Consider the following 144,179-nt stretch of genomic DNA (forward strand, 5'->3'; position numbering starts at 1 on the left):
GGCCCTGGGAAAGCGTGCTAGGTCAGCAAGTTTAGTGGGGGCATGTATGCATTGGGGTGGGGCATATATACATCGGGGGTAGACATATTGTAGGAGGGGTACACTACTCCCTCGGGTAGCTGAGATGGTGTCTCCTGACACCAGGAGTTATATGGTGTTTGATTATATTACTAAAGCAGGGTCGGGGAGGTGTGTACAAGGGATAAGTATGATACAGGGGCAGTAGGGGAGACATGGCTATGTTTAGGGGAGGGAATTAGAAGGATATATACATATAAGATATACAAGGATTAATTGATAGGTATGTGTCCAGTAAGGGTCGAAGTTATACATAGACATAATGGGGATTATACAATAATATCTTGATACAGGACAAACTAGGAGTAGATATGAGGATTTTTTTTGTCCTTCTTTTTTTTTTTTTTTTGTTAGTTTCTGTAGGATACACTGTCACTCAATAATGTATTAAAGAAATACCATCATTTTCTAGTAGTAAGAGTTCTGTTCACAGTTTGGTTAATTGTCAGATGGCATTGGTAGTCACTGAATGTGAGGGCACTAAGTACAGGGAGCTTCTACGTTGTGTGTAGGGCGTACTATGCCTGTAGCGACTCTGATTTCTTGGAGTCGGCGTTCCATTTTCCTGACACAACAATGCACTGCACATATGATGAGTAGAAAATCTATGAAAGCGATAACCTAAGGGGGAAACACAACTGTTTGATAAACCCATGAACGGCTGAAGGCCAGAGAAAACTGATCCATAATGAAGTCACTGTCATTGAGGAATGTTAGCATGCGCAAGTTAGGGGAGGTGACGGTAATGTTGGCAGATGGTAGGGTTGAAGGCAAGTCGAGTGGTTGAAAGATGTCATAGGAGTGTTTACAGACAGCTTGGTGACAGCGAGAGGCGTAAGTGATGACGGACTCTGATTTGACGGTACAATAGTCTGGTGCTTTGTAGAGACCACTAGCGGGGATGGATCGAACCGAAGAACCAGGACACATGATTGTGACAGAGATGGGAACAGCAAAGAAGTACTGGACATGGTTGAGGTGAGCATGGTGGACCGGGAGTTCAGGAGCTGGTACAAAGGAACAGGCCAAGTAGATGGAATGGTTGCGAAGTAAAGCGGACTCACAGGGTGTAGCGCTGCTAGGGAAGATAGCGAAAAGGTGGGCAGCACAGAGACGAGAGGTCGGAGTAAGGGAGGAACATTTCTGGAGGTCTGTGGAAGAAAGGAAGGCAACTGAAAGATGATCATGGGAGAGGAGGAAATATTCTGAGGGAACAGATACTTGTAACAAGGAGTTGTTGAGGCGGAAAGGGAAGGGAATGATGTGGAAAAGGTTAAAGGTTATGGCAGAACGGAGAGGAATATGGACGACGACGTATTTGGTGAGAAGAGTGACTTCGAGAACAGGATAATAATATTCGAGGGAGCAGTAGGGGAGGACTGGGGATAGATCGAAGGTGGAGTGAGCCCATTCCAGGACAAAACGGAGAGCTGAGACAGGTACTAAGTCGGCAGTGACACGGCCATTTATAGCATCGACCAGGATACGAACGAAGGTAGAGACTTGAGACAGGAGAGAGTCAATGGCCAGTTGGAGATTATCCATGTTGAGTTTGAGGTAGAAGAACTGAGAGATAACGTTGAGATCTGAAAGGTGTTGTCGTAAGATATTGGTGAAATTGTTTAGAGTGGACGTTACTTCATTTAGGTGGTCCGTAATCTTCTGTAACATAGTGTGTTGGATTTTGATGACTCGGCGTTGGGATTCTAGAGCTGAAGCTAAATGAGTGAGATCAAATTTGAAGCCAGAAATGTCACGGGCTGTAGCAACGCCAAACAAGCCACTCAGAATCTCACCTCTGAAGTCGGAGAGACCTCGTTTCACAGGAGAACGACCAACGGGTGTCTGAATGGAAAATGTGCCATTGAGCTCAGTGAATTTGTTACTTATGTATTGCAATTGCCAGGAGAGTGGTAGGAAAAGGTTATAGAGATACTGATTTGGGTTGTGTGTCCCCATGATGGCCGTGAGATGGGTCTTGGTTTCATGGAGCTGGTGCGCGTAGGCAGGTAGGGCAATGGCTACGTCGGCCGGGGACGCAAGATCGTAGCGCAGGGAGACTACATCTTCGATAAGCATTACCTCGCCTCCTGAGCCGACCAAGGCCCCGGGACGTACTCCACCATCGTCCTGACCCGACCCAGACCCCAGGAGGGTCAGCACTGCCAGCAAGTAGACCGCTAACATCGTACCTAGAAAATCAGGGTAGAGTTAATGGGAGAGGTCCTGAAGAGGTTGATGGGCAGAGCGCAGTTTCGACCGATATTGATTGGTTGATGAATGAGTAGGTGTAGGTGGAGATGAAGGAGACTGAAGGATAGGTGGAGATGGAGTAGATTGAGGGATGTGTGGAGGGGAAGGGGGGTCAGGAGGTTGTGTAAGTAACTCTTCCAACACGAGGCCATGGGGTGCTCGCTTTAAGTCATCGACGTGGACCCATCTGGTGTCCTTAGTGGACAGGTCCAGGAGGTGAAATTTGTTGCCTTGTTGAGTGAGGACGCGGTGGGGCCCTGTAAATCTGGCATCCAACTTAGAGGAACCCGTATGGGAATGAGCAAAGACAAGATCGCCTACACTGATAGTGATAGGAGAGGCAGCTTTACGTTGGCGCTGCAGCATGTCCTCCTGAGAGGAAGCCAAAGTGGATTGGACATACTGGTGTAATGTTTGGAAGTTGGCCAATTTTAGTTTAACATAATCATCCATGTTGTAGATGGGTTCTGGCTTTAAGGATAAGAGAGAGTATGGGAGGTCCTTGTCAAAACCAAAGAGGACGAAGAAGGGAGATTCGGCAATGGATGCATTGATGGAGCTATTGATTGAGGATGCCACTTGGGGAATCCAGTCATCCCAGGACGAACTATGGGAGCTTAGATGTCTTAGGCAGTCTAAGATTTTTCGGTTGTGGCGTTCTAGAAGGCCATTGGAAGCCGGATGGTTAGGCACGACATTGCACTTATTGATATGAAAGAGGCGACAGATCTCATCTAGAAGGCTATTGTTGAACTCTGTACCGTTATCAGTAAGAATGGTATGAGGGGTACTAAACGGGCAAATTACATGATCTACAAAGGCGCGTGCAACGCTCTTCGCGGTCTTGTCGGAGAGGGGTACGAGGACACAGTAGCGGGAGAAGTGGTCGGCCGCTACGAACAAGTACTCAGCGCCAGATTCCATGAAAGGTAGTTTTAAGAGATCGATTGAGACAGTTTCCTATGGTCGTGACGGGATTGGGTATTGTAAGAGCGGTGCAGGAAAGCCGTTTGAGCCTTTGTGGTAGTGGCAGGAGAGGCAAGAGTCACAGAGGGCATTGATATCGCGGCGCATGGTTGGCCAATAGTATTTGAGAGGTGCTTGGTGCAAGCATCGGTCTTTACCTGGATGGGAAGCTTGAAGGGTATTATGAACTATGTGAAGAACCATTGGTATCAGGGCAGTGGGGACAACAAGTTGGCGTACTTTGCGATTGGGCATGTCTTTTCCTGTTAGTAGTGTTTTCCTGTACAAGATATCATCATCTAGCATGAACTCATCTAGTGATACTGGCAGAGTAGGTAAGGTCGAGGCATCGCCAGATTCTAGGAAATAAATGACTGGACCATATGGGGTCTTGGCGCTGAAAGTTTCGAACAACTTCTGACGTTAGTGTAGTGTTTTCAGTTACTTCAGGCTGCAGTGATGTTATAGCTGCTGCTACGTGACATGAGAGTGCGTCTGCGACTACATTCAACTTTCCTGGTACATATTGAAAAGTGGGATTGAAGTCCTGGATGATGACGGACCATCTACCTAGCCTACCTGTTAGGTTGCAGTTCTTGAACAAATCACATAGTGGAAGGTGGTATGTTTGGATATGCATTGGATAACCATAGACTATATCTCTGAAATGTTTCAAAGACCAGACTACCACTAGCACTCTGAGATCTGTGACACTGTAGTTACGTTCAGCGGTTGTAAGGGTGCGACTAGCATATGCTATTACGCACTTCCTTGATGCTTCATCGAGTTGCATGAAAACGGCACCAAGTCCAGTGCCTGAGGCGTCTGTGCAGAGAAGAAAGGGTTTGGTATAATCAGGGAATGCTAGAACAGGGGCATTTACAAGAGCTGTCTTTAGCTTTTGGAAAGCCTGTGACTGGTCGTTAGTCCAAACAAAGGGCACATTCTGCTTGAGTAAGTGGGTCAGAGGAGCGGCGATCTTTGCATAATCTTTAATGAATCTACGATAATAGCCACTGAGGCCCAGGAAACTTCGTACAGCTTCGGTAGTGGTAGGTTCTGGGAAGTTAATAATCGCTTTAGTTTTATCTTCATTAGTATGAATGCCTTGTGGATCTACGACATGGCCTAGGAACTTGATTTTCTTTTGCAGGAAGTCACATTTACTGAGATTGATTTTCAGGCCTGCGAGCTGGAGGCATTCAAAGACTTGCTGGAGCTTGGTAAAATGGTCAGGGATGGATTTACTCACAACAATGATATCATGTATGTAAGCAAAAAGAGAGTGTCCCATCATACCGCTGAAGACTGAATGGATAAGTCGCATGAATACGGAAGGAACATTTCTCAGACCAAAAGGGAGTCTCTTAAACTGAAAAAGTCCGGAAGGGGTGCTGAAGGCTGTAACTGGGCGAGAGGACTCTTCCATTTCGACCTGCCAGTAACCGCTGAGGAGGTCTAAAGATGAAAAGACTACGTTATTTTCACCAAGGGATTCTAGCAAATCAGTGAGGACGGGTAACGGGAAATGGTCTGGAACGGTGACAGAATTGACCTTACGATAGTTGACTACTGGTCTAAAGTTGCCGTCCTTCTTTGGTACTAAGAAAAGTGGGCTATTCCATGGACTGACGGACGGTTCAATAATGTCCTGGTCTAACATGTTCTGTACCATTTGATCTGTTTGCTTTCTTAGGCTGTGAGGAAATCGATATGAGGGTATGTAAATCGGCTGAGTTCCTGGTAGTAGTTCAATCTTATGTTTGACAAGGTCTGTTCTGCCCATCGGTTCATCGGGTAAGGCAACCAAGTTTCTGTATGAGGTCAGAAGGTCGAGGAGTTGTGGCGTATTTTCTGGGAATTCCGTGGAAGTGAGATGTGAGAGCATATCGGGTGAATATGTCGGTGCAGATCCCGTAGAGTTAATAGTACATACACCGATTGGTGTACTATCATTAGTCTAAATAGTAGGAATTGAGGAATCCTGGCACACCTTTACAGCCGCTGGGTATACTAGGAAGTCTCCAATCTTTACACCACTTTTAAGTTTTAGTGGAGCACTTGTGACATTGAGCAAGTACAGGTAGCATAAACTGTCCTCTAAGACTGTGCACCACGCTGACTCATAAGTCAAGCCATTCACACAACACGTCTCAGGCAGTGTTAGTACATCCACTCCTTCTTTCGCACCGGCAACAGAAACAGAGACTTTGGTGAACTCATGCAGTAACAAAATTGTGCACATATTCGTTACTGCACGTTTCGTCTCTGCATGTTGGAGAAGATCATTCACACTGTGTGAGGTAGGTAACTGAGACATGTCTGAGTCAGCGATAGTGTTGTCGGGAGAGGAGGTAAGAGCCATTTCCGAAGGCTGAGAGGATGTATCAGTAGACATTGAGGAATTTATGTCCTTGCTCGCAGTCAGTAAAGGAATGATCTCTGTATTCTCAGATGATGATGGTGGTGGTTTGGGCTGGTCTGGACTTTTTGGTAGTGGTACGGACAGAGGTAACTGAAGGACTGATTTGATCGTAAGAACAGGACGGGGACATTCCATACTGTATACTGGGAATCCAGAAATGTCTATACTACCACAGGCAGGTAATAATGCAATGGAGTGTTGTGCCATGGTGGAAAAACCAATAAGGGCATCTGCGGGATACTGCAAGTCATTAGTGACATGAAATTCAATTGGGATAGGGGACAAATCTCTGTGTAGTTTGACTTCTAGGGTGACTCTTCCCTTAACCTTAAACTCTGAGCCTTCGACACCACATAGGCGAATGTCTGTGGTTCTAGGAAACTGACGTGGTTGTGATGTCATTGAATAATATGTAATGAATTGTCGGATATCAGATTTACTATAGATCCTGTGTCCAAGAAGAATGACGTTGGTATGTCATGACTGCATCCGAAAATGACTAAACCCGAGGATGTTATGGGAGCAACATGGCGGATGGGGAGTTGGGTTTCTGGTTCTACGTGATATTGGGCCAATACGGGCGCGGCGCTTCCCCCGACTGGTGGCAGTTGAGGTAACGACATTCCTCAGTGGTGTGAGTCGTGCTGGATTTGAGGTATTTGCATGTAGGACGACGGGAGTGGGAAGGCGTACGCTGTCTGGTTTCTGAGTGAGGACGTCTGTATTTACGGTCGCAACTGGATTCTCGATGTCCAGGATGACCACAGTGCCAGCAAAGAATCGAAGATTGTCTGTTCCGTCGGACGCTAGATTGATCACGACCTGCGGTAGGAGAACAATGCGTGGCAGGTCTGCCTTGTGTGGTGGGACGGGAGCGAGATTGGTCTGGGGTAGTGGAGGTGTGACAGACTGAGGAGGCCAAGGGTTGGGTGGTGCCCTGACGGGTGTAGTTCGAACCTGTTCTTTCATGAATTGCTTTAGTGACCTGAATAAATTTATCTCCTGGATTGAAACCTATTTCCAAGGCTAGCTCTCGCTGTTTAGGAGTAAGCCAGTGGAGGAATCTCAGGTAACCAATTAAGTCAGCAAAGTTGGTGAGTGAAACCACTGGAACGCCATTTTTGTCTTCTAACCATTTCATGCCTACCAGTAATTGGAGCATCTCGCTACTAGTTGCTTTCATGGCGCCGGTAGCTTTGCGGAGCTTCGCATGTTGCACTGGGACCCTCAAGTCCTCATCCATTTGGTTTAGGAGATTAATGAAGCCCATGAGAGATGCAGTATTTGAATGCTGGCAACAAAGGCTGATGAGTTCCTTACAAAAATCAGCAAAGGTATTAATGCCATCGAAATGTCCTGCACGCACTGCGGATCCGATGTCCGATTTGCCATGGTGCAAGCAACCCATGAGGTAAGCTACTTTGAGCGATTCATCAGTAATCTGCCGATTGTGGATGTCGGTTTCTACTTCTCTGAGGAAATCATAGACAGACCAAGTTGGGTCCTTGCCAGTAAATTTGGGACGATTGGCATCGTCGAGATACATAGACTGTGGAGGGGTGGCCATGGTTGGAAGTGTGGGAGTGGCGGAAGGAAAGGAGTGGGAAAGAGAGAAGGTAGTGGTAGTTAAGGGCGAGCAAGACGGGGTATGAAGTGAGGCTGGAGAGTGAATGATAGGGGAAGGAGTAGAGGAAGAAGAAGGGAGTGTAGAGGTAGGGGTAGAGGAGGAGGTATCTGGATTTACGAGTGTAGGATGGGTAGTAAGTGGTTCTGCGGGAAGTGAAACGTGAGTCTCAGGTACAGGTCAGTGGTACTGTTTGCCACTTCTTAAGTGTGTGATCGTGTTAGAGTCGGCAGACGGTGTGTGATCAGGTGATGTTTCCGGGTTGAGAGGGCTGGTGTTAAGCGGTTGATATTGAAAGTATGACATTTAATGTGGCAATGGAAGATGGTATGAAGGATGAAGATGGATATGTAGGTGGAAATGTATAATATAAAGATGCGAGAATGTAATACATGAGTAGGTATGAAAACGAATGAAGGTGAGGGGATAGAGGGTTTAAATTAAAGGCGAAGGATGAAATGGATAATAAATAACGTAGGTGAAGATGAAAACGGGGTAATGGAAGTGAGATGGAATATTTACAAAATATCCAATCTGTAGAGAAAATCGAGGATAATCTCTATAGAAAGGTAAGGTATACTATACTTACACAGTAGGGATGGGATTGACGAGGTGTATGACGTGCAGGTGTGGCTGGGCGTAGCAGGGCAAGAGTGACGAAGCGGCGTATGGGGCAGGGCGGGGCAGGGCAGGGCAGGGCGGCACTGGAGGGACAGCTGGTCGGAGATGAGAGTGGCTGGGGACGAGACTGGAGCGATATGTTGGATGAGTCTTAGAAGATGCGGAACTTCTCGCAGGGCTTAAGTCGAGACGGGAAGAGACGCTCCGATGAGTCACTGGCAGGGAGTTGCGGTCCTAGGAGGCTCACTTAATTCAGACCACATGTGAGGGTAGGGTGTGGCGGCGTCGGGGCCGGTGGTGGGGGTGATGACAGATGTTGGTACAATCCAGGTGTAGTGCTTTTGAGTAGCAAATGCAGAGAATGGCGGTGGGCAGACAGTGATAAGTTGCACCGTGGGCGTAGGATTTATGATGAGTTCGGAACAGGTGCTGGGAACAGGTGAAACAGGTGCGTAGGTCGGCGATGGTGACACTTGCAGGCAGGAACAAGGTGTATCTGTTGGTGTCATTAAATAGTGTAGGAGGTGGTCAGAATCTGATGGTCCAAAACACCGCTGCTACCAAATGTAACTTGCAATACTTTGGTGATAGAAACTCCGTGTACAAACAGCTAGTTAAGGAGTTTATTACGAGCTCTGACAAAAAATGTCTGCCCTACTTCTCTGCCCTTCTTGAGTGTCTGCTCAGAACTGACCTCTTGTTTCCCAGGAAATTTTCACATACCCACTTAAATGAGGTCCACGCAGCCAGTTCCACGTCGCCCAGATAGGTGCTGAAGTTGTGGTCTCTCAGAAGTTCTTTTATCTTTGGGCTGATGAATATTCCTTCTTTCAGCTTAGCTTCAGTGGTGCCTGGGAATTTGCTTGCGACATATCTGAATGCTTCAGTGTTTCTTCTTCCCAGTGTCTTCACGAACTGCTTCATTAAGCCGAGCTTTATATGAAGTTGAGGAAGAAGAACATCTCCGGGAGCAATCAGGGACTCATTCGCGATGTTCGAAGTTCCTGGCTCATATGTTTGGTTAGGTGGCCATGTCGACTGCACGTATTGCTTGCAAGTTGCACGGCTATCCCAGATGCATAAGAAACAACAGTGTTTTGTGAAGCCTGATTACAGTCCTATCAGGAAACCGATCACTTTCAAGTCGTCACACAACTTCCATTTCTATAATTCCTACTTTATGGCATCTAAAAGGGCCGCAGTGATTTTACAGCACTCTTGCATGTGCACTGAATGTTCTAAAGGCACTGAAGGTTTCATATTCCCATTGTTTACCAATACTGCATACAAGCTTTTCTTCGATGAATCAATGAATAAACGCCACTAAGATGGATGATGCTCCTGTGAAGGGCAGCAGAACAATCCATCACTGTCGTTGCAAAAACATAGTAGTCCATCAACAGAAGAAATATCTTCATTTCGTTTTCTGAAGTATGTTACTCGAACATCTTTCTTGAGCAGACATTTTTCTTTCAAACGATATGCCAAAAGCTCAGCCTTGTCCTTTGGTAGTCCCAAATATTAAACTAAGTCATTTAATTCTCCCTGAGAGAACTGTTTGGGTGTGTATTCGTTGTTGGCTAAAATCTCTGCATCCTCAGCTGCTTCATCTGACTCGGTTTGGGCTACATCTTCGTCCTCATCGTCGTTGCTGGCGATACCATCTTTTGGTGGAAATGGAATGGGAAGATCTTCATCGTTGTGTGGCACTGGTCTTACTGTGGATTTCAAACTGGGGTAAGGCAATCTTGTGGTTATTCTGAAAAGAAAACCCGGATATGTTGACCTTGTAGAATTAACACTCTGTACCATGATCTTTTAGCTCCTTCCATATCATAGGAATGGCGAATGGCATTGCATTTTTTCTCCTATTCACCCAGTCTCTTAGTCCATTCGAACAAGCCATACAATTATATGCGGTGCCCATTTTCTGTCTTGATCTGCAAGAGCATAGCCAAAGTACAGATGATACACCTTCTTGTTATCGTTCATGATGTTGTGTCGCCGTCCCATGGGGGTGAACAAACCACAGACATGGCAGAAACAATCGGGGCTATTTGTGCATTACCTTGACATTTCAACTAATTCAGTTAACAACAACAGCTGCAGAAAAGCACAAGCAGTGTTAAGAACAGGAATATATGTGAATATTTTTATCTAAGGAAAAAACGGATGGGATTTTCGGAATCAGCACCTAAAACAGTGTCAAGAGCACCACAAAACTTTCATTATGATTTTGTACTGTTGACCGGTGATAATCACATAATAAGGCATGGTATTATGTATGGCTACAATGAGTTAATGGGGCGTCTGTAGACACAGAGTGGAAATTGCAAAGTGCACAGTGTGGATGTTCAAGGGTGGTGCGACAGTCTTTTCTGGCGCTTTTAAGGAAGGCAGCAGTCAATCAGGCCTCAGATCCGTTGACTCCACTGAGACAAGGAACCTTCCCATGCGGGACAAGTATACAAGTTTCTTCCTGAAGCAGTGACCCCTAGTACATTAAAAATATCCCAATGGTGGTCACTAACTAACAGGGACCCTCAGTGATCCACAACCCATCACAGGTCGAAAGTAGGAGTAGATACCATTAACTCAGGGCTATCTTTGCATATCCTAGTCTTTGCTTATATTGTATTTGCATTTAATAAATTGATTCGGGCTCAGAAAAAAATTTGTATACACAAGCGTTTTATTCAGAAGTAAACATATTACATGGGGCTAGACGACAGATACTTATCCAAATGATCTTTAAAGGTTAGTACTGTATCGCAATTCACTACACTGGAGGGCAATTTGTTCCATATATTTATGACTCTATTAAAGAAGAAATTTTTAGCTTCATGCAAGTGGAATCGTTTGCCAATTACTTTGTTTCCATTGCCTCAAGTATAATTTGAGTGATCAACTGTGAAGTATTTATCGACAGCCATGTTATCATGCCCTTTGAATATTTTAAATACTTGAATTAAATCCCCTTGTAATCTGCTTTTTCGTAGGGTGAAGAGATTCAGAGCTTGTAAACACTCTTCATATGGTTTCTTCCTTAAACTTAGTTTCATTTTGGTCACCTGTCATTGTACTCTTTCAAGTTCTTTGGCAGTCTTTCCTCATACATTGACGTTTCGCACTTCAACAATTCACGCTTCGACGCGACAAAAAGTTACCATTTTCCTCAAAGTTGGATGAAAATTTCACACTTCGACGTTACTCGGCCAAGAAAACGCCCCCCCCACGCGTGCCGATGCTCACTTGTTGGCAAATTTCAATGAGGAGGCAGCTGCGATGGAAATGACGGAGGAAGAGATGAATAGTGAGGAAGAGACTGAAAGCCCAGAGCAGCCAAAGGAGGGTAACATGAACATGCAGAAATTATCCCACTGCCTATCCACCATAACAGAGCAATGATTTCATGAGAAAAAAGCCAAATATTCTGGTTGACTGACCAACTCGGCTGGGTTGATTTTCCGCGAGTGATTGCCTGTACAACAAACTATCAGCTGATCTCGCTCCCGCTCGTTCACCATCAACAAATATGGAGATAAACAATGTCTACCTGTACAGTATATGGAAAGCATAGAAGCAACTGCATGACTCAGTATTTACTGCTCAGTATATGCAGTGACATTACAAACATTTTTGTCATCGTAACACCAGCTACACTACGTTCACAAGCTGACAGTATCATATAAATATAGCTTGTAAATCTTTGAACATGTCTGCTTTCACCACATTTATTTTGAGTACTTAAATTTTGTGAAGATATTTGCACACTTAACTAAATAATAGCCACCCTATAATTCTTATTTACTTAGCCATGGCTAAATATGAGGAAAAGTGGGAAGAACGTAGAAAAGTACTGGGAATCAGCTGAACGGTGTTTACATTTGCGATCCAACGGCAGCTGGTTGGACCAGTGTAACTTGCAATACTTTGGCGATAGAAACTCCGTGTACAAACAGCTAGTTAAGGTGTTTATTACGAGCTCTGACAAAAATAGTCTGCCCTTCTTGAGTGTCTTCTCAGAACTGACGCAGTAACGCCTTCTGCCCGGGCTTGGGCCCTGGGAAAGCGTGCTAGGTCAGCAAGTTTAGTGGGGGCATGTATGCATTGGGGTGGGGCATATATACATCGGGGGTAGACATATTGTAGGAGGGGTACACTACTCCCCCGGGTAGCTGAGATGGTGTCTCCTGACACCAGGAGTTATATGGTATTTGATTATATTACTAAAGCAGGGTCGGGGAGGTGTGTACAAGGGATAAGTATGATACAGGGGCAGTAGGGGAGACATGGCTATGTTTAGGGGAGGGAATTAGAAGGATATATACATATAAGGTATACAAGGATTAATTGATAGGTATGTGTCCAGTAAGGGTCGAAGTTATACATAGACATAATGGGGATTATACAATAATATCTTGATACAGGACAAACTAGGAGTAGATATGAGGATTTTTTTTTTCCTTCCTTTTTTTTTTTTTTAGTTTCTGTAGGATACACTGTCACTCAATAATGCATTAAAGAAATACCATCATTTTCTAGTAGTAAGAGTTCTGTTCACAGTTTGGTTAATTGTCAGATGGCATTGGTAGTCACTGAATGTGAGGGCACTAAGTACAGGGAGCTTCTACGTTGTGTGTAGGGCGTACTATGCCTGTAGCGACTCTGATTTCTTGGAGTCGGCGTTCCATTTTCCTGACACAACAATGCACTGCACATATGATGAGTAGAAAATCTATGAAAGCGATAACCTAAGGGGGAAACACAACTGTTTGATAAACCCATGAACGGCTGAAGGCCAGAGAAAACTGATCCATAATGAAGTCACTGTCATTGAGGAATGTTAGCATGCGCAAGTTAGGGGAGGTGACGGTAATGTTGGCAGATGGTAGGGTTGAAGGCAAGTCGAGTGGTTGAAAGATGTCATAGGAGTGTTTACAGACAGCCTGGTGACAGCGAGTGGCGTAAGTGATGATGGACTCTGATTTGACGGTACAATAGTCTGGTGCTTTGTAGAGACCACTAGCGGGGATGGATCGAACCGAAGAACCAGGACACATGATTGTGACAGAGATGGGAACAGCAAAGAAGTACTGGACATGGTTGAGGTGAGCATGGTGGACCGGGAGTTCAGGAGCTGGTACAAAGGAACAGGCCGAGTAGATGGAATGGTTGCGAAGTAAAGCGGACTCACAGTGTGTAGCGCTGCTAGGGAAGATAGCGAAAAGGTGGGCAGCACAGAGACGAGAGGTCGGAGTAAGGGAGGAACATTTCTGGAGGTCTGTGGAAGAAAGGAAGGCAACTGAAAGATGATCATGGGAGAGGAGGAAATATTCTGAGGGAACAGATACTTGTAACAAGGAGTTGTTGAGGCGGAAAGGGAAGGGAATGATGTGGAAAAGGTTAAAGGTTATGGCAGAACGGAGAGGAATATGGACGACGACGTATTTGGTGAGAAGAGTGGCTTCGAGAACAGGATAATAATATTCGAGGGAGCAGTAGGGGAGGACTGGGGATAGATCGAAGGTGGAGTGAGCCCATTCCAGGACAAAACGGAGAGCTGAGACAGGTACTAAGTCGGCAGTGACACGGCCATTTATAGCATCGACCAGGATACGAACCAAGGTAGAGACTTCAGACAGGAGAGAGTCAATGGCCAGTTGGAGATTATCCATGTTGAGTTTGAGGTAGAAGAACTGAGAGATAACGTTGAGATCTGAAAGGTGTTGTCGTAAGATATTGGTGAAATTGTTTAGAGTGGACGTTACTTCATTTAGGTGGGCCGTAATCTTCTGTAACATAGTATGTTGGATTTTGATGACTCGGCGTTGGGATTCTAGAGCTGAAGCTAAATGAGTGAGATCAAATTTGAAGCCAGAAATGTCACGGGCTGTAGCAACGCCAAACAAGCCACTCAGAATCTCACCTCTGAAGTCGGAGAGACCTCGTTTCACAGGAGAACGACCAACGGGTGTCTGAATGGAAAATGTGCCATTGAGCTCAGTGAATTTGTTACTTATGTATTGCAATTGCCAGGAGAGTGGTAGGAAAAGGTTATAGAGATACTGATTTGGGTTGTGTGTCCCCATGATGGCCGTGAGATGGGTCTTGGTTTCATGGAGCTGGTGCGCGTAGGCAGGTAGGGCAATGGCTACGTCGGCCAGGGACGCAAGATCGTAGCGCAGGGAGACTACATCTTCGATAAGCATTACCTCGCCTCCTGAGCCGACCAAGGCCCCGGGACGTACTCCACCATCGTCCTGACCCGACCCAGACCCCAGGAGGGTCAGCACTGCCAGCAAGTAGACCGCTAACATCGTACCTAGAAAATCAGGGTAGAGTTAATGGGAGAGGTCCTGAAGAGGTTGATGGGCAGAGCGCAGTTTCGACCGATATTGATTGGTTGATGAATGAGTAGGTGTAGGTGGAGATGAAGGAGACTGAAGGATAGGTGGAGATGGAGTAGATTGAGGGATGTGTGGAGGGGAAGGGGGGTCAGGAGGTTGTGTAAGTGACTCGTCCAACACGAGGCCATGGGGTGCTCGCTTTAAGTCATCGACGTGGACCCATCTGGTGTCCTTAGTGGACAGGTCCTGGAGGTGAAATTTGTTGCCTTGTTGAGTGAGGACGCGGTGGGGCCCTGTAAATCTGGCATCCAACTTAGAGGAACCCGTATGGGAATGAGCAAAGACAAGATCGCCTACATTGATAGTGATAGGAGAGGCAGCTTTACGTTGGCGCTGCAGCATGTCCTCTTGAGAGGAAGCCAAAGTGGATTGGACATACTGGTGGAATGTTTGGAAGTTGGCCAATTTTAGTTTAACATAATCATCCATGTTGTAGATGGGTTCTGGCTTTAAGGATAAGAGAGCGTATGGGAGGTCCTTGTCAAAACCAAAGAGGACGAAGAAGGGAGATTCGGCAATGGATGCATTGATGGAGCTATTGATTGAGGATGCCACTTGGGGAATCCAGTCATCCCAGGACGAACTATGGGAGCTTAGATGTCTTAGGCAGTCTAAGATTTTTCGGTTGTGGCGTTCTAGAAGGCCATTGGAAGCCGGATGGTTAGGCACGACATTGCACTTATTGATATGAAAGAGGCGACAGATCTCATCTAGAAGGCTATTGTTGAACTCTGTATCGTTGTCAGTAAGAATGGTATGAGGGGTACTAAACGGGCAAATTACATGATCTACAAAGGCGCGTGCAACGCTCTTCGCGGTCTTGTCGGAGAGGGGTACGAGGACACAGTAGCGGGAGAAGTGGTCTACCGCTACGAACAAGTACTCAGCGCCAGATTCCATGAAAGGTAGTTTTAAGAGATCGATTGAGACAGTTTCCTATGGTCGTGACGGGATTGGGTATTGTAAGAGCGGTGCAGGAAAGCCGTTTGATCCTTTGTGGTAGTGGCAGGAGAGGCAAGAGTCACAGTGGGCATTGATATCGCAGCGCATGGTTGGCCAATAGTATTTGAGACGTGCTTGGCACAAGCATCGGTCTTTACCTGGATGGGAAGCTTGAAGGGTATTATGAACTATGTGAAGAACCATCGGTATCAGGGCAGTGGGGACAACAAGTTGGCGTACTTCGCGATTGGGCATGTCTTTTCCTGTTAGTAGTGTTTTCCTGTACAAGATATCATCATCTAGCATGAACTCATCTAGTGATACTGGCAGAGTAGGTAAGGTCGAGGCATTGCCAGATTCTAGGAAATAAATGACTGGACCATATGGGGTCTTGGCGAAGAAAGTTTCGAACAACTTCTGACGTTAGTGTAGTGTTTTCAGTTACTTCGGGCTGCAGTGATGTTATAGCTGCTGCTACGTGACATGAGAGTGCGTCTGCGACACATTCAACTTTCCTGGTACATATTGAAAAGTGGGATTGAAGTCCTGGATGATGACGGACCATCTACCTAGCCTACCTGTTAGGTTGCAGTTCTTGAACAAATCACATAGTGGAAGGTGGTATGTTTGGATATGCACTGGATAACCATAGACTATATTCTGAAATGTTTCAAAGACCAGACTACCACTAGCGCTTTGAGATCTGTGACACTGTAGTTACGTTCAGCGGTTGTAAGGGTGCGACTAGCATATGCTATTACACACTTCCTTGATGCTTCATCGAGTTGCATGAAAACGGCACCAAGTCCAGTGCCTGAGGCGTCTGTGCAGAGAAGAAAGGGTTTGGTATAATCAGGGAATGCTAGAACAGGGGCATTTACAAGAGCTGTCTTTAGCTTTTGGAAAGCCTGTGACTGGTCGTTAGTCCAAACAAAGGGCACATTCTGCTTGAGTAAGTGGGTCAGAGGAGCGGCGATCTTTGCATAATCTTTAATGAATCTACGATAATAGCCACTGAGGCCCAGGAAACTTCGTACAGCTTCGGTAGTGGTAGGTTCTGGGAAGTTAATAATCGCTTTAGTTTTATCTTCATTAGTATGAATGCCTTGTGGATCTACGACATGGCCTAGGAACTTGATTTTCTTTTGCAGGAAGTCACATTTACTGAGATTGATTTTCAGGCCTGCGAGCTGGAGGCATTCAAAGACTTGCTGGAGCTTGGTAAAATGGTCAGGGATGGATTTACTCACAACAATGATATCATGTATGTAAGCAAAAAGAGAGTGTCCCATCATACCGCTGAAGACTGAATGGATAAGTCGCATGAATACGGAAGGAACATTTCTCAGACCAAAAGGGAGTCTCTTAAACTGAAAAAGTCCGGAAGGGGTGCTGAAGGCTGTAACTGGGCGAGAGGACTCTTCCATTTCGACCTGCCAGTAACCGCTGAGGAGGTCTAAAGATGAAAAGACTACGTTATTTTCACCAAGGGATTCTAGCAAATCAGTGAGGACGGGTAACGGGAAATGGTCTGGAACGGTGACAGAATTGACCTTACGATAGTTGACTACTGGTCTAAAGTTGCCGTCCTTCTTTGGTACTAAGAAAAGTGGGCTATTCCATGGACTGACGGACGGTTCAATAATGTCCTGGTCTAACATGTTCTGTACCATTTGATCTGTTTGCTTTCTCAGGCTGTGAGAAAATCGATATGCTGGTATGTAAATCGGCTGAGTTCCTGGTAGTAGTTCAATCTTATGTTTGACAAGGTCTGTTCTGCCCATCGGTTCATCGGGTAAGGCAACCAAGTTTCTGTATGAGGTCAGAAGGTCGAGGAGTTGTGGCGTATTTTCTGGGAATTCCGTGGAAGTGAGATGTGAGAGCATATCGGGTGAATATGTCGGTGCAGATCCCGTAGAGTTAATAGTACATACACCGATTGGCGTACTATCATCAGTCTAAATAGTAGGAATTGAGGAATCCTGGCACACCTTTACAGCTGCTGGGTATACTAGGAAGTCTCCAATCTTTACACCACTTTTAAGTTTTAGTGGAGCATTTGTGACATTGAGCAAGTACAGGTAGCATAAACTGTCCTCTAAGACTGTGCACCACGCTGACTCATAAGTCAAGCCATTCACACAACACGTCTCAGGTAGTGTTAGTACATCCACTCCTTCTTTCGCACCGGCAACAGAAACAGAGACTTTGGTGAACTCATGCGGTAACAAAATTGTGCACATATTCGTTACTGCACGTTTCGTCTCTGCGTGTTGGAGATCATTCACACTGTGTGAGGTAGGTAACTGAGACATGTCTGAGTCAGCGATAGTGTTGTCGGGAGAGGAGGTAAGAGCCATTTCTGAAGGCTGAGAGGATGTATCAGTAGACATTGAGGAATTTATGTCCTTGCTCGCAGTCAGTAAAGGAATGATCTCTGTATTCTCAGATGATGATGGTGGTGGTTTGGGCTGGTCTGGACTTTTTGGTAGTGGTACGGACAGAGGTAACTGATGGACTGATTTGATCGTAAGAACAGGACGGGGACATTCCATACTGTATACTGGGAATCCAGAAATGTCTATACTACCACAGGCAGGTAATAATGCAATGGAGTGTTGTGCCATGGTGGAGAAACCAATAAGGGCACCTGCGGGATACTGCAAGTCATTAGCGACATGAAATTCAATTGGGATAGGGGACAAATCTCTGTGTAGTTTGACTTCTAGGGTGACTCTTCCCTTAACCTTAAACTCTGAGCCTTCGACACCACATAGGCGAATGTCTGTGGTTCTAGGAAACTGACGTGGTTGTGATGTCATTGAATAATATGTAATGAATTGTCGGATATCAGATTTACTATAGATCCTGTGTCCAAGAAGAATGACGTTGGTATGTCATGACTGCATCCGAAAATGACTAAACCCAAGGATGTTATGGGAGCAACATGGCGGATGGGGAGTTGGGTTTCTGGTTCTACGTGATATTGGGCCAATACGGACGCGGCGCTTCCCCCGACTGGTGGCAGTTGAGGTAACGACATTCCTCAGTGGTGTGAGTCGTGCTGGATTTGAGGTATTTGCATGTAGGACGAAGGGAGTGGGAAAGCGTACGCTGTCTGGTTTGTGAGTGAGGACGTCTGTATTTATGGTTGCAACTGGATTCTCGATGTCCAGGATGACCACAGTGCCAGCAAAGAATCGAAGATTGTCTGTTCCGTCGGACGCTAGACTGATCACGACCTGCGGTAGGAGAACAATGCGTGGCAGGTCTGCCTTGTGTGGTGGGACGGGAGCGAGATTGGTCTGGGGTAGTGGAGGTGTGACAGACTGAGGAGGCCAAGGGTTGGGTGGTGCCCTGACGGGTGTAGTTCTAACCTGTTCTTTCATGAATGGCTTTAGTGACCTGAATAATTTTATCTCCTGGATTGAAACCTATTTCCAAGGCTAGCTCTCGCTGTTTAGGAGTAAGCCAGTGGAGGAATCTCAGGTAACCAATTAAGTCAGCAAAGTTGGTGAGTGAAACCACTGGAACGCCATTTTTGTCTTCTAACCATTTCATGCCTACCAGTAATTGGAGCATCTCGCTACTAGTTGCTTTCATGGCGCCGGTAGCTTCGCGGAGCTTGGCATGTTGCACTGGGACCCTCAAGTCCTCATCCATTTGGTTTAGGAGATTAATGAAGCCCATGAGAGATGCGGTATTTGAATGCTGGCAACAAAGGCTGATGAGTTCCTTACAAAAATCAGCAAAGGTATTAATGCCATCGAAATGTCCTGCACGCTCTGCGGATCCGATGTCCGATTTGCCGTGGTGCAAGCAACCCATGAGGTAAGCTACTTTGAGCGATTCATCAGTAATCTGCCGATTGTGGATGTCGGTTTCTACTTCTCTGAGGAAATCATAGACAGACCAAGTTGGGTCCTTGCCAGTAAATTTGGGACGATTGGCATCGTCGAGATACATAGACTGTGGAGGGGTGGCCATGGTTGGAAGTGTGGGAGTGGCAGAAGGAAAGGAGTGGGAAAGAGAGAAGGTAGTGGTAGTTAAAGGCGAGCAAGACGGGGTATGAAGTGAGGCAGGAGAGTGAATGATAGGGGAAGGAGTAGAGGAAGAAGAAGGGAGTGTAGAGGTAGGGGTAGAGGAGGAGGTATCTGGATTTACGAGTGTAGGATGGGTAGTAAGTGGTTCTGCGGGAAGTGAAACGTGAGTCTCAGGTACAGGTCAGTGGTACTGTTTGCCACTTCTTAAGTGTGTGATCGTGTTAGAGTCGGCAGACGGTGTGTGATCAGGTGATGTTTCCGGGTTGAGAGGGCTGGTGTTAAGCAGTTGATATTGAAAGTATGACATTTAATGTGGCAATGGAAGATGAGATGAAGGATGAAGATGGATATGTGGGTGGAAATGTATAACATAAAGATGCGAGAATGTAATACATAAGTAGGTGTGAAAACGAATGAAGGTGAGGGGATAGAGGGTTTAAATTAAAGGCGAAGGATGAAATGGATAATAAATAACGTAGGTGAAGATGAAAACGGGGTAATGGAAGTGAGATGGAATATTTACAAAACATCCAATCTGTAGAGAAAATCGAGGATAATCTCTATAGAAAGGTAAGGTATACTATAGTTACACAGTAAGGATGGGATTGACGAGATGTATGACGTGCAGGTGTGGCTGGGCGTAGCAGGGCAAGAGTGACGAAGCGGCGTATGGGGCAGGGCGGGGCAGGGCAGGGCGGGGCAGGGCAGGGCGGGGCGGCACTGGAGGGACAGCTGGTCGGAGATGAGAGTGGCTGGGGACGAGACTAGAGCGATATGTTGGATGAGTCTTAGAAGATGCGGAACTTCTCGCAGGGCTTAAGTCGAGACGGGAAGAGACGCTCCGATGAGTCACTGGCAGGGAGTTGCGGTCCTAGGAGGCTCACTTAATTCAGACCACATGTGAGGGCAGGGTGTGGCGGCGTCGGGGCCGGTGGTGGGGGTGATGACAGATGTTGGTACAATGCAGGTGTAGAGCTTTTGAGTTGCAAATGCAGAGAATGGCGGTGGGCAGACAGTGATAAGATGCACCGTGGGCGTAGGATTTATGATGAGTTCGGAACAGGTGTTGGGAACAGGTGAAACAGGTGCGTAGGTCGGCGATGGTGACACTTGCAGGCAGGAACAAGGTGTATCTGTTGGTGTCATTAAATAGTGTAGGAGGTGGTCAGAATCTGATGGTCCGAAACACTGCTGCTACCAAATGTAACTTGCAATACTTTGGTGATAGGAACTCCGTGTACAAACAGCTAGTTAAGAAGTTTATTACGAGCTCTGACAATAAAAGTCTGCCCTTCTTGTCTGCCCTTCTTGAGTGTCTGCTCAGAACTGACGCAGTAATGCCTTCTGCCCAGACTTGGGCCCTGGGAAAGCGTGCTAGGTCAGCAAGTTTAGTGGGGCATGTATGCATTGGGGGGGGGGGGCATATATACATCGGGGGTAGACATATTGTAGGGAGGGTACACTAGGGTTCAACTTTGAAGGATTCAGCCTAGGTGATTGTAATGGGTCTTCCTCAGAAAGGCCAGTATCACCACTATCCCCATCCACCCTGTACAGAATTTCACATGCCCTTCACACACACACAAACACACACACACATGCACGCACATGCACACACAAACACACTCACGCACACAGCTAGCCACTATCCCTCATCCACCCTGTACAGAACTTCACATGCATTACAAGAACATCCTTACCTAACCCGTGCATTTGATTTATTCTTTTTGTCAATTTTTCATTAAATTGTGTACTCGTACATCCATTTTTTATTTTTACATGTTATTATCACCCAGGTTGACCCTAATTACAGTATAATGAAACCTAAAAATATTCTTCAGTTCATTTTGTTAGGTATTTCTTGTGTTTGGGAATTTTTTTATAGAAAGGTTAGATAGGTAACCTAGCTCTCCCTCTGGAAAACTTCTAATTTTTCACATAAACAATTAACTTCATACTTCGACGTTTCACACTTCGCGTGGTTTTGGCGGAACATACCTCTGTCGAAGTATAAGGAAAGACTGTATATCTTTTTTTGTAATAAGGTGACCAGAACTGGAGACAAGACTCCAAATGTGGTCGAACTAGAGAATCATATAAGGTGAGGAGGATGTTTTTGGATGTATATTCGAACGCCCTTCCAATGAATCTGATTAATTTGTTTGCTTTCTTAACTGCCTCCATACACTGTTTGCTTGGTTTAAGATCATTTCTTTCAATAATTCTTAAGTCTTTTTCTTGACTGATATTACCTAGTTGGATGTTATTCAAGGTGTCACTGGCATTTGCATTTCTATTTCCAATGTGAGCACTTTACATTTACTAGTATTAAAGTCCATCTGCCGGTTTGGGCCAAATTAATCAGTTGATCGAGGCCACTCTGTTTTGTCTACCTTTGTAAAGATGTGTCTGCTCTGTTACCAACTTTAGTATCATCAGCAAATGTGATTATTTTACAAACTAAACCATCATCTATATTATTATTGTGTATTAAAAACAGAAGGGGACCCAATACTATGCCCTGTAGCACACCACTAGTAACATCTTTCCAGTCCGATGCATTACCATTCATTATGAACCTCTGTTTACATTCTGTAAGCCAATTATCGATCCACCCAAGCACATTTCCTCTTAACCCATGTGCATTTAAGTTTCTGAAATTATCTTTTATGGGGAACTATATCAAATGCTTAATGAATATTGAGAAATACAATGTCAACAGAGCTGGTCTCATCATATGTATTGAACATATCATAGAAGAAATCCAAGAGATTCAAAGGGCATAAGCAATTATATCGAAAATCATGTCGTGAATCTTTGGTGAGGTTATTTATTTCTATGAGCTTAACAAACTTATCTCTGAGAATAGTTTCCAGCAACTTGCATACCACAGTAGTTAAACTTATTGGTCGACAATTTGCTGGCTGTGATTCATTGACTTTTTTGAATATCAAGGTTACATTTGCTAGTTTCCATTCATGAGGCACCTTACTGTTTCTTAGTAATATACTGAATAGCAAAACTAATGGATTTGATATATTTCATCCACTGCTTCTTTTAGATCCGCAGATATATGTTACCTGCTCCTGGTGTTTTACTCATTTTAATTTTATCATTGGCAAGTCAGGACATCGCTAACGTAATGTCACTGATTATGATGCCCTTTTCTATGGTAACAGGAAAAGCTGCAGGAATGGAATCTGTATGTTCAAATGTAAATACAGATGCAAAGAATGTGTTCAGAATTTTAGCCATCTCTGTTTCATCTTCGGTATATTCTCGATTATATGTGAGTAGTGGGCCAATTGATGGCAATATTACTTTCTTGTTTCTGATACAACTGAAAAATTCTTTTTTATTGGATTTACTGATACATGCAATGTGAGTTTCAAAGTATTTTTTTTACTCTGCTTTATTAATTTTTTGCTTTTCAGCAAAGAGATATCGTATTTATTTTTATCACTTCGATTCTTTGTTATATTATAAATTTAATGTGCAAGTATTTTAGCTGACAGGCAATGCTTAATTTCTGCATTCCACTATTTGTATTTATTATTTTTAGCAGGACGTCAGTTTATCATTGGAGTACATAATGTTACTGCTTTACTGAGAATATCTGTGAATAATTTCCATGCATCATTAATATCCACTTTTTGAACAATGGGGTTACTAGAACCAATTATTTCTTTTATTTTTTGAAAGTCCGCTCTCTTGTAGTCAGGCACTTTCTCATAACTAACCCTGGCATTGTCGTTACTGAAACTGATGTTGAATGTGACCATGCAATGTTCACTAGTACCAAATTGTTCCCCTACAATAACATCATTTACCAAGTTTTCCAATGTGGCCAACATCAGGTCTAATATGCTAAATCCTGGTGTTGGGCAGTCTATGAACTGATGCAATGAACTTTCTTGCAAGTTAGTGTACAGGTAAAACCCTGCGTGTAATAAGAGTCTCTTCCTATTTGGCAACTGGTAAATTAAAATCACCAAAGATTATAAAATTATGGGTGCTACATATTTCAGCAACTTGGTTGTAAATTTCACTATCTGTGTTACTCGGCTGTGTTGGTGGACGATAAATCAATCCAAGTACTGTTTTCCCAGGGGATGTATTTCTAAAGTGAAGATATATACTGTCAACAATACCAGTAGAGGGTTTAGGAATTACAACTGGATGAAGTCTTGCTTTAATATATAACAGTAAACCGCCGCCACTCTATAATTTCTCTCATTCGAAAAAATAATGTAACCTGGTATGTTGTACTCCACTAAAAAATCTTGTTGTTCCATGTTGAGGAATGATTCTTTTATGCCTAGTCAGGTCAGGTGCGGGTAAGGGGATGGGTCTGTTATGATGTGGCAGGGGTAAACCAGTTCTGCTGTCGGGCCCTGCTGCGGATGTCACTGATTGCATTGCGCAGTTGACCCTTGTGTGGTGTGGTGAGGTGAGGATCTGTCTGTTCTCCCCTTTGGGGCTAAGATGCGAATGAATGTGTTTGAATGGATGGGTAAATGGGGAGTATGTCGTCCTGTCTCGGCTACCTCCCTTTCCTTGGGGGAAGCAGCCTAGGTATATAGATAGATAGATAGACATTGTAATTCCCCCCTGGGGGTAGGGTTTTTTTCAAGAATACTCCCCCAGTATCCCTGCTTGTCCTACAAGGCAACTAAAAGGGTTGGCGGAGGGTTAGTGCCCCTCCCCGGAAAACAACTAACTAAAAAGACAAGCAAGAAGCCTTGGACAATGACTAACCAAAAGATGACGACAGAGGACATGGTAATCGGAACATGGAATGTAAGAGGTGCGAATGATGAGGTGAAAGAGAGAGAGATTGTCCAGGTGCTTGAGGGTGCGAAAGTTGATGTATGTGGAGTAACTGAAACTAAATGGAGAGGTGAGAGTGTGAGGGAATGGGAGTATGGATGGGGTATATGTGCAGGAGTAGGTGAGAATGAGAGGGCAAAAGAAGGAGTGTGTATAGTTGTGAGTAAAAGATGGAAGAAGAACATAAGAGAGTATGGATCAGTTGGGTCAAGGATTGTGTGGGTAAGATTGAAAGTTGGAATACAAATGTGGGCGATTGTGAGTGTGTATGCGCCAACGCAAGGTCGTGCAAGCAAAGTGAGAGAAGAGTTCTGGACAAATGTGGAGGTGTGCATGGAAATGTTTGAAAGGAATGAGAGAGCGTTTTTGATCAGTGATATGAATGGTAAAGTAGGGAATGTGAAGGTGGTTGGAATAGTTGGTGAGTGGGGTGTGCCTGCTGAGATAGATGAGAATGGGAGTGCGTTAGTGGACATATGTGCTGGGAGGGGGTTGGTGATAGCCAATACCCTCTTCAGGCATAAAATGAGCCACAGGTATACATGGTGAGTGATGGGAAGGGTGGGTGGTGAACTGAATGAAAGGAAGGCAATGATTGATTATGTGTGTGTGGATGAAAGGATGCGAAGATGTGTAATGGATGCGAGAGCTTATAGAGGCTAGGGGAGTGGACTTTCTGACCACTACTTGGTGGTGGCCAGAATCAAGATCCAAATAAGATGGAGTAATAGACGAAGGGAAGGACGGGAAGAAATGGTATTTGCAAGGAGAGAGGAAAGGTTACAAGAGGATGAGAAAAAGACAGAATATAAGAGAGAAGTGAAGGAACGATTGGGCAAAATAATTGGAGCAGATGGGGGACGTGGAAGGTGTGTGCAGGATATTCACAGAAGAAATATTTGCAGCATGTGATGTGGTGTGTGGGATGAAGAAAAGACGGAGGGGTGTGCAAGAAACAGTGTGGTGGAATGAAGAGGTGAGACAGGTTGTTGCACAAAAGAAGAAAACATACAATGAATGGATGAGAAATAGGGGCATGTAAGACGTTGAGAGGAGGAATAGAGAGTTATATGTAGAAAGAAAGAGAGAGGTAAAAAGATTAGTAAGAGAGAGTAAGAGAGTGGACGAGAAATTTGGAAGGAATTTGAGTGTAAAGTGGAGGGACTCTAAGAAAATGTTTTGGAAAGAGGTGAAGAGAGTAAGACAGGGTGGAAGTGAAGTTAGCAGGGAAGTGAAAGATAAAAATGGTAGATTACTAGTGGAGAAGGGAGAAAAAGTGAGCAGATGGAGAGAACACTTTAAGGAATTGTTGAACATAGAGGATGGAAGTAATGCGAGTATAAGTGGCTGGGGAAAGGCTGGGAGAAGGAGGGAGGTGAGAAGACAGGAAGAAATCAGTAGGATAGAAGTTGTGGAAGCAATGAAGAAAGTTAAATCGGGGAAAGCCCCAGGAATTGATGGAGTGTGTGGTGAAATGCTGAAGCATGGGGGAGAGATAGTAGTAGAATGGATGTGGAAGATGTGCGGATTGGCCTGGGAGGAAGGTAGAGTCCCGGAGGATTAGAAGTCAGGTATAATTATTCCCTTGTACAAAGGAAAAGGGGAAAAAGAAGTGTGAGGTAATCATAGGGGCATTTATCTTCTTAGTATAATATACAGCTTGCACTGTATATTAATTTTTTTCTCCTCGGCAGGCATCTTTTTTTGTGACTATTTCATGGATGTAATTGCATTACAGTAGAATTCCATAATATGTTATCCAATAGGCAACAGGATTAATGAAGCAATTGATCGGTAAATATTAATTATCATAATTATCCTAGTTTCATTTTTGCCTCCTGTTCATACCGTTGAATTATTATACAGTGAACCATCAAACAGTAATTCGTAAGACTTGGGACCACCAATCATCCACGGAGAAAAACAACAGAGAATGAGCGGTGGATGGAAATATTTGGGTACAATGGGATCTACTCTCTCTCTCTTTGTATTTGTTTGTGTGTGTGTGTGTGTGTGTGTGTGTGTGTGTGTGTGTGTGTGTGTGTGTGTGTGTGTGTGTGTGTGTGTGTGTGTGTGTGTGTAACTGCCTGGTTCTTCTTGATGCTGCTGATGCTGGGACATATTGCACTTGATATGTGGGTTGGTGATGAGTGGTTGAGTACAGGGAAAACAGGTTTTCTTGTGAATAGGTCCGCGGTGACTATTCAGTAGGACCTCGATGGAAATAAGTAAGTCATCCCTTGCAGACGAAACAGGTCCATCACAGCAACATTTAAATCCTACCACAGGGGGAACATAGCACCATGCAGAATATGCAAGGCCCCTTGAAAGGGTTGGACATCTGTGGGGGAATAAGTATGTTCGCCCATGAAGGATAATTATAGGTGATGGAGGAAAACCTATATCCGCCACCTCCATAACAACAAAATAGGTCCATCAAGAAACAAATCTCTCACATAAGGGAAAGTAGATCCTGGAGGGAAAAGCTTGTTCCTATCACAAGGGTAAACTGCAAAGAAGGATACAAAAGAGGTCCTCTCATAATTGAATATAGGTTCAGTGGAAATGGGTAACTCCCACTTTGTGGGTAAAGTATTATGGAAGTCTGATCTGCATTCGGTAAATATTTCTGACCTGTCAACTATAAACGAAGCCAATTGTTGAGGTTACTCTCGGCTAGCAGAACATTTCACATGAACCGAGTTTTTCGTTATCCTGGCTGTAAACCTTTTTACTTACTTAACAGTTTTTGACAGAACAAAAGAAGGAAAACCAAATTTAAAAAAAAAAAAAATCCATACAACAGATTACAGGTGTCTTCCATCCATTAAAAAAAAAAAAATCTGCAACATTTGGACTTGAACATTCATATGTTGAAGCTTGAGGGGAGACCACTCTGAGGAAGCGAGTTCCAAAGTGATGCAGTTCGCAGAACAAGACAGTGATAGGCAGAAGTTCTGCAGTACGGCAATGTGACAGTCCAGTCACGAGCACTACCAGATGCCCGTGTAGCACGAGGGAAGACATGGAGAGGTGGTACAATGGATGCATCTTCGCCTGAGCATTTGCCTTAAAAGTATCTATAAAATAATGCAAGGTAGGCAACATTCCTTCTTTCTTGATGAAAAGGTAGCTATATTGTAACAGAACAGTTATAAATAATTCTAGCAGCCTTGTTCTGTATTTTGTCCAGTTGTTTTAGTGCTACCTCTCCACATCCATTCCACAAGGGTGAGCAATATTCCAGCTCAGAGTGCACATGATTTATAAATTACAGCTGGCTGCTCGTCAGTGAAGAAGTTACGGACTTTGTACAATAATCCAAGTCTCTTTGAAGCAGTTTTAGCGAGTGTCCTAACATGAGAGGTCCAGCAGGGGGTATTGTAAAGTGAACACCGAGAATCTCAATACTTTTACAGATAGGTATATTAGAAGCAATGAAGGTAATACAGGAATCAGGCAATATCTGTCTGCTAGAAAATTATATATATATATATATATATATATATATATATATATATATATATATATTGTTACATAGCCTATGATTTCATCATCCTTTGTATAATTCTAATGTACAATATGCTGCATGTTTCATCATGATTCGCCACGTGGCTTCCATAGTGACCAGGCTTGCGTGTTCTACCTCACTCCCCCCTTCTCCCCCTTATAGTAGAGTAAGTCGTTCTTTCTGTTGTTCAGAGCAGAAGTGTCAACTCTTCGTCCTCTGTGCCTTCATTTGCGCGTCCTTCTTGCAAGTTGAATGAAGCTCTGCCGGCCCCTATATAATGAGCTCAGTCTCTGCATTAATTGCCACTTAGATCTACCCCTCATTTTCACATCTCTGTCCTTCCCTGTATAGTGTATTATTATATTTGTGAGTGCTCAGGAAGTCTCCAGCCATCTAGCTGCTGTATAATTTGAGTATAAGTGTTATTACCATTTTTCTTGTACTGTGTAGCCTAAGGCGTTGATTCGTAAGCCTGGTAAGGTTTTTGTGATTCATGTAAAGTTTTTGCTGTCAGCCAGTATTAATAATATTTTGTATCTGTAATAATATATCTTGCTTTAACTGAGCATTATCCGGTTTTCTCATTTATCAGGGCTGACTTAGATAAATTTGCTTTTGCTAAATTTATGTTAATAGAGGCTATTGTAGTTAACCATATATGAAACCTGTTTTGCCATTACATTATCCTTATGAGTCCTGAATGTTTAATTGTTAGTTTGAGCATTAAACTTTAACTAGTAATTTTACCTAAGTCTTTTGTTTTGAACCTGGAACTTTGCGGGACAGTAGTGATTTTAGTATTCTCACTTGAAGTGTTCATTAGCTCTCTCTGTTCCGTAACATTAAATTTGGCGACCTCTTATCAGGATATTCAGAATATTATCATAAGGATATTGCTTGATATTTTGTGATCTATTCATGATGTCTTCTATTACTACTCCTGATGAAGCCAAAGATTTTTTGTCAAATGTGCAAACAGTGTGTGAGAAAACAGAACAAAGATTGAGCTTAAGCTTGTTGCTCAACAATTGGGAATTGCTGTTCGCTCTCATAATTCTAAAGATCAAATTGTTGACATGATTAATAAAAGCTTGTTTAATGTAACTCGTCCAGATGAGCAAATGCAGATTGAAATAGCTAAGTTACAGCTGGCCCTGCAGGAGGCTCGTGCTAAGGAGGCTGAGTTTCAGGCTCGTGCTATGGAGGCTGAGTTTCAGGCACGTGCTAAGGAGGCTGAGTCTCAGGCTCGTATTCAGGAGGCACAGGCACAGGCATATGCTCAGGCACAAATTGAACAGGCACGTGCTAAGGAGGCTGAGTCTCAGGCTCGTATTCAGGAGGCACAGGCACAGGCTCAGGCACAAATTGAACTTGCTAGGATTCAGGCAGAGCATGAGTATCGCATGAAACAAGGTGGAACTGGATCATCTAGCTCTGACGATTTTGATGTGGCTAAAAATTTTAAACTTTTCCCTCCTTTTAATGAATCTGATTTAACAAAGTATTTTCAGTTGTTTGAGAGGGTAGCTACAGGTTTTAATTGGCCCAAAAAGTATTGGCCAGTACTCCTTCAAACTGTTCTCACCGGTAAAGCTGAAGTAACTAATGCATCTTTGCCTCAGGATCAATCTGATAATTATGATGTAGTTAAGAGCTTGATTCTTAAGGCCTATGAGCTTGTTCCTGAAGCCTATAGAGTAAAATTTAGGACAACTTATAAGCAAGCTAAGCAATCCCATGTTGAGTATGCAAAAATCAAAGAAGATCTGTTAGAGCAGTGGTTAAATTCTAAGAATGTAAATTCTGATTTTGATAAATTTAAGCAGATGATTTTGCTGGAGGACTTCAAAAGGTGTATTAATAAAGATGTAAGCCTATATCTTGATGAGAAAAGAATAGATAATTTGTCTGATGCTGCAGTTTTAGCTGATGAATACATTCTCACTCACATATATTCTCACTCACAAGAGATATTCTAAAGGAAAAAGGAAAGCTGAGAGTAAGTACGTTGCCTCTACTCAGAGTACAGGTAACAGGAAAGAGAATAAAGATGTTTCTCAGGACGTAAATACCAGCTTCACCTCTAGATTTCAGAAAAGTAAATATACTTATTGTAGTAAGCTTGGTCATACTACAGAGAAATGTTTCAGGAGACAGCGTGATGTGAACAAAAAGGAGTCCTTAAATATTCAGTTAATTGGTCTAGTGTCCACCCTTGAGAGTTCCCAGAATTCTTTAACCGAGTTAACTGAACCTGCTTTGAGGGGTAAATTAAATTCTCATGATGAAGCTCCTCCTTTGAGCAGTAACGTGGGTGATACTCTCAAGAGTTCATGTGCTAATTTCCTGTCTGATGGTTTTGTCAGTCCTCTGGACAGTAATATCAGGAAATCAGTTAAAATATATCGTGATACAGGTGCTTGCCAATCCCTTATGCTGACCAGTGTTCTAGGCTGTAATGTTAATTCCTCTGATGAAACTGTAATCTTACAAGGTGTAGGGAATAATTACTTCTCTGTCCCTCTGTGCAGAGTGAATTTAGAGTCTGGTTTTGTTAATGATTCCGTTATGGTTGGGTTGGTTGAGACACTCCCAATGTCAGGTGTAATTATCTTGCTTGGAAATGATATTGGTGGAAGTCAAGTGTGTCCGGCTCCTCAGTTGTCTAGTGAACCAGTGACTGCGACCCAGGATTGTGATATCCCTGATGTGTTCTCTGCATGTGCTGTCACTAGGGCTAAGTCTAAAGTTACTGGTAACTTAGAGGATAATGATGATGATGATGTTATCCTAGCTGACACTTTTCTTGCTATTTTGGACCACTCACCAGATGAGGCAGTACCCCGTAGTGTTGATAATTTGTCTCATCAAGAGTTGGTTGAGTTGCAGGTTGCTGACCCTGAGTTGAAAGGTCTAGCTAACTCTGCTTGCAGTGAGGAAGAGTCAGCTGGTGCTTCTACTTGTTATTATATAAAGTCAGGAGTACTTATGAGGAAGTGGAGACCCCCAACAGCATCAGCCGACTGTGAATGGGAGGTTGTACATCAAGTTGTCATCCCTCGTGTTTGTAGGCAGGATATCATTAGAGTGGCTCATGATTCCAGTTTGGCAAGACACCTTGAAGTGAGGAAGACTGTGGCATGCATTTTGAAACACTTCTACTGGCCAGATATCTTCAGAGATGTTTCCTGGTATTGTAAGTCTTGTCACACCTGTCAAGTTGTGGGGAAGTGTAATCAGACCGAAAAGGTTGCACCTCTAGTTCCCATTCCTCCTTTTGAGGCGCCATTCACCCAAGTGTTGGTGGATATTGTGGGCCCTCTTCCTAAGACTTCTTCAGGATTTTCTTATGTGTTGACCCTGATTGATATGGCTACTCGTTATCCTGAAGCCATTCCACTTAGAAATATCTCAGCAAAGAACGTGGTTAAGGAAATGCTAGGGTTCTTCACCAAGTTTGGTCTGCCCAAGGAGGTACAGTCAGACCAGGGAAGTAATTTCATGTCAAAGGTTTTCAAGCACTCTCTGAAAGAGTTGGGCATCATCCAGATCACGTCTTCAGCTTACCATCCCCAGGCCCAAGGAGCGCTGGAGAGATATCATCAAACACTTAAATCGATGCTCAGGAAATACTGTTTGGAACATCAGAAAGACTGGTATAAAGGTCTTCCATTCGTTGTATTTGCCGCAAGAGAATCTCCAAATGAATCACTGGGCTTCTCACCGTTTGAACTACTGTTTGGCCATGAAGTAAGAGGACCCCTTAAGCTACTCAAGGAATGCTGGCTGTCGGAGGAAGATGACGTCAACCTGCTGGAGTATGTGATGAAGTTCAAAGAACGGCTGTCCACTGCTTTACAGCTGGCGAGAGAGAATTTAGGAGCTGCTCAGGAGAAGATGAAGACTTGGTATGATAAGAAGTCCAGGTTACACCACTTTCAGCCAGGAGATCAGGTTTTGGTTCAGCTACCGCTGCATGGGCAACCTCTTCAAGCCAAGTTTAGTGGTCCTTATTTCGTGGAGAAGAAACTCAGTGATGTCAACTATGTCATCGCCACACCAGATCATAGAAAGAACAAGCAACTTTGTCACATCAACATGCTAAAGTTATATCACAGGCGAGACGAAAATAACCCAGTCTGCACTGTAGCTGTTCCACCCCAGTCTGCAAGTGAAGCTCTCCCATGCAGTATGAGCCTAAGTGATAGTTTGGGGAAGAACCCTGATATCATGAATGATCTCCAGACTAAGCTTTCTCATCTAGCTCCCGAGGAAAGGCAGGAGTTTTCGGCATTACTGCAGGAGTACCCGCAAGTGTTCCGTGCCACTCCAGGAAGAACCACTGTGTTGATGCATGATGTCGATGTTGGAGATGCAAAGCCAATTGAACTGCCTCCTTACCGTGTGAACCCAGTGAAAGTTCCTCTCATCCAGAAGGAGCTTGGCTACCTGTTGGACCACAAGATGATTGAGCCCTGTCAGAGCGAGTGGATTTCTCCTGTCACTCTAGTCCCTAAGCCAGGTGTGTCACAGCGGCTTTGCATCGACTACAGACGTGTTAATCAGATAACCAAAACAGACACTTACCCTCTCCCTCGCGTGGAAGATTGCATAGACAATATCGGAAAGGCTAGGTACATAAGTAAGTTTGATTTATTAAAGTGATACTGGCAAGTACCCAAGATCGGAAAGGCTAGGTACATAAATAAGTCTGATTTGTTAAAGGGATACTGGCAAGTACCTATGACTGAACGTGCTAGGGAGATCTCATGTTTTGTAACACTAGGAAAGACTTTTGCATGTTCTGAAATGCCATATGGTATGAAGAATGCATCAGCCACTTTTCAGAAGCTCATGAATGTTGTAATAGAGGGTTTGGCAGGGTGTGTTGTTTATATTGATGATGTATTAATCTTCAGTGACAACTGGAAAGATCACCTATGCCATGTCAGTAAATTTCTTGAGCGTTAGGTTCAGGCTAATCTTGTAGCTAATTTATCAAAGTGTGAGTTTGGTCAAGCTAAAGTTCAGTACCTAGGGTATGTAATTGGTGATGGACACGTTGCACCACCAGGAGCTAAGGTTCAGGTTATAAGTGATCTTCCCAGACCTAAAAGTAGGAAAGAGCTACAAAGATTTTTGGGAATGGTAGGTTATTACAGAAGATTTGTTCTTAACTTTTCAATTCTTGTATCACCACTTACAGACCTACTGAAAAAGGGAGTTAAATTTGTCTCGACCGATATCTGTGAATCCTCTTTCAGTAAACTTAAAGCTATCCTATTAAGTTAGCCAGTGCTCGCAACTCCAAATTTTGCTAAGCCTTTTAAGATGGCTGTTGATGCAAGTGATACAGGAGCTGGGGCTGTTTTGCTGCAAGAGGATGATCAGGGTACTGAACACCCTGTATCTTATTACAGTAAGAAGTTCACTCCACCTCAAAAGAACTACTTAACTATTGAGAAAGAGCTTTTGGCCTTGATTTTGGGTTTACAGCATTTTTCATTTTATTTGTGTTCTGTTTTTGACCCCATAGTCATTTATACCGATCATAACCCACTGAAATTCCTTAGTAAGTTTAAAGATAAAAATCAGAGATTGACAAGATGGAGTCTACTACTTCAGGAGTATTCATTAGACATACAACATGTCAAGGGGAAAGAAAATGTTATTGCAGATTGCTTATCTAGACTTTAGACAGATTGTTTTAGAGTAATAAGAAATTTCCTTTGTAAATTTCTTTTTCTTTGTGGGGAGGGGTTACATAGCCTATGATTTCATCATCCTTTGTATAATTCTAATGTACAGTATGATGCATGTTTGATCACGATTCGCCACGTGGCTTCCATAGTGACCAGGCTTGCGTGTTCTACCTCACTTCCCCCTTCTCCCCTTATAGTAGAGTAAGTGTGTGAGCTGGGGGTAGAGCAGTGAGATGGCGGGGGACAGGGTGACATGGAGGAGACTTGTTTGTGGCCACCTCTTATGGGATTGAGGCATCTGGCAATAGATGGATAGATAGACTTCACCTGCCGTTAGTTTGGTGGTGGAAGGAATTAGATATCAAGTTTGTCAATGTACAGTCAGTATCAAGAGCCCTGTTGTCAGCCCTAGCCTGTTTCTCGATGGATCTTGAAAAACTGTCTATCAATCTATTGCCAGACGCCTTAATCCCATAAGGGGTGGCCACAAACAAATCAACTCCATGTCGCCCTGTCCCTCTTGAGAATAAACTTGGGTAATGAAAATAAGCTTTGGTGATGAAAATAAGCTTGAGTGGTGAAAATAAGCTTGAGTGGTGAAAATAAGCTTGGGTAATGAATAAAGGCTTGGGTGATGAAAATAAGCTAGGATGATAATAAAAAAAAACTTGGGTAATGAATATAAGCTTGGGTGATGAAAATAAGCTTGGGTAATGAAACTAAGCTTGGGTGATGAGACGCAGGCAACACTGATAACTATTTTGGCCACAGATTATTGTCACTGGTGTCATTTGCCGTGGATTTACAAGATTTAAAAAAAAAAAAAAAAAAGGCAACTTGGTTAAAATATCTATTGGCAACTTGATTACAGTTCATCATGTAACAACGATGGAGGAATAGAAGAAGGGAAAGACGAGAGGAAGGAATAGTTGCAAGGAGAGTGGAAAGGTTACAAGAGGATGAGAAAAAGGCAGCGTATAAGAGAGAAGTGGAGGAACGATTGGGCAAATATTACAGAGCAGGAGTGTCAACTCTTCGTCCTCTGTGCCTTCATTTGCGCGTCCATCTTGCAAGTTGAATCAAGCTCTGCCGGCCCCTATATAATGAGCTCAGTCTTTGCATTAGTTGCCACTTAGATCTACCCCTCATTTTGTTCACATCTCTGTCCTCCCCTGTATAGTGTATTATTATTTTTGTGAGTGCTCAGGAAGTCTCCAGCCATCTAGCTGCTGTATAATTTGAGTATAAGTGTTATTACCATTTTTCTTGTACTGTGTACCCTAAGGAGTTGATTCGTAAGCCTGGTAAGGTTTTTGTGATTCATGTAAAGTTTTTGCTGTCAGCCAGTATTAATAATATTTTGTATATGTAATAATATATCTTTCTTTAACCGAGCATTGTCCAGTTTTCTCATTTATCAAGGCTGACTTAGATAAATTTGCTTTTGCTAAATTCATGTTAATAGAGGCTATTGCAGTTAACCATATATGTAACCTGTATTGCCATTACATTATCCTTATGAGTCCTGAATGTTTAGTTTTTAGTTTGAGCATTAAACTCTAACTTGTAATTCTACCTAAGTCTTTTGTTTTGAACCTGGAACTTTGCAGGACAGTAGTGATTTTAGTATTCTCACTTGAAGTGTTCATTATCTCTCTCTGATCCGTAACAATACATATATATATATATATATATATATATATATATATATATATATATATATATATATATATATATAATGATAGTATAAGTGGCTGGGGAATGGCTGGGAGAAGGAGGGAGGTGAGAAGACAGGAAGAAATCAGTAGGATAGAAGTTGTGGAAGCAATGAAGAAAGTTAAACCTGGGAAAGCCCCAAGAATTGATGGAGTGCTTGGTGAAATGCTGAAGCATGGGGGAGAGATAGTAGTAGAATGGATGTGGAAGATGTGCAGATTGGCCTGGGAGGAAGGTAGAGTCCCGGAGGATTGGAAATCAGGTATAATTATTCCCTTTTACAAAGGAAAAGGGAAAAAAGAAGTGTGTGGTAATCATAGGGGCATTTGTCTTCTTAGTATAATAGGAAAAGTGTATGGTAGGATACTTATTGACAGAGTTAGACAAAGAACAGAGAAATTAGTTGGAGATTAACAGGGAGGATTTAGGAAGGGAAAAGGTTGTGTAGATCAGATATTCATTCTTAGATCTTTACTGGAAAAGTTTCTAGAGAAGGGAAAGAAGTTGTATGCGGCTTTCATGGATTTGGAGAAAGCATATGACAGGGTGGATAGACAAGGATTGTGGAAAGTGTTAAGAATATATGGAGTAGATGGGAAGTTGTTGAATGCTGTGAAGAGTATGTACGATGGTGCGAAGGCTGCAGTGAGTGTGGATGGTGAACTAAGTGAATTTTTCTCTTTGAAAGTTGGTTTGAAACAGGGATGTGTCATGTCTCCATGGTTGTTCAATCTGTACATGGATGGGGTAATAAAAGAGGTACAAGGTAGGGTAGTGGATGTTGGAGTGGCCCTGGTGAGAGAGGATAGTGTTTGGAAACTCCCTGTACTGTTGTTTGCAGATGATACTGTGTTGTTGAGTGAAGACGAAGGGGAGCTGCAAGACTTGGTGGATGAGTTTGAGAGAGTGTGTAAGAAACGGAATCTAAAGGTGAATGTAGGGAAGAGTAAAGTGATGGTCTTTGAGAGAGGTGAAGTCAGTGAATGTACAGCGAGGTTGGATGGTGAGGAATTGGAAAATGTGAGTACGTTTAAGTACTTGGGTAGTGTGATGAGTAAGGATGGAGGTTTGGAGGGTGAAGTGCTTGAAAGAGTACAGCAGGGAAGAAAGGGTGCTGGTTCTTTGAAAGTAGTGATAAGAAACAGGGAAGTGAGCATGGAAGTGAAGAAGTTACCACATGACAGTATTGTGATACCAACTCTAACGTACGGAAGTGAAGCTTGGACGATGTTGGAAGGACACAAGTCAAGAGTGAGAGCAGTGGAAATCAGTTATTTAAGAGGAGCCTGTGGAGTCACATGGAGAGACAGGCTGACGAATGAGGATATAAAGGAGCGTTGTGGTGTTGATGTGAATGTGATAGGAAGCGTTATGAGGAACACACTGAGGTGGTTTGGCCATGTGGAGAGGATGGAGGGTGAAAGACTGACAAGAGAGTGTATGTGAGTGAGGTGGAGGGGGGAAGAGTGAGGGGGAGGCCGAGGATGAGATGGAGGGATGGGGTGGAGAGGTATATGAGAGAGGGGGGTGTGAGTTGGGAGCAGGGCAGTGAAATGGCGGGGGACAGGGCGACGTGGGGGCGATTTGTTTGTGGCCACCCCAAACGGGATTGAGGCGTCTGGCAATATATATATATATATATATATATATATATATATATATATATATATATATATATATATATATATATATATATATCAGCTAGTCAGGTCAGGTGCGGGGAGGGGGATGGGTCTGTTATGATGTGGCAGGGGTAAACCAGTTCTGCTGTCGGGCCCTGCTGCGGATGTCACTGATTGCATTGCGCAGTTGACCCTTGTGCGGTGTGATGCGGTGAGGATCTGTCCGTTCTCGCCTTTGGAGCTAAGATGCGAATGAATGTGTTTGAATGGATGAGTAAATGGAGAGTGAGTCGTCCTGTCTCGGCTACCTCCCTTTCCTTGGGGGAAGCACCCTAGGTATATATATATATATATATATATATATATATATATATATATATATATATATATGGTTTTACTAGCATTAAATGAATTAATCTTATTTTCTCCCCATTCACTGATCTTAGGTTAGTATTGATTCATTTAGATTTCTGAACTGAGTTGTGAGTTAGAGATACTGAACTCTGTGAATGGGTGTTTAAGTGTGAATGAACTGTGAAGTGTTGAGTCATCTGCATATGAATGGATGGGATTATGGGTGACAGATCAGAGATCATTAATATGAATTAGGCATAGAGCTGGAACCAGAACTGACCCTTGTGTCACACTGGCATTAATAGAGTGGAAAATGGATTACATAATATCCACTTTAACTCATATCTTTCTGTCGCTGAGATATGAGGAAATTAGAGGAACAAAAGATGTTAGATCATAACAAGGGAGTTTGGACAGGAGGGAACGGTGCCACTCTCGGTCAAAAGCTTTAGGAATATCAAGGGCCACGACATGAGTTTCTCGATTTTGTTCAATTGAATGAAGAATGGTATGAGTCAGGAGATTATATCAATTGTGGATCTTTGACGAAAACCATACTATCAAGCACCAATTAAATTTTTGGATTTAAGATGTTTAACTATGTACTTAGTAATTACTGTTTCAAATACTTTACCAAGAGAAGACATGATAGCTATTAGTCTGTAATCAGAGGGGTCAGATGAACTTCCTTTCTTTGGGATTGGGTGGATATTGGCGTCTTTCCAAGAATCAGGGAATGAAGAAGTAACATGCATGGTCTCAATAATTTAGCTAGATGAGAAGCAAGTTCAGGGGAAAGCTTTTTTCAAAACAATTGGAAGAATTTCATCTGAACCTGGAGCTTTGTTAATTGGTAAATTGTCTATGATGGATTTTACACATCTACAGCAGTGAGTCTTAACCCCCTGACACCGGGATCCCTGCACCCTATCCCCTCCCACAACCTGGCTTATTTTTGTAAAATGGATTTTCCAAAAAAAATATATATTCTTTTTCCTACAGACCAATCACAAATGACACAAGCACAGAAGTAATGCATGTACTAACCCTCTGCTGCCATTGTAGAGGTCGTGGTGTCAACTGGCTGGTCTACTGTATATCTACTACGATATATATATATATATATATATATATATATATATATATATATATATATATATATATATATATATATATATATACCCACCCTGCTCTGTCCCTGCCTGCCTGTCCCCAGTCCTCCTCAGTCCCTCCAGGTGAGCCTACCAACCCACCCATCCCCACCTCCGTCCCAGCTAGCCTCTCCCCACACTCTCATGTACACGAGAGCCTGCCACACCACTCTCAGTGAATTTGGTGCACTTTTAATTTTAAACATGCCCTGGAAATATCAAAATGTCCTCAGACGTGAACTGGTGCCTGTTGACCACACATCCCCAGACGTGAACAGGCGTCAGGGGGTTAAAAGGAACAACTTCTGGAGAGTCAAGTTCTAGTACAGGGACGTTCTGGTTGACTTCCTGTAAAGTAGAATTACAGGCAAATGTGTTGGCAAGGATGTTCACTTAACCAGGCAGATCATCAGTAATGTTATCATTTGAATGTTTTAGTGGGGGAATGGGTGATGACTTTTTAAAGTTATTACTGAAAGAACTGAGAGGTGACCAGAATATTCTATTCTCATAAGGATTGTTTAATAAGTTGGATGCTTGGTTGTGAAGATTGACTTAGCGACATTTATTACTGCTTTTCCATGGTTTCTAGCAATGTTAAATTTACTGAGGAACTTATTTTTTTTTAAAGTAAGAGTTATATGCTAATGACTTTTTGGTTGTTGCTCTAGCACATTTGCTACCACACCATTTTGGAGAGTCCAACCTTTTGATGAAATGTTGAGTTGGTGTGAACATTTCCATATAGGCCTGTAGTAAGTCATTAATGCGGGACTATAGGACATAATCGAAAATGCATTCAAAGGTCACTACTACAGCACTCACCATTCATCCTTTATTTTGTTTAATTTTCTTTCTTGAGGTTGGTTGGCCTCGGCTCTTGAGTATTATTATGAGGGTTTAACATAGTCTGGATAGTGAGTGAAAGTTAAATCTACTGATTAGCGTAATCATTAAGCACCTTTATTCGGCCATTTTTATGAACAAAGTTTAATTAAGATACCATTCAGCCTGAAGCGACAACACAGCAAAAATAACAGTTGATTATATCATAATCATGTACTCTGCTATAAAAATTATAATCTACTCTTCCTTCTTGCATCCTTTCCCTTTTACCATACTCACATCCGCCCCTTCCTCCTTCTCCCCATTGCCCTCCACCAAACCTAACTTCCCCCCCTTGCCTGCCCCTTTCCCTCCCGCTCCAGCTCAGTTGCCCCGCTCCCTTATAGGCATTAATATGTCATAACACAATCTGTAATTGTTATGGACATGTAGAATACTCATAGATTTTCATCCCTAGTACACACCTGTAAAATTTTGTAATGATACAGTATCTTGAGTGGTTGCAATGTTATCACGAGACAGACAGACCTTCACTTACTTTCGCCGGTTTCGAACTCGTTATTGCCTATTATTTTTATTTTTATTTTTTTACTACAAACCTGTAAAATTTTCTGATATCTTGAGTTACTGCAAGGCTAATGCACACACACACACACACACACACACACACACACACACACACACACACACACACACACACACACACACACACACACACATTGAAAACAATACCAGCCTCGCTATCGCAGCTGGTAAATACGTAACACTTGCACAATATGCAATGTCTGCTGTTCAGGTGAGGAAGTGCAAATCCTCTACCCAGAATGCAAACACATAACACATACCAGACAGTAAAGGAACTCCTGATGTACCAAACACATCGGGTAACTGCCGAAAACTTGTTAGCTCAAATGATTGAAATGTACTAAACAATACACACATACGCACACACACACGTCACCCTGCCGGTAAACAGGCAGTATGTATTCCTTGAAATCAGGTGCAGCAATCTGAGAGAGCAAGAGAGAACCAGAGAAGGCAGAAAGGGATTGGGGATGCAGGAGGAGGAAGCTTAGGAGATATGGTAGAGTAGGAGGTTTCGTCATTACACTGACAATACGTGGGCCACGTCACTCTATTCATCACACGAACGATATAACTGTATCACAATAAAACCCCGTAACCCCAAAGAGTGTCTCCACCTCACCCTCACTTACAGTACAAGAGAGACAGACGGACAAATGAGACAAAGCAAATACCTGCCTCGAGGTAAAACTCACAATGAGCTCTCTGACGCCTCATCATTTTACACTGGTAGCAGCCTACATTAGTCCACACTGGCGACAGAGGTGCCTCGCCTAAGCTATTACTATTATCTATATTTGGCAGCAGCAGACGTCTACGATACTCTGTGATACCGACTTAACCTCACATTCTATCCAATTAAAGTCCTCTCTCCTTGTCTCCTTCATCTCTCTTCTCTCCTCCCTCAACACACACACACACACACACACACACACACACACACACACATGAACATAAGGAGAGAGAGAGAGAGAGATGCACGCCAGTGTTGCCAACTCCCAAAGAGCTCTCAGCCCTACACAGACACTGAAATTAACCCACATTTCCCTTGATTTCCCCACGCACAGGACGGAAATATTACAATATTTTTTGGTACTGTTTTTATTTATAGGCCTTTATATAGCAACACCAAAAAAATGTGGTTCCTCTTGTTTAGCACAAGATTAGAGCTACATCTAATCTTCCTGCAAAAATAATCATTTGAATAGAACTGCAAATTATACCCTCCTGCAAAGGTAATATTTGAATATATAATACAGATACTGGGCCTCTCTAAATCAAAGTCAAGCTTCTTTTGAAAATGAAATAAGCATTTTTAAAGAGTTATTGGAAGTAATATTATATCATTTTTCAGCCCAAACCAGAAATATTGGAGCCACCCAGTTTTAATTGCCACACAATCTTAATTTACGAATCATTCTATTAATTTCTTACATTTATGAATGCATACATAGATACACTGATTGAGGGGTTCAGGTTTAATTATCTTATTTCTGCAATCTTCTGCCCTTGCTGTCACGCAAGACTTTGTTACAAGAATAGCGTTCAGTATTTCTGGCCCCATTTTATTTCTTTTCTTCGTTTTACCGTCAGTTAGCATAGAAAATATTCTTTCAGTGTCAGCACTGGACTTCGGTAGGGTAACATACATAATTTTTGAATGCTGGTTCCTCATCAACATTCTTCACATCTGTTTAGAAATCCCCAAACTCAGGGCTTGTGTTCTTTAGCTCTCTAATTTCATTTTCATTATAGTAAAGAGGAAATTTTCTTCATTACTCATCAACATCACCATCTTGATCTGACATATGATTATATTTGTCTCTAAGGAGACTAAGAGAGGGAAATCTGCTTCAACTTTGCAAGTCAAATGCAACTGATGGTTGAATAAACTATACCTACTACAGTAAAAGCTCGATTAACCGGCATCCGATGCATCGGCACACCCATATAACCGGAACGCAAATTCGATCCGGCATGGGGTCGAATATATTGTGGATACTGGTCGTCCCCCTATAATTCTTGATTAGTTCTGTACAGTACAGGATAAAGTAGTGTATGCAGCTAAGTTTTCAAAATTATTTTGGCCTGTAACATATGCTAAATTTTCCTTTAAATAATTTTTGGTAATGTTCGCTGGTTTGTATTCAGTCCTGTAAAATTTCTCTTCCTGTCTTTTTGTGAGTATTGTAGTGTACTCACGATAACTAATTTCTGCTCAGGGGTGCCCGCTTTGTACCCCAATATACCCAGGGAAGACAGAAGGGGGGAACAAAACGAGCTCCACCCAACTCTACCCCAGCTCCCAACCCTCCCCCATACCCCTACCCCTCCTAGCCCCCCACTCATCATTCTTAACTGGCAGCTACATCTGAAGCTAACCTCATACTTTTCATTACTGATACACAAACATAAAAACACTAGGATATGTAAGAAGTATATAATATGACTATGACGATGCTGCAGCAAAATATTAATGCATTATAACGTTGACAATAAAAACAAAAACGTTAACAATGCCCATCCCAGGTAAGGCCTCATGTGTTGGGTGTTTGCATGCGTCCTTATCTGTGCCTGCGTGTTTGGGGTGTTTATGTGTGTGTGTGTGTGTGTGTGTGTGTGTGTGTGTGTGTGTGTGTGTGTGTTTGCAAAGCTGTGCACCCAACACAGGAGGCCTGAGGTGGCCGTTGTTAACATTTTTGTTTTACTGTCAACGTCATAATGCATTAATTTCTTACTGCAACACGTTGACAGTTATATTCTTTTAACACATCCTAATGTTCTTTGTTTGTATTAGTAGTGGGATCAAGAATGTTAAGGAAGCAATCATCTTGAGATGTAACTGCTAGTCAAGAATGACGGGTGGGGTGGGGGGCTGAGTAGGGGTATGGGGGATGGTCGGGAGCTGGGGTAGTGGTGGGTGGAGCTTGTTTTGTTCCCCCCCTCCCCTCTTCCCTGAGTATTCTGAGGTAGGAAGGGGCACCCCTGGGCAGATATTAATGAGCATGAGTGTACCTGTACTGTATCTTACCTGTACTGTATCTAATACTGAATAATGTACTTTATGAAATAAGGTCCCAATTTTGGTACTATTTCATTTGTTTGACCTCCCAGAAAATTTCTAAGCGTAACATTCGATAATCCAGATAATTCCATATCCAGAATGGAAGAATCCCCATGCATTCGGGTAAATCGAGCTTTTACTGTACTTATTGCTGAAGCAGCTTTTCTTTTGACTTTACAGGGTGAAGGGGAATTTTTTTGAATGAGTACCTTTTTTGAGCACATACACAGTGCATCAATCCATAATGGAATGTCCACTAACTGCTACGTATAGAAACCAACAACTTTTGACACTGACTGAACAGATTACATGGTTATTCAATGAAAAGCTAGTACTCCCCATTCTCAGTGAATATCCTAAATTTTTACCGCATTACTAACAAGCACTACTGTAATCGCCACACGACTATGCCCTAGTCTTCAGGATAATAACAGGACCCGCCAGTTGGACTTGGTTCCTATGTTTGTCAACCCTGCAATAAGAGATTGAGACTCTAAGTACATCCGTGTGACCTAGCACTTAACAAACAGCATTAACATCGTATCTTTATCATTATAAGCACACTGGTCAATCTTATCCATCATAATCACTGGTATATATACACACATACACTCACATGCATGTTACAGCTACATCAGTTCTTAACCCGCGGCGTCCCGTCGACGTGAATTAATGTCCACACGTTTTGTCACTGCCAATCCCATCGACATACATAAACACAAATCAATTGCAAGGTCCCTAGTTTGCACAATTTTAAAATTTCGCGAGTGATTTTTGGCACATATACACCGGACACCTTCCTCTACAAGATGCCAGGCAGGGACAGTGCCTTACTCGGCATGACCTCCTCCACCCCCTGCATGCCCTTTTCAAAGCAATTCACCTGTTATCTGTGACCTGGCCAGTAAAGCCATGTCATGCCACGGTACGAAATTCAGGGCCAGTGATTCCCCAATCGAAGACAATGTGGAGGACAAACATTAGAGGAAGCAACAGTAAGAAATGATGATCAGGTAATGTGGCAAAAAAAGGTCAGGAATGGTGATGAGTTAGTGAGTGAAACAATGCTTATAATGCCTATATTACCGTTTGAAAACCAATATACTCTCGTACTACATATAAATTCATACCCAATAAATAAATAAATACCGTTTATGAGTGGTGTGGAATAGTTATCCTCCCATAGAACTCGTTTTCTTTGCAGCCAGCCTGATAGAAAACCCTGTAAGGTAAGGAGGTACTCCTACCTGGATCGAGTATTTTAAACCTCAGGTGAGCGATTTCTCTATGAATTTGCGATGTTTCTCACCAAAAGCGGAGGTTTGAGCCAAAAAAAAAATTTTCCAAAAAAGGTCAGGATTGGGGGGAGTCAGTGGTGGAAAAGTGGTCGGGATGGGGCGGGTTAAACACTTCAATGTTACCACACATGTGATGATGCAACTTATGTGGTGAGGGCCTGTGATTCCGTGGGTATAGTATGTGGCTACTGGCAATATTGTCAATACATTCCCAGCTGCATCAGCTCACGGACTGTGTTAGCTCTCCAGCTTCAACCTCCAGACTGATGCTCTCTCCCTACGCTTTCTGTGCTGTAAGCAACTCCTTGTCGTGAGTGATGACAGACACGTTCAGAGTTTGACCCCGTTATCTCGCCTCTAGTGACTCCTCTTGCCATGTGTTACCACTGGGCCGAACACGTTAACGAGCAGTAAATTCGACTCAGTTAATGATCAGTGATCTGTGTAAACATCTTTGTCCATGTAAATCATTTACTTTAACTAGTGCAAGACGTTTACTGTCTATTAATAAAGCATGCAGCGACAACATCCCCCCCCCTTGAGTGGCCGCGCTCAAACACCAGCTACAGTGACACTGGCCAGCACCCGTTGGGTGGTGTAGCTAATGACCATCTCCCATTAGGGCAATGCCACACTATTGACCATCACCTGTTGGGACAATGTCACACTATTGGCCATCGCCTGTTGGGGCGATGCCACACTATTGACCATCACCTGTTGGGGTGATGCCGCACTATTGGTCATCGCCTGTTGAGACAGCACACACTATTGGCCGTCATTTGTTGGGGGAGGGGAGAAGACGCCACATTGTCAACTATCGCATGTTGGGATGACACCACATGATTGGCCATTGCCTGTCGAATACCTAGGGATTTTCTTATGAGCTGGACATTGTACAACCCTTCGACCATGTTTATTCTTGTGTTAATATGAATAATATGTAGCTACGTATAACTATGTGCAGTAGTGAGAAGTGTATGTGACTTAATTCGCTGAGCTAGTTGTAGACACGATCCCGGATTCTGCTGTGTTTGCATCTGAGGAGCTGGAGCAAGAAGTGCACTGGCTTTCTATTCAGTTCAAGGTTCAAACCAGTGCACCACCCAGGGCACAACTCTGTTACATCTAGTCAGATTAAAGAAGACAGCCCGTGTCGGACTTCGTGGTTATCCTTCACCACCTAGTCCTGTTTCTGTTGGGGCGATGCTGCACTATTGGCCATTGCCTGTTGAAGTGACACCACATTGTCAGTCATCGCCTGTTGGGGCCACGCCACATAGTTGGCCATTGCCTGTTGGAGCAATGCCACCTTGTTGGCCATTACCTGTTGGCCCATGCCACATAGTTGGCCATTGAATGTTGGGGCAATGCCACCTTGTTGGTCATTGCCTGTTGAGGCAATGCCACCTTATTGGCCATTGCTTGTTGGGGCAATGCCACGTTGTTGGTCATTGCCTGTTGGGGCAATGCCACCTTATTGGCCATTGCTTGTTGGGGCAATGCCACCTTGTTGGTCATTGCCTGTTGAGGCAATGCCACCTTATTGGCCATTGCTTGTTGGGGCAATGCCACCTTGTTGGTCATTGCCTGTTGGGGCAATGCCACTTTGTTGGTCATTGCCTGTTGGGGCAATGCCACTTTGTTGGCCATTGCTTGTTGGGGCAATGCCACGTTGTTGGTCATTGCCTGTTGAGGCAATGCCACCTTATTGGCCATTGCTTGTTGGGGCAATGCCACGTTGTTGGTCATTGCCTGTTGGGACAATGCCACTTTGTTGGCCATTGCCTGTTGGGGCAATGCCACCTTGTCGGCCGCCACTAGTAGAGCGATGCCGCACTACCGTTCCGTTCAGTTGCTTGGTGGGGCCTTGCTTTGCAAAGCATCCTCCTCAGTTTTGTTTTGATTATTGTTTCACAAGTTGTCATACTGGTCTCCTTGTTGTTTCACCCTAATTCTCTTAACTTTTGTCTCTTTTCCTCCACATTGTGTACTTTCCCTTCTTCCTTTCCTCTATCTTCTCCATACTGAAGAGGAAGTCCCCTATAATTTTATTTAATTTCTGTATATGGCTGTTGAAAGTCTTGTATTCCATCCCTCCTTTCTGCCAGTGGCTCACATTCGAACAAAATGATAAATGTTTCTTCATCCTCCTCACATAACTCACAGTTTTTTTCTCCCATCCATTTCACACCTCTCTCCCTCGATGGTAGACTTCCACTTCTGGCTCTGAACATTATTATTGATGATTGGTTGTTATCATACCAGGTTTTCTCCATATTCTCCCCTTTCCTCTACCAGTATATCTATAGAGGTTTTATTTCTCATCCTCCTTCCCATTTCTTTGTGTCCCAGTCCATCACCAGTTCTTTAAGATTCTTCTTTATTTTCAACACATACTTCATTAAAGTTTCTATTAATGCCTTCATATCTGCACCTGTCTTCATCCACCATTTACTCTTTCTGTTTTCCTTCATATCTCTTAGTATTTCCTTCGGCAACCCATTTTCTCCCTTCTTGATGCTGTTTTATGTACTGCAGTTCCCAAATATTAATCTTGTCTTCATTTCAGAGCTTCTCATTTCACCTCGCAAAAGCACAGGCCGCCGTATATTTTGGCGCACATGATATTCCTCTATACACTCCGTTTTCTACCTTTTGAAATGTCCTTATCTCATCCTTACTGAATTATATTTCATTTGTTCCCTACAAACTGATGGAAACTTACACTTGTTCATAATGTTATGCCTACTAGTACTTCATTACAACCCTTCTCCATACCCGAGTATAACATGTTTGCTGCCCTTCTTGCTCTCTGTGGCATATCTCTTTTGTGCCCTTTAAATATGGTTGTTATTTTCCACCTTTATTCCTATAAATACTTGATATAGTTGTCCACATCTATTCCATTTATTTCCACCGGTTGATCCTTCATATTAAAGATCATAATGCTGCTTTTCTCCTTATTAAACTCCAGGCCACAACTTCTACTTATATCCTCCAGTAACTTAGTACAGTATTTTCTTCACCTCTCTGGATTGTTTCTGCCATAATCAGCCCATCATCTGCAAGAAACAGGGTTGCACCCTTTTAGATGTTCACCTTTAAACCTTCTCCCTTTTCCTCCGGTTCCTTCATTATGAGGTATGTTATAAACCTATGAACCTGAACAATGTTGTGAATCCTGTACATCCTTGCTTTAATCCACTTGTTATTTCCATATATAATTGTTTTCCTTCTCCCAAGTCTATTATTGTTCCATCTCCATCATACAGCTCTACTGCTGCTCCAATTATTCTCAGGTCAATTTTATATTTTATCATTATTTTGATCAACTTCTCTCCTTTTACTGAGTCATATGCTTTACTGAAGTCCACCGATATCTCCACCTAAGGCCTTTCATCCTGCAGCTCTGCTTCACACTGCACTGCAAAGTAAGCAGGTTGTCCTCAGTTTTTCCTCCCTCAGTGAAACCTGCTTGTGTTTCCATTACTTCATCATTATTTATTAAATGTTTTCTACTGTATATTGCCGCTTGCCGTCATCATGAATAATTTACATGAAATATTTGTCAGTGCTATACGTCTGAAATCCTTTGCAGTGGGTTCCTACCCTTTTGGTAGTAATTTTGTTCTGGACTTCTTCCACCCTTCAGTCTTCTGTTTATTCTTCATCTCTTTTTTGCATCTACCTTGTTAGAGCTACCATTCCTTCCTTACCTTTTTTTAAAGCCTTGTACCATTCTGGTGTTATCTGGGCCTGCTGCCTTTCTGTTTAACCTGTTCAAAGAAATCTCCATTTCTTTCTCCGTTATTTCTGCGCTCTCCATGGGTATGATATTATTTCCCTATAATCTGTTTAACCCTTTTTCTGATCTGGTATTATCCACGGTCGTTCCTTGGCAATTCTTTCCCCTTCTCGGGCTCTTCTTCTGTGTAATAACATGCAGTATCATTCCACCTCCTTCCTTTACCATTATAATTTATGTTCTCTGTTTCCACTGAGAATTTTGCTTCTATTAACTTGTGGTCCTGTAAATCTATCTTCTCTTTGCCCTCATCTGTTTTCATTCCTCGTAAGCCAACAGCACATTTTTGTCACCTTTTAACTAACAAAATGTCCATAGCACTTTCACATCTTCCCTGCAACAAGTGTAAATTCCATTTCATTTCTTATCGCCATCTATTTGTTAACTGTTTCCTCTCTTTTACTGCCACTACTCTGCACAACTTGCCGTTTTTAGGTAGCCTACTAACCCTCCTCTCCATAGCGCACATAGCTAATTCGTCAGACCGAACACTTGGACCATCTGACACTAACTTACGCTACATACCTTTGTAACAGTACTCTCTTACGGGATAACCATGTTATTAACTGATTACTGCCAGATTTGTAGGCATCTCACTCTGGTGATGGTACCGGAGCCAACCCACCCCTGAATCACATCATCTTTACGTTTCTGCCCGGAATCGTGCTAAGTCTGTTCTTCGCTCTACTAAAAATAATTTCATCCATACTAAATGCTCTCAACTCCCCAACTCGAATTCTTCCCACTCCTTCTGGCATCTTGCCAAAAATCTTTCTAACAACTTTACCTCATCATCCTTCCCTCCTCTTTTCTACTCTGATGGTTCTGTAGCTATTTCTTCTAATGATAAAGCAGATCTCTTCGCACAGACTTTCTCCTCCAATTCTACCTTAGACGATTCCGGTGCTGTTCCTCCATCACTTCCCCCCTCTGACTTCTTCATGGCTGACATTAAAATTTCTTCAGTTGATGTATTTTCTGCCATCACTGGCCTCAGTACTAACAAGGCATATGGGCCTGATGGGGTCCCTCCTGTTGTTCTCAAGAACTGTGTTTCTGTGCTTACACCCTGCCTAGGCAAACTCTTTCGTCTTTGTCTGTCAACTTGTACCTTTCCTTCTTGCTGGAAGTTTGCTCTCATTCAGCCAGTCCCAAAGAAGGGTGACCACTCCCAACCCTCCAACTATCGTCCAATTGCTTTAACGTCCTGTATATCAAAAGTTTTCGAGTCAATTCTTAATAGAAAAATTTTAAGGCATCTTTCCTATCACAACCTTCTTTCCGATCGTCAGTATGGGTTCCGTCAGGGACGCTCCACTGGCGATCTTCTCACCTACCTTTCAGACTCCTGGTCATCCTCCTTTCGGGACTTTGGCGAAAGCTTTGCCATTGCACTTGACATCTCAAAGGCTTTCGATCGAGTCTGGCATAAATCTTTAATTTCCAAACTGCCCTCCCACGGTTTCTATCCTTCTATCTGTGCCTTCATCGCTAGCTTCCTTTCTGGTCGTTCTATAGCCGCTGTTGTAGACGGCCATCGTTCTTCTCCTAGATCTATCAATAGTGGTGTTCCTCAGGGCTCTGTCCTATCACCAACTCTCTTCCTTTTATTCATCAATGATCTTCTAAGCTGTACATCTAACTCTATCCACTCATACGCTGATGACTCCACCCTTCACCTTTCCATTCAGTTCCCGCAACGCCCATCTCAACAGTTACTTCAACAAACAAAGGATGAGGCTATGGCACACCTAATGTCTGACTTGGCTCGTATCTCTGACTGGGGTAAAAATAATATGGTTGTCTTTAATGCAACTAAGACTCAGTTCTTACACCTTTCAACCCGACAAAATCTTCCACAGGTATACCCACTAATGTTTAATAATATTCAGCTTAATCCTGCATCATCCTTGAACATGCTTGGGGTTTCATTTACTCGGGACTTATCTTGGAAAGATCATATTACATCTCTTGTAAAATCTGCTTCCAAGAGATTGGGTGTGCTAAGCCGTCTCCGCTCTTTCTTTACCCCTGCGCAATTGTTGACTCTATACAGGGGTTTTATCCGCCCCTGTGTGGAGTACAACTCTCATGTGTGGGGAGGCTCCCCTCATACAGCTCTTCTCAATAGGGTGGAGTCAAAGGCTTTTCGTCTCATTAACTCTCCTCCTCTTACTGACTCCCTTCAACCTCTGTCTCTTCGCCGCACTGTTGCATCTTTATCTCTTTTCTATCGCTACTTTAATGGTCACTGCTCCTCTGAACTGTCTGCTTGCATTCCTCCACCTCTACGACGGGCGCGTAGCACCCGTCTGGCAGCAAACTCTCATCCTTTTTCTGTCCAACTCTCTAATGCAAGAGTTAACCGTTACTCCCAGTCTTTCATTTATGCAACAGGTCAGCTCTGGAACTGTCTCCCTCTGTCTGTATTTCCTGCTGCCTATGATCTCCAGTCTTTCAAACGCAGTGTGTCCAGGCATCTCAAAATGATCGGATCTTGAATTTGGCTCTATATTGTGTTTTGTTTTTCTCTTGGGGGGAACTGTTACTGCGGGCTCATGGCTTTTGGTTCCTTCTTCCTCGCATAAAAAAAAAAAAAGTATCTTCTCATCTAATTACATATGTGGGTGATTAACACTTCTGTCTATCTTACACAGACCAGCAACATTCAACAAGTTTTACGCTACCTAGCCACTGTCGCTAATAAATGTCCTCCACCAGACAATGTAGGGGATAAAACACTACAAATGAAAGACAGGGGCAAATAAACGAACCAAACAAAGCAGTAAAGAAACAAAATGGTGTTAATCAGTATTAAACGTACTTCGTCTATCTCCATTAGAACCGCACAGACTACGAACAACCTAGCTGGCAATTGCCGCTAACAAATATACCACACAAGACAATGTACAGGAAAACACTGGTGTGTACCACCAATGAACTTGTATAGAACAAATAACTAGAGAATTGTGAAGATGGGAGAGAGCCAGCCAGAGGGAGCATGTTGTGTCGAGTGGGAGGGTGTTTTGGCCATCACTCACCGACCCCATTTGCCTCATTGATAGGGCGGTGCGGTGTCAGCGTCTTTGCCTGCAGTGACTGCTGCCATGCTGTACTTCCCCGCTGCCCTGCTATTATTACTCACTCTTGTATGTAATATACTTTATAATTATGTCCATTTACATCTTTCAATGCATACTATAGCTAATAATTATTTAATGGTGTCACTGTATACACAATACATGCATAAAAAATAGTGTTTGTTGAGGGAGGTGTGTGACAAGATTCATTACCCTCTTCTGTTGTTTAGGTACACTGTAACTTTCACAACAATAAATATGATCAATCAGTCTAATTTCGTACTTTCAAGCCTAGCCACACTTGACTCACGTTTCGCTCAATGTCTATGGAAATCCAGTACCGTAGTGAACTGAATATAACACTGTCTACCCGCAAATAAAATCTGGAGGCCATAACTCAAATTACTGTTCATCTCCACACACCACGTACCGTACTAATTATTCACATAACAGATCTCATAACTCCACATTACGATACAAAGTGTCACCGTATCGCACTGTCTTACCCACAAATCTGTAGGCCATACCTTAAAATACTTATCATCTGCATACATCACCTCACGTGCTAATAATTCACATAACAGATCTCATACCTTGACGTTACGATACGAAGTGTCACCGCATCACAGTCTTCACCCACGAATAAACCTGTAGGCTATACCGTATATTATTTGTCATCCGCATATTATTATATAAGCTAACAACTCAAGCACAAACACAACGCTATAGCTTCACGGTTAAACATACATGTTTTATTCGATGTTCACTACTGTTTCTGCCCACCATACGCGGACATGTGCATGTGCACATGGCGTGAAGCACACACTGGTAGGGACTGGCCCGAACACTCGTCACTGTCAATCTATTGGTAAGGCGGGAGGCCCGACTCGCCCAGCTGCTCCTTGAGATGAAATATCGAATCGTAGGAAACTCCACTGCAATCGCCACACTACTATGCCCTAGTCTTCAAGATAATAACAGGACCTGCCAGTTGGATTTGTTTCTATATTTGTCAAACGTGCGACAACAGAGACTCTGTAGTACATCCGCGTGACCTACAGTAGCATTTAACAAACAGCATAAACATCATATCTTTATCATTATAAGCACACTTGTCGATCATATCCATAATAATCACCGGAATATATGCATACATACACGCATGTCACAGCTACATCAGTCCTTAAACACTTAAATGTTACCACACACGTGATGACGCAACTTACGTGGTGAGGGCCAGTAATTCCATGGGTTTAGTATATGGCTACTGTCAATATTGATACTACACTCCCAGCTGCATCAGCTCACGGACTTTGTGGTAACTCCCTAGCTTCAGCCTCTAGACTGATGCTCTCTCCCTACGCTTTCTGTGCTTACTGTAAGCAGCAACTCCTTGTCGTGAGTGATGACTGACACGTTCAGTGTCTGACCCCCCATTATCTCGCCTCTAGTGAGTCCTTTCGCTATGTGTTTACCACTGGACCGAACACGTTAACGAGCAGTATGTTCGACTCAATTAATGACCAGTGATCTATGTAAACATCTTCATCCATGTAAATTATTTGCTCTAACTACTGCAAAACGTTTACAGTCTATCAATAAAGCGTGCAGCCACAACAACTACGTTCAAATATGTTGTTTTACGCATACAAACACTTCCCATCTTTCTATCTATCTTACACAGACTAGCAGCATTCACCAAGTGTCACGCTACCTAGCCATAGTCGCTAACAAATGTACCTCCAAGCCAATATAAGGAAAACATGCTTTTATCTAGCAATGAGGGTCATGTACGGACTGTATGATCAGCTATAATGTTGTGGTGACATGAAACTCGGAGAGAGAGAGATGTAATATCAGAGAGTGTGTGTGCCCTGTCTTACCTAGCCACAGCTGCTCACAGGTGTATCGCTTTAAGCCAATGTAAGAAAAACGCTACTGTGCACCAGTGAAGGATATGTATAAAATATATGTAAAACTGAAAGTAGTGAAGATCTCAAATGGAGAGAAAATGTTGTGTTTGTGATGGTGGTGGTGGGTGTGGTGGCCACCACTCACCAACTCGCTGATAAGGCGGTGCCATGTTACCACCTTCGGCCAGGGCTGGTACTTTCATTTTTATATACTGAATTCCTTTACAACTCTAATACTAACCCCTACTCCTGTATGTAATACATTTTACGAATTCCTCTGTATTATATAACGTATATTGTAACTGATATTTATCAAAGGGAGTGTGGCTACACCAAAACCACGGTGTGACCACACCCACGAATGTACAGTACAATCACTAACTGTATGTAAGTGTATTGGTCGAAGAAGGTGTGTGGCAAGATCCACTACCTTCTTTTCTCGTACAAGAATTCAATATACTTTTTACAGCATTTCAAGATCAAACATATTCCCTTTCTTTATACTATATCAACTATTTTTTGCTGCAAATCATACCAAAAATTCGAAATTACCCTACGTTTTGCAAAGATTTTGTAAAATTACCCTACTGCCCTACAAATCAGGAAATGGGGGTGAATTACCCTACGAGTAGAGTAAATACCCTACGGTTGGCAACACTTACGCACGCACGCACGGGTAGAGAGAGAGAGAGAGAGAGAGAGAGAGAGAGAGAGAGTTTCACAAGACTTCACCTACTTATCATCCCCTGTGCTTGTTTTTCCCGAGGAAGATTGGTCCCAAGAATTATGAATGACCGATTGATGGTTGACTGTATGATCATTCAACCGTATGAACAGCAAGCAATAATGCTTCTTGAATGGTTGTGATATTCAACAGAATTACTGGTTCATTAATGCTATTGCCTTCTGAATATCATATTATGGAATCCTGATGAAAATACATCCACAACTTAGCTAAAATAAAAGGTGTATGTCGATGATACAAAAGTCAGTATATTGTGTAAGCTGTTATTAAAACATGAGTCGACACTTTCATCTCTCATCCTCCCCCTTCACCGTTCCCAAACCCTCCCCCAGTCACCCTCTTTCCCTTCCCATCCTTACGCCTCGCCTGACCGGCATCATCAGCATGTCTCAGCTCTGTTTACATTACGTCTTCACACCCTCTTAATAGTATTAAGTTTCAATTTTGACTTACAAAGGGAAGCATCAGTAAAGTGTGTAATCATTAACTGATAGTTATGTAGATTTATACTCTATTTTGTCCTGTATGCTTTACATACTGTAATTCATAATTTAAATGTGGATTTTTGTGTGTGTCCGACCTGGGCATAGACCAAACAACCTCTTGCCTGGGGCCCAGCAGTCTTACGCCACACACCGAGCACCCCTTACGACAGAGGATTCTAATAATATTTATTTGGAAACCTTATAAAAATCATATATTACAATAATTTTGGGGAAGTTTGTATAACGTGCCTATCGACACATCGGAATACGAAACTATCTCTGCATGGTATGAGAGATAGCATTTAGCAGAAATTCAAAGGATCTCTGTGGTAATTCCTCCTAATTACTGTTCAGTACGTATGCAGTAAAGCACACACTTGACTATAACCTGTAGCATTGCCTAAAAAAGTGGTTTGCCCTCCCCCCCCACACTAAAGCGCTGAACACAACTCCCCACCTCTAACCATACTCTCTTGATATTCCTTTGCGGTATACTTCCATGCACACACGAAAGCACAGACGAAACTTTACTATGCTGGACGTGTGTGTGTGTGTCTTTGCATGCGTGTTCTTAGTGTTTCTGTGTGTGTGTGTGTGTGTGTGTGTGTGTGTGTGTGTGTGTGTGTGTGTGTGTGTGTGTGTGTGTGTGTGTGTGTGTGTGTGTGTGTCTGCGTCAGTAGCTGGTTGGGTAGGTGAGGTGGATGAGGTTGGAGAGGTGGGTGGGGTTGTTTGGTGCATCGCCAGGGTGGGTGGGCAGGATGGTTGGTAAGGGGGGATGGTTTGGTTGGATGTGGTCTGTCGAGTGGTTTGGGTTGAGTTACTGGGGTACATAGGTTTGTGAGTGGAGGCGTGGGGTGGGCTGAGTGGGTGAGTGGCTGGATCGGTGGGTGGTCAGGGAGGTGACTTGAGTGGGTGGACGTGATGGTTGGCACAGTTGTTGAGCAAAGTGGGTAACCTTCGTGGGTGGGGAGGGTGGGTGGCCGGGTTGGTGGGCAAGGTGGGTCATCGGAATGTGTGGGCAGAATGGGTAGCCAGGGTGAGTTGGCAAGGTGAGTCGCCAGGATGGCTGAGAAGATTGTGTGGCCAGGGTGCTCTGGGTGGATGGTTACTTGGTGAGTTGGTTGGTTGAATGGGTTAAGGGTGGGAAGGCGAGTAGCTGGACGTTGGGTGACACTGTTAAGTAAACTTGGTGGCTAACATTCTTGGGTGGGGGATCAATGGGTTGGGAGGGTTGCCCAAGTGGTTGGGCAGGGGGCGTGGCAGGGGTTGGGTGGGTGGGTCGTATTGGATGAGCTGAGTGGGTAGATGGATGTGTGGGTGGGTGGATATGTGGCTCCCCCAATAACAAGGCAGGAGAGGGAAATATGAGGATAGAAATCATACAACTTGTCGATGTTACTTGGATTTTAGTATATAATTTAGCGGGCCGTTGGATGAATTTTACGCAACTACCTGTATACAATGCGGTCATTCTAATGATATCTGCTAAAACTTCAGTATGTATTTTTCTTATTGAAATGAAGGTGGGTCTATGCACGTAGTAATATATATTTCATGCGGGAAAACGTGAGGGCGAGCGAAGCTTCAATCTCGGATCCACCCACCTAACAAATCAATGCTTTTGCTGGGATAAGGAAGGGGTATGGAAGGCTGGACATGTGCGATCAACCTGCCCCCTGATGGCAGGCTACCCTGTCCCTTTATTAGTGCTCATGACTGTACTCCAGAAAGTTATGGCAGCTGATGCACCTGCTTCCGCCACAATGTACACAATTAAATATAGCTACAGACTGTACACTGACAAGTTATGGCAGTTGGTCCACCTACTTTCGCCACAAAGCTTGGAGACTTAAGCCATAATAGCGGCCAGATTGTGTCCCCCCCCCCCTCTGGCGGGGCGGACACAATCTTGCCGCACTGTGGGGTGGTACTACTACTCTGCGGCCAGGTTGTGTTAGGAAGAATACTGCCATCGTATTCCCTGCGTGTCGTAAAAGGCGACTAAAAGGGGCGGGGTGAGGGGACTAGGGACCCCCTTCTCTGTTTTTTAGTTCCTAAAAAGTGACAGGCCAGAGATAGGGATGGGGGATTGAGTTATCCCCGTACCCTGAAGATTGGGTCTATGAATGTGCGTGGATGTAGTACGATTGAGGCTAAAAGGGAGGAGATTAGGAGAATGTTTGTGAGAAGAAAGTTGGATGTGTTAGCTTGGAGTGAAACTAAGATGAAAGGGAAGGGTGAGTCTATGTTTAGAAGTGTGAATGGAAGATTGTCAGGTGTTGACAGAGGAAGGGCAAGAGAAGGTGTGGCCTTGTTAGTGAGTCCGGAAGTACAGCAGTGTGTGATTGAATGGAAGGAGGTATCATCGAGACTGATGTGGGTGAAAGCGAAATTTGAACGTGAGTTGTGGGTGTTTGTGAGTGCATATGGGCCTGGTAGTGAAAGGGATGAAGAAGAGAGGGAGTCTTTCTGGAATGATGTTGATGAGTGTCTGCAGAGTTTTGGAGCGAATGTGAATGTGGTAATGATGGGAGATCTGAATGCTAGAGTGGGAAATGTAGCAGTTGAAGGTGTAGTTGGTATGCATGGTGTGCCTGGAAGAAATGAAAATGGGGAACGAATGATAGGGATGTGTGTTGAGCGAGAGATGGTGATTGGAAATACGTTGTTTGAGAAGAAAGATATTTATAAGTATACATGGGTGAGACAGGAGGGTGGAAGGGTTGTTGATAGAGCTTTGATGGACTATGTGGTTGTGTCTAGGAATGTAATAGGAAGATTGTTGGATGTGAGAGTTCTGAGAGGGGAGGGTGGAGGTATGTCTGACCACTACCTGATGGAGGGAAAGTTAAGAGTAGGTAAAAGATGGGTAAGAGCTAGGAGGGTTAGGTGTGGCAGGGAGGTTTTGAAAGTGAGTGAGTTAGATAAAAGAGAGAAAAAGATAGAGTATCAGGAGAAATTGAAAGATGAGTGGAGCGCACTGAAAGATCAGGAAAATGGCAGTGTGGAGGAGGAATGGCAGTTGTTTAAGAGTGCTGTGGTGGGGCATACAGAAGAGGTGTGTGGTGCGAGACGTGTGGGCGTGTGGGTGGTGGTGTAAGAAAAGGAAGTGAATGGTGGTGTGAGGAAGTAAGTATGGCTGTGGCTGAGAAGAGACGTGCATATGAAGTGTGGCTGCAGAGGAAGGATGAGATGTCATATGAAAGGTATAAGGAAAAGAGGAATAGGGTGAGAAGGGCTGTGCGTGATGCTAAAGTGGCAGCAGATGAGAGGTGGGGTAGGCGGCTGACAGAGAATTTTCAACAGAATAAAAAAATGTTTTGGATGGAGGTGAAAGGGTGCGAAAGGGAGAGTCTGGGAAGGAAGAGCGAGTAAAAGCAGAGGATGGAAGGATGTTAATTGAGATGGATGCAGTAAGGAAGAGATGGGCAGAGTATTTTGAAAGATTGTTAAATGTAGAGGAGGAAAGGGTGGCTGAGATTGTGGCAGATGGAAGGGTGCAAGGAATAAATGTGTCGGGAGAGTTGAATGATTCTTTGATCACGAAGGAGGAAGTGGAGAAGGCAGTAAAGGAGATGAAAACAGAGAAAGCTGAAGGTATGGATGGGTGTGCTGTGGAATGCCTGAAAGGTGGTGGAGTGACCATTGTTGACTGGTTAGAAAGAGTGTTGAATGTGTGCTTTGTGAAAGGTATGGTGACAATTGACTGGGGAAGTGCTTGTGTGGTCCCGTTGTATAAAGGCAAGGGTGATAAGTATGAATGTACTAGCTTTAGGGGTATAAGTCTGTTGAGTGTTGTAGGTAAGGTTTATGGTAGAGTGTTAATTATGAGAGTTAGAGAGGGTACAGAGGGAGTGATTGGTGAAGAGCAGTGTGGCTTTAGGAGAAGGAGGGGATGCATGGATCAGGTGTTTGCTATTAGACAAGTGTGTGAAAAGTATTTAGCAAAAGGCAAGGATGTGTTTTGGGCATTCATGGATTTAGAGAAAGCGTATGATAGAATTGATAGGGAGGCTTTGTGGACTGTTTTATGATTGTATGGACTTGATGGAAGGTTACTAAAAGGGGTGAAAAGTTTTTATGTAAATAGTAGAGCCTGTGTAGGAGTGGGAAATGCTGTGAGTGACTGGTTTCCTGTGAGAGTGCGGCTGCTACAGGGATGTGTGATGTCGCCTTGGTTGTTTAATATTTATATGGATGGTGTTGTAAGGGAGGTGAATGCAAGAGTTTTAGGTGGAGGTCTGAGTCTGGTGAATGTTGATGGTGGAGAGTGGAATCTGAAGCAGCTGCTGTTTGCAGATGATACTGCACTGGTGGATGATTCAGAGGAGAGATTGAGACAGTTGGTCGAGGAGTTTGGAAGGGTGTGTGAAAGGAGGAAATTGAAAGTAAATGAGAATAAGAGTGAAGTGATGAAGTGTATGAGGTTGGTAGATGGTAGGGGGATCAATATAGCTTTGAATGGCGAGTTGCTTGAGGAGGTAGAGTGTCTTAAATATCTAGGGTCACATGTTGCTGTGGATGGAAGAATAGATGCAGAAGTGAAGTTTAGAATAAATGAAGTAGGAAAGGTGCTGGGAGGAATGAAAAAAGTGTTTAGATGTCGTTTGCTTAGAATGGATGTAAAGAGAAGGTTGTATGAGGGTGTTGTGGTACCGACTTCGTGATATGGGGCTGAAAGATGGAATATGGGTGTAGCAGAGAGGAAAAGTTTGAATGTAATGGAGATGAGGTGTCTGAGGAGTATGTGTGGAGTGACGCGTATGGATCAAGTGCGAAATGATGAAGTGCGAAGGAGAACTGGAGTTGTTCGGGAGATGGCTGGTAGAGTTGAGCAGAGGGTGTTGCGATGGTTTGGGCATATGGAGAGAATGGATAATGAGCGATTGGTGAAAAAGATAACTAGATCTGATGTGAGAGGTGTAAGGCTGAGAGGAAGACCACGAATAGGATGGTTGGACAGTGTGAAGAGAGCACTGGATGCGAGAGGGATGTCTGTTGAGCAAGGAAGAGTGGCTGTGCGTGACAGAAATAAATGGAGAGAAATTGTGAATGAATAAGTGATGACGCAGCCCTGGGGGGATATTCTCCCGCATTTGGTCTGATCAGCTAGTCAGGTCAGGTGTGGGTAATCTGTTATGATGTGGCAGGGGTAAACCAGCTCTGCTGTCGGGCCCTGCTGCGGATGTCGCTGATTGCATTGCGCAGTTGACCCTTGTACGGTGTGGTGCGATGAGGATCTGTCCGTTCTCCCCTTGGGGCTAAGATGAGAATGAATGTGTTTGAATGGATGAGTAAATGGGGAGTGTGTCGTCCTGTCTCGGCTACCTCCCTTTGCTTGGGGGAAGCAGCCTAGGTATATAGATAGATAGATAGATATTCTTAACATTACATTCTTAACTAGTTTCTTCATTGAGCTATTCTTTAATTTCATTAGAATTATACATGTTGGATGTCGTGATCCAGCTGCATAATTCAGACCTTCATATGAAATCTGGGAGTAAGAAATAAACTGGGAATTTTCAAGAGAAACACTAAACCTACCAAAGCCACACACATGGCCAGGCATTCCTCGTCCCCCAGGTGCCAAACACAATTTTGAATGTGGTAATGGTCAATCAGTGTTATATAAATACCAACGTAATGAGCGTAAGTGTTGTGAAAGTGCGAATTTGCGATGAAATTAGTTATGTCACCTTATCCATTATACAACCACTGCACCCATAATGAAATGAAACTAATTAACGTGGAGCCAGGCACATAAGTAGAGACCAGTGGTGTTCAAAATGGCTGCTTAAGAAGAGCCGTTTGCATAATCAGGATCTCCAAACCAAAATGTTATGCAAGTGTTCTGATTCTTATAAAATGTACAAGGCTCATTAACATCAGATAATGTGTGTTATTACTGCCAGTCCTCAACTGGCACACACACACACACACACACACACACACACACACACACACACACACACACACACAGATAGATAGCTATGAGAGATTGATATTTTAACTGACCACATTTTTAAAAAATAAAGTTGACAATAATCTGATACACAAAATGGTCCATAATAAGGGTACATGTACATGCAAAGCAGCAAATATTTTCCTTATGTTTGCTGAACCGATAGTGGAGAATATACTTTCCTTGTCTGTTCACCATTCTTGTATGTTTGTGTTGTCCCCTGCCCAGTGCAACTGCCCAAAATAAATGCCCACGCATGTTGGGTTAAGCCCCAACGCCTATTCCTTCAACTAAAATTCACTTCCTCACCAACTGATTCTTCCCCTGTCCCCCTCCTTCCTTCTGACTTGGTGGTAGTAACCCCAACATTTTGGGAGCTTACTTTCCTTGTCTGTTCACCGTGGAAAAGTCGAGCCAACTGAGACAGGCATTATTTGAGACAAGATTTTCGTTGTTTCGTCAGTTGTAAATTTTCTTCAGACAGAAATGGGAAGGTACTTGTTTCTGTGACTTTAAGACCAAAATGTTAACTGTGAAACAGAAGTTTAATCCTGCAGTCGTAGGAAGCACACACAACAAAAACATGAAACAGTAAATATCAGTGAAAAGAAAATCTAAGATATACATATCAATATACTCACTGAATTGTTGGTGGACTTATTATACACACTGTGGCATAACCATTTCTCTCCACAAATAGGACATCATTGGCGGTCATATTGTAACGTTACTTTAAATGTAACGTTCTTACACATTCCTCTAATACCGGTATATGTTTCTCGGTCAGAATATAACCACATAAACATACTCTTTCTTTAGATTGAAGCCGACTCCTACCTCGCCCGTTCCAGCTGTTTTATCACAGGAGAATGAGCACTCACACGTAAGGGTGTCCATGTCGCCCGTTCATGTTTCTTTACCTTGGTCTTTTTTTTATAAACGTCGTGTACAATCAAATCAGGATTCAGTCTCATGTAAGACAACCCAATTTGAATTCGATGCCATGATCTTTTGCTTAACATTTTTTGAGGCAATCCGAACATCATCAACATCATAAGATAACAAAGCATAGAGATTTTAGAATGTGGCATAACTTTAATTGGGCAAGTAATCTAGTAGCAGGAGACCCTAGCTATAAAAACTCACATATAGGTATGGTTAAATTATTTACATGCAAAGCTTTCCAGTCCATATTATTTTCATGCACAACCATAAACATAATTTGGTCTTTGTTTACTGTCACCCCATATGATTCACAAAACTGGTTTAATTGGCTGATTTTATGTATCATACCCTCTCTGCTGGATGACAAGAAACGAAGACGTACAACCATGCTAGGAAGCCACCGGCCCCACAATTTTTGTTTTATCAGTCTGATCATATCATTCACAATAAAACCATCAATAAAGAAGATAATGGAGATCCCAGGCGAACACTAATCTCCATGCCCACAACACTGCTGGTTATCTTGTGTAGCCTACATGTCAGCTACTGCCAACAGCATTGTAGCACCGCACCCTAAACGTTTTAAACTATGTAACATTATGTCACGTGGTACTCGATCATACGCTTCTGCAAAGGTAATGAAGATAACATAACTTGAATCTCTTCCTTCTCGCCGCATCAAATAGTAGCTGCATGGATACTAACCGTTAACCGTTACCCCCAGTCCTTCATTTATGCAACAGGTCAATTCTGGAGCTGTCTCACTGTCTGTATTCCCTACTTCCTATGATCTACAGCCTTCCAGACGCAGAATGTCCAGGCATCTCGAAATGAACGGATCTTGAATTTGGCTCTGTTGTATTTTTTTTTTTTCTTGGGAGGAAGGGTTTGTGGACTCCTGGTCATTGGTTCCTTCTTCCTTGTATTAAAAAAAAAAAAAATGATGGTCGAGACATCCTACCCCAGACTGACTGCCAGCCTGCTCACAATAGGGGAAAAACTATCTGTCTAGCCTAGAATATAGAACCATATCATATAATTTAACAAAGCAAAAAGATGACACTGATGCCTCTGTAACTTAATACTAAGGCCCGTGAGCAACGCTTAAAGACGGTAAACAGTCTTCCCGTTACCCATGACGAAGGATAGGCTAAGCGATGCCCATAATTATAGTGTTAAAAATTGCCGTTATCGCTAAAACCCAGGAAGCTGGTAGCACTCTCAACACTCCTGGTGGTATAGCCTACCATCTGGCCCACTTGCTTTGTTTCGTCTCAATCGTTTCTTATGACTTGAAACCCCTCTTGCAGAGTTATAGGGTCATCTAATACTGATATGTAAACATTTTGCAAGAACAAAGAACTGACACTGCATTCCTGTACACCTGAAAGATTATATATGCGATCAAAATATTCCTTAAATTCTATGTCTGTGGGCAGCAGGGTAGCATTAGGTGTGACAGGAGTGTAGTGTACTTCACCGTGCCAGTTAATTGCACGCCATAGCTGAGCATCATTGTTATCCTGAAAAGGATGGTCCCATCTGCCACCCAGTACGTCCCGGTTGGGAGTGTAACCTCTGTCCGCACTATTATACGTACATCTATACAACTCATTACATAATTTTTTACCCCTGTGTCAGTGCCAGTGCAAAGCATAGGCAGGTAACGCTGTGCTACTGACTGTAAATTCCTCAGGATCTATGCTATTGAATCTACTATGACGTTCAGTAACACTGGATGATGTGCTATTGTGCAATACTGCGCGAGTGGCTAGCTGGCTTGGCTAAGTTAATGGTTGGTGTATTGAATAATATATGTTATGAACATTTATTTAAACACACACACACACACACACACACACACACACACACACACACACACACAAAGATAATTCATTAATAAAGTTGCCAAGGTTATTATGATATCGCTCATATGGTCGAACCTTTTCTTGAAAAGTATTCCAGCTAACGCCAGACAATTTAGTGCAGCAAAAGTGAGCTGTAGGAACCTTAATAGTACTATCAGTACAGATATCGTTCTCTTGCTCGGTTCATCTCTGATATTCTCTTTCAGCCAACGCCAGACGATTGTACTCATCTGGGAGAGATGTTGAATCCCGAGGGTGTTAATACAGCCGTCATTAATGCTTTCACTCATTATACTCACATTTACTACTATAGTATTCAAGGTAATGACAGATTATTTTATCTTTGTGCAATTCAGTTTCAGCAGCGTCAGAGAGATAATGCTATTATAGTTAATATTGTCATCATTAACCCTGTTATGGATTGGGTAACTCTGTTGCAGCTGAAGTCAGTCCAGTATATTCAGCTGGGAGTAAGTCATGAAGCATCAGTGAAATACACGTACACTGGCACCATTAACCTTCTCCACTATTGCACTCCATGTAAGAGATTACCATTTTACTTGGCTGATTGTGAGTCACAAGGGCCTGAGAGTGTTAATACTGCCACCATTATATCTCATAGCTGGCACAGTTCTAGTAATCTGTTCTCGATAACTGTACTTTTTTTTTTCTTTTACATCAATGAGTCCTAGGAGAGTGAGATTTGCTGTTACTGTTAACCCTCTCGTGATCAGGCTGGCTTAGTATTCTACTTCAGACGATTTTATTCAACTGAGAGTGGGTCGAATGAGCTTGAAAGTTTTAATTCTATCATCATTAACCGTTACATCGTTGGGAAAACTCTAGTATTTTACTTCAGGAAACGCTAGTCTATTAATTCAGCTGAGAATCATACTGTAGAAGCCTCTGTTAACTCCTTCAATACAATTATGTATTTTCTTTTAGTCTTGCTATCAGGAGACGACTTTACTTAGCTTAGGACGGACCTTTAGTAGTGAAGAGGTTAATGAGGAGTATACAGTATGTAAATCCTTCAGTTGTAGGTCTCTCCAAAGCTTAGTTAACAAAGACGTCATCGTACTGAACTGAGGAGTCATTTAAATTGGGGCAAAGGCTATTTAGGAGGCCCCCCTACTCCCACCTTCCCACATGGGTGGGATGGCGAGCAAGCATTTTGAAGCCACATGCAAAGCTGTATTTAGAGTTAAAGCAGTGAACAAATATATATACCTTATATAATTATTTGTTAAACCAAGTACTTCCTGAAAGACGCGCTAATGGATATTCTGGCATTGGCAGTATTTTTGTGTGAAGTTGAATATGTAACTTAAGGTGTATGGAAAAGTACATATCACTGAATTATATGCAAATGACCTTGGATAATACTGTAGACCAAAGAGAATTTAAAATACTTATATTGGTGAAAGCGTAAACTGACTTCATTCTTACAGCATAATGAATAGATAATTACTATAAAATTGAGAATGAAATAATGTAAACTTGTAACTGAATTAAAAAGGAAAGCTTTTAGCTTACTAGCCCCTAAAATACCATGAACCTTACAAAGTAATGTGAAAAAGTAAGCTCCACACTAAGAGGTGGGAGAAATAAAATGATGGTTTTAAAGTTGGAAGAGGCTCACGTCAGAAGAGTACATGAATTTAAGAATTCATTAGAGAAAGTTGAAAACTAAACTACGTATATTTATTGCATTGAAAAATTAATAAACTGCTGCAACAGCGGATATCTCCGTGTTCTCTGCTTGCAAAGTTATCAACCAGGGTGTTAAAGTTAAGATTTTTAACAAGTTCCTTTCTCTGAGGCCATAAGTAGCAAGTCACTTAAGCGATCATTTCTCAGTGAGGTTCTTAAATATGTCTTGACTAAGCTAAGTACTGAAAAAAATCGTTCATTGTCTGCAGTAGTTACTGGAAGAATGAGAAGAATTTTGATAATTTTCACTATTTCTGGATATGCACAATCTAATGGTTTGAGTTCATATAATTAAAACTGATTCTTTGGCTTGTCACTCTTACTTTGAAAATGTCTTTTTGCAACAGATAATTTGGTAACTAGAAGAATTTCATCTATGTATATATCTTTGTAAGACTGTCATATAATAGAAAGCTTCTCATATTCTAGAAAGTCTCTGGAACTGTAATCAAGTGCATTCTTTGCTTCTGTTAGGGTTATGTTTTGTGTGATGCGAATATCAAGTTCTGAGAGAAATCTATCTATCAAAATAGGTCTTTTGATTTCAGTCTTTGGAGCAATAGAAGTATTCACCTCATTTCTCCCTAGAGCTGAATCATTTAAGAAGCTCTTAAGTCCTAATGATACCTTCTGAATTTTCTCAGGCTTAGGTCTGCTCAATTGATTTGAATTTTCCAAGTTGGTAGCATATCTGCCTCATATGCTGAAGCAAAATCTTTAGCTTTGTCAAAAATGTCAGAGAAAGCCTCGTCCTTTCTCAAGACCTGCAATTCCTTAATAGTTGACTGTATGAGAGAGCAAGCTTTAGATAGTAAGGCTTCCTCTGCTTGAAGCTGATATGACAAACCATTGGTAACTCTAAGGACTTGTTCAGTAATATGTAGATCCATTATGAACCTGAAAAACTAACTTTTTGTACAGTCCATTTGCTTCTGCCGCAGCTTCTGAATTACAACCCTCTGAAACTGTATGAAGCACTGATAGCAAACCTCCATAGCGAAGCTTAACCTTTGATATTGACCTATAATAGTAAGACCAACTAGTTGCAGTAGGTCTTTCTAGTGTCAAAACCTGAAGATCTTCTGCTGTTTGTGCCTCTGTGAAAAGTTGGTTCCCTGTGTTACTGTTTAATAAATGTGTAAAGTGTGTTAATAATTGAAAAATATGAAGAGACGCCACTGGTATTCATTATGCAGTCGCCCAGTACTAAATTCAGCCTGTGTGCATGGCAATGTATATATACTGCTTGGGGAATATTATCCCGCAGGCTTGCTTGCATCCCACTAGAGCATCCAATCATTACATTAGCACCATCATAACACTGAGCTACACACTTATACCAAGTTTAACCAGACTGTTCTATCTCCTTTTACATGAAATCAGCTAAACTTGCAGCATCAACCATTTCCATGTAATAGGTTCCAATGGGTTTCAATGACACGTTCCTTCACAATACTCTCACTAAACTACCCCACAAGAATAGCCATCTGTTCCTTTTTTGACAAGTCTTTCCATTCATCAACCATAACAGAAAAGTACTTGGCTTCTTGTGCTTCAGCACAAATTGTGTCCTTGATATGTCTTCCAACAACTGATATCAACTCATTCTGGTCGATCTAACTTTTGTTTTAGAGAGGGATTTGAGTCAGCAATTAGGTGAAGAATTTCTACAAAATTTCCTGAATTTAGTGTATCACCAGCCTCATTATGTTCACGAAAAGGTAGGCTTTGCCTTCCCAGTAATCCAGTGACTTTTAAAATTAACTTTACATGTTCCCTGTTGTCCTCAATTTCTTGTAGCCTAGCTGAAGATAGAGAAGATGCTACAGACTGAGTGGACCCTGACTGAATATCCTTGACTTTAGACCAAGCGATCATACTATTCAATATCCATAGAATACAATGTCTACTCACGGGCTACCCGGGTGTGAAAGAAAGGAGCCCGCTCCTGGGTGATGACATCACACTCTCCTCTCGTCTCCTGCGTCCCAGCTCATACCTTACATTGTTATGCACTAAATTTCTCATTCTTTCCTACCATATCCCAACTTATACTTGCATATTATGTCAGAAATGATGCAAATAAAGAATTTACTAATCTCTAGCCAAACAATTCATTGGTTTTAGTCATAGCATGCTCATATCATTCATAAGCTTGGAAATAGTATGGGCATCATGACTAGAAAATTCTCATGTCATACTTAAAGTTACTTGAATATGAATCTCTCTCTCTCTCTCTCTCTCTCTCAAGCAATGAGACAGAATTCTATACATCTTTTTATCAGATATCAGTTTACTCATTTTGTTTACAGTTTTTCTAGATGAAATGATTTTTAAATTTTAGTACTCATAATATAAAAAGCATACGACAGCGAGCAAAATAAGTAATTACTTCATAAGGAGAAACAAATTCAGCAGTTTGACAGGCTAGATTGTGGGCAGGGGCTTTTCCAGGTTGCAGGGTTTAGCTCCGTGGTGGGAAATAAAAAACTGATGAAACCTAGCTTTGAATTCCTAGAATAATTAAAAACAATGGAAAAGTTGTTTATTTGTCACCACGGAGCTAAAGCTTTGCAACCTGGAAAAGCCACTGCCCACAATCTAGCCGGTCAAACTGCTGAATTTATTTCTTCTTATGAAGTAATTACTTATTTTGATCCCTGTCGTATGTTTTTTAGAATGCAAGTACTTAAAAAAAAATTATTTCATCCAGAAAAACTAAAAAAAAAATTAGTAAACTCATAAGATAATAAATAGATGTATAAACTTACTGAATGACTGATTGCTTGAGAGAGAGAGAGAGAGAGAGAGAGAGAGAGATTCATGTTCAATGAACTTTTGAGTATGACATGAGATAATTTTCTAGTCAATATGCTTAAACACTATTTCAAATCTTACAATTATATGAGCAGGATACGACTGAAACCAATAAAGAGTCTGGCTAGAGGTATGTTATTTATTTGCCTCTTTTCTGATAATATACAACCACATGTTAAGATATGGTAGAAAAAAAGAAAAATTTTACTGTGTAACAATGTAATGTATGAGCTGGGAAGTGGGAGACGAGAGGAGAGTGTGACGTCATCACCCGGAAGTGGGTGCGTTTTCTTTTGCTCCCGAGCGGCCCATGAGTAGACATTGTATTCTATAGATATTGATACTATTAACCCCTTAACCGTGGGGTGTTACTTTCATGACGCTGGGGAGCAAGGGATCATACCGTGGGGTGTCACTTTTGTGATTCTGTGTTAATTTGAATTCGCCCGGGCATTCAAGTGGTGGCTTGTATCATCTATCAGTACTGCCATTGTCCAACACTAGTCAGCACTCCTAATCTCATCTGTACTCCCATCCATTGTTGACAATTTAGCTATTTCTCCCCGTTCTTGGCTCCCCTTCCTACCTCCCCTCCATTACCCTCTCCTCTTGCCTGCCCGGCCGTGCTACGCTAAGTAAATCTTCCCTGGAATTTTCCACTGATTTCATCCATTGAAATAAGCCCTATGCCCTATTCTTATACCAAATAATATATACAAAAAAGAAATAAGGTAAATAGAGTGCCATACACCTGGAATTGGTTAATTATCATCTGACAACACCTCACATGCACTCGTTTGCTAATTTTCACTGTTTATTTCCCCTTGAAATATGCCGTGTAATCTATTCTCGTAATAAATATATATATAAGGAGGGAAGGGAGAAGCCTAAGTGATATTTACATTCACCTGGAACTGCCTAATTTATTATGTATTGTCTAGACTTCCTGCCAATCATTTCATAGCTTATATATTAGCAGCTCTCACAAGGCTGACGTTGGCAGCATTGCACTCCCCCTAGGCAGGCCACCAGTATCAGTGTACTGTCGTCTTTCAAGGTGAAAGCACGTCAGATTCGCGCCTGTCAAATTCTGCCGCTTTTTAGCTTCATGCAAAGGGCCCTGTGACCTCTACCCCCTACTAAACCTCGTGTGGAAGGAGGTAAAGGGCTAATTGACTGCTGTGGAACGTGAACTGGCTAATTTATCAATTAAAATGATAGACAGTGACTATGATCTTTCTGGTGAGTAAAACAGTGCAAGTGGAAACGTAAATAATGTATAAATAATGTGCAAACAGCAAGTGAAAGCAATGAATGTAAATATAAGTGAACAGTGGAAAATAGTTTTATAAGTTACTGCAAGTGACAATGCGTAACGCAGTGTAAATAAAAGAGAAATGTAAATAATGTAAATAAAATAAAGAATGTAAATAGAAATGTAAAATGAGTAGTAATATAAGAATACGAGTATATATACTAGGAGTAATGAAAGTGAAAGTTTCAGGATGAGAAAGTGAATGCTACGTATTGTACTGAAAGAAATTGAATGCCTACAGTGACAATAAACTACTATTAATGAAGGAAACTTATGGATAAAGACTGTAGATATATATAAGTGTTATATAGTAATAGAAATATAAAGTGTGAGTGTTTTTTTGAATAATAAATGACAGAACACCAGCGGCGAACGATCGCAAGTGGGAAGGTCATATGTGCTTGTAATTTTCATTGATTTCACAGTGTTTTTTTTAGGAGTATGGATTCCAAACTATTTGAGAATCATAGAATAGTGTTTCTACTGATAATATCAGGCCGTGGTAATCATATTACGGGTTGTCGGGAAGTGTAAAGTGGAGACTTCGTTACCCAACTTCAGAGGTCTCCACAAGTCCTACGGTACTCGACGAAGGCTCAATAAACATCCCAGGAGAAAGCTGAAGGTATGTGCCACATGCATATGTAATTTATAATATTATAGGACAAATAACTGATTTTTGGCAAATATTTTTAGAGAGTCTGTCGGAGCGCGAATATGCCTGCAGGACACCCAAGTCAAAGCAAAACAAGCCCGTGGTTTAGGGGTTAATGTGTCTTTCACTTGCCTGATATTGTTTGAGAAGGGTACTGTTATCTTTCCATTTCCTTGTTCCAGCATCAGTAAATGGTGTCCTACCTAATCCTTTCTTCTTAAGAACAGATGTTCCAGCAAAGTGTCTACATGGAGAGTAGTAACACGCATTTGTGAGACCGAGTATTCTACCCAAGAAAATATATCAAAATAGGAACTTCTAAATTTCCTATTATTCTGATTGCTTGGGTAGTTTGGCAACTTTGGTTGACTGGGTTTATCATAGGGGGACTTAGATATATTAATTGCTTGAGTCGCTGGAGTTTGTGATGTGGATGGACTGTCTTTTGTATCTTTTTGATCTTGGTTCTGAGCAATGGTATGTGCTAATGTGACTTATGCTTCATCAACAGAAATAAAAGCTGAGTCTTGACTAGGGGATGATGTAGTGGCTAAGTCAATATTGTTAGTTGCATTACTGGCTTAATATATATATATATTTATATATATGTATATAAATATATATATATATATATATATATATATATACACACATATATATATATATATATACATATATATAAATATATATTGATAGATAGATAGATAGATATAGATATAGATATAGATATATATATATATATATATATATATATATATATATATAGAGAGAGAGAGAGAGAGAGAGAGAGAGAGAGAGAGAGAGCGAGAAGGGCTGTGCGTGATGCTAAAGTGGCAGCAGATGAGAGGTGGGGTAGGCGGCTGACAGAGAATTTTCAGCAGAATAAGAAAATGTTTTGGAAGGAGGTCAAAAGGGTGCGAAAGGGAGAGTCTGGGAAGGAAGAACGAGTAAAAGCAGAGGATGGAAGGATGTTAATTGAGATGCATGCAGTAAGGAAGAGATGGGCAGAGTATTTTGAAAGATTGTTAAATGTAGAGGAGGAAAGGGTGGCTGAGATTGTGGCGGATGGAAGGGTGCAAGGAATAAATGTGTTGGGAGAGTTGAATGATTCTTTGATCACGAAGGAGGAAGTGGAGAAGGCAGTAAAGGAGATGAAAACAGGGAAAGCTGCAGGTATGGATGGGTGTGCTGTGGAATGCCTGAAGGGTGGTGGAGTGACTATTGTTGACTGGTTAGTAAGATTGTTGAATGTGTGCTTTGAGAAAGGTATGGTGCCAATTGACTGGGCAAGTGCTTGTGTGGTCCCGTTGTATAAAGGCAAGGGTGATAAGTATGAATGTACTAGCTTTAGGGGTATAAGTCTGTTGAGTGTTGTAGGTAAGGTGTATGGTAGAGTGTTAATTATGAGAGTTAGAGAGGGTACAGAGGGAGTGATTAGTGATGAGCAGTGTGGCTTTAGGAGAGGGAGGGGATGCGTTGATCAGGTGTTTGCTGTGAGACAAGTGTGTGAAAAGTATTTAGTGAAAGGCAAGGATGTGTTTTGGGCATTTATGGATTTAGAGAAAGCGTATGATAGAATTGATAGGGAGGCTTTGTGGACTGTTTTAAGATTGTATGGACTTGATGGTAGGTTACTAAAAGGGGTGAAAAGTTTTTATGTAAATAGTAGAGCGTGTGTAAGAGTGGGAAATGCTGTGAGTGATTGGTTTCCCGTGAGAGTGGGGCTGCGACAGGGATGTGTGATGTCGCCTTGGTTGTTTAATATTTACATGGATGGTGTTGTAAGGGAGGTGAATGCAAGAGTTTTAGGTGGTCTGAGTCTGGTAAATGTTGATGGAGGAGAGTGGAATCTGAAGCAGCTGCTGTTTGCAGATGATACTGCACTGGTGACTGATTCAGAGGAGAGACTGAGACAATTGGTAGAGGAGTTTGGAAGGGTGTGTGAAAGGAGGAAATTGAAAGTAAATGAGAATAAGAGTAAAGTGATGAAGTGTACGAGGTTGATAGATGGTAGGGGGATGAATATAGTTTTGAATGGTGAGTTGCTTGAGTAGGTAGATTGTTTTAAATATCTAGGGTCACATGTTGCTGTGGATGGAAGAATAGATGCAGAAGTGAAGTTTAGAATAAATGAAGTAGGAAAGGTGCTGGGAGGAATGAAAAAAGTGTTTAAATGTCGTTCGCATAGAATGGATGTAAAGAGAAGGCTGTTTGAGGGTGTTGTTGTACCGACTGCATTATATGGGGCTGAAACATGGAATATGGGTGTAGCAGAGAGGAAAAGTTTGAATGTAATGGAGATGAGATGTCTGAGGAGTATGTGTGGAGTGACGCGTATGGATCGGGTGCGAAATGATGAAGTGCGAAGGAGAACTGGAGTTGTTCGGGAGATGGCTGGTAGAGTTGAGCAGAGGGTGTTGCAATGGTTTGGGCATATGGAGAGAATGGATAATGAGCGATTGGTGAAAAAGATAACTAGATCTGATGTGAGAGGTGTAAGGCTGAGAGGAAGACCACGAATAGGATGGATGGACAGTGTGAAGAGAGCGCTGGATGCGAGAGGGATGTCTGTTGAGCAAGGAAGAGTGGCTGTGCGTGACAGAAATAAATGGAGAGAAATTGTGAATGAATAAGTGATGACGCAGCCCTGAGGGGATATTCTCCCGCATTTGGTCTGATCAGCTAGTCAGGTCAGGTGCGGGTAAGGGGATGGGTCTGTTATGATGTGGCAGGGGTAAACCAGTTCTGCTGTCGGGCCCTGCTGCGGATGTCACTGATTGCATTGCCCAGTTGACCCTTGTGCGGTGTGGTGCGGTGAGGATCTGTCCGTTCTCCCCTTTGGGGCTAAGATGCGAATGAATGTGTTTGAATGGATGAGTAAATGGAGAGTGAGTCGTCCTGTCTCGGCTACGTCCCTTTCCTTGGGGGAAGCAGCCTAGGTATATATATATATATATATATATATATATATATATATATATATATATATATATACGTTTCCACTATATAGGATGATGATGATGCCTGTAGAGTTTCAAGTTCTTCAACCAGTAAAGCAACGCCCACTTTGGAAACCACTGATCTAAATGAACTCTTAAGACTCCTTACCTTCAGGTACGTACTTCCTAAGGTGAACAAAATCTATTAATGGTAGCCAGAATACAATAAAAAAAGACAACTCGATACTGAAGTGAACTGAACAGCGGGCTAGGAACATATTTACATTGACATCCTTTAATATACCTGGTAAATTATTGTGATTACACACACGCACACACACACACACACACACACACACACACACACACACACACACACACACAAGATATATTTCACTCAAAACGTATTGAGGCTAAACACAAATTATTTTTTTCTTCTTTCACGGTGTTAACCTTGTTATTTTTTTCATTAACTGTAGTTGATTTGGAGGCCCCCTCAGAAAGCCTGGGGGGGCGAGCGCCCCTCGCTGCCCCCCCCCCCAAATGACGCCCCTTGTACTGAATGGCTTAAATGCCGCTGTGTACTTTCCGGCATTATTCAGTCTTGGATAACTTAACGCCTTCAGTCCCAAAACATCATAATTTTACACTTGCTGTGTTAAGACGACTTCATGTAACCTAAGAAAAATGTCTGATACTGAAGGATTATGAATTATGTTTCTTAACACTGGAGAAATTAAAAAGTATATCTAAAGCTGAATAAAACCATTCATTGATAGCAAAAACAATATACAAACGACGTTATGGCATTAAAGAGATTAACCGGCACTGAGAACTCATGGTACTTATGGTACCTGTATTCTAGCTGTCCTTAATTTTTTGTTATGTTCATAATGGCCTAATAATACCTGTTGATTGCATAACCGCTACTTCGAAAAAAAAAAAATGAGATCCAATTTTCTTCTCAAATACCTGTCACTACTTAATTTCCATTAAGGTTCCCAACTGTACTGCTGTTTGAACAGGTACAAAACCTAATTTCACTCCTTTCAAGAGTCTGTCCGGCCTGAGAAGTGAACTTCATATTTTTCAGCTGCAAACTACCACTGCACCAATAGTTTCCAGCCTTCCATATGTTGGCCAGAATGTATTATCCAGAACAGTACTTATAAACTTCTTTAAGCTTAAGCAATGTATGATATCAATTTTATTTCTACTTTTGTCTGTTATTGTTAATCCAGTCACAGGCTGACCTAAATGTGAAGCTACTGGACTGCAGGGAACGGATAACTTCAGCCGCTCTCTCTCTCTCTCTATCTCTCTCTCTCTTTGAAGATTATATTAAAGGATTGTCAGCGATGTGATAATGTGATATATGAGTGTGTTGTGATGTGGGGAGCGGCATTGCACTGGGAACACAGTGGATTGTTTGTGAGAGGTAATTTGTGTTGGGACTGTAGCAGGGAAGGGTGTTGACCGCATCGTAGTCTGGCTGAGCGTACTCGCGTCTCTCTAGATAGGGTGATTTCTTGGGGATGGATGTCTGGTGGTGGTTTGTGAGGGATGCTGTTTGTTTGAAAGTTATGTATGTTTCTGGTGGTTATGTAATTATAAATATTTAGATCAAAGAAATACAGCAAAGCTACTGAATTGTTGTGGAATTAATGTTATTTTTCGCTTATAGACAACCACGTGTTCCCACCCATGTTTTCCTAAAAAAAACTATCATGTCCGCTTGTCTTTGTTGCAAAGTTCTCTCTCTCTCTCTCTGTTTCAACTGCATGCATTGGTGGGTTTGGAAGCATTCTTGATTTGGTATCCTTAAGTTCTTGGTAAAAAAGTAAAATATAATCCTTTGTCATAGCCTCCCAAATAACATCCACCTTAAAGTAGAGAGAAACCTGTATTTTACACATGAAAAATCATCGAATATATTACAATTATGCTACCCTACTGCTCACACACATAGATTTTAAGGAACGTTTTTATCTATGAGTATAGGCACATATCATGCATTTCTCAGCTTAGGAGTACTAGAAACTAGTAGGAAAAAGCAGAATAGTTGAAATACCAGGATAATATTTGCTCCCAACTGTAATTAGCACTGTTTCTCTAAACTATGGGACTGTAATACTGTTCAAAACTAATTGACTTATGTAAACAGACCAAAATAACAAAATACATATAAGGAAAATGTAAATAGAAATCCTATAAGCTGAAAGAAGGTTTATAATAATGCTCATCTTTTACAGGAGAGTCATTTATGTACTAAATCAGTATTTGCAAAGTTCCAATCATCTTTGAAGCATGGAATCACAGCTGTAAGATTTAGAGTACAATTCAGACCCATACTTCAGTTTCAAATAAACTATGGGGAAAAAGCACACACACACACTCACACACACACACACACTCCCACAGTCCAGTAGCCGAGTGAGAATCGAACCCGAGACCACTTGGTTGCAGGCTAAGTAACTTCCAGAAAAAGAAGTTCCAAGAAAATGAGAAAACATTTCACGATTTACTGAAAATCTTCACTTGTGACCTGAGACTAATAAATATGGTGCTAGAGAGAGAGAGAGAGAGAGAGAGAGAGAGAGAGAGTTAAAATGCACCATGATTATTGGATAACTAATGTAATAAAAGCCACTTACTTAGCTAAATAATGTTCAAGGGCACCTTACAGATTAATTAGGATTAAACCATTTGTACAACTGTTTGGTTGAAATCGTGTTAACCCCTTGAAGAGGATTTTTTTTTTTTTTTTTTTTAAGTCAACTTAGCTGTAGCGAAATCTTTCATTCATCTTTTTGTGTCCAGCCCAGTCGGTATTTTGTAAGGAAGACTTACACGCATGATAAAAGCTCCTGATGAATGTTTTCACTCTTCATCGATTTCTTATTATTTTGTTGTAATGTCACAAATCATATATCACTGACTTCCTCCACTTGTACTTTGTGTTATATACTTAGAGCATACTAAAAAGGCCAAACTATGTCAACTTTATTTTACAGTTAATAAATACAAACATTATGTATATACTCGCTTATTTTCATCACTGTAATCTGAAACTCTTCTGTTTGCACATTACTATTTAAGAGAATTTCAACGTTTGGAATATCATTGGCCCAATAATGGTTTTGAGTTTTTCTTATATAATCATCAGTTCTCAAGAGAATAAAAAAAGAGAAAATGAAAGTTTGGCAAAGGATACCAACTAAGTCAGCAGGTTCTTGCGTATTTCATGTGACCAAAGGAGCAAGCCGATGATTTCATGTCGTCCAACTTATGCCTCACTGCGACGCACTGGCATATAACGCTGATAATTTAGAAAGCTATACCTCTACCACAATTTACATTAATTTTAAGGGTCACCCATTTCGAAATATAGACGCTGAAAATACATGGCGTTACTACCGCATTAATAACTGAGGGGCTGTCGTAACGAAATGAAATCGGCAGGTGGGAAAGAGAATGCAACAGTGTCCTCGAGGTGAAGGAGTTATGTCAAGATTAACCCCTTCATGGCAGGGGACTCTCCAATATTCTTCCCCAGCTAACACCACACAGTTTGACGCAGCTCAGACGGAGTCATAGGAACTTGAGGGTTAATACCGGCACCGTTAGCCCTTTAACCCGTGCCGTCCCGAGGACGTACTTCCACGTCCTCACGTTTTGTCACAGCTAATCCCGAGGACGTACTTCAACGTCCTGCAATTGCAAGGTTCATAATTTCCACAATTTTCAATTTTCGCGAGTCATTTTTGGTACGTATACACGGGACACCTTCCTCAACAAGATGCCAGGCAGAGACAATTCCTTACCCAGCATGACCTCCTCCCCCCCCCTGCAGGCCCTTTTCTCAGTAATTCACCTGTTATCAGTGACCTGGCCAGTATAGCCATGTCATGCCACGGTACGAAATTCAGGGCCAGAGTGATTCCCCAATCAATGACAATGTGGAGGACAAACTTTACATAGCATTAGAGGAAGAAACAGTTAGAAATGATGATCAGGTAATGTGGCAAAAAAAGGTCAGGTATTAGTGAGTGAAACAATGCTTATAATGCCTATATTACTGCTTGAAAACCAATATACTCTTGTACTACATAAAAATTCGTAACAGTAAATAAATAAATACCGTTTATGAGTGGTGTGAAATAGTTATCCTCCCATAGAACTCGTTTTCTTTGGTGCCAGCCTGATAGAAAACCCAGTAAGGTAAGGAGGCTCTCCTACCTGTAATGAGTATATTAAACCTCAGGTGAGCGATTTCTCTATGAATTTTCGATGTTTCTCACCAAAAGCGAAAGTTTAAGCCAAAAAAAAAAAGGTCGAAAAATGGTCGGGATTGGGGGGTACCAGTGGTCGAAAAGTGGCCGGGACGGGGCGGGTTAATGATCTATTCTATGCCAGTCAACACTATACCACTTTTATCATGTAAAATGAATTATATTAGCCAGAGTGTTAAGACTGGAGCCACTTACTGTCTCATCGCCAGGACAGCTCAAGCATTTCTTTGGGTGAGAGTAGGTACTGGTAGTATTGCGGACACTAATACCATTTCACATCCGTGCGATACATTGCGAGACAGTGAACAATGTCTTTTGAAATCCAGTATTGTGATCATTACAGCCCTACAAACTTCAGGATCTTGTGCAAGAGTATCATAATTGTTCATTCAGTATGTGGATTGATATTACTGACGGCAACAGCAGGCAGGTGAAGCTGTTAATATTGGGACAATGGACTGTTTCATGGCCAGGAGTCTAGTATTCTGTTGCAGCTAACGGCAGGCCAAAGTAACTCACAGGAACCAGAGAGTTGTTTGTTGCGTCTCAGGACATAAGTGTCCCGTAATGATAGTTTTGCTTTCATTAAAGCAGTCTTAAAGAACACCTGAGCCACCAACGCATGTGGCAGAGTTTTCACAAACTAGTCAGAGTTTTGCCCACGTGCAGCTCCAGTGCTGTCATTATTAGGTGCTGCGTGACTCCACCCCATTACTCACATGCACTAATGAACTAGGAAATCACTGCTTCCCTGGCAAACAGAACCTTTTTTATAGTTTATGTGCCTGACATGTTGCTGTAGCCGTTGTTTTCCTCATTGTTGTTGTCGTCGTTGATGTTGTCGTCGTTACCATCCTCATCGGTATTGTAGTCGCCATCGGTACTCTTGCCGTCGTTGTTGATACCAACCGCTGTAGCAAAGCTGGTATTGTTTTCAGTTTGTCTGTTAGTACTATGATTTCGCAACTGCTCAAGATATCATCACAAAATTTTACAGGTGAGTAGTAGGGTTAAAAATCGATCACGAGTTGGAAATTGTTGAAAGTAGGTCAAGGTCTGTGCTCTTTTGCCACGATAACTTTGTAACTGCTCAAGACATCATCATAAAATTTTACAGGTGTGTAGTAGGGATGAAAATCTCCCATGAATATTGTTTTCAGCTTTTCTGTCTGTCTCTGTGTCTGTCTATCTGTTACCACGATAGCTTCGCAACCCGATCAAGATAGCATCACTAAATTTTACACGTGTGTAGTAGGGAAGAAAATCTCTTACTAGTTCGAAATTGGTGAAAGTAGGTCAAGGTCACGGTCATATTTCGAGCCGCACTAGATATGTACCGGCTCGTGGCTGGTGTGATTCCTTCCTTCGGGAAGCTTGTTGTTGTTGCTTTGTTGTTGTTGATGTTGTTATTGATGTCATCGTCAAAGTTGTTGTCGTTATTGTTCCTGTCATCGTTCTTGTTGCCGTCGCAGTTCTTGTTGGCCATGACGTAATTGTTATTGTCTTTGTTTTTGTCGTCATTGCAGTGTTAATCTTTTGTCATCGTTGTTGTCATCCTCGTTGTAGTTGATGTTGTCGTCTTACATGATACTGTCGTCATCTTTGCTCTTGTCGTCATCTTCGTTGGTGATGTTGCCGTCATTCTTGATGTTGACGTTCCTGTTGTTGCCGTCATCGTCGTTGTTGTTGCCACTGTTGTTGTCGTTTTCATTGTCGTTGTTGACTTTGTTGCTGGTGCTGATGTGTTTGTTATTATTATTACATTGATCATCATCATCATCGTCATCATTACCATCATTATCATCATCATCATCATCATCATCTGTCGATCTGTCTATCTGTAGCCAAACGTCATAATCCCGTACTTGGTGGTCACAAACAAATCGCTCTCCATGTCGCCCTATTCCCTGCCATTTCGGTGGTGCCCTACCACAAACTCACACCCTACTTTCTATCTCCAATCCATCCGTCCATATCATCCTCAGTCTCCCCATCTCTCCCCCCCCCCACAACCTCACTGACATACACTCACCTCGTTAGTCTCTCACTCTCCATCATCTTTGCATAACCAAACCACCTACGTGTAAGTTATTCTAATACTATCTATCACATCGACGTCCACACTACACTTTTCTTCATTTGCCAGTCAGCTTGTCCATGTAACTCTACATGCTCCTAGCAAATAACTAATTTCCACTGCTCTCGTTCTTAATTTGCCTCTTTCCAATAACGTTCAAGCTTCGCTTCCATACGTTAGAGTGGGTATCATAATACTATCATCATCACAAACATCATTATTTTATTATTATTATTATTATTATTATTATTATTATTATTATTATTATTATTACGTGAGCGGGAGAGATGGAAGGAAAGATGAAGAAGGTATAATGAAAGATGGGTTGATCCTTGGGAAACTTGCAAATAATGAGGGCATGACGGCTTAGTGGTAGAGCGCCTGACTCCAAACTGGAGAGGCGTGAGTTCTCGCCACGAGCGGGTTAGCTGCCTTGCCGGGAGAGGTGGCGCTCTCCTGTCACCTAGCTGGTTGTAGCAGCCGTGGCTCAGTGGGTTACGGCGCTCTGACCGAAGGGTAGGAGGTTGGAGTCCACCCAAGGACCATTGGTTGACATAGGGAAGGGCATCCGATCATAAAGTGCTACACGCTTCAAAACTAAAGTCCTTTACTCAGGGGCAACGCCATAGCCCTTACTGAAAAAAGGGGACAGGGCATAAAACTAATATATATATATACAGTATACATATATATATATATATATATATATATATATATATATATTATTGTAATATTATTATTATCGTCGTAATTATCATTATTATTATTATTATTATTATTATTATTGCTTTTCTTATTGTTAATATTACTTTTACTATTTTTCTTCTTCTTATTATTATTATCATTATTACTATTATTATTACTTGTTTTAGTAGCAGTAGTAATATCATCATTATTAATAGTGTTGCTGTTGTCAGATTTATTGTTTTAATAAAGAATAAACAGTTGCCACCTACCTGAATCCTTTCAGGTCAAACTCGGCCACATATTCAAACTGTGTTTACCTTAAGGTAAAACGTTTATGGCCCGACTTGAACCCTCCCCACGTGTGAGCTTTCATAAAACAATATCATTAAATGACCATGCTTTTCATTAGGTTAGAAACTCTGCATTCTGAACACTTTGAACAAGAGGATGTAATTTAACTTACTGTGCCGTCTCTAGACGATTTTTTTGCCTTAGGACAACCAATTGTTGATAAGGTTACCTATATATATATATATATATATATATATATATTTATTTATTTATTTATTGCCAGACGCCTCAATCCCGTTTGGGGTGGCCACAAACAAAACTCCTCCACGTCACCCTGTCCCCCGCCATTTCACTGCCCTGCTTCCAACTTACACCCCCCTCTCTCATATACCTCTCCACCCTATCCCTCCACCTCATCCTCGGCCTCCCCTTCCCTCTTCCCCCTTCCACCTCACTCACATACTGTACACTCTCTTCGTCAGTCTTTCACCCTCCATCCTCTCCACATGGCCAAACCACCTCAGTGTGTTCCTCATAACGCTCCCTGCCACATCCACATCCACACCACAACGCTCCTTTATATATATATATATATATATATGCAAGAGAAGGCTGTATGAGGGTGCAGTGGTACCAGCTGTGTTATATGGGGCTGAAACATGGAATATGGGTGTATCATAGAGGAAAAATTTGAATGTAATGGAGATGAGGCGTTTGAAGAGTATGTGTGGAGTGATGCTCATGTATCGAGTGAGAAATAATGAAGTGCGAAGGAGAACTAGAGTTCTGCGGGAGATGGCTGTTCGAGTTGAGCAGAGAGTGTTGTGAAGGTTTGGGCATATGGAGAGAATGGATGAAGAGCGATTAGTGAAAACATTAACTGGATCGGATGTGAGAGGTGTTAGACTGAGAGGAAGACCACGGATAGGATGGATGGACAGTGTGAAGAGAGTGCTAGATGTGAGATGGATGTCTGTTGAGCAAGGAAGAGTGGCTGAGCATAACAGGAATGATTTGAGAGATACTGTGAGTGAATAAATGGCGACGTGGCCCTGAGGGGATATACTCCTTCACTTGGTCTGATCAGCTGATCTGCTCAGGTGCGGGTAAAGGGAAGGGTCCATTTTGATGTGGCAGGAGTAAACCAGCTCTGCTGTTGGGTCCTGCTGCAAATATCACTGACTGCACTGCGCAGTTGACCTTCGTGTGGTGAGGTGCATTAAGGATCTGTCCCTTCCCCCCCATGGAGCTAAGATACGCATAATTGTGGGTGTGTATGTGGATGAGTTATTGGGAGTGTGTCGTCCAGTCTCGGGCTACCCCACTTTCCTTGGGGGAAGCAGCCTAGATATATATATATATATATATATATATATATATATATATATATATATATATATATTCTCAGGAAGGAAGGCTATAAGTCCGTGTGATTGTTTCCTAAACGAGATCATGGAAAGAAAACAACAGCCGAATACAAGATCCGTTCATTTCGAGATGCCTGGACACACTATGTTTAAAAGACTGGAGGTCATAGGCAGAAGGAAATTCAGACAGGGTAAGACAGTTAACAAGTACCATTCAGAAAGTGTTTCATACCTGCATAAAATCGTGTGTCGATAGCAATAATAAAGCAGGAATACGTTATGATAAAGCAGTTAAATCCTATCCGATGAGCCTATAAGATCAGACGTTTTCTCGCTGGTGTCGGACACTTCGCAGCACTTCTGAATGATCAACTTTACCATATTACACCTTGGCCCGTATTCTCGCTGGTTATAGAACTCCCTAAGACCTCATTCTAAGCAATTTATTTTCTTTACTACACCTTACCATTCTCTTCCGTGTTACTTAAATCATTCTAATATCACCAGAGTCTGCATAAACAATGTACAAACCGGTATCAGCCAACCATATCCAAAAATAAAACGCAAAGGAAGAGATGTTAGGGATCTTCCTTAACCGAGGAGAATACGAGCCCTTAACTCATTACCAACGATGTCGTCATTCTTATTTATCCCGCCGCGTGCCAATGCCTTTTTAAAACAGTCTGACATAATGCCGCGGCCAGTGCCAGTGGCATTTTAAAATGGTATAAAATTTAAAAACTTCACTGTGACCGCATTTTACAAGATTCGCGGGTAAAAATTGGCAGGCGTATAAGGTAACTGTTCCTCTACCATCACCCCAGGCTGTCAAGGCCATACACTCACTCACTCCCCCCTTTATGCTTGCTCTGCCTCACTGTACCTGTGTGCCTCACCCAGTGCTGTACATAGTGAAGGCATTTTGTAAATAATTTCATGTAAGTGTAAGTTGTAAATATTTTCTTGTAAGTGTAAGGACTATATAGTGAAGTCAAGTTGTAAATACCTTCTTGTAAGTGCCAGGACTGTACGTAATGAAGTCAGGTTGTACCTATCTTCAAATAAGTGTAAGATAATGCATTCACAGTGAGAAAGACACACAAATTGTGATAGATGTTGAGGTAAAAAGTAATCAGAAAAGTGTACTGAACATTGCTATACCTTCCCAGCATAAATACCTGAGTATACCTTACATAGAAAACGGCTTTCTCTCACGGACGTGGTGAGTGTGAGAGAGCGGCTATACCTCTACACGAGTATGCAGGACTTAGTAAAACTGATTTCCGAGCCTCAGTGAGGATTTTAATGGCAAAATTCGTTATTTCCACATCAAAATCTATCACTTTAGCCCCCCAAAAAAAAGTCAAAAAATGACCGGCACTGGGGTGACCCATAGGGCTAAAAATTGCCGGCACATGGCGGGTTAATCATATTTAACGTTACATGTTTTATTTTGATTTAGGATAGGATTTTCAAAATGTAGTAGACAACGCCTTCACTAACACCGTCATTATGAGAGACATATGAGGTCAGAAATCTGGTGGGTGTGATGATGAAGAGGATAATAACATTTTTTTTTCCCTCGAAATAACGGTGGAAGTGTTAGTGTGGAAATGCATCCCAGAGAGAGAGAGAGAGAGAGAGAGGGAGAGTAAGGGGAGAGAGAGAGGAGGTAGGCTAGGAGAGAGAGAGAGAGAGAGAGAGAGAAGGGGGGAGGGAAGGGGGGTTGGGGGTCCACCACCGTCCCTTCCCTTGTAACATCTTGGATCACCCCAATTGGTAAGAGCACATTTGTGTTCCACGCCTCACCAGGTACAGAAGCAGCGGGAAGTGAAGAGCACTTCAGCACTCAAAACAGTTGCCTCTCTGCTTATCTAACCTCCATCTACAAGTAAGAGATTTTAGTGGAGACTGTTTTTAATCTCCTCATTATAATATTTTCTGCTACATTACTGCTCTGGACAAATGATTTTATTTTTCTTCATTAAAAAAAAATCATCACTTCGACGACCATTTACTCTTTAAATCCCTTCTGAATGTTATGCTACTACAAAGAGAAAGATTTATTACTGCCTACGTGTCAACAAGTAAGTTGGCAGAGGGTTACTCCCCAAGTAAAATAACTTATCCAAAGACAAACGGCTACCTGTTACGGGATTATGGCGTCTGCAATACTCGTGTGTGTGATATATATATATATATATATATATATATATATATATATATATATATATATATATATATATATATATTGTATAAACTTGAAGGGGTACCCGATGGCATATTTCCGTCCAGTGCGGGAATTCTTCTCACCACAGGGAACCCTCAGCCACGAACGACTCTCGCCCCGTTGTTTCAAAACTAAATATAAGTTTTCTTTGAAAATATGTTCAATGTGTTTTCCAGGCAAAATTACATATTATAATGTATCCAAACTTAACCTAACCAAACCTAACCCATCCCACTGGGGCTGCCTGGCTGAGGTGGCTGGCTGTGGTATTGATACAAATACCCATACAGAACGGAAGTATGCTACCCAGCGTTGCCGGGCCAAAAAAGGCTAACAATCTAAACTTGTTTGTTCTAGTTCAGTGTTTCTTTCTACATCAGAAAGATGATGTACCTCTTATGTTTTTGAAGAGGCAATATATGAGATCCAGGAACTTTCTATTTCAGCTTTTCACAGACTGACACACAGTACTTCAGTACATTTGTTTAGTGTTACCAGTGATCTCGAACGGCTTCTGACTGGTAACCTTAAATGACCTCGGAGGTCAACCTCACAAGCCTGTGTCAAAACTGGAAGTCATGTAAATTTCCATGACAAAAATTGGGCTGCAGTGGTACCCGGCGTTGCCCGGGCCAGAAGGGCAAACGCTCTACCAGTGACCTCAAATGATCCAGATCTGAATTTTGACCTACCTAAAACCATCAATGGGTCACCCTGATTCAGAATATATATGGGTCTGAGGGTCTCTGTCCCTTAGTTTGGGCGTGATTGAAGGACAAACAATATATATATATATATATATATATATATATATATATATATATATATATAATTTGGATTTACGCCAGGTATCCCCGAAGGGCCAAGGCATTGCCCCTGGGTAGAGGACTTTGGACTGGAGCGTGTAACATTTTATGACCGGATGCCCTTCCTGATGTCTACCATTGACCCTTCGGTGGATTCGATCCCCCGACCCTTCGGTCAGAGCGGAGCGCTCTAACCCACTAAGCCACGGCTGCTACAAATATATATATATATATATATATATATATATATATATATATATATATAGAGAGAGAGAGAGAGAGAGAGAGAGAGAGAGATCTATATATATATATATATATATATCATCATCATCATTGGCCATTGAAATTCCACTGCAGAACAAAGGCCTTCCCCAACCTTTTCCACGAATTCCTTGACTGAGCCACCCACTGCCACGTTTTCCCCTCCAAATTTGTTTGTCTCATCGCTCCACCACCTGTCTGACCATTTTCTGCTACGTTTACAGTCTCTTGGAGTCCAGACAACCAATCTCTTGCTCCAGGGGTTATCCCTTATTAGAGGCTTCACCAAACCCTGTTTCAGAGGTCTGCCACCATGTGGTTACCATCGCCCAGCCTCGATTAAATATTTTTTCGGGGTTTTAAAGACCTGTGAAATTGTACCTAATACTAAGGTTATATTAATATTGCTATTTATAAGAATCTTTTTTCCTATTCAGTCCAGAACATATTTATATACCTGTAAAGAAAAAACAACCAGCTCTCAGAGAATCTTAGCTTGGGAATTAAAATAGTGTGCTGTCTATTTACATATATTTGAATAAATCGTGTGCAGTTAGTAAAAAGTGATTACCTTCAGGACTCCTGTTGTGTGTATTTTAGCATGCTTTAAAGAAGTAAGCAGTTCCGCTGAAAATAATGTACTGAACGATTGCTTAGTTGGTGAATCAGCCATATTAATCCAAACAATCGGCAATGCGGTACAACACTATAGGCCTAACCATGGCAAAGTACGAGGAGTTGAAGTGTAAACTTATTACACTGTGCAATGGAGCCAGGGAAACATTTAAAAGCATTATTTATGTTAGAATTTAGTTACGAAGATGATCAAGACGTCTAACAGTTCCGTATTGTTATGAAAAGTCATACGTCAGGCAGGGCAGCATATCGAAAGGTGCTGCCGAACCTGCGGCTGCATATCTTCTTTCTTTTGTGGATACTAACGAATGACAAATATTTTAATCACTGTTATCCTGTTTTATGGATGGTTCTAGTAAAATTGCCTAGGTTTTATCTCTATATTATGTTTACAGAGATGAGTAAACTGACGAAAGCTGAGTTTACAAAATGACACATGTAATTCATTATATATAATCAAAAGGCTCCCATATTGTAATTTCTAAGTAGCATATCATGCCAGCTCAGTAATTTGGCGAGTAAAATCTGTTTTGGGGCGTTTTACTTTGTGTCAAAATTAAAAAGAAATTACGCACTGGCTACTTTTTCAGTGCTTACCCAGCATCAGAGCTGGGCGACAGAAGCGAACCTAACGGCAGATTTCTGAAACAGGATCTGGTGAAGTGTCTATTTCTCTCTACATGACCTGCGCACATCCACTTCTGTTCTTTTATAACATCTATAATGTCATTGTATTCATTCCAATATCTCACCCGAGTTGATATTTTCCTGCCTGTTAAAGATATTGCTAGCAATGACCTTTTCACTACTCGTTGAGAAATTAAATGATTTTTCATCGATTTCGTTAGCTTCCAGGCCTCACAACCGTTCGTCATATCTGGGATTATGCATTCGTTATGTACCTTCCGTTTTCATACATATTGGCAGGCTACTTTCATTATATATCTATGTTTACCAAACGCTTTCTGTTCAGCTGTTTTGTAGATTTTTGTGTCTTTTTCATGGTCTTTCCTTACTTTTAGTATTTGTCCGCCGTAACTGTACTCCTCGACCTACTCAAGATTTTCTTTGCTTATTCTGATGAGGCTTTCTGATGTATTTGGATTAAACTTTAGTATTGCTCCGGTTCATCTTTAGCCCTACTTTGAACCATCATCTGTTTAGGTCAGTATTTCTTGCAGTGTCTCTGTTCTTTCTGACATTCGGACAACGTCATCTGCAAATCTTAAATGGTTTAGGATTTCTCCATCTACGTTTATTCCTTTGTTCTCCCAGTCAAGCTTTCTGAGAATACTTTCTAGGCATGCTGTAAACAACTTTGGTGAAATTGTATATCCTTGACGAATGCCCTTCTTAGTCTTTATTTTTTTCCTAGCCTTTGTGTAACTTTACTGAAGCAGTTCCCACTGTATATATGTTTTCGAGCACTATTACAATGTTCTTTTAGACCTTGTTCCATCAATTAATTTATAATTGCTATGTCCTCCACTAAGTCGAAGGCCTTTTCTTAACCCATCATGTCCCGACCGATTTCGCATCTCCCGAGCTATTTTGGATTTTTTTTTTTTTTTTGGCTAAAACCTCCGCTTTTGTTGAGAAACAAAGGAAAATCACCAAGAAAGGGCTTACCGCGGTCCATAAGTGGTCTGAACAGGTGAGGTCCCCCGCACCAGGTATCGTATTCTGTCACTGACGTGTGAGGATCTCACGTTTTCTACGGTTAGTAATTTTGGGAGAAACAACAAAGAACACCTCTACATTTATTGAATTTGAACTAATAAACAATCACAATAACAATATAATGGTTTTCAATTATAATGTATATATATGATTAATAAGCATTGTTCCATCACGTGAGCATAGTGAGTGTGGTCATATTGGTCGAACACTATGTGCTAAGTTTCTTGTTTCAGTAAACTATCATTTTTTCTACTTGTATAAAACTGTTTCAATGTCATTTTACCATTTTTACTGTATGTAAATGTTTTCAGCTATTCACGTTCATTAGGATGACATGTACCATAACTATAGCGCACATCTGCTTACTCAGCGCACTCGCTATGACTCTTATCTCAACATACCATATTATTTTATCACTTTCATAGTATTGGTTTTTTTTACATTGAACATTTCCTCAACCAATGTAAATGTTTTCAATTATTTACATTCACTACGAGGACATTTAGCGAAATGCTAGCGCATATTCACGTAGCAAGCACACTCACTACCACTTGTGTTTCAACTTCTACTTTATTTCTTCACTCCCAATATACTTTCCCACTTACATTACACCTGTTTCCATCTTATACTACTATTTACATATTTACAGGCCTTATTTATTCCACTGAGCACCAAAATACCCTTGCTATGAATGTTTCAACTTAGATAATATTTATACACTTACATAATAATTTTCCACTTACATTACACCCGTTTCCTCTTTATACAACTATTTACATATTTACGAGCCTTATTTATTCCACTGAGCGTCAGAATATCGCATCTATATACACTTGCTAGGAATATTTTGACTTAGAATAAATTTATGCACTTACATAACTTTCCACTTATATTACACCCGTTTCCACTTTTCATACTAATATTTACATATTTACGGGCCTTATTTATTCCACTGAGCGTCAGAATAGCGCATCTACATACACTTCCTGGGAAGGTTTCCACTTAGAATATATTTATGGCCTTACAGATTTTTCCACTTATGTTACACCCGTTTCCACTTCCATACTACTATTTATAGATCTACGGGCCTTATAATTACACTGAGCGTCTGTTTGTCACATTTCTTTCTGAGTATGAGCGTCATATCGCATTCACACCGTATCAGACGTGCATCAAGGTGTGATACTAAAACAAAGGTGAATGCAGAGACCCACGTCACACTCAACGCACTGGTAGCGGGTGTCTTTTCTCTGAGTGGTGGGTGTCACACGGGAATTGCTACACACATGACACCTGCGTTGGGGCCTAGGTCTATTTGGCTGGGAAGGTATAGGAGTGGGGTAAATGGCAGGCGCATATTCTCAGGGGTGTTTGGGTGGTAGGGACAGTGCGAATGCGGTGTTGAGGCCTCTCAACCGCGTACCTGGCAAAAATCTCACGTGTATGCTCCCTCACAAGTCCTTCAAAGGTTTCCTGCACTCCTGTTGTCATGGCGTGCAGGTGGTGGCAATTCAGGGCAGTTATATCTAGCAGGTGAAAGAAGAGCTTCTTGTACCAATTCATCGTGGTCCTGGCACGCTCGACGGTGGATATCATGGAGTCTGACTGGTCCACCAGGCACATGTTGATGTTATAATCAAGGACACATTCAGGTTTCCATATGTGGCTCCTCCTCTCACTGCTGTAATCCATGGACTCTACGCTGCATCAAGGGGCGGTGAACCGTGGACAAGAGGCTGACTTCTCTGTTGTGGTTCCACACTGTATCTAGTATATTGTTAGCCTGGAAGAAAACCACCTCATTTCTTTCAAGTTTCCGCCCCACCTTGACCATATGACGCTGGTTCACCTTGACGGTACCACAGATTCCTGTGTCATGCCTGTGTAGATAACGAGCGAGAAGAGGGCTAGTGTACCAGTTGTCCAGGTAAAGGACGTGACCACGATGAAGGTAGTCTTCAATCATTGTCTTTACCACTGCGCCAGACAGTCCAATACTCCGATCTTCAATTATGTCTGTCTGTGCACTGGTGTACAAGACTATGTCTTGCACATAACCAGTCCTACAGTCACACATAACAAAGATCTTGAACCCAAAACGATGCCTTTTGCTGGGTATGTACTGCTGAAAGGAAATATTGCCTCTACACAACATGAGACTCTCGTCTATGGCAAGTTCTTTATAGGGATAAAATGAGGAATGGAATGTTTGACACAGATGATCAAAAACCAACCTATTTCGCCTCATTATCAGTGTCATTTGCATTGGCAGGATCATAAGCATTGTAAAAGTGGAGCCGGCCTAGAATTTGCTGAAAGCGATTATGGCGCATGATTTGGCCAAATATTGGTGTCTGCATGATAGGGTCCCTTGTCCAGTATGCCGGAATTCTGTTTTTACGTACAATACCCGTCAAAAGTACCAGGGCAAAAAATAAAAACATTTCTGCAAGGGAGAAAGGGTGATCATAAATGATGGAATACCTGCTCCTTGTGCCCAGTCTTTCACTCTCACAGCACTGGCTGCTAGCAAAATGGTTTGTTTGTTCCACTATTTGCTCCACAAAACCCTCACTGAAAAACAGGTGGAAAAAAATCCAGCCTGGTGGAACTAGGTGAATTCCTGGAGCAGTGCAGCCAGCACGCCCTTGCTCAGTGAAGGGGTGAATGATGGGAGAAAAATCACTCCCATCCTCCCAATTCCAAGTCACAAAACCCTCGCCCTCATCGTCACCTTCGTCGGGGTGGGGAAGAGATGCTGGTGGGGGAGGTTGGGGAGGAGGAGTGCGGAGGCCTTCCCCACTCACACTCCTCTTCCCTCGGCCTTTATCCTTCCCCTTTCCCTTACCCTTACGGCCTTGTGGAACATTAACCCGCCCCATCCCGACGTTTCCTGGCAGTGGTACGCCCCAGTCCCGACATTTTTGGACCTTTTTTTTTTAGGCTCAAACATTCGATTTTGGTGAGAAACATAGAAAATTCAGAGAAATCGCTCACCTGAGGTTTAAAATACTCGATCCAGGTACGAGTTCCTCCTTACCTGACTGGGTTTTCTAACAGGCTGGCACCAAAGAAAACGAGTTCTATGGGAGGGTAACTATTTTATCCACTCATAAACACTATTTATTTATTTACTTGGTACGAATTTATATGTAGTACAAGAGTATATTGGTTTTCAAACAGTAATATAGGCATTATAAGCATTGTTTCACTCAGTAACTGATCATCATTCATGACCTTTTTTACCCACATTACCTGATCATCATTTCTGACTGTTTCTTCCCCTAATGCTATGTAAACTTTGTCCTCCACATTGTCATCGATTGGGGAATCACTCTGGCCCTGAATGTCTTTATTGGCCAGGTCACTGGTAACCGGTGAATTGCCGAGACAATGGCGTGCAGGGGGGGGGGAGAGTTTATGCAGTGTAAGGCATTGTCCCTGTTTGGCACCTTGTAGAGGAATAGAGGAAGGTGTCCCGTGTATACGTGCCAAAAGTCACTCGCGAAATCACTCGCGAAAATTGAAAATTGTGCAAATTAGGGACCTTGCAATGTTGCTGCATTAATTTACGTCTCCGGGATATGAGTGCACATCATGTGAGGACGTGAATTCACGTCTCCGGGACGGGGCGGGTCAAGGGGCTGTTGGGATGAAGTCTGGGAATATTGGGAAGCACAAGACGTGCTGGGGAGTGGCTCCTCCTCACCTCCCCCCTCCATCACGACACCACGTGATTCATCATGCACCCTCACTGGTCCACGTGTTTGGGAGTATTGGGGAGCACAAGGCATGCTGGGGAGTGGCTCCTCCTCACCCCCCCCCTCCATCACCACACCACGTGATTCATCATGCACCCTCACTGCCCCACATGATACGCCCCACCGCCTCACACCATGGGACAGCTATGACTCACTCCTGCCACTCTCACTTTCTATACTCGCCCCTGCACTTTCCATTTCACTCCGAACTCCCTCCACGCCACTTCCGCCATCCCCAAACAAAACACTAGGCCCATACCTGCTTGTAAGACATGCTGTGCACTCAGGGCCATGATGGCTGCTTATCTCGCGGCCGTACGACGTGGCAGCAAGTCCCACTGCTCCGTCCTCATCCTCGTCCTCGAATTTGGACTTCACATCACGTAGGGGCTGCCGAGAGGTGGTTGCACGATGTTTTTGTGCAGGATGGCCCTCTCTAGCACCATGATAAGTCAGGCAGCACCACTTCCTGGGGGACGGGACCTCCTCATCACTGCTGCTGGTTTCTTCCTCCTCTGGTTGGACATAATTTTTGTCCATCACCTCGTCATCGAGTGGCGAATCAGTCACCTGTGAAGGCGTCCAGGGCGGCTTGGATTTCCTCCTCCGAGAGACCTCTATGCGCCATGTCTGATCAGGGCCACTGCTAACAGATGAGTGACCAAGCCGAGGGTAAACGTGGGTCGCGCAGGGTCGTCGAGCGTCCTCGCCTGGTGTCAGGTAGGGGAAGGTCAAGCGATGCTACGTATCAAAAATCAAGCACGAGATTTTAAAATTGTGCAAATTTTGCACCTTACAATTGTGCAATGTACCAGTACGTCGACGGGACTGGCAATTACATAATGTTGCAATGTACTCATACATTGATGGGACGCCTCAGGTTAATCAACAAGATCTAAGCACAGTGGTTTATAACATACTGTAGTTTTCTCAATTATCTGATTCAATGTGTGTAGATGATCAGTAGTCGAATACCTGCTTCGGATTCCTGCCTGTTCACGGGGTTGGTTCTCTCTCTCTCTCTCTCTCTCTCTCTCTTTTTAATCATTATTCAGTTCGTAAGGACTTTAGTGAAAAGTTTGTAAAAAACTGGTAATAAGATAATGAGTCGAGAGTTACTATGATCATCTAAGTCACCCTTTATGTAAATCATAGTAACTGTTGCATTACACCATGCATTGAGATTTTTTTCTTCTTTTTTACTATCTGTCTATCTATATAACTAGGCTGCTTCCCCCAAGGAAAGGGAGGTACCCGGGACAGGACGACACACTCCCCATTCACTCATCCATTCAAACACATTCATTCGCATCTTAGCCCAAAAAGGGAGAACGGACAGATCCTCACTGCACCACACCGCACAAGGGTCAACTGTGCAATGCAATCAGTGACATCCGCAGCAGGGTCCGACAGCAGAGCTGGTTTACCCCTGCCACATCACAACAGACTCATCCCCTTACCCACACCTGACCTGAAATAGCTGATCAGACCAAATACAGGAGAATATCCCCTCAGGCCTGCGTAATCACTTATTCATTCACAATTTCTCTCCATTTATTTCTGTCACACACAGCCACTCTTCCTTGCTCAACAGACATCCCTCTCACATCCAGCGCTCTCTTCACACTGTCCATCCATCCTATTCGTGGTCTTCCTCTCAGCCTTACACCTCTCACAACAGATCTAGTTATCTTTTTCACCAATCGCTCATTATCCATTCTCTCCATATGCCCAAACCATCGCAACACCCTCTCCTCGACTCTACCAGCCATCTCCCAAACAACTCCAGTTCTCCTTCACACTTCATCATTCCGCACTTGATCCATATGCGTCACTCCACACATACTCCTCAGACACCTCATCTCCATTACATTCAAACTTTTCCTCTTTGCTACACCCATATTCCTTGTTTCAGCCCCATATAATGCAGTCGGTACCACAACACCCTCATACAGCCTTCTCCTTACATCCATTCTAAGCGAACGACATCTAAACACTTTTTTCATTCCTCCCAGCACCTTTCCTACTTCATTTATTCTAAACTTCACTTCTGCATCTATTCTTCCATCCACAGCAACATGTGACCCAAGATATTTAAAACACTCTACCTCCTCAAGCAACTCGCCATTGAAAACTGTATCCATCCCCCTACCATCTACCAACCTCGTACACTTCATCACTTTACTCTTATTCTCATTTACTTTCAATTTCCTCCCTTTCACACACCCTTCCAAACTCCTCTACCAACTGTCTCAATCTCTCCTCTGAATCAGCCACCAGTGCTGTATCATTTGCAAACAGCAGCTGCTTCAGATTCCACTCTCCTCCATCAACATTCACCAGACTCAGACCTCCACCTAAAACTCTTGCATTCACCTCCCTTACAACACCATCCATGTAAATATTAAACAACCAAGGCGACATCACACATCCCTGTCGCAGCCCCACTCTCACAGGAAACCAATCACTCACAGCATTTCCCACTCCTACACAGGTGTACTATTTACATAAAAACTTTTCACCTCTTTTAGTAACCTAACATCAAGTCCATACAATCTTAAAACAGTCCACAAAGCCTCCCTATCAATTCTATCATACGCTTTCTCTAAATCTATAAATGCCCAAAACACATCCTTGTCTTTCGCTAAATACTTTTCACACACTTGTCTCACTGCAAACACCTGATCCACGCATCCCCTCCCTCTCCTAAAGCCACACTGCTCATCACCAATCACTCCCTCTGTACCCTCTCTAACTCTCATAATTAACACTTTACCATACACCTTACCTACAACACTTAACAGACTTATACCCCTAAAGCTAGTACATTCATACTTATCACCCTTGCCTTTATACAACGGGACCACACAAGCACTTGCCCAGTCAACTGGCACCATACCTTTCACAAAGCACACATTCAACAATCTTACTAACCAGTCAACAACAGTCACTCCACCACCCTTCAGGCATTCCACAGCACACCCATCCATACCTTCAGCTTTCCATGTTTTCATCTCCATTACTGCCTTCTCCACTTCCTCCTTCGTGATCAAAGAATCATTCAACTCTCCCAACACATTTATTCCTTGCACCATTCCATCCGCCACAATCTCAGCCACCCTTTCCTCCTCTACATTTAACAATCATTCAAAATACTCTGCTCATCTCTTCCTTACTGCATCCATCTCAATTAACATCCTTCCATCCTTTGCTTTTACTCGTTCTTCCTTCCCAGACTCTCCCTTTCGCACCCTTTTCACCTCCTTCCAAAACATTTTCTTATTCTGTTGAAAATTCTCTGTCAGCCGCCTACCCCACCTCTCATCTGCTGCCACTTTAGCATCACGCACAGCCCTTCTCGCCCTATTCCTCTTTTCCTTATACCTCTCATATGACATCTCATCCTTCCTCTGCAGCCACACTTCATATGCACGTCTCTTCTCAGCCACAGCCATACTTACTTCCTCGCACCACCATTCACTTCCTTTTCTTACACTATCACCCACACGTCTCACACCACACACCTCTTCTGCATGCCCCACCACAGCACTCTTAAACAACCGCCATTCCTCCTCCACGCTGCCATTTTCCCGATCTTTCACTGCGTTCCACTCATCTTTCAATTTCTCCTGATACTCTATCATTTTCTCTCTTTTATCCAACTCACTCACTTTCAAAACCTCCCTGCCACACCTAACCCTGCTAGCTCTCACCCATCTCTTACCTACTCTTAACTTTCCCTCCACCAGGTAGTGGTCAGACATACCTCCACCCTCCCCTCTCAGAACTCTTACATCCAACAATCTTCCTATTACATTCCTAGACACAACCACATAGTCCAACAAATCTCTATCAACAACCCTTCCACCCTCCTGTCTCACCCATATATACTTATAAATATCTTTCTTCTCAAACAGCGTATTTCCAATCACCATCTCTCGCTCAACACACATCGCTATCATTCGCTCCCCGTTTTCATTTCTTCCAGGCACACCATGCATACCAACTACACCTTCAACTGCAACATTTCCCACTCTAGCATTCAGATCTCCCATCATTACCACATTCACATTCGCTCCAAAACTCTGCAGACACTCATCAACATCATTCCAGAAAGACGCCCTCTCTTCTTCATCTCTTTCACTACCAGGCCCATATGCACTCACAAAAACCCACAACTCACGTTCAAATTTCGCTTTCACCCACATCAGTCTCGATGACACCTCCTTCCATTCAATCACACATTGCTGTACTTCCGGACTCACTAACAAGGGCACGCCTTGTCTTGCCCTTCCTCTATCAACACCTGACAATCATCCATTCACACTTCCAAACATAGACTCCCTCTTCCCTTTCATCTTCGTTTCACTCCAAGCTAACACATCCAACTTTCTTCTAACAAACATTCTCCCAATCTCCTCCCTTTTAGCCTCAATTGTACTACATCCACGCACATTCATAGACCCAGTCTTCAGGGTCCGGGGATAACTCCATCCCCCATCCCTTTCTCTGGCCTGTCTCTTTTTAGGAACTAAATAACAGAGGAGGGGGTCCCTAGTCCCCTCACCCCGCCCCTTTTAGTCGCCTTTTACGACACGCAGGGAATACGGTGGCAGTATTCTTCCAAACACAACCTGGCCGCAGAGTAGTAATACCACCCCATAGTGCGGCCAGATTGTGACCCCCCCCCCCCCGCCACAGGGGGAGACACAATCTGGCCGATTATTTACACTAAGTAAATAATCGGATGAGCCTGTTTGTACTTCTACTCCTGCATCCGACAGTAAATCTGCTACTCTTCCATCCTCTTCTGGGCCCTTCCCTTGTTTTAACTGAAAAGTTAGCTATCGGTACCATTGTCTTTTATGCATATAGTTCTTTGTAAAATTCTTCACCTCTCTTCATCTTCCTATCTCCACATTGAATGGCTTCACCATTTTTATCTTTTAGTGATAGAAGCATTGCTTTCCTAGTGCCATTCCTACTTCGGACGTGTTTCAGATATTTTTCTTTTTCTAATGTTTCTTTGAATTGATCCTCTCTCTCTCTCTCTCTCTCTCTCTCTCTCTCTCTCTCTCTCTCTCTCTCTTCTCGTCTTTTCTCAACCTCTTGTTGAAAAGCATATTTAATTGTGCTCTTTCTGTTTTATCTTTTTTTTGCTTTCAATTCCATTCTTCTTTTCGGGAGCGCAAGTGTTATTTTTGAATACTTGTTGGCTTTGGTTGCATTAGATTTCCCGATTACCTCCGCAGATTCTCTTAACACTTTGTTAGCCTAAATTCATCAGTGTCACACTCTGCATAACTGAGAGTCTAATCTGTTTGTTATTTCAAACTTAAAATCTTCTTTGTTTTCGCTTACTTCTATTGGGTATAACTGTTGATTTTAAATCTGTTTCTTTCTTTCGCTTCTGAAACTTAATCTAGCTATGCAACCCACCATTCTATGGTCACTTCATATATTTACTTTTTTGATAACTGTGACATTTTCGATCGTGTTACTCTTATCTGCTGTAATGAACTCTATTTCATTCTTTGTTTCTCCATTAAGAGTTCTTCACGTCCATTTTCTCCCTGTTCTTTTCTGAAAGAATATGTTCATTATTCTCATATACTTCAACAAAATTTACAACCATTCGCCTCTAACATTCCTTTCTCCCACTCCTCATTTTCCCATACATGTTTCTCCATTTCTCGATTTGCCAACTTCTGCAATCACGTGTCCCATAAGTATAGTTATGTACTGTTTTCTTCCATAATCTGCGAGACGGAAGTCCGGCCGTTTTTTACGTGTACCATGCATTCGTGTCCCCATAAAACAGTACAGTTTCATGACGTTTGGACCCTCTTGAACAATACTAGGGAGGGTCTTACCCTGACGGAATTGAGCATTTTTAATAAAACCCATTGATATGGAAATCAGCTGTTGCCGTCACCGGAACTTCTAATTTTCCTCATATCTCCCTAAGTTCTTGTTCTGCCTAAGAGATAAAAGTGTGTACAGCCATGTTTTCCTGGTCTAGGATCATGATGAACAGATTAAAGTCGCTGTTTAGTGAATTTTTTGAGGATTTGTTTGCTAATTAGTTGAAGTTAAAAGCAAATTACTTAAGATAACTACATCGTTTACAAATGAATAATGATGTGAGAGAAGACCAAACACAGAGTGGGTTCTTTCTCACGGCAGACATATTAACAAATAAAACACTTGACCACAAAACAAACATCAGCAAACTCTACAAAACACTGAACAGCATCACACTTTCCAACAGCAACACTACACAATCACACGCTGCCATCACAACAACAGACACCATACCCTTAAACAAACAACAAGCAAGCATTCTCATCAACCACTTTTCACAAGTCAGCCATCTAAACCCCCATCCCGAAGACCGACGTATCATCCAACGGAAGAAACAGTCCCCCACAGACCCAGACTACGCATCTTTCACTTACAACCAGACGAAGCACATCATTAACAATCTCAAGCACTTATCTGTCTGTGGACCAGACAACATAAGCAACATTCACCTTAAACACCTTGGACCACAAGGTATACAAGCACTCACCAACATATCAAACTACAGCTACTCACACAACATAATACCCAACATCTGGAAGCATGGCATTATCATCACTATCCCTAAACCCAACAAGGACCCCACGTTGCCCTCCTCACACCGCCCCATCACACTCTTCTGCACCCTCTCTAAAGTCACTGAACAACTGGTACTACAACTAGTCACACCTCACATTCCTCTAGCCCAATTGTCACGGGGTTTTTATATATCATGTTTTTTTTTTTAAATAAATGCTTAAATGTTATTTAATTGATATTAAAGAGCAGGGACAATGACTGTCTTGCTAAATCAAGCAACGATTCTCTAAGAACGAGAATTTATAAACTTTCTCGACAGTACACAGCAGAGACTATCACTCAATTGCTGTTCATTAGTACTGTAGCATCTGGAGAAAGTTACTTCACCCCTGACAACAAATAACTAATACTAACATCAGGTTCTTGCTGGTGCTTAACTCCTAGAAGGCACAACGGATTTTAAGTTTAATACAAGATTGGTCTAAGTACCAGTTATGAAAGGCAAACGTTTATGCAAGCTAGGAGCTATATGGAAAATAAGCTTAATTATGGAGAAATGAAACAAGAGTTTACATTACATTAAGCTCAAGAAAAAGAACTGTTAAATTTATTGATTACAAAAAAATAAATTTAACGTTACAATTCAAAATCAAATTAATGAGATCGCACTCACTCACTCACGCAAAAGCTAAATACTTACGCCTAGGAAAAAAACACCTTAATTAAACTCTTAAGACTAGGAAAATACAAAAATGAAATACTGGTCGATGAATGCTTTGTATCACCCAATTCAAGGTAGGAGCACTGGAGACTGTGGTCTAAGTAGAGCCTGGCTGACTTCTCACTTGTTGGAGCACAGATCCTTCCTCCGTCAGAGCAAACACTGGACTGAGTAAGTCGTGGGAAAGAAAAGGGGAACAGTAGGCCGCATTTTTTAACGGTCGAGTGAGCGAAACGCGCCCAAAACAAATCGCTCAGCGGAAGCGCTAATGTCTCACGCAAAGACGATAACGTATGACACTGAAAAATTGATTTGACAAAGCTTCCGTCCGAATGAGCGGTTAACTGAACGATAAACAGTGAGTTTTCCACTAATACTTCGTGGCTTCTCACAAAAGGGAAATGTCGCGAATTTGATTCGTGACACTCTTCATGGCACTCAACAATTTCCCCTCCACTCCATATATACTTAATACCTTCCACATACCTTGCCTATCTAATCTGTCATAAGCTTTCTCCAAGTCCGTGAAGGCAGCATACACTTTCTTTCCCTTCTCTAGATACTTCTCCTCTAAACATCTTAGAACAAATATCTGATCTACACACCCTTTTCCCTTCCTAAATCCTCCTTGTTCTTTTCCAACTAGCTCCTCTGTCATAGGCCTAACCTTATCAATGAGTATTCTACCATATATTTTACCAGTCACACTAAGAAGGCAAATACCCCTATGGTTACCACATACTTCTCTCTCGCCTTTTCCTTTGTATAAAGGAACAATTATACCTGATTTCTAATCCTCTGGAACCCTTCCCTCTTCCCTAGCCAATCTAAACAACTTCCATATCCACTCCACAACAATCTCACCCCAATACCTCAGTATTTCACCACACACTCCGTCAATTCCTGGGGCCTTTCCCAACTTGATCTTCTTCATTGCTTCTTCTACTTCCTCCCTACTGATCTCTTCCTCCCTCCTCTCATCTCTTCTTCTCCCAGCCATTCCCCAACCACTTATACTCGCACTGCTCTCACTTTCTACATTCAACAAACTCTCAAAGTGCTCCTTCCATCTCCTCAGTTTCTCTCTTTTCTCCACCAACAATCTATTATTCCTATCTTTCACTCCCCTATTATTTCCCCTTTCACACTGCCTTACTTTCTTTACCTCCTTCCGAAACAATTTCTTACTCTCCCTCCATTTCACACTCAGATTCCTCCCAAACTCTTCATCCACTTTCTTCTTACTCTCCTTCACCAGTCTCTTCACCTCCCTTCTTCTGCTTACATATACCTTTCTCTTCTCTCTCATCTTCTCCCCTACCTCTGCTCGCTAACCATTCACTATATGCCTTCTTCTTTTGTTCCACAGCTCGTTTCACCTCATCATTCCACCATGCTGTCCCTTGCACACCCTTGCATCTCCTCCTCACTCCAGAAACCACCTCACACGCAGCGCCTATCTCTTCCGTGAATATCTTACATACATCTTCCACCCCTTCCATCTGCTCTAGCTCATACCTTCCCAATCTTTCTACCACTATGCTCTTATACTCTGCCATTTTCTCACTCTCTTGCAATTTCTCCACTCTTGTCAGAGGAGCTGTTTCCTCCTGTCTTCCCCATCGTCTCCTCAACCATTTTCTTTGCAGCTTTACCTTGGCCATCGCTAAGTGATGGTCAGAGACTCCATTCCACCACCCTCTCCACACTCTTGCATCCAACACTTGTCTTCTCATTCGCTCATCCACACACACATAGTCTATCATCGCCTTTCGTTCAACAAGCTCACCATCCATCTTCCTCATTACTCTCCACGTATACCGGTGGATCATCTTATGGCGAAAGTAGGTGTTGGCTATTACCAACCCCTTACATGCACAGATGTCCACCAAACCACTACCATTCCCATATACTTCAGCTGGCACACCCCACTGACCAACCACTCCATCCACTCGTCCATTCCCAACTTTGCCATTCATGTCTCCAATCAAAAACACTCTCTCGCTCCTCTCAAATTTGTCCATACATGCTTCTACTCTCACCCAAAACTCATCTATTTCTAACTTGCGCCTGGTGCATGTTAGAAATCACGCGCGGCTGTGTGTGCAGCCTAGTGGCGTTTGTGTATGAATCTCATACAAGGCTTTATGGAAAAGCAGGAAGAGGATAAAAATTATGTGTGTGTATATGGCTTTCCAAACTTGTTATCAGTGGAGCGTCTCCCCATCCACCACAAGTATGGGAAAGTTCATTGTCTGAGGGACTGTGGGATAGCATTATCTCAATTTCTAAGGGATTGACACTTGTGTATCATTCTCCGCGCTTGGCCTCGTATGTAACTATATAGCTATAGGTAACAACAGGTAAAACAGGTAGTATGTCTGAAGTTCTTCAGGAAGAGATAACTACACATCCCCTAGCCTAGACTAATCAAGAATGCCATACACGTCTGATCATTTGCCAGAAGCATGACCAACACACACACACACACACACACACACACACACACACACACACACACACAGTTTAGCCAGAAGCCAGAGGGGGATAAAAGTCCGGTATTACATGTAAGAAGCTTAGAGAACCAGAGACGGCCGGGAGAGGAGAGAGATTCCTAGAGAACAATGGGAGGAGGTAAATGAGAGTAAAAGAGGAGGACTGCAGCTAGCACAAATTGCTACTAACCATTCACGGGTCATGCCAAGCTCTTAACTTTTATTCAAGTAACTGTCTCACAATAAACTCCATCAACCTCAATCTTCTTATTTCATCATCCCACTTAAGATACGAAGAGTTCATCAGAACTGAGAAGGCCTTCACTGACATCTCCTACAACTCCTCAACATTACTCTCTCCTGGTGCCACTCCCATTGATGACACAACCAGATAAACTCTATCCAATTAAACCCCTCAGCTACTTTAATTGACACCAGTATGAAAAGAGAATCCAGTAGTTTGATGACCGAGGACGTCATAATAACTTACGTTTCTCTGGCGTACTTGAAGAACTAAGGGAAAACTGTGAACAATGCTAGCATTAGGTGGCCAAAATACTGCAGGATATATTACAGATGAAACCGACCTTCGAGAGAGTTCATCGGGTAGGAAAGTGCAATGATTGTGTTCCTCGAGACATCATTGCAAGGTTCCCTTTGAAACAGAAATAAACCGAAAGGCACTCGTATTTACTTAAATGAGGACCTTTGCCCTGGAATTCTGAAAGCGCGGTACAAGCAAATGGATGCATTTCTTGAAGGTAAAAGAAATGGTAAACGACTTTTTTTTAGTTTTTGTACGCTGATAGTGCGTGGTCAAGTTGTGAGGGGAGGTGGTGAGTCTGGTGGAGGTGGCATGGTGGCTAGGGCTACTGTGCACGAGTTATCGGAGGAATCGTCCGATGCCCATCCACTGCCCCTCAGGCCATTCACTCCGTCGTCTTCTTCTTTTCATGGACCGCAGTGACTCGATTCATGTGGTGGAACTGTCATGAAGAATAACAGAGTGACCTGGTCAGATGTGGTCCGTTCATCCTGTGGCCCTGGTGGTGCTGAGGGAACCGATGCACCACCTGAGGCCATGACTCGCCTTGAAAGGGAGGTAGGACAGAGGGACAGGAAGAAAACAGCATTCTACAAAGCAGGTTAAATAAAGTTCCAAATATGTCTGTAGTTTGCATAATGAGTGTGTTATCATGCCTACGATGGATAACGACTTTTGCTTCCCATTTTCTGCCTTAGATGATCAGGGTTTTTATAGTAACTTTAAATGTTAACTTTTATTCTGATAATAGCATTATATATACTGACACTCGTTATAACTCCATCATCTGCCCAGACAATTGTCTATCAAGCTATCTACATTTTAACACTCCAATATGTAGTTATATTTTTGCAGACTCTTAGGACAATCCTTTCCATGCATTACTTTGTAACATTTTTTTCTATAATTTGCCATAACATTGATAGAATTCCACTTCATCTTGATGAATTTATTGACTAATGTGTAACTCCACTACAACATAATTTGGATATCATTGGATTTTGTTAAACAAAAGTAACTGTAAGTATTGAGCAACTCTACAACATTCCCAACTACACCATGTACAGAAATGCTTTCACCTGTAACAGTGGGGGACTTGCTCTGTACATCAAGGACAACTTTACCTCCTTTGAGCAAACTGATCTGAGATTTCAGAAGGAATATATAGAAACTATTTTTATCACAACTGAAGATCTCAGTGGAAATAATGTAATAGTAGGTGTGGTCTATAGAAGACCACATACAGATGATGAGAAATTGTATGAATCCTTTACTGCCATTTTGTCTGTCATCGACCGTGGGGGAAAGAAATGTCATATTGGCGGAGATTTTCGTTTAGATCTCTTGATATCAGCAACAAATACACACGTAAGTGATTTAATAGTGATATGTTATTCTTAATCTTATTTTTTTTTTTATGGAATACTTAAACCAACAAGGGTGACTGCAAACACTGCCACGATAATTGATCACATCTGGTCGAACAAATGTACTGATAATATCTTTATTGGTATTGTATACACTAACATTTCTGATCAATTTCCTGTGTTTTCTGTTTTTAATCTTGATAAGGGAGAAGCGGATGGTGATTATACCAAGATTAGATATAGAAACTTCAGCAGAGATAATACAGAAATTTTTAAGAATGGCATGAAGGAAGTCACATGGGATTATCCAAATGTCATTTAAGATAATGTTCAAGTATTTTTTCTGGCATTATTTAAGAAATATTTTCCTGTCATAGAAAAAAAAAAAAAACAGTTAAAGAAGCCATACTTTCAAACCGTATATAACTCCTGAATTAAGAGCCATGATTCATGATAAAATCAAGCTCCAGTGAAAATTCGCAAAAAAATACTGTAACATACGGAGAAGCTTACTGTTGCAGGGATAATATCGTGGTGGATCTCCAATATGGATTTCGCAAAGCTCGATCAAATGAGACCATCCTATTATCATTTACTAATGATATTTTGTGCTCGTTCAATAATAGATTGTTTACCATCACAGTGTTATTAGGTCTTTCTAATGCATTTGACACTGTTGACCACAACATCTTACTCAGAAAATTAGAGCATTATGGTGTCAGAGATATTTCCCATGCATGGTTTTGATCATAATAAAATGCTCATAAACAGTTTGTCCAATTCACAGATTACGCTTCAGATACAAACTTTATTTCTTATGGAGTACCACAGGGTTCCATATTAGGGATGCTGTTATTCTTGCTGTACATTAACGATATTGTTAACGCTAGTTTAAAAAACTCAAATTTGTTTCATTTGCTGATGATTGTACAATTTATGCTAGTCACTGGAGTCATCACTCCCTCATACAAATTATGAAAAATGAGCTGATAAACATTAATAGATGGATAATTAGTAATAAACTCACACTAAATACTAATAAAACAATGTTTGTCAACTTTAATCACAGGAAAGCCATACCACAGTATTGGGATCCACTAATAATTGGTTAGTGTGTGGTGAAAGAGGTGACCATACGAAGTTTCTTGGTGTGATAGTTGATAAACATCTAGCCTGGAATTTATACATTCAAAATGTGGTTACCAGGACAAACAAGCAATGCGGTATAATGAAACTAACTCGTCATATAGTCCAGGGGTTCCCAACCTTTTTAGCACTGCGCCCCCCTTTGGTCATGACTGCATTCATGATGCCCCCCACCCGGGCCACCCCTCTGAGCCTAAACAACGATGCTTTTATCTGTTCCATATGGATGCTTAAGACGCTAGATGGCAACACTACATGTGGTTGCTTGAAATGACGATTGTGAAGTTTTCCTATCAAAGTTTCTTATTCTTTCATATCTTTGGGAATACCCTGTATGCATTTGAATGGCCTAGCACTATGTTGAACTCTGATTACCCCACGCCCCCCCTAGCAATCTCAAACGTCCCTCCAGGGGGACGCGCCTCCCAGGTTGGGGAACGTTATCATATACTAAGTATTAACCCGTCGACTCCCATTGACGTACGGTAAATAGGCGCCCAAACGTTTTGTCAGTGTGACTCTTGTTGATGTTTATAAACGCCCTGCAATTGCAAGGTCCGTCATTTGTACATTTTTCAAATTTTGCACGTGATTTTGGCACGTATACATGGGACACCTTCCTCTACCTGAGGCCAGGCAGGGATAATGTCTTACCCTGCATGACCTCCACCCACTTGCATGCACGCCATTGTCTCGGCAACCCACCTGTTACCAGTGACCTGGCCAGTAAAGACATGTCGCGCTACAGTACGAAATTTAAGGCCAGAGTGATTTCCCAGTCGATGACAAAGTGGAGGACAAAGTTTACTTAGCGTTAGAGGAAGAAACAGTCAGAAATGATGATCAGGTAATGTTGCCAAAACAGGTGCAATATGTTGATGTGTTTGGTGAGTGAAACAACGCTTATATCACCTATATTACTGTGTGAAAACCAATATACTCTAGTACTACACATAAATTCATGCCTAATAAATAAATAAATACTTAATTTGGGTGGTCTGGTATAGTTACCCCTCCCATAGAAAACGTTTTCTCTGGAGCCAGGCAACAGAGAAAGCACAGCCATGGGAGGGTCTTATCATCTGTACTGGCATTTTTAAGCTCAGGGGAGCGGTTTCTCTATGAATTTTCGATGTTTCTCATAAAAAGCGGAGGTTTTAGCCCCCCCCCAAAAAAAAATGAAAATCTGCTAGGATTGGGGGAGGTCACTGGTTAAAAATCTGTCGGGATGGGGCGGGTTAATGCTCTAAAACTAGTATATTATTCATAAGTGTACCTTAACATTTTCTTATTGTCACACAGTATGGGGAAACGCTGGTAAATCTAAACTTAATCTGCTTCATAATGCCCAGAAAAAGATTACTCATCACCGTAGGTATTATCATACGAACAGGCTTTTTTTATATATTCCAGTTGTTAAATATGGATGACATAAACATATACTGTAATGATCTTTTGTATAAAAATCCCTTAATGGTTATATCACTCAGAACATGTTCCAGTACCCTACTAGCCAGAATTGTTTTTTAAGAAAAAATAAAAGTTTAGATATCCCATTAATGACCACCAGACAATCACAAACATTAATATTGTATCATGGAGTGAAGACCTGGAGCCAACTACCTATAAGTATACGAGAAGAAGATAACATCTCCAACTTTAAGAAATAATTAAAAGATTATTTACTGTAAACTTACCAACACCCCACGTAAACAGTAGCGATCTTTCTATCCCCTAATTCAGTTCATTCATATTTCTATATGTATGTTATCCACATAATTATAAAGTTTATTTTTTTTTTGGGTGTGTGTGTGTGGACATGTTTATAATTATGTATGTACAGTCGCCAAACTTTCCACCTGGGCCACCTAGCCACGAGAGGTAGGTAACGAGTGCTGGCAACAATGTATCTGTTTTTTTTTTTTTTTTTTTTTTTTTTATGCGAGGAAGAAGGAACCAAAGGCCATGGCCCGCAGTAACATTTCCTTCCAAGAGAAAAACAAAATACAATAGAGAGCCAAATTCAAGATCCGATCATATTGAGATGCCAGGACACACTGCGTTTGAAAGACTGGAGATCATAGGCAGCAGGAAATACAGACAGAGGGAGACAGTTCCAGAGTTGACCTGTTGCATAAATGAAAGACTGGGAGTAACGGTTAACTCTTGCATTAGAGAGTTGGACAGAAAAGGGATGAGAGTTTGCTGCCAGACGGGTGCTACGCGCCCGTCGTAGAGGTGGAGGAATGCAAGCAGACAGTTCAGAGGAGCAGTGACCATTAAAGTAGCGATAGAAAAGAGATAAAGATGCAACAGTGCGGCGAAGAGACAGAGGTTGAAGGGAGTCAGTAAGAGGAGGAGTACATGTTCGACGATAGCATTTATTTAAAAAAAAACATGATATATAAAAACCCCGTGACAATTTATCCTGGCGAGGTCGCCAATTGTCACGGGGTTTTTATATATCATGGTTTTTTTTTAAATAAATGCTTAAATGTTATTTAATTGATATTAAAGGGCAGGGACAATGATTGTCTTGCTAAATCAAGCAACGATTCTATAAGAATGAGAATTTATAAACTTTCTCGACAGTACACAGGAGAGACTATCACTCAATTGCTGTTCATTAGTACTGTAGCCTCTGGAGAAAGTTACTTCACCCCTGACAATAAATAACTAATACTAACATTAGGTTCTTGCTGATGCTTAACTCCTAGAAGGCACAACGGATTTTAAGTTTAATACAAGACTGGTCTAAGTACCAGTTATGAAAGGCAAACGTTTATGCAAGCTAGGAGCTATATGGAAAATAAGCTTAATTATGGAGAAATGAAACAAGAGTTTACATTACATTAAGCTCAAGAAAAAGAACTGTTAAATTTATTGATTACCAAAAAATAAATTTAACGTTACAATTCAAAATCAAATTAATGAGATCGCACTCACTCACTCACGCAAAAGCTAAACACTTACGCCTAGGAAAAAAACACCTTAATTAAACTTTTAAAACTAGGAAAATACAAAAATGAAATACTGGTCGATGAATGCTTTGTATCACCCAATTCAAGGTAGGAGCACTGGAGACTGTGGTCTAAGTAAAGCCTGGCTAACTTCTCACTTTTTGGAGCACAGATTCTTCCTCCGTCAGAGCAAACACTGGACTGAGTAAGTCGTGGGAAAGAAAAGGGGAACAGTAGGCCGCATTTTTTGACGGTCGAGTGAGTGAAACGCGCCCAAAACAAATCGCTCAGCGGAAGCGCTAATGTCTCACGCAAAGACGATAACGTATGACACTGAAAAATTGATTTGACAAAGCTTCCGTCCGAATGAGCGGTTAACTGAACGATAAACAGTGAGTTTTCCACTAATACTTCGTGGCTTCTCACAAAAGGGAAATGTCGCGAATTTGATTCGTGACACTCTTCACAGCACTCAACAATTTCCCCTCCACTCCATATATACTTAATACCTTCCACATACCTTGCCTATCTAATCTGTCATAAGCTTTCTCCAAGTCCGTGAAGGCAGCATACACTTTCTTTCCCTTCTCTAGATACTTCTCCTCTAAACATCTTAGAACAAATATCTGATCTACACACCCTTTTCCCTTCCTAAATCCTCCTTGTTCTTTTCCAACTAGCTCCTCTGTCATAGGCCTAACCTTATCAATGACTATTCTACCATATATTTTACCAGTCACACTAAGAAGGCAAATACCCCTATGGTTACCACATACTTCTCTCTCACCTTTTCCTTTGTATAAAGGAACAATTATACCTGATTTCCAATCCTCTGGAACCCTTCCCTCTTCCCAAGCCAATCTAAACAACTTCCATATCCACTCCACAACAATCTCACCCCAGTACCTCAGTATTTCACCACACACTCCGTCAATTCCTGGGGCCTTTCCCAACTTGATTTTCTTCATTGCTTCTACTACTTCCTCCCTACTGATCTCTTCCTCCCTCCTCTCATCTCTTCTTCTCCCAGCCATTCCCCAACCACTTATACTCGCACTGCTTTCACTTTCTACATTCAACAAACTCTCAAAGTGCTCCTTCCATCACCTCAGTTTCTCTCTATTCTCCACCAACAATCTATTATTCCTATCTTTCACTCCCCTACTATTTCCCCTTTCACACTGCCTTACTTTCTTTACCTCCTTCCGAAACAATTTCTTACTCTCCCTCCATTTCACACTCAGATTCCTCCCAAACTCTTCATCCACTTTCTTCTTACTATCCTTCACCAGTCTCTTCACCTCCCTTCTTCTGCTTACATATACCTTTCTCTTCTCTCTCATCTTCTCCCCTACCTCTGCTCGCTAACCATTCACTATATGCCTTCTTCTTTTGTTCCACAGCTCGTTTCACCTCATCATTCCACCATGCTGTCCCTTGCACACCCTTGCATCTCCTCCTCACTCCAGAAACCACCTCACACGCAGCGCCTATCTCTTCCGTGAATATCTTACATACATCTTCCACCCCTTCCATCTGTTCTAGCTCATACCTTCCCAATCTTTCTTCCACTATGCTCTTATACTCAGCCATTTTCTCACTCTCTTGCAATTTCTCCACTCTTGTCAGAGGAGCTGTTTCCTCCTGTCTTCTCCTTCGTCTCCTCAACCATTTTCTTTGCAGCTTTACCTTGGCCGTCGCTTAGTGATGGTCAGAGACTCCATTCCACCACCCTCTCCACACTCTTGCATCCAACACTTGTCTTCTCATTCGCTCATCCACACACACATAGTCTATCATCGCCTTTCGTTCAACAAGCTCACCATCCATCTTCCTCATTACTCTCCACGTATACCGGTGGATCATCTTATGGCGAAAGTAGGTGTTGGCTATTGCCAACCCCTTACTAGCACAGATGTCCACCAAAGCACTACCATTCCCATATACTTCAGCTGGCACACCCCACTGACCAACCACTCCATTCACTCGTCCATTCCCAACTTTGCCATTCATGTCTCCAATCAAAAACACTCTCTCGCTCCTCTCAAATTTGTCCATACATGCTTCTACTCTCACCCAAAACTCATCTATTTCTAACTTGCGCCTGGTGCATGTTAGAAATCACGCCCGGCTGTGTGAGCAGCCTAGTGGCGTTTGTGTATGAATCTCATACAAGGCTTTATGGAAAAGCAGGAAGAGGATAAAAATTATGTGTGTGTATATGGCTTTCCAACCTTGTTATCAGTGGAGCGTCTCCCCATCCACCACAAGCATGCGAAAGTTCATTGTCTGAGGGACTGTGGGATAGCATTATCTCAATTTCTAAGGGATTGACACTTGTGTATCATTCTCCGCGCTTGGCCTCGTATGTAACTATATAGCTATAGGTAACAATATGTCAAACAGGTAGTTATGTCTGAAGTTCTTCAGGAAGAGATAACTACACATCCCCTAGCCTAGACTAATCATGAATGCCATACACGTCTGATCATTTGCCAGAAGCATGACCAACACACACACACACACACACACACACACACACACACACACACACACACACACACACACACACACGCACACACACACGCACACACACTTTAGCCAGAAGCCAGAGTGGGATAAAAGTCCGGTATTACATGTAAGAAGCTTAGAGAACCAGAGACGGCCGGGAGAGGAGAGAGATTCCTAGAGAACAGTAGGGAGTAGGTAAATGAGAGTAAAACAGGAGGACTGCAGCTAGCACAAATTGCTACTAACCATTCACGGGTCATGCCAAGCTCTTAACTTTTATTCAAGTAACTGTCTCACAATAAACTCCATCAACCTCAATCTTCTTATTTCATCATCCCACTTAAGATACGAAGAGTTCATCAGAACTGAGAAGGCCTTCACTGACATCTACAACTCCTCAACATTACTCTCTCCTGGTGCCACTCCCATTGATGACACAACCAGATAACCTCTATCCAATTAAACCCCTCAGCTACTTTAATTGACACCAGTATGAAAAGAGAATCGAGTAGCTTGATGACCGAGGACGTCATAATAACTTACGTTTCTCTTGCGTACTTGAAGAACTAAGGGAAAACTGTGAACAATGCTAGCATTAGGTGGCCAAAATACTGCAGGATATATTACAGATGAAACCGACCTTCGAGAGAGTTCATCGGGTAGGAAAGTGCAATGATTGTGTTCCTCGAGACATCATTGCAAGGTTCCCTTCGAAACAGAAATAAACTGAAAGGCACTCGTATTTACTTAAATGAGGACCTTTGCCCTGGAATTCTGGAAGTGCGGTACAAGCAAATGGATGCATTTCTTGAAGCTAAAAGAAATGGAAAACGACTTTTTTTAGTTTTTGTATGCTGATAGTGCGTGGTCAAGTTGTGAGGGGAGGTGGTGAGTCTGGTGGAGGTGGCATGGTGGCTAGGGCTACTGTGCACGAGTTATCGGAGGAATCGTCCGATGCCCATCCACTGCCCCTCAGGCCATTCACTCCGTCGTCTTCTTCTTTTCATGGACCGCAGTGACTCGATTCATGTGGTGGAACTGTCATGAAGAATAACAGAGTGACCTGGTCAGATGTGGTCCGTTCATCCTGTGGCCCTGGTGGTGCTGAGGGAACCGATGCACCACCCGAGGCCATGACTCGCCTTGAAAGGGAGGTAGGACAGAGGGACAGGAAGAAAACAGCATTCTACAAAGCAGGTTAAATAAAGTTCCAAATATGTCTGTAGTTTGCATAATGAGTGTGTTATCATGCCTAGGATGGATAACGACTTTTGCTTCCCATTTTCTGCCTTAGATGATCAGGGTTTTTATAGTAACTTTGAATGTTAACTTTTATTCTGATAATAGCATTATATATACTGACACTCTAAGTGTACTTTGTCTTAATCCATTTGATTTCGATGATGATCGTTATAACTCCATCATCTGCCCAGACAATTGTCTATCAAGCTATCTACATTTTAACACTCCAATATGTAGTTATATTTTTCAGACTCTTAGGACAATCCTTTCCATGCATTACTTTGTAACATTTTTTTCTATGATTTGCCATAACATTGATTAGAATTCCACTTCATCTTGATGAATTTATTGACTAATGTGTAACTCCACTACAACATAATTTGGATATCATTGGATTTTGTTAAACAAAAGTAACTGTAAGTGTTGAGCAACTCTACAACATTCCCAACTACACCATGTGCAGAAATGCTTTCACCTGTAACAGTGGGGGAGTTGCTCTGTACATCAAGGACAACTTTACCTCCTTTGAGCAAACTGATCTGAGTTTTCAGAAGGAATATATAGAAACTATTTTTATCACAACTGAAGATCTCAGTGGAAATAATGTAATAGTAGGTGTGGTCTATAGAAGACCACATACAGATGATGAGAAATTGTATGAATCCTTTACTGCCATATTGTCTGTCATCGACCGTTGGGGAAAGAAATGTCATATTGGCGGAGATTTTCATTCAGATCTCTTGATATCAGCAACAAATACACACGTAAGTGATTTAATAGTGATATGTTATTCTTATTTATTATTTTTTTTTTATGGAATACTTAAACCAACAAGGGTGACTGCAAACACTGCCACGATAATTGATCACATCTGGTCGAACAAATGTACTGATAATATCTTTATTGGTATTGTATACACCAACATTTCTGATCAATTTCCTGTGTTTTCTGTTTTTAATCTTGATAAGGGAGAAGCGGATGGTGATTATACCAAGATTAGATATAGAAACTTCAGCAGGGATAATACAGAAATTTTTAAGAATAGCATGAAGGAAGTCACATGGGAATATCCAAATGTCATTTAAGATAATGTTCAAGTATTTTCTCTGGCATTATTTAAGAAATATTTTCCTGTTATAGAAAAAAAAAAAAAAACAGTTAAAGAAGCCATACTTTCAAACCGTATATAACTCCTGAATTAAGAGCCATGATTCATGATAAAATGAAGCTCCAGTGAAAATTCGCAAAAAATACTGTAACATACGGAGAAGCTTACTGTTGCAGGGATAATATCTTGGTGGATCTCCAATATGGATTTCGCAAAGCTCGATCAAATGAGACCATCCTATTATCATTTACTAATGATATTTTGTGCTCGTTCAATAATAGATTGTTTACCATCACAGTGTTATTAGGTCTTTCTAATGCATTTGACACTGTTGACCACAACATCTTACTCAGAAAATTAGAGCATTTTGGTGTCAGAGATATTTCCCATGCATGGTTTTGATCATAATAAAATGCTCATAAACAGTTTGTCCAATTCACAGATTACGCTTCAGATACAAACTTTATTTCTTATGGAGTACCACAGGGTTCCATATTAGAGATGCTGTTATTCTTGCTGTACATTAACGATATTGTTAACGCTAGTTAAAAAAACTCAAATTTGTTTCATTTGCTGATGATTGTACAATTTATGCTAGTCACTGGAGTCATCACTCCCTCATACAAATTATGAAAAATGAGCTGATAAACATTAATAGATGGATAATTAGTAATAAACTCACACTAAATACTAATAAAACAATGTTTGTCAACTTTAATCACAGGAAAGCCATACCACAGTATTGGGATCCACTAATAATTGGTTAGTGTGTGGTGAAAGAGGTGACCATACGAAGTTTCTGGGTGTGATAGTTGATAAACATCTAGCCTGGAATTTATACATTCAAAATGTGGTTACCAGGACAAACAAGCAATGCGGTATAATGAAACTAACTCGTCATATAGTCCAGGGGTTCCCAACCTTTTTAGCACTGCGCCCCCCTTTGGTCATGACTGCATTCATGATGCCCCCACCCGGGCCACCCCTCTGAGCCTAAACAACGATGCTTTTATCTGTTCCATATGGATGCTTAAGACGCTAGATGGCAACACTACATGTGGTTGCTTGAAATGACGATTGTGAAGTTTTCCTATCAAAGTTTCTTATTCTTTCATATCTTTGGGAATATCCTGTATGCATTTGAATGGCCTAGCACTATGTTGAACTCTGGTTACCCCACGCCCCCCCTAGCAATCTCAAACGTCACTCCCGGGGGGCGCCCCACAAGTTGGGGAACGTTATCATATACTAAGTATTAACCCGTCGACTCCCATTGACGTACGGTAAATAGGCGCCCAAACGTTTTGTCAGTGTGACTCTTGTTGATGTTTATAAATGCCCTGCAATTGCAAGGTCCGTCATTTGTACATTTTTCAAATTTTGCACGTGATTTTGGCACGTATACATGGGACACCTTCCTCTACCTGAGGCCAGGCAGGGATAATGTCTTACCCTGCGTGACCTCCACCCCCTTACATGCACGCCATTGTCTCGGCAACCCACCTGTTACCAGTGACCTGGCCAGTAAAGACATGTCACGCTACAGTACGAAATTTAAGTCCAGAGTGATTTCCCAGTCGATGACAAAGTGGAGGACAAAGTTTACTTAGCGTTAAAGGAAGAAACAGTCAGAAATGATGATCAAGTAATGTTGCCAAAAAAAAAAAAGGTGCAATATGTTGATGTGTTTGGTGAGTTAAACAACGCTTATATCACCTATATTACTGTGTGAAAACCAATATACTCTAGTACTACACATAAATTCATGCCTAATAAATAAATAAATACTTAATTTGGGTGGTCTGGTATAGTTACCCCTCCCATAGAAAACGTTTTCTCTGGAGCCAGGCAACAGAGAAAGCACAGCCATGGGAGGGTCTTGTCATCTGTAATGGCATTTTTAAGCTCAGGGGAGCGATTTCTCTATGAATTTTCGATGTTTCTCATAAAAAGCGGAGGTTTTAGCCAAAAAAAAAAAAAAAAATGAAAATCTGCTAGGATTGGGGGAGGTCACTGGTTAAAAATCTGTCGGGATGGGGCGGGTTAATGCTCTAAAACTAGTATATTATTCATAAGTGTACCTTAACTTTTTCTTATTGTCACACAGTATGGGGAAACGCTGGTAAATCTAAACTTAATCTGCTTCATAATGCCCAGAAAAAGATTATTAAAATGATTACTCATCACCGTAGGTATTATCATACGAACAGGCTTTTTTTATGGATTCCAATTGTTAAATATGGATGACATAAACATATACTGTAATGATCTTTTGTATAAAAATCCCTTAATGGTTATATCACTCAGAACATGTTCCAGTACCCTACTAGCCAGAATTGTAATTTAAGAAAAAATAAAAGTTTAGATATCCCATTAATGACCACCAGACAATCACAAACATCAATATTGTATCATGGAGTGAAGACCTGGAGCCAACTACCTATAAGTATACGAGAAGAAGATAACATCTCCAACTTTAAGAAATAATTAAAAGATTATTTACTGCAAACTTATCAACACCCCACGTAAACAGTAGCGATCTTTCTATCCCCTAATTCAGTTCATTCATATTTCTATATGTATGTTATGCACATAATTATATAGTTTCTTTTTTTGGGTGTGTGTGTGTGGACATGTTTATAATTATGTATGTACAGTCGCCAAACTTTCCACCTGGGCCACGTAGCCACGAGAGGTAGGTAACGAGTGCTGGCAACAATGTATCTGTTTGTTCGTGTGTACAGTACATGTTCGACGATAGCATTTATTTAAAAAAAAAACATGATATATAAAAACCCCGTGACAATTTATCCTGGCGAGGTCGCCAATTGTCACGGGGTTTTTATATATCATGGTTTTTTTAAAATAAATGCTTAAATGTTATTTAATTGATATTAAAGGGCAGGGACAATGATTGTCTTGCTAAATCAAGCAACGATTCTATAAGAATGAGAATTTATAAACTTTCTCGACAGTACACAGGAGAGACTATCACTCAATTGCTGTTCATTAGTACTGTAGCCTCTGGAGAAAGTTACTTCACCCCTGACAATAAATAACTAATACTAACATTAGGTTCTTGCTGATGCTTAACTCCTAGAAGGCACAACGGATTTTAAGTTTAATACAAGACTGGTCTAAGTACCAGTTATGAAAGGCAAACGTTTATGCAAGCTAGGAGCTATATGGAAAATAAGCTTAATTATGGAGAAATGAAACAGGAGTTTACATTACATTAAGCTCAAGAAAAAGAACTGTTAAATTTATTGATTACAAAAAAATAAGTTTAACGTTACAATTCAAAATCAAAATAAATGAGATAGCACTCACTCACTCACGCAAAAGCTAAACACTTACGCCTAGGAAAAAAACACCTTAATTAAACTCTTAAAACTAGGAAAATACAAAAATGAAATACTGGTCGATGAATGCTTTGTATCACCCAATTCAAGGTAGGAGCACTGGAGACTGTGGTCTAAGTAGAGCCTGGCTGACTTCTCACTTGTTGGAGCACAGATCCTTCCTCCGTCAGAGCAAACACTGGACTGAGTAAGTCGTGGGAAAGAAAAGGGGAACAGTAGGCCGCATTTTTTAATGGTCGAGTGAGTGAAACGTTCCCAAAACAAATCGCTCAGCGGAAGCGCTAATGTCTCACGCAAAGACGGTAACATATGACACTGAAAAATTGATTTGACAAAGCTTCCGTCCGAATGAGCGGTTAAATGAACGATAAACAGTGAGTTTTCCACTAATAGTTCGTGGCTTCTCACAAAAGGGAAATGTCGCGAATTTGATTCGTGACACTCTTCACAGCACTCAACAATTTCCCCTCCACTCCATATATACTTAATACCTTCCACATACCTTGCCTATCTAATCTGTCATAAGCTTTCTCCAAGTCCGTGAAGGCAGCATACACTTTCTTTCCCTTCTCTAGATACTTCTCCTCTAAACATCTTAGAACAAATATCTGATCTACACACCCTTTTCCCTTCCTAAATCCTCCTTGTTCTTTTCCAACTAGCTCCTCTGTCATAGGCCTAACCTTATCAATGACTATTCTACCATATATTTTACCAGTCACACTAAGAAGGCAAATACCCCTATGGTTACCACATACTTCTCTCTCACCTTTTCCTTTGTATAAAGGAACAATTATACCTGATTTCCAATCCTCTGGAACCCTTCCCTCTTCCCAAGCCAATCTAAACAACTTCCATATCCACTCCACAACAATCTCACCCCAGTACCTCAGTATTTCACCACACACTCCGTCAATTCCTGGGGCCTTTCCCAACTTGATTTTCTTCATTGCTTCTACTACTTCCTCCCTACTGATCTCTTCCTCCCTCCTCTCATCTCTTCTTCTCCCAGCCATTCCCCAACCACTTATACTAGCACTGCTCTCACTTTCTACATTCAACAAACTCTCAAAGTGCTCCTTCCATCTCCTCAGTTTCTCTCTATTCTCCACCAACAATCTATTATTCCTATCTTTCACTCCCCTACTATTTCCCCTTTCACACTGCCTTACTTTCTTTACCTCCTTCCGAAACAATTTCTTACTCTCCCTCCATTTCACACTCAGATTCCTCCCAAACTCTTCATCCACTTTCTTCTTACTCTCCTTCACCAGTCTCTTCACCTCCCTTCTTCTGCTTACATATACCTTTCTCTTCTCTCTCATCTTCTCCCCTACCTCTGCTCGCTAACCATTCACTATATGCCTTCTTCTTTTGTTCCACAGCTCGTTTCACCTCATCATTCCACCAAGCAGTCCCTTGAACACCCTTGCATCTCCTCCTCACTCCAGAAACCACCTCACACGCAGCGCCTATCTCTTCCGTGAATATCTTACATACATCTTCCACCCCTTCCATCTATTCTAGCTCATACCTTCCCAATCTTTCTTCCACTATGCTCTTATACTCTGCCATTTTCTCACTCTCTTGCAATTTCTCCATTCTTGTCAGAGGAGCTGTTTCCTCCTGTCTTCTCCTTCGTCTCCTCAACCATTTTCTTTGCAGCTTTACCTTGGCCGTCGCTTAGTGATGGTCAGAGACCCCAATTACACCACCCTCTCCACACTCTTGCATCCAACACTTGTCTTCTCATTCGCTTATCCACACACACATAGTCTATCATCGCCTTACGTTCAACAAGCTCACCATCCATCTTCCTCATTACTTTCCACGTATACCGGTGGATCATCTTATGGCGAAAGTAGGTGTTGGCTATTGCCAACCCCTTACTAGCACAGATGTCCACCAAAGCACTACCATTCCCATATACTTCAGCTGGCACACCCCACTGACCAACCACTCCATCCACTCGTCCATTCCCAACTTTGCCATTCATGTCTCCAATCAAAAACACTCTCTCGCTCCTCTCAAATTTTTCCGTACATGCTTCTACTCTCACCGAAAACTCATCTATTTCTAACTTGCGCCTGGTGCATGTTAGAAATCACGCACGGCTGTGTGTGCAGCCTAGTGGCGTTTGTGTATGAATCTCAGACAAGGCTTTATGGAAAAGCAGGAAGAGGATAAAAATTATGTGTGTGTATATGGTTTTCCAACCTTGTTATCAGTGGAGCGTCTCCCCATCCACCACAAGCAGGCGAAAGTTCATTGTCTGAGGGACTGTGGGATAGCATTATCTCAATTTCTAAGGGATTGACACTTGTGTATCATTCTCCGCGCTTGGCCTCGTATGTAACTATATAGCTATAGGTAACAATATGTCAAACTGTTAGTTATGTCTTAAGTTCTTCAGGAAGAGATAACTACACATCCCCTAGCCTACACTAATCAAGAATGCCATACACGTCTGATCATTTGCCAGAAGCATGACCAACACACACACACACACACATACACACACACACACACACACACACACACACACACACACACACACACACACACACACACGCACACACACTTTAGCCAGAAGCCAGAGGGGGATAAAAGTCCGGTATTACATGTAAGAAGCTTAGAGAACCAGAGACGGCCTGGAGAGGAGAGAGATTCCTAGAGAACAATAGGGAGTAGGTAAATGAGAGAAAAAGAGGAGGACTGCAGCTAGCACAAATTGCTACTAACCATTCACGGGTCATGCCAAGCTCTTAACTTTTATTCAAGTAACTGTCTCACAATAAACTCCATCAACCTCAATCTTCTTATTTCATCATCCCACTTAAGATACGAAGAGTTCATCAGAACTGAGAAGGCCTTCACTGACATCTCCTACAACTCCTCAACATTACTCTCTCCTGGTGCCACTCCCATTGATGACACAACCAGATAACCTCTATCCAATTAAACCTCTCAGCTACTTTAATTGACACCAGTATGAAAAGAGAATCGAGTAGCTTGATGACCGAGGACGTCATAATAACTTACGTTCCTCTGGCGTACTTGAAGAACTAAGGGAAAACTGTGAACAATGCTAGCATTAGGTGGCCAAAATACTGCAGGATATATTACAGATGAAACCGACCTTCGAGAGAGTTCATCGGGTAGGAAAGTGCAATGATTGTGTTCCTCGAGACATCATTGCAAGGTTCCCATCGAAACAGAAATAAACTGAAAGGCACTCGTATTTACTTAAATGAGGACCTTTGCCCTGGAATTGTGGAAGCGCGGTACAAGCAAATGGATGCATTTCTTGAAGCTAAAAGAAATGGTAAACGACTTTTTTTAGCTTTTGTACGCTGATAGTGCGTGGTCAAGTTGTGAGGGGAGGTGGTGAGTCTGGTGGAGGTGGCATGGTGGCTAGGGCTACTGTGCACGAGTTATCGGAGGAATCGTCCGATGCCCATCCACTGCCCCTCAGGCCATTCACTCCGTCGTCTTTTTCTTTTCATGGACCGCAGTGACTCGATTCATGTGGTGGAACTGTCATGAAGAATAACAGAGTGACCTGGTCAGATGTGGTCCGTTCATCCTGTGGCCCTGGTGGTGCTGAGGGAACCGATGCACCACCCAAGGCCATGACTCGCTTTGAAATTGATGTAGGACAGAGGGACAGGAAGAAAACAGCATTCTACAAAGCAGGTTAAATAAAGTTCCAAATATGTCTGTAGTTTGCATAATGAGTGTGTTATCATGCCTAGGATGGATAACGACTTTTGCTTCCCATTTTCTGCCTTAGATGATCAGGGTTTTTATAGTAACTTTGAATGTTAACTTTTATTCTGATAATAGCATTATATATACTGACACTCTAAGTGTACTTTGTCTTAATCCATTTGATTTCGATGATGATCGTTATAACTCCATCATCTGCCCAGACAATTGTCTATCAAGCTATCTACATTTTAACACTCCAATATGTAGTTATATTTTTGCAGACTCTTAGGACAATCCTTTCCATGCATTACTTTGAAACATTTTTTTCTATAATTTGCCATAACATTGATAGAATTCCACTTCATCTTGATGAATTTATTGACTAATGTGTAACTCCGCTACAACATAATTTGGATATCATTGGATTTTGTTAAACAAAAGTAACTGTAAGTATTGAGCAACTCTACAACATTCCCAACTACACCATGTACAGAAATGCTTTCACCTGTAACAGTGGGGGAGTTGCTCTGTACATCAAGGACAACTTTACCTCCTTTGAGCAAACTGATCTGAGATTCAGGAGGAATATATAGAAACTATTTTTATCACAACTGAAGATCTCAGTGGAAATAATGTAATAGTAGGTGTGGTCTATAGAAGACTACATAGAGATGATGAGAAATTGTATGAATCCATTACTGCCATATTGTCTCTCATCGACCATGGGGGAAATAAATGTCATATTGGCGGAGATTTTCATTAAGATCTCTTGATATCAGCAACAAATACACACGTAAGTGATTTAATAGTGATATGTTATTCTTATTCTTATTTCTTTTTTATGGAATACTTAAACCAACAAAGGTGACTGCAAACACTGCCACGATAATTGATCACATCTGGTCGAACAAATGTACTAATAATAACTCGTCATATAGTCCAGGGGTTCCCAACCTTTTTAGCACTGTGCCCCCCTTTGGTCAGGACTGCATTCATGATGCCCCCCACCCGGGCCACCCCTCTGAGCCTAAACAACGATGCTTTTATCTGTTCCATATGGATGCTTAAGACGCTAGATGGCAACACTACATGTGGTTGCTTGAAATGACGATTGTGAAGTTTTCCTATCAAAGTTTCTTATTCCTTCATATCTTTGGGAATACCCTGTATGCATTTGAATGGCCTAGCACTATGTTGAACTCTGATTACCCCACGCCCCCCCTAGCAATCTCAAACGTCCCTCCAGGGGGACGCGCCCCCCCAGGTTGGGGAACGTTATCATACACTAAGTATTAACCCGTCGACTCCCATTGACGTACGGTAAATAGGCGCCCAAACGTTTTGTCAGTGTGACTCTTGTTGATGTTTATAAACGCCCTGCAATTGCAAGGTCCGTCATTTGTACATTATTCAAATTTTGCACGTGATTTTGGCACGTATACATGGGACACCTTCCTCTGCCTGAGGCCAGGCAGGGATAATGTCTTACCCTGCATGACCTCCACCCCATTGCATGCACGCCATTGTCTCGGCAACCCACCTGTTACCAGTGACCTGGCCAGGAAAGACATGTCGCGCTACAGTACGAAATTTAAGGCCAGAGTGATTTCCCAGTCGATGAGAAAGTGGAGGACAAAGTTTACTTAGCGTTAGAGGAAGAAACAGTCAGAAATGATGATCAGGTAATGTTGCCAAAACAGGTGCAATATGTTGATGTGTTTGGTGAGTGAAACAACGCTTATATCACCTATATTACTGTGTGAAAACCAATATACTCTAGTACTACACATAAATTCATGCCTAATAAATAAATAAATACTTAATTTGGGTGGTCTGGTATAGTTACCCCTCCCATAGAAAACGTTTTCTCTGGAGCCAGGCAACAGAGAAAGCACAGCCAGGGGAGGGTCTTGTCATCTGTACTGGCATTTCTATGCTCAGGGGAGCGATTTCTCTATAGATTTTCGATGTTTCTCATAAAAATCGGAGGTTTTAGCCAAAAAAAAAAAAAAGAAAATCTGCTAGGTTTGGGGGAGGTCACTGTTTAAAAATCTGTCGGGATGGGGCGGGTTAATGCTCTAAAACTAGTATATTATTCATAAGTGTACCTTAACATTTTCTTATTGTCACACAGTATGGGGAAACGCTGGTAAATCTAAACTTAATCTGCTTCATAATGCCCAGAAAAAGATTACTCATCACCGTAGGTATTATCATATGAACAGGGTTTTTTTATGGATTCCAATTGTTAAATATGGATGACAAACATATACTGTAATGATCTTTTGTATAAAAATCCCTTAATGGTTATATCACTCAGAACATGTTCCAGTACCCTACTAGCCAGAATTGTAATTTAAGAAAAAATAAAAGTTTAGATATCCCATTAATGACCACCAGACAATCACAAACATCAATATTGTATCATGGAGTGAAGACCTGGAGCCAACTACCTATAAGTATACGAGAAGAAGATAACATCTCCAACTTTAAGAAATAATTAAAAGATTATTTACTGCAAACTTATCAACACCCCACGTAAACAGTAGCGATCTTTCTATCCCCTAATTCAGTTCATTCATATTTCTATATGTATGTTATGCACATAATTATATAGATTCTTTTTTTGTGTGTGTGTGTGTGTGGACACGTTTATAATTATGTATGTACAGTCGCCAAACTTTCCACCTGGGCCACCTAGCCACGAGAGGTAGGTAACGGGTGCTGGCAACAATGTATCTGTTTGTTCGTGTGTACAGTACATGTTCGACGATAGCATTTATTTAAAAAAAAACCATGATATATAAAAACCCCGTGACAATTTATCCTTGCGAGGTCGCCAATTGTCACGGGGTTTTTATATATCATGTTTTTTTTTAAATAAATGCTTAAATGTTATTTAATTGATATTAAAGGGCAGGGACAATGATTGTCTTGCTAAATCAAGCAACGATTCTATAAGAATGAGAATTTATAAACTTTCTCGACAGTACACAGGAGAGACTATCACTCAATTGCTGTTCATTAGTACTGTAGCCTCTGGAGAAAGTTACTTCACCCCTGACAATAAATAACTAATACTAACATTAGGTTCTTGCTGATGCTTAACTCCTAGAAGGCACAACGGATTTTAAGTTTAATACAAGACTGGTCTAAGTACCAGTTATGAAAGGCAAACGTTTATGCAAGCTAGGAGCTATATGGAAAATAAGCTTAATTATGGAGAAATGAAACAAGAGTTTACATTATATTAAGCTCAAGAAAAAGAACTGTTAAATTTATTGATTACAAAAAAATAAATTTAATGTTACAATTCAAAATCAAATTAATGAGATCGCACTCACTCACTCACGCAAAGGTAAATACTTACGCCTAGGAAAAAAACACCTTAATTAAACTCTTAAAACTAGGAAAATACAAAAATGAAATACTGGTCGATGAATGCTTTGTATCACCCAATTCAAGGTAGGAGCACTGGAGACTGTGGTCTAAGTAGAGCCTGGCTGACTTCTCACTTGTTGGAGCACAGATCCTTCCTCCGTCAGAGCAAACACTGGACTGAGTAAGTCGTGGGAAAGAAAAGGGGAACAGTAGGCCGCATTTTTTAATGGTCGAGTGAGTGAAACGTTCCCAAAACAAATCGCTCAGCGGAAGCGCTAATGTCTCACGCAAAGACGATAACGTAAGACACTGAAAAATTGATTTGACAAAGCTTCCGTCCGAATGAGCGGTTAAATGAACGATAAACAGTGAGTTTTCCACTAATAGTTCGTGGCTTCTCACAAAAGGGAAATGTCGCGAATTTGATTCGTGACACTCTTCACAGCACTCAACAATTTCCCCTCCACTCCATATATACTTAATACCCTCCACATACCTTGCCTATCTAATCTGTCATAAGCTTTCTCCAAGTCCGTGAAGGCAGCATACACTTTCTTTCCCTTCTCTAGATACTTCTCCTCTAAACATCTTAGAACAAATAACTGATCTACACACCCTTTTCCCTTCCTAAATCCTCCTTGTTCTTTTCCAACTAGCTCCTCTGTCATAGTCCTAACCTTATCAATGACTATTCTACCATATATTTTACCAGTCACACTAAGAAGGCAAATACCCCTATGGTTACCACATATTTCTCTCTCACCTTTTCCTTTGTATAAAGGAACAATTATACCTGATTTCCAATCCTCTGGAACCCTTCCCTCTTCCCAAGCCAATCTAAACAACTTCCATATCCACTCCACAACAATTTCACCCCAGTACCTCAGTATTTCACCACACACTCCGTCAATTCCTGGGGCCTTTCCCAACTTGATTTTCTTCATTGCTTCTACTACTTCCTCCCTACTGATCTCTTCCTCCCTCCTCTCATCTCTTCTTCTCCCAGCCATTCCCCAACCACTTATACTCGCACTGCTCTCACTTTCTACATTCAACAAACTCTCAAAGTGCTCCTTCCATCTCCTCAGTTTCTCTCTATTCTCCACCAACAATCTATTATTCCTATCTTTCACTCCCCTACTATTTCCCCTTTCACACTGCCTTACTTTCTTTACCTCCTTCCGAAACAATTTCTTACTCTCCCTCCATTTCACACTCAGATTCCTCCCAAACTCTTCATCCACTTTCTTCTTACTCTCCTTCACCAGTCTCTTCACCTCCCTTCTTCTGCTTACATATACCTTTCTCTTCTCTCTCATCTTCTCCCCTACCTCTGCTCGCTAACCATTCACTATATGCCTTCTTCTTTTGTTCCACAGCTCGTTTCACCTCATCATTCCACCAAGCTGTCCCTTGAACACCCTTGCATCTCCTCCTCACTCCAGAAACCACCTCACACGCAGCGCCTATCTCTTCCGTGAATATCTTACATACATCTTCCACCCCTTCCATCTGTTCTAGCTCATACCTTCCCAATCTTTCTTCCACTATGCTCTTATACTCTGCCATTTTCTCACTCTCTTGCAATTTCTCCACTCTTGTCAGAGGAGCTGGTTCCTCCTGTCTTCTCCTTCGTCTCCTCAACCATTTTCTTTGCAGCTTTACCTTGGCCGTCGCTTAGTGATGGTCAGAGACCCCAATTCCACCACCCTCTCCACACTCTTGCATCCAACACTTGTCTTCTCATTCGCTTATCCACACACACATAGTCTATCATCGCCTTACGTTCAACAAGCTCACCATCCATCTTCCTCATTACTTTCCACGTATACCGGTGGATCATCTTATGGCGAAAGTAGGTGTTGGCTATTGCCAACCCCTTACTAGCACAGATGTCCACCAAAGCACTACCATTCCCATATACTTCAGCTGGCACACCCCACTGACCAACCACTCCATCCACTCGTCCATTCCCAACTTTGCCATTCATGTCTCCAATCAAAAACACTCTCTCGCTCATCTCAAATTTGTCCATACATGCTTCTCTCTCACCCAAAACTCATCTATTTCTAACTTGCGCCTGGTGCATGTTAGAAATCACGCGCGGCTGTGTGTGCAGCCTAGTGGCGTTTGTGTATGAATCTCATACAAGGCTTTATGGAAAAGCAGGAAGAGGATAAAAATTATGTGTGTGTATATGGCTTTCCAACCTTGTTATCAGTGGAGCGTCTCCCTATCCACCACAAGCATGCGAAAGTTCATTGTCTGAGGGACTGTGGGATAGCATTATCTCAATTTCTAAGGGATTGACACTTGTGTATCATTCTCCACGCTTGGCCTGGTATGTAACTATATAGCTATAGGTAACAATATGTTAAACAGGTAGTTATGTCTGAAGTTCTTCAGGAAGAGATAACTACACATCCCCTAGCCTAGACTAATCAAGAATGCCATACACGTCTGATTATTTGCCAGAAGCATGACCAACACACTCACACACACACAGACACACACACACACACACACACACACGCACACACACACGCACACACACTTTAGCCAGAAGCCAGAGGGGGATAAAAGTCCGGTATTACATGCAAGAAGCTTAGAGAACCAGAGACGGCCTGGAGAGGAGAGAGATTCCTAGAGAACAATAGGGAGTAGGTAAATGAGAATAAAAGAGGAGGACTGCAGCTAGCACAAATTGCTACTAACCATTCACGGGTCATGCCAAGCTCTTAACTTTTATTCAAGTAACTGTCTCACAATAAACTCCATCAACCTCAATCTTCTTATTTCATCATCCCACTTAAGATACGAAGAGTTCATCAGAACTGAGAAGGCCTTCACTGACATCTCCTACAACTCAACATTACTCTCTCCTGGTGCCACTCCCATTGATGACACAACCAGATAACCTCTATCCAATTAAACCCCTCAGCTACTTTAATTGACACCAGTATGAAAAGAGAATCGAGTAGCTTGATGACCGAGGACGTCATAATAACTTACGTTTCTCTGGCGTACTTGAAGAACTAAGGGAAAACTGTGAACAATGCTAGCATTAGGTGGCCAAAATACTGCAGGATATATTACAGATGAAACCGACCTTCGAGAGAGTTCATCGGGTAGGAAAGTGCAATGATTGTGTTCCTCGAGACATCATTGCAAGGTTCCCTTCGAAACAGAAAGAAACTGAAAGTCACTCGTATTTACTTAAATGAGGACCTTTGCCCTGGAATTCTGGAAGCGCGGTACAAGCAAATGGATGCATTTCTTGAAGCTAAAAGAAATGGTAAACGACTTTTTTTAGTTTTTGTACGCTGATAGTGCGTGGTCAAGTTGTGAGGGGAGGTGGTGAGTCTGGTGGAGGTGGCATGGTGGCTAGGGCTACTGTGCACGAGTTATCGGAGGAATCGTCCGATGCCCATCCACTGCCCCTCAGGCCATTCACTCCGTCGTCTTCTTCTTTTCATGGACCGCAGTGACTCGATTCATGTGGTGGAACTGTCATGAAGAATAACAGAGTGACCTGGTCAGATGTGGTCCGTTCATCCTGTGGCCCTGGTGGTGCTGAGGGAACCGATGCACCACCCGAGGCCATGACTCGCCTTGAAAGGGAGGTAGGACAGAGGGACAGGAAGAAAACAGCATTCTACAAAGCAGGTTAAATAAAGTTCCAAATATGTCTGTAGTTTGCATAATGAGTGTGTTATCATGCCTAGGATGGATAACGACTTTTGCTTCCCATTTTCTGCCTTAGATGATCAGGGTTTTTATAGTAACTTTGAATGTTAACTTTTATTCTGATAATAGCATTATATATACTGACACTCTAAGTGTACTTTGTCTTAATCCATTTGATTTCGATGATGATCGTTATAACTCCATCATTTGCCCAGACAATTGTCTATCAAGCTATCTACATTTTAACACTCCAATATGTAGTTATATTTTTGCAGACTCTTAGGACAATCCTTTCCATGCATTACTTTGTAACATTTTTTTCTATAATTTGCCATAACATTGATAGAATTCCACTTCATCTTGATGAATTTATTGACTAATGTGTAACTCCACTACAACATAATTTGGATATCATTGGATTTTGTTAAACAAAAGTAACTGTAAGTATTGAGCAACTCTACAACATTCCCAACTACACCATGTACAGAAATGCTTTCACCTGTAACAGTGGGGGAGTTGCCCTGTACATCAAGGACAACTTTACCTCCTTTGAGCAAACTGATCTGAGATTTCAGGAGGAATATATAGAAACTATTTTTATCACAACTGAAGATCTCAGTGGAAATAATGTAATAGTAGGTGTGGTCTATAGAAGACCACATACAGATGATGAGAAATTGTATGAATCCTTTACTGCCATATTGTCTGTCATCGACCGTGGGGGAAAGAAATGTCATATTGGCGGAGATTTTCATTTAGATCTCTTGATATCAGCAACAAATACACACGTAAGTGATTTAATAGTGATATGTTATTCTTTTTTTTCTTTTTTTTTAATGGAATACTTAAACCAACAAGGGTGACTGCAAACACTGCCACGATAATTGATCACATCTGGTCGAACAAATGTACTGATAATATCTTTATTGGTATTGTATACACCAACATTTCTGATCAATTTCCTGTGTTTTCTGTTTTTAATCTTGATAAGGGAGAAGCGGATGGTGATTATACCAAGATTAGATATAGAAACTTCAGCAGGGATAATACAGAAATTTTTAAGAATAGCATGAAGAAAGTCACATGGGAATATCCAAATGTCATTTAAGATAATGTTCAAGTATTTTTTCTGGCATTATTTAAGAAATATTTTCCTGTTATAGAATAAAAAAAAAAACAGTTAAAGAAGCCATACTTTCAAACCGTATATAACTCCTGAATTAAGAGCCATGATTCATGATAAAATGAAGCTCCAGTGAAAATTCGCAAAAAATACTGCAACATACGGAGAAGCTTACTGTTGCAGGGATAATATCTTGGTGGATCTCCAATATGGATTTCGCAAAGCTCGATCAAATGAGACCATCCTATTATCATTTACTAATGATATTTTGTGCTCGTTCAATAATAGATTGTTTACCATCACAGTGTTATTAGGTCTTTCTAATGCATTTGACACTGTTGACCACAACATCTTACTCAGAAAATTAGAGCATTTTGGTGTCAGAGATATTTCCCATGCATGGTTTTGATCATAATAAAATGCTCATAAACAGTTTGTCCAATTCACAGATTACGCTTCAGATACAAACTTTATTTCTTATGGAGTACCACAGGGTTCCATATTAGAGATGCTGTTATTCTTGCTGTACATTAACGATATTGTTAACGCTAGTTAAAAAAACTCAAATTTGTTTCATTTGCTGATGATTGTACAATTTATGCTAGTCACTGGAGTCATCACTCCCTCATACAAATTATGAAAAATGAGCTGATAAACATTAATAGATGGATAATTAGTAATAAACTCACACTAAATACTAATAAAACAATGTTTGTCAACTTTAATCACAGGAAAGCCATACCACAGTATTGGGATCCACTAATAATTGGTTAGTGTGTGGTGAAAGAGGTGACCATACGAAGTTTCTGGGTGTGATAGTTGATAAACATCTAGCCTGGAATTTATACATTCAAAATGTGGTTACCAGGACAAACAAGCAATGCGGTATAATGAAACTAACTCGTCATATAGTCCAGGGGTTCCCAACCTTTTTAGCACTGCGCCCCCCTTTGGTCATGACTGCATTCATGATGCCCCCCACCCGGGCCACCCCTCTGAGCCTAAACAACGATGCTTTTATCTGTTCCATATGGATGCTTAAGACGCTAGATGGCAACACTACATGTGGTTGCTTGAAATGACGATTGTGAAGTTTTCCTATCAAAGTTTCTTATTCTTTCATATCTTTGGGAATATCCTGTATGCATTTGAATGGCCTAGCACTATATTGAACTCTGGTTACCCCACACCCCCCCTAGCAATCTCAAACGTCCCTCCAGGGGGGCGCGCCCCCCAGGTTGGGGAACGTTATCATATACTAAGTATTAACCCGTCGACTCCCATTGACGTACGGTAAATAGGCGCCCAAACGTTTTGTCAGTGTGACTCTTGTTGATGTTTATAAACGCCCTGCAATTGCAAGGTCCGTCATTTGTACATTTTTCAAATTTTGCACGTGATTTTGGCACGTATACATGGGACACCTTCCTCTACCTGAGGCCAGGCAGGGATAATGTCTTACCCTGCGTGACCTCCACCCCCTTACATGCACGCCATTGTCTCGGCAACCCACCTGTTACCAGTGACCTGGCCAGTAAAGACATGTCACGCTACAGTACGAAATTTAAGGCCAGAGTGATTTCCCAGTCGATGACAAAGTGGAGGACAAAGTTTACTTAATGTTAGAGGAAGAAACAGTCAGAAATGATGATCAAGTAATGTTGCCAAAAAAAAAAAAAAGGTGCAATATGTTGATGTGTTTGGTGAGTGAAACAACGCTTATATCACCTATATTACTGTGTGAAAACCAATATACTCTAGTACTACACATAAATTCATGCCTAATAAATAAATAAATACTTAATTTGGGTGGTCTGGTATAGTTACCCCTCCCATAGAAAACGTTTTCTCTGGAGCCAGGCAACAGAGAAAGCACAGCCATGGGAGGGTCGTGTCATCTGTACTGGCATTTTTAAGCTCAGGGGAGCGATTTCTCTATGAATTTTCGATGTTTCTCATAAAAAGCGGAGGTTTTAGCCAAAAAAAAAAAAAAAATGAAAATCTGCTAGGATTGGGGGAGGTCACTGGTTAAAAATCTGTCGGGATGGGGCGGGTTAATGCTCTAAAACTAGTATATTATTCATAAGTGTACCTTAACATTTTCTTATTGTCACACAGTATGGGGAAACGCTGGTAAATCTAAACTTAATCTGCTTCATAATGCCCAGAAAAAGATTATTAAAATGATTACTCATCACCGTAGGTATTATCATACGAACAGGCTTTTTTTATGGATTCCAATTGTTAAATATGGATGACATAAACATATACTGTAATGATCTTTTGTATAAAAATCCCTTAATGGTTATATCACTCAGAACATGTTCCAGTACCCTACTAGCCAGAATTGTAATTTAAGAAAAAATAAAAGTTTAGATATCCCATTAATGACCACCAGACAATCACAAACATCAATATTGTATCATGGAGTGAAGACCTGGAGCCAACTACCTATAAGTATACGAGAAGAAGATAACATCTCCAACTTTAAGAAATAATTAAAAGATTATTTACTGCAAACTTACCAACACCCCACGTAAACAGTAGCGATCTTTCTATCCCCTAATTCAGTTCATTCATATTTCTATATGTATGTTATGCACATAATTATATAGTTTCTTTTTTTGGGTGTGTGTGTGTGGACATGTTTATAATTATGTATGTACAGTCGCCAAACTTTCCACCTGGGCCACGTAGCCACGAGAGGTAGGTAACGAGTGCTGGCAACAATGTATCTGTTTGTTCGTGTGTACAGTACATGTTCGACGATAGCATTTATTTAAAAAAAAACATGATATATAAAAACCCCGTGACAATTTATCCTGGCGAGGTCGCCAATTGTCACGGGGTTTTTATATATCATGGTTTTTTTTAAATAAATGCTTAAATGTTATTTAATTGATATTAAAGGGCAGGGACAATGATTGTCTTGCTAAATCAAGCAACGATTCTATAAGAATGAGAATTTATAAACTTTCTCGACAGTACACAGGAGAGACTATCACTCAATTGCTGTTCATTAGTACTGTAGCCTCTGGAGAAAGTTACTTCACCCCTGACAATAAATAACTAATACTAACATTAGGTTCTTGCTGATGCTTAACTCCTAGAAGGCACAACGGATTTTAAGTTTAATACAAGACTGGTCTAAGTACCAGTTATGAAAGGCAAACGTTTATGCAAGCTAGGAGCTATATGGAAAATAAGCTTAATTATGGAGAAATGAAACAAGAGTTTACATTATATTAAGCTCAAGAAAAAGAACTGTTAAATTTATTGATTACTAAAAAATAAATTTAACGTTACAATTCAAAATCAAATTAATGAGATCGCACTCACTCACTCACGCAAAAGCTAAATACTTACGCCTAGGAAAAAAACACCTTAATTAAACTCTTAAAACTAGGAAAATACAAAAATGAAATACTGGTCGATGAATGCTTTGTATCACCCAATTCAAGGTAGGAGCACTGGAGACTGTGGTCTAAGTAGAGCCTGGCTAACTTCTCACTTGTTGGAGCACAGATCCTTCCTCCGCTAGAGCAAACAGTGGACTGAGTAAGTCGTGGGAAAGAAAAGGGGAACAGTAGGCCGCATTTTTTAACGGTCGAGTGAGCGAAACGCGTGCAAAACAAATCGCTCAGCGGAAGCGCTAATGTCTCACGCAAAGACGATAACGTATGACACTGAAAAATTGATTTGACAAAGCTTCCGTCCGAATGAGCGGTTAACTGAACGATAAACAGTGAGTTTTCCACTAATAGTTCGTGGCTTCTCACAAAAGGGAAATGTCGCGAATTTGATTCGTGACACTCTTCACAGCACTCAACAATTTCCCCTCCACTCCATATATGCTTAATACCTTCCACATACCTTGCCTATCTAATCTGTCATAAGCTTTCTCCAAGTCCGTGAAGGCAGCATACACTTTCTTTCCCTTCTCTAGATACTTCTCCTCTAAACATCTTAGAACAAATATCTGATCTACACACCCTTTTCCCTTCCTAAATCCTCCTTGTTCTTTTCCAACTAGCTCCTCTGTCATAGGCCTAACCTTATCAATGAGTATTCTACCATATATTTTACCAGTCACACTAAGAAGGCAAATACCCCTATGGTTACCACATACTTCTCTCTCGCCTTTTCCTTTGTATAAAGGAACAATTATACCTGATTTCCAATCCTCTGGAACCCTTCCCTCTTCCCAAGCCAATCTAAACAACTTCCATATCCACTCCACAACCATCTCACCCCAGTACCTCAGTATTTCACCACACACTCCGTCAATTCCTGGGGCCTTTCCCAACTTGATTTTCTTTATTGCTTCTACTACTTCCTCCCTACTGATCTCTTCCTCCCTCCTCTCATCTCTTCTTCTCCCAGCCATTCCCCAACCACTTATACTCGCACTGCTCTCACTTTCTACATTCAACAAACTCTCAAAGTGCTCCTTCCATCTCCTCAGTTTCTCTCTATTCTCCACCAACAATCTATTATTCCTATCTTTCACTCCCCTACTATTTCCCCTTTCACACTGCCTTACTTTCTTTACCTCCTTCCGAAACAATTTCTTACTCTCCCTCCATTTCACACTCAGATTCCTCCCAAACTCTTCATCCACTTTCTTCTTACTCTCCTTCACCAGTCTCTTCACCTCCCTTCTTCTGCTTACATATACCTTTCTCTTCTCTCTCATCTTCTCCCCTACCTCTGCTCGCTAACCATTCACTATATGCCTTCTTCTTTTGTTTCACAGCTCGTTTCACCTCATCATTCCACCATGCTGTACCTTGCACACCCTTGCATCTCCTCCTCACTCCAAAAACCACCTTACACGCAGCGCCTATCTCATCCGTGAATATCTTACATACATCTTCCATGCCTTCCATCTGCTCTAGCTCATACCTTCCCAATCTTTCTTCCACTATGCTCTTATACTCTGCCATTTTCTCACTCTCTTGCAATTTCTCCACTCTTGTCAGAGGAGCTGTTTCCTCCTGTCTTCTCCTTCGTCTCCTCAACCATTTTCTTTGCAGCTTTACCTTGGCCGTCGCTTAGTGATGGTCAGAGACTCCCAGCCACCCCCCTCTCCACACTCTTGCATCCAACACTTGTCTTCTCATTCGCTCATCCACACACACATAGTCTATCATCGCCTTTCGTTCAACAAGCTCACCATCCATCTTCCTCATTACTCTCCACGTATACCGGTGGATCATCTTATGGCGAAAGTAGGTGTTGGCTATTGCCAACCCCTTACTAGCACAGATGTCCACCAAAGCACTACCATTCCCATATACTTCAGCTGGCACACCCCACTGACCAACCACTCCATCCACTCGTCCATTCCCGACTTTGCCATTCATGTCTCCAATCAAAAACACTCTCTCGCTCCTCTCAAATTTGTCCATACATGCTTCTACTCTCACCCAAAACTCATCTATTTCTAACTTGCGCCTGGTGCATGTTAGAAATCACGCGCGGCTGTGTGTGCAGCCTAGTGGCGTTTGTGTATGAATCTCATACAAGGCTTTATGGAAAAGCAGGAAGAGGATAAAAATTATGTGTGTGTATATGGCTTTCCAACCTTGTTATCAGTGGAGCGTCTCCCCATCCACCACAAGCATGCGAAAGTTCATTGTCTGAGGGACTGTGGGATAGCATTATCTCAATTTCTAAGGGATTGACACTTGTGTATCATTCTCCACGCTTGGCCTCGTATGTAACTATATAGCTATAGGTAACAATATGTCAAACAGGTAGTTATGTCTGAAGTTCTTCAGGAAGAGATAACTACACATCCCCTAGCCTAGACTAATCAAGAATGCCATACACGTCTGATTATTTGCCAGAAGCATGACCAACACACTCACACACACACAGACACAGACACACACACACACACACACACACACACACACACACACACACACACACACACGCACACACACACGCACACACACTTTAGCCAGAAGCCAGAGGGGGATAAAAGTCCGGTATTACATGTAAGAAGCTTAGAGAACCAGAGACGGCCTGGAGAGGAGAGAGATTCCTAGAGAACAATAGGGAGTAGGTAAATGAGAGTAAAAGAGGAGGACTGCAGCTAGCACAAATTGCTACTAACCATTCACGGGTCATGCCAAGCTCTTAACTTTTATTCAAGTAACTGTCTCACAATAAACTCCATCAACCTCAATCTTCTTATTTCATCATCCCACTTAAGATACGAAGAGTTCATCAGAACTGAGAAGGCCTTCACTGACATCTCCTACAACTCCTCAACATTACTCTCTCCTGGTGCCACTCCCATTGATGACACAACCAGATAACCTCTATCCAATTAAACCCCTCAGCTACTTTAATTGACACCAGTATGAAAAGAGAATCGAGTAGCTTGATGACCGAGGACGTCATAATAACTTACGTTTCTCTTGCGTACTTGAAGAACTAAGGGAAAACTGTGAACAATGCTAGCATTAGGTGGCCAAAATACTGCAGGATATATTACAGATGAAACCGACCTTCGAGAGAGTTCATCGGGTAGGAAAGTGCAATGATTGTGTTCCTCGAGACATCATTGCAAGGTTCCCTTCGAAACAGAAATAAACTGAAAGGCACTCGTATTTACTTAAATGAGGACCTTTGCCCTGGAATTCTGGAAGCGCGGTACAAGCAAATGGATGCATTTCTTGAAGCTAAAAGAAATGGTAAACGACTTTTTTTAGTTTTTGTACGCTGATAGTGCGTGGTCAAGTTGTGAGGGGAGGTGGTGAGTCTGGTGGAGGTGGCATGGTGGCTAGGGCTACTGTGCACGAGTTATCGGAGGAATCGTCCGATGCCCATCCACTGCCCCTCAGGCCATTCACTCCGTCGTCTTCTTCTTTTCATGGACCGCAGTGACTCGATTCATGTGGTGGAACTGTCATGAAGAATAACAGAGTGACCTGGTCAGATGTGGTCCGTTCATCCTGTGGCCCTGGTGGTGCTGAGGGAACCGATGCACCACCCGAGGCCATGACTCGCCTTGAAAGGGAGGTAGGACAGAGGGACAGGAAGAAAACAGCATTCTACAAAGCAGGTTAAATAAAGTTCCAAATATGTCTGTAGTTTGCATAATGAGTGTGTTATCATGCCTAGGATGGATAACGACTTTTGCTTCCCATTTTCTGCCTTAGATGATCAGGGTTTTTATAGTAACTTTGAATGTTAACTTTTATTCTGATAATAGCATTATATATACTGACACTCTAAGTGTACTTTGTCTTAATCCATTTGATTTCGATGATGATCGTTATAACTCCATCATTTGCCCAGACAATTGTCTATCAAGCTATCTACATTTTAACACTCCAATATGTAGTTATATTTTTGCAGACTCTTAGGACAATCCTTTCCATGCATTACTTTGTAACATTTTTTTCTATAATTTGCCATAACATTGATAGAATTCCACTTCATCTTGATGAATTTATTGACTAATGTGTAACTCCACTACAACATAATTTGGATATCATTGGATTTTGTTAAACAAAAGTAACTGTAAGTATTGAGCAACTCTACAACATTCCCAACTACACCATGTACAGAAATGCTTTCACCTGTAACAGTGGGGGAGTTGCTCTGTACATCAAGGACAACTTTACCTCCTTTGAGCAAACTGATCTGAGATTTCAGGAGGAATATATAGAAACTATTTTTATCACAACTGAAGATCTCAGTGGAAATAATGTAATAGTAGGTGTGGTCTATAGAAGACCACATACAGATGATGAGAATTTGTATGAATCCTTTACTGCCATATTGTCTGTCATCGACCGTGGGGGAAAGAAATGTCATATTGGCGGAGATTTTCATTTAGATCTCTTGATATCAGCAACAAATACACACGTAAGTGATTTAATAGTGATATGTTATTCTTATATTTTTTTTTTTATGGAATACTTAAACCAACAAGGGTGACTGCAAACACTGCCACGATAATTGATCACATCTGGTCGAACAAATGTACTGATAATATCTTTATTGGTATTGTATACACTAACATTTCTGATCAATTTCCTGTGTTTTCTGTTTTTAATCTTGATAAGGGAGAAGCGGATGGTGATTATACCAAGATTAGATATAGAAACTTCAGCAGGGATAATACAGAAATTTTTAAGAATAGCATGAAGAAAGTCACATGGGAATATCCAAATGTCATTTAAGATAATGTTCAAGTATTTTCTCTGGCATTATTTAAGAAATATTTTCCTGTTATAGAAAAAAAAAAAAAACAGTTAAAGAAGCCATACTTTCAAACCGTATATAACTCCTGAATTAAGAGCCATGATTCATGATAAAATGAAGCTCCAGTGAAAATTCGCAAAAAATACTGTAACATACGGAGAAGCTTACTGTTGCAGGGATAATATCTTGGTGGATCTCCAATATGGATTTCGCAAAGCTCGATCAAATGAGACCATCCTATTATCATTTACTAATGATATTTTGTGCTCGTTCAATAATAGATTGTTTACCATCACAGTGTTATTAGGTCTTTCTAATGCATTTGACACTGTTGACCACAACATCTTACTCAGAAAATTAGAGCATTTTGGTGTCAGAGATATTTCCCATGCATGGTTTTGATCATAATAAAATGCTCATAAACAGTTTGTCCAATTCACAGATTACGCTTCAGATACAAACTTTATTTCTTATGGAGTACCACAGGGTTCCATATTAGAGATGCTGTTATTCTTGCTGTACATTAACGATATTGTTAACGCTAGTTAAAAAAACTCAAATTTGTTTCATTTGCTGATGATTGTACAATTTATGCTAGTCACTGGAGTCATCACTCCCTCATACAAATTATGAAAAATGAGCTGATAAACATTAATAGATGGATAATTAGTAATAAACTCACACTAAATACTAATAAAACAATGTTTGTCAACTTTAATCACAGGAAAGCCATACCACAGTATTGGGATCCACTAATAATTGGTTAGTGTGTGGTGAAAGAGGTGACCATACGAAGTTTCTGGGTGTGATAGTTGATAAACATCTAGCCTGGAATTTATACATTCAAAATGTGGTTACCAGGACAAACAAGCAATGCGGTATAATGAAACTAACTCGTCATATAGTCCAGGGGTTCCCAACCTTTTTAGCACTGCGCCCCCCTTTGGTCATGACTGCATTCATGATGCCCCCCACCCGGGCCACCCCTCTGAGCCTAAACAACGATGCTTTTATCTGTTCCATATGGATGCTTAAGACGCTAGATGGCAACACTACATGTGGTTGCTTGAAATGACGATTGTGAAGTTTTCCTATCAAAGTTTCTTATTCTTTCATATCTTTGGGAATATCCTGTATGCATTTGAATGGCCTAGCACTATGTTGAACTCTGGTTACCCCACGCCCCCCCTAGCAATCTCAAACGTCCCTCCAGGGGGGCGCGCCCCCCAAGTTGGGGAACGTTATCATATACTAAGTATTAACCCGTCGACTCCCATTGACGTACGGTAAATAGGCGCCCAAACGTTTTGTCAGTGTGACTCTTGTTGATGTTTATAAATGCCCTGCAATTGCAAGGTCCGTCATTTGTACATTTTTCAAATTTTGCACGTGATTTTGGCACGTATACATGGGACACCTTCCTCTACCTGAGGCCAGGCAGGGATAATGTCTTACCCTGCGTGACCTCCACCCCCTTACATGCACGCCATTGTCTCGGCAACCCACCTGTTACCAGTGACCTGGCCAGTAAAGACATGTCACGCTACAGTACGAAATTTAAGTCCAGAGTGATTTCCCAGTCGATGACAAAGTGGAGGACAAAGTTTACTTAGCGTTAAAGGAAGAAACAGTCAGAAATGATGATCAAGTAATGTTGCCAAAAAAAAAAAGGTGCAATATGTTGATGTGTTTGGTGAGTTAAACAACGCTTATATCATCTATATTACTGTGTGAAAACCAATATACTCTAGTACTACACATAAATTCATGCCTAATAAATAAATAAATACTTAATTTGGGTGGTCTGGTATAGTTACCCCTCCCATAGAAAACGTTTTCTCTGGAGCCAGGCAACAGAGAAAGCACAGCCATGGGAGGGTCTTGTCATCTGTAATGGCATTTTTAAGCTCAGGGGAGCGATTTCTCTATGAATTTTCGATGTTTCTCATAAAAAGCGGAGGTTTTAGCCAAAAAAAAAAAAAAGAAAATCTGCTAGGATTGGGGGAGGTCACTGGTTAAAAATCTGTCGGGATGGGGCGGGTTAATGCTCTAAAACTAGTATATTATTCATAAGTGTACCTTAACTTTTTCTTATTGTCACACAGTATGGGGAAACGCTGGTAAATCTAAACTTAATCTGCTTCATAATGCCCAGAAAAAGATTATTAAAATGATTACTCATCACCGTAGGTATTATCATACGAACAGGCTTTTTTTATGGATTCCAATTGTTAAATATGGATGACATAAACATATACTGTAATGATCTTTTGTATAAAAATCCCTTAATGGTTATATCACTCAGAACATGTTCCAGTACCCTACTAGCCAGAATTGTAATTTAAGAAAAAATAAAAGTTTAGATATCCCATTAATGACCACCAGACAATCACAAACATCAATATTGTATCATGGAGTGAAGACCTGGAGCCAACTACCTATAAGTATACGAGAAGAAGATAACATCTCCAACTTTAAGAAATAATTAAAAGATTATTTACTGCAAACTTACCAACACCCCACGTAAACAGTAGCGATCTTTCTATCCCCTAATTCAGTTCATTCATATTTCTATATGTATGTTATGCACATAATTATATAGTTTCATTTTTTGGGTGTGTGTGTGTGGACATGTTTATAATTATGTATGTACAGTCGCCAAACTTTCCACCTGGGCCACGTAGCCACGAGAGGTAGGTAACGAGCGCTGGCAACAATGTATCTGTTTGTTCGTGTGTACAGTACATGTTCGACGATAGCATTTATTTAAAAAAAACATGATATATAAAACCCCGTGACAATTTATCCTGGCGAGGTCGCCAATTGTCACGGGGTTTTTATATATCATGGTTTTTTTTAAATAAATGCTTAAATGTTATTTAATTGATATTAAAGGGCAGGGACAATGATTGTCTTGCTAAATCAAGCAACGATTCTATAAGAATGAGAATTTATAAACTTTCTCGACAGTACACAGGAGAGACTATCACTCAATTGCTGTTCATTAGTACTGTAGCCTCTGGAGAAAGTTACTTCACCCCTGACAATAAATAACTAATACTAACATTAGGTTCTTGCTGATGCTTAACTCCTAGAAGGCACAACGGATTTTAAGTTTAATACAAGACTGGTCTAAGTACCAGTTATGAAAGGCAAACGTTTATGCAAGCTAGGAGCTATATGGAAAATAAGCTTAATTATGGAGAAATGAAACAGGAGTTTACATTACATTAAGCTCAAGAAAAAGAACTGTTAAATTTATTGATTACAAAAAAATAAGTTTAACGTTACAGTTCAAAATCAAATTAATGAGATAGCACTCACTCACTCACGCAAAAGCTAAACACTTACGCCTAGGAAAAAAACACCTTAATTAAACTCTTAAAACTAGGAAAATACAAAAATGAAATACTGGTCGATGAATGCTTTGTATCACCCAATTCAAGGTAGGAGCACTGGAGACTGTGGTCTAAGTAGAGCCTGGCTAACTTCTCACTTGTTGGAGCACAGATCCTTCCTCCGTCAGAGCAAACACTGGACTAAGTCATGGGAAAGAAAAGGGGAACAGTAGGCCGCATTTTTTAACGGTCGAGTGAGTGAAACGCACCCAAAACAAATCGCTCAGCGGAAGCGCTAATGTCTCACGCAAAGACGGTAACGTATGACACTGAAAAATTGATTTGACAAAGCTTCCGTCCGAATGAGCGGTTAACTGAACGATAAACAGTGAGTTTTCCACTAATACTTCGTGGCTTCTCACAAAAGGGAAATGTCGCGAATTTGATTCGTGACACTCTTCACAGCACTCAACAATTTCCCCTCCACTCCATATATACTTAATACCTTCCACATACCTTGCCTATCTAATCTGTCATAAGCTTTCTCCAAGTCCGTGAAGGCAGCATACACTTTCTTTCCCTTCTCTAGATACTTCTCCTCTAAACATCTTAGAACAAATATCTGATCTACACACCCTTTTCCCTTCCTAAATCCTCCTTGTTCTTTTCCAACTAGCTCCTCTGTCATAGGCCTAACCTTATCAATGAGTATTCTACCATATATTTTACCAGTCACACTAAGAAGGCAAATACCCCTATGGTTACCACATACTTCTCTCTCGCCTTTTCCTTTGTATAAAGGAACAATTATACCTGATTTCCAATCCTCTGGAACCCTTCCCTCTTCCCAAGCCAATCTAAACAACTTCCATATCCACTCCACAACACTCTCACCCCAGTACCTCAGTATTTCACCACACACTCCGTCAATTCCTGGGGCCTTTCCCAACTTGATTTTCTTCATTCCTTCTACTACTTCCTCCCTACTGATCTCTTCCTCCCTCCTCTCATCTCTTCTTCTCCCAGCCATTCCCCAACCACTTATACTAGCACTGCTCTCACTTTCTACATTCAACAAACTCTCAAAGTGCTCCTTCCATCTCCTCAGTTTCTCTCTATTCTCCACCAACAATCTATTATTCCTATCTTTCACTCCCCTACTATTTCCCCTTTCACACTGCCTTACTTTCTTTACCTCCTTCCGAAACAATTTCTTACTCTCCCTCCATTTCACACTCAGATTCCTCCCAAACTCTTCATCCACTTTCTTCTTACTCTCCTTCACCAGTCTCTTCACCTCCCTTCTTCTGCTTACATATACCTTTCTCTTCTCTCTCATCTTCTCCCCTACCTCTGCTCGCTAACCATTCACTATATGCCTTCTTCTTTTGTTCCACAGCTCGTTTCACCTCATCATTCCACCATGCTGTCCCTTGCACACCCTTGCATCTCCTCCTCACTCCAGAAACCACCTCACACGCAGCGCCTATCTCTTCCGTGAATATCTTACATACATCTTCCATCCCTTCCATCTGTTCTAGCTCATACCTTCCCAAAAATTTCTTCCACTATGCTCTTATACTCTGCCATTTTCTCACTCTCTTGCAATTTCTCCACTCTTGTCAGAGGAGCTGTTTCCTCCTGTCTTCCCCTTCGTCTCCTCAACCATTTTCTTTGCAGCTTTACCTTGGCCGTCGCTTAGTGATGGTCAGAGACTCCATTCCACCACCCTCTCCACACTCTTGCATCCAACACTTGTCTTCTCATTCGCTCATCCACACACACTTAGTCTATCATCGCCTTTCGTTCAACAAGCTCACCATCCATCTTCCTCATTACTCTCCACGTATACCGGTGGACCATCTTATGGCGAAAGTAGGTGTTGGGTATTGCCAACCCCTTACTAGCACAGATGTCCACCAAAGCACTACCATTCCCATATACTTCAGCTGGCACACCCCACTGACCAACCACTCCATCCACTCGTCCATTCCCAACTTTGCCATTCATGTCTCCAATCAAAAACACTCTCTCGCTCCTCTCAAATTTGTCCATACATGCTTCTACTCTCACCGAAAACTCATCTATTTCTAACTTGCGCCTGGTGCATGTTAGAAATCACGCGCGGCTGTGTGTGCAGCCTAGTGGCGTTTGTGTATGAATCTCATACAAGGCTTTATGGAAAAGCAGGAAGAGGATAAAAATTATGTGTGTGTATATGGTTTTCCAACCTTGTTATCAGTGGAGCGTCTCCCCATCCACCACAAGCAGGCGAAAGTTCATTGTCTGAGGGACTGTGGGATAGCATTATCTCAATTTCTAAGGGATTGACACTTGTGTATCATTCTCCGCGCTTGGCCTCGTATGTAACTATATAGCTATAGGTAACAATATGTCAAACAGTTAGTTATGTCTGAAGTTCTTCAGGAAGAGATAACTACACATCCCCTAGCCTAGACTAATCAAGAATGCCATACACGTCTGATCATTTGCCAGAAGCATGACCAACACACACACACACACACACACATACACACACACACACACAAATACACACACACACACACACACACACACACACACACACACACGCACACACACTTTAGCCAGAAGCCAGAGGGGGATAAAAGTCCGGTATTACATGTAAGAAGCTTAGAGAACCAGAGACGGCCGGGAGAGGAGAGAGATTCCTAGAGAACAATAGGGAGTAGGTAAATGAGAGAAAAAGAGGAGGACTGCAGCTAGCACAAATTGCTACTAACCATTCACGGGTCATGCCAAGCTCTTAACTTTTATTCAAGTAACTGTCTCACAATAAACTCCATCAACCTCAATCTTCTTATTTCATCATCCCACTTAAGATACGAAGAGTTCATCAGAACTGAGAAGGCCTTCACTGACATCTCCTACAACTCCTCAACATTACTCTCTCCTGGTGACACTCCCATTGATGACACAACCAGATTACCTCTATCCAATTAAACCTCTCAGCTACTTTAATTGACACCAGTATGAAAAGAGAATCGAGTAGCTTGATGACCGAGGACGTCATAATAACTTACGTTTCTCTGGCGTACTTGAAGAACTAAGGGAAAACTGTGAACAATGCTAGCATTAGGTGGCCAAAATACTGCAGGATATATTACAGATGAAACCGACCTTCGAGAGAGTTCATCGGGTAGGAAAGTGCAATGATTGTGTTCCTCGAGACATCATTGCAAGGTTCCCTTCGAAACAGAAATAAACTGAAAGGCACTCGTATTTACTTAAATGAGGACCTTTGCCCTGGAATTCTGGAAGCGCGGTACAAGCAAATGGATGCATTTCTTGAAGCTAAAAGAAATGGTAAACGACTTTTTTTAGTTTTTGTACGCTGATAGTGCGTGGTCAAGTTGTGAGGGGAGGTGGTGAGTCTGGTGGAGGTGGCATGGTGGCTAGGGCTACTGTGCACGAGTTATCGGAGGAATCGTCCGATGCCCATCCACTGCCCCTCAGGCCATTCACTCCGTCGTCTTCTTCTTTTCATGGACCGCAGTGACTCGATTCATGTGGTGGAACTGTCATGAAGAATAACAGAGTGACCTGGTCAGATGTGGTCCATTCATCCTGTGGCCCTGGTGGTGCTGAGGGAACCGATGCACCACCCAAGGCCATGACTCACTTTGAAATTGAGGTAGGACAGAGGGACAGGAAGAAAACAGCATTCTACAAAGCAGGTTAAATAAAGTTCCAAATATGTCTGTAGTTTGCATAATGAGTGTGTTATCATGCCTAGGATGGATAACGACTTTTGCTTCCCATTTTCTGCCTTAGATGATCAGGGTTTTTATAGTAACTTTGAATGTTAACTTTTATTCTGATAATAGCATTATATATACTGACACTCTAAGTGTACTTTGTCTTAATCCATTTGATTTCGATGATGATCGTTATAACTCCATCATCTGCCCAGACAATTGTCTATCAAGCTATCTACATTTTAACACTCCAATATGTAGTTATATTTTTGCAGACTCTTAGGACAATCCTTTCCATGCATTACTTTGAAACATTTTTTTCTATAATTTGCCATAACATTGATAGAATTCCACTTCATCTTGATGAATTTATTGACTAATGTGTAACTCCGCTACAACATAATTTGGATATCATTGGATTTTGTTAAACAAAAGTAACTGTAAGTATTGAGCAACTCTACAACATTCCCAACTACACCATGTACAGAAATGCTTTCACCTGTAACAGTGGGGGAGTTGCTCTGTACATCAAGGACAACTTTACCTCCTTTGAGCAAACTGATCTGAGATTCAGGAGGAATATATAGAAACTATTTTTATCACAACTGAAGATCTCAGTGGAAATAATGTAATAGTAGGTGTGGTCTATAGAAGACCACATAGAGATGATGAGAAATTGTATGAATCCATTACTGCCATATTGTCTGTCATCGACCGTGGGGGAAATAAATGTCATATTGGCGGAGATTTTCATTTAGATCTCTTGATATCAGCAACAAATACACACGTAAGTGATTTAATAGTGATATGTTATTCTTATTCTTATTTCTTTTTTATGGAATACTTAAACCAACAAAGGTGACTGCAAACACTGCCACGATAATTGATCACATCTGGTCGAACAAATGTACTAATAATAACTCGTCATATAGTCCAGGGGTTCCCAACCTTTTTAGCACTGTGCCCCCCTTTGGTCAGGACTGCATTCATGATGCCCCCCACCCGGGCCACCCCTCTGAGCCTAAACAACGATGCTTTTATCTGTTCCATATGGATGCTTAAGACGCTAGATGGCAACACTACATGTGGTTGCTTGAAATGACGATTGTGAAGTTTTCCTATCAAAGTTTCTTATTCCTTCATATCTTTGGGAATACCCTGTATGCATTTGAATGGCCTAGCACTATGTTGAACTCTGATTACCCCACGCCCCCCCTAGCAATCTCAAACGTCCCTCCAGGGGGACGCGCCCCCCCAGGTTGGGGAACGTTATCATACACTAAGTATTAACCCGTCGACTCCCATTGACGTACGGTAAATAGGCGCCCAAACGTTTTGTCAGTGTGACTCTTGTTGATGTTTATAAACGCCCTGCAATTGCAAGGTCCGTCATTTGTACATTATTCAAATTTTGCACGTGATTTTGGCACGTATACATGGGACACCTTCCTCTGCCTGAGGCCAGGCAGGGATAATGTCTTACCCTGCATGACCTCCACCCCCTTGCATGCACGCCATTGTCTCGGCAACCCACCTGTTACCAGTGACCTGGCCAGGAAAGACATGTCGCGCTACAGTACGAAATTTAAGGCCAGAGTGATTTCCCAGTCGATGAGAAAGTGGAGGACAAAGTTTACTTAGCGTTAGAGGAAGAAACAGTCAGAAATGATGATCAGGTAATGTTGCCAAAAAAGGTGCAATATGTTGATGTGTTTGGTGAGTGAAACAACGCTTATATCACCTATATTACTGTGTGAAAACCAATATACTCTAGTACTACACATAAATTCATGCCTAATAAATAAATAAATACTTAATTTGGGTGGTCTGGTATAGTTACCCCTCCCATAGAAAACGTTTTCTCTGGAGCCAGGCAACAGAGAAAGCACAGCCAGGGGAGGGTCTTGTCATCTGTACTGGCATTTCTATGCTCAGGGGAGCGATTTCTCTATGGATTTTCGATGTTTCTCATAAAAATCGGAGGTTTTAGCCAAAAAAAAAAAAAAAAAAAATCTGCTAGGATTGGGGGAGGTCACTGTTTAAAAATCTGTCGGGATGGGGCGGGTTAATGCTCTAAAACTAGTATATTATTCATAAGTGTACCTTAACATTTTCTTATTGTCACACAGTATGGGGAAACGCTGGTAAATCTAAACTTAATCTGCTTCATAATGCCCAGAAAAAGATTACTCATCACCGTAGGTATTATCATATGAACAGGGTTTTTTTATGGATTCCAATTGTTAAATATGGATGACAAACATATACTGTAATGATCTTTTGTATAAAAATCCCTTAATGGTTATATCACTCAGAACATGTTCCAGTACCCTACTAGCCAGAATTGTAATTTAAGAAAAAATAAAAGTTTAGATATCCCATTAATGACCACCAGACAATCACAAACATCAATATTGTATCATGGAGTGAAGACCTGGAGCCAACTACCTATAAGTATACGAGAAGAAGATAACATCTCCAACTTTAAGAAATAATTAAAAGATTATTTACTGCAAACTTACCAACACCCCACGTAAACAGTAGCGATC

Source organism: Coenobita brevimanus, chromosome 31 (genome assembly GCF_032717465.1).
Source record: "Coenobita brevimanus isolate Jiangsu-jjx chromosome 31, ASM3271746v2, whole genome shotgun sequence".
Taxonomy (NCBI): domain Eukaryota; kingdom Metazoa; phylum Arthropoda; class Malacostraca; order Decapoda; family Coenobitidae; genus Coenobita; species Coenobita brevimanus.